Genomic DNA, 144,179 nt, shown 5'->3' with positions numbered 1-144,179 from the left:
TGCAGGGACAAACACCAACAATAGCACAGACATGTAACAACAAACAAGACGTACAACAAACCCTGAACATAAACCCACACCAAACATACAAAAAGTAAGGTGGAGAAAACAGTGATGGCGGTGGCTCACTCCTAATTATCTATGGTATGGTGCTACCAACCCGATGGAGAGGACACCCTACCTCTCAGGGAAAAGTTGAGAATAAAGATATATATTGGGTGAGCACTCTAACATCAAGCACACATTTAATCAAGATAAAATATCAATAACAATAGAGATAAAATATCAATCACAATAAAAAAAATAAAACTGATACATAAAGTGGATAAAAATACATCAATAAAATAACCACAATGGGGCAGAAGGTGCAAATTGTGATAACTATTCACAGTACCGATAAGAGGCTATTCCACCATCTAGCTCCTGGGATTCCTAATAGGGCCTGAGGTTGTGACCTTAGTTTAGTCAGCAAGAGTTCGGCACAAAGCCGCAGTAGTGAATATTACTTGCGTTTTTTTTAGAGTGTCTTTAAATGGCAATCAGTCTGCTTTATATGGTGGTCTTCTTTATGTAAAGGGCTCAAATCAGGTAATGTTCTTTGTGAATATATTCGATATTATAAAGGTACAGTCTGGAGGTTCTTATCGGGATATAGTTAATACTCAATCTGATAGTAGTTAGCGGTAGTGTCGGCTATTCGGCCGCTTACCTCCTCCTCCCAGGGGTAGTCCACGTGTGTCCACTGGTATTTGTCGAGGGGCAAGTGTTGCGGAAAAGGTCCGGCATCTTGTGTCGCACTCCTCGATAGCCGCACTTGCAAGCTCTCAAGGAATCACACTCACGTGACTACCTGTTTCGTCCGGTGATGGCGTCTCTACTGTGTCAATTCAGGAGATTCGATCTTCCAGATATCATAATAGTGTCTGCATGGCCATGCGACTAAAAGTATTTCAGGCAGGTGTATGGCGTTTTACCAGACGCCTTTCGGGAAATATAACTTTCCCTTCCTCAGTGGTAACGCTACACCTGTCTGTATCCGCCTTATATACTCTAGAGCTGTCATCAAAACATGGAAGCCGGTTCTTAGGTCCAAACTTTACAATAAAAAATTCGGTACTTTCGATTTTTATAACTTATATTTCTTACAGCCTTCCTATTTTCGGTTTGTAAATCTTCAAGACTTCCGAATTTTCAAGACATCCCGTGGGTGCCCCCGTCCTGATGGGGGGTAGTCACATGTCTGGCCGTGTATCGGACTGTACTTTTATAATATCAAATATATTCACAAAGAACATTACCGGATTTTAGCACTTTACATAAAAAAGACCACCATATAAAGCAGACTGTGATTGCTATTTAAAACACTCTAAAAAACGCAAGTAATATTCACTACTGCGGCTTCGTGCCGAACTCTTGCTGACTAAACTAAGGTCACAACCTCAGGCCCTATCAAGAATCCCAAGTGCTAGATGGTGGAATAGCCTCTTATCGGTACTGTGAATAGTTATCACAATTTGCACCTTCTGCCCCATTGTAGTTATTTTATTTTATTGATGTATAAAAATACACTTTATGTATCTGTTTTTTATTGATTGTTATTGATATTTTATCTTGATTAAATGTGTGCTTGATGTTAGAGTGCTCGCCCAATATATATCTTTATACAAAAAGTAAGGTTGGGTACATAGAGGATAAGGAAGACAAAGGATTGACATCGCAGGTGACATCAATGTCCTACAAGGTGGCCCTCAAGGACTGGAGTAGAGCTCCAGCACCAACGGCAGCTGAAGTACAACTGACTCCAGCCAGGGAGCCACAGGTAATAAAACCCAAGTGACCACACCCAGTAACGGAGTTAACCCTTCCAGCACCAGACAGAGGGAGGCTACAATTTAAAAGGGAAGTGCACACACCAGCCAACAAGCAACATGTTACCACAACCATGTCACAGCGCACACAGCCAAAGCCGAGACACTGACACCAAATGCCTTAACAACACATTGCCACCGGCAACCGCAAGCATGACACTGGGGCCATGGGTGTCTTGAATCTGTGCAGGGTACAATGAGATCTCCTGATATGAGATCTCCCAGTGTCAGAAAGCTTAGTATCGCAGGTCATGGGTCCTCCAACAGGATAATGGTCCAAAACACAAAACTAAAAGAATCCAAGAATGACAAACAGCAAAGCATTGGACTATTCTGAAGTGGCCTTCTATGAGCCCAAATCTAAATCCTATTAAATGTGTGTGGAAGAAGCTAAAACATGCAGTCGGGATAAGGCACCTTTCAAACCTAGGACAGCTGGAGCAGTTTCCTCATGAGAAGTAGTGAGCTGCAGGGGCTATATTCGAATTTGCGATATTTCACTAACATTTTGGCGAATATTTGTCATATATTCACGAATTCGAGATTATTTTCTTGATCGCGAAAAATCAGCAATGTAATATTCGCATAATGCGCGCAAAATACAGGCTACATTTTCCAAGTTGCTAGAAGTTTCCTGGCATTGGAGAAAATGGTTGGCACGGTAGAACATTAAAAATGGCTTTATATGCAGTTAGAGTGCTCCAATATATTCACGATTGCGCAAATTGGCACTAACAATGCGAATATTTTGGCACAATACGTGAAACTTCACATTTTAGCAGGTCTGCATGTATGTATAGACAGCAGAACCTATCACACTACCTAACACCCTACACTGCAACAGCTACACTATATCAGGATTTAACCTACACTAACTATCTGTATTATATATAAGCTAACTATCTACTGTAGTGTGGAAAGCACAGAGCACAGCAATGACACTGCTGTCTCTCTCAGAACTTTAAAAACTGTAGAAAATGCTGGGGAGGTTCTTATACAGTTAGGGGTAGGCAACTTTCCAATTGGTTGCTAGGGATGTTGCTAAACTCAGACAAAGACATTGCAGCCTCTCATTGGTCCACAAGAAAGAAGGGAGGTTACTGCAAAAAAATAAAAATAAATCTAGAATATTCAAAATTACGAATATACATCACTATATTCTAAATATTTGTGCTGATATTCGTGATTAATATTCGCGATTCGAATATTTATGATCAATACTAATAATGAATGGGCCAAAGTACTGTACTTGTGAACAGGGGCAGAAGTCTCATTGATAGCTACAGAAATCGATTGCAGTGATGACCTCAAAAAGTTGTGAAATATAATATTAACCCCTTCCCGACACATGATGTACTATTACGTCATGGAAGCCACTGCGTCCCCACAATTTGATGTATTAGTACATCATGGTGATCGGGCGGGCACTGGAGCGGTGCGCGTGCGATTAATGCAGGGGCCTGGCAGTCCCTGGTAGCCAGGCCCATGCTGTATCCGCCAACATCTCTGTAAAAGCCGATGCCGGTAAATTACCCCCTTCTATGCCGCGGTCCGCGCTGACCGCGACATAGAAGGGGTTTGTGTCGGGTGAGGGGGCGCATCGAGTCCCCACGCTGCTGTGGCAGGGACTCGATGTGTCAGAAGGCAGCCCAATGATGTGCAGAGGCTGCCCAATGCTTTGCACAGCATCGGGACCTGCCTTCTACGTGTGCCGAGGGGATCCAGCATCAGGCTGGGTCTCCTAGGCAACCTGTTCATGTACTACTCACTGGCAATGCATTACAATCCAGATGTATTGTAATGCATTGGAGAGGGGATCAAACCCCCAAAAGTGAACATCAGAAATAAAGTAAAGAAAAAAAAGTTTAAAAAAGTGTTTTTAACCCCTTAAGGACCGGGCTCATTTTCACCTTAAGGACCAGGCCATTTTTTGCAAATCTGACCAGTGTCCCTTTAAGTGCTGATAACTTTAAAACGCTTTGACTTATCCAGGCCATTCTGAGATTGTTTTTTCGTCACATATTGTACTTCATGACACTGGTAAAATAAAGTAAAAAAAATTAATTTTTTTGCATAATAAAATACCTAATTTACCCAAAATTTTGAAAAATTAGCAAATTTCAAAGTTTCAGTTTCTCTACTTCTGTAATACATAGTAATACCCCCAAAAATTGTGATGACTTAACATTCCCCATATGTCTACTTCATGTTTGAATTATTTTGGGAATGATATTTTATTTTTTGGGGATGTTACAAGGCTTAGAAGTTTAGAAGCAAATCTTGAAATTTTTCAGAAATTTACAAAAACCCAATTTTTAGGGACCACTACAGCTCTGAAGTCACTTTGCGAGGCTTACATAATAGAAACCGCCCAAAAATGACCCCATTCTATAAACTACACCCCTCAAGGTATTCAAAACTGATTTTACAAACTCCGTTAACCCTTTAGGTGTTGCACAAGAGTTATTGGCAAATTGGGATGAAATTTGAGAATTTCATTTTTTTGCCTAATTTTCCATTTTAACCCATTTTTTCCACTAACAAAGCAAGGGTTAACAGCCAAACAAGACTGTATCTTTATTGCCCTGACTCTGCTGTTTACAGAAACACCCAATATGTGTCCGTAAACTACTGTACGGCCACACAGCGGGGCGTAGAGTGAAAGGTGCGCCGTATGGTTTTTGGAAGCCAGATTTTGCTGGCCAGTTTTTTTGACACCATGTCCCATTTGAAGCCCCCTGATGCACCCCTAGAGTAGAAACTCCATAAAGTGACCCCATCTAAGAAACTATACCCCTCAAGGTATTCAAAACTGATTTTACAAACTTCGTTAACCCTTTAGGTGTTGCACAAGAGTTATTGGCAAATTGGGATGAAATTTGAGAATTTCATTTTTTTGCCTAATTTTCCATTTTAACCCATTTTTTCCACTAACAAAGCAAGGGTTAACAGCCAAACAAGACTGTATCTTTATTGCCCTGACTCTGCTGTTTACAGAAACACCCCAAATGTGGCCGTAAACTACTGTACGGCCACACAGCGGGGCGTAGAGTGAAAGGTGCGCCGTATGGTTTTTGGAAGCCAGATTTTGCTGGACAGTTTTTTTGACACCATGTCCCATTTGAAGCCCCCCTGATGCACCCCTAGAGTAGAAACTCCAAAAAAGTGACCCCATCTAAGAAACTACACCCCTCAAGGTATTCAAAACTGATTTTACAAACTTTGTCAACCCTTTAGGTGTTGCACAAGATTTAATGGAAAATAGAGATACAATTTCAAAATTTCACTTTTTTGGCAGATTTTCCATTTTAATATTTTTTTTCCAGTTACAAAGCAAGGGTTAACAGCCAAACAAAACATTATTTATGGCCCTGATTCTGTAGTTTACAGAAACACCCCATATGTGGTCGTAAATTGCTGTACGGGCACACAGTAGGGCGCAGAAGGAAAGGAATGCCATACGGTTTTTGGAAGGCAGATTTTGCTGGACAGTTTTTTTGACACCATGTCCCATTTGAAGCCCCCCTGATGCACCCCTAGAGTAGAAACTCCAAAAAAGTGACCCCATCTAAGAAACTACACCCCTCAAGGTATTCAAAACTGATTTTACAAACTTTGTCAACCCTTTAGGTGTTGCACAAGATTTAATGGAAAATAGAGATACAATTTCAAAATTTCACTTTTTTGGCAGATTTTCCATTTTAATATTTTTTTTCCAGTTACAAAGCAAGGGTTAACAGCCAAACAAAACATTATTTATGGCCCTGATTCTGTAGTTTACAGAAACACCCCATATGTGGTCGTAAATTGCTGTACGGGCACACAGTAGGGCACAGAAGGAAAGGAATGCCATACGGTTTTTGGAAGGCAGATTTTGCTGGACAGTTTTTTTGACACCATGTCCCATTTGAAGCCCCCCTGATGCACCCCTAGAGTAGAAACTCCAAAAAAGTGACCCCATTTTAGAAAGTACGGAATAGGGTGGCAGTATTGTTGGTACTAGTTTAGGGTACATATGATTTTTGGTTGCTCTATATTACACTTTTTGTGCGGCAAGGTAACAAGAAATAGCTTTTTTGGCACGTTTTTTTTTTTGTTATTTACAACATTCATCTGACAGGTTAGATCATGTGGTAATTTTATAGAGCAGGTTGTCACGGACGCGGCGATACCTAATATGTATACAATTTTTTTTATTTATGTAAGTTTTATACAATAACTTCATTTTTAAAACCAAAAAATTGTTTAGTGTCTCCATAGTCTAAGAGCCATAGTTTTTACAGTTTTTGGGCGATTATCTTGAGTAGGGTCTAATTTTTTGCGGGATGAGATGACTGTTTGATTGGCACTATTTTGGGGTGCATATGACTTTTTGATCGCTTGCTATTACACTTTTTGTGACGTAAGATGGCAAAAAATTGCTTTTTTTACACTTTTTTTTTTCTTTTTTTTTACGGTGCTCACCTGAGGGGTTAGGTCATGTGATAATTTTATAGAGCCGGTCGATACGGACGCGGCGATACCTAATATGTATACTTTATTTTTATTTATAAAAGTTTTACACAATTATTTTATTTTTGAAACAAAAAAAATCATGTTTTAGTGTTTCCATAGTCTAAGAGCCATAGTTTTTTCAGTTTTTGGGCGATTATCTTGAGTAGGGTCTCATTTTTTGCGGGATGAGATGACGGTTTTATTGGTACTATTTTGGCGTACATGCGACTTTTTTGATCACTTTTATTACCTTTTTTGGGAAGTAAGGTGGGCAAAATTTCAATTTTCTCATAGTTTTTATTTTTTTATTTTTATGGCGTTCACCGTGCGGGGAAAGTAACATGACCGTTTTATAGATCAGGTCATTACGGACGCGGCGATACCTAATATGTGTAGTGTATTTTTTTTTTTTTTTTTTTTTTTTGTATTCAGTGATAAATGTTTTTTTATTTTATCTTAACTTTTTTCACTTTTTTTAAAAAAAATTGGACCCAGACCCACTTGGTTCTTGAAGATCCAGTGGGTCTGATGTCTGTAAAATACAGTACAGAAACTATATAGGTTTCTGCACTGTATTTTACTTACACTGAACAGATCTATGCTTTCAGCACAGATCTGTTCAGCACCATGGACAGCAGGACGCCTGAGCAGGCGTCCTGTTGCCATGGGAACCTTCCCCGTCTGTCACAACTTCGCAGACGGGGAAGGGTGAGGACGGGGCTTTGGGGGGCTCTCTGGGGGCTCTCTCCCTCTCCCATCGGGGGGCTGCAAAGGCACAGCAGCCCCCCGATCGGAGAGGGAGGGAGCTCCTTGCGCTGTTAACCTTTTCCATACAGCGGTCCGTACGGACCGCTGCATGGAAAGGGTTAAACGGCTGACATCGCATCACCGATGTCAGCCGTTTATACCAGGGTGCCAGCAATGTGCTGGCACCCTGGTATAACCCACTAGACGCCAACGATTATGCAATGGGAGGCGGGCGGGGGATCGCGATCCCGCCTGCCGCACCGCCCGCCTCCCGCAACGCCCCCACTGCCTGCGACACCCCCCCTGCACCACCCGCCGCCATCAAATCATGCAGGGGTGCAGGGGGGGTGCGCAATATTGATTTTAGGCACTCTGAAGTTTCTGATCCCCGCGGTCAGGGACCGCGGGGATCAGAAACTGCAAAAAGCGCAGCAAACCGCAGGTCTGAATTGACCTGCGGTTTGCTGCGATCGCCGACACGGGGGGGTCAAATGACCCCCCCCTGCATTGTTACGGGATGCCGGCTGAATGATTTCAGCCGGCGTCCCGTTCCGATTAACCCCCGCGGCGCCGGAATGCAGATTTTAAGTCAGGACGTACCGGTACGTCCTCGGTCCTTAAGGACTCGGGAAATAGGGCGTACCGGTACGTCCTCGGTCCTTAAGGGGTTAATAATATTAATAAAAGTAATGAAATTAATAAAGTACAAAAAAAGAAAAAATACCCCTTCCACCTTATTTTATATTAAACTGAACAAACCCCACATATATTAGATATTGCCACGTCCATAATAACCGGCTCTATAAATATATCACATTATCCACCCTGTCCGATAAACACCATAAAAAAAAAAAAAAAAAAAAACGGTGTTAAAAAAAGCTATTTTTGTCACCTTACATCACAAAAAGTGCAACACCAAAAAGGTATCAATAAAACAGTCACCTCATCCTGCAAAAAAATAACCCCTACCTAAGACAATCGCCCAAAAAATAAAAAAAAGCTATAGCTCTCAGAACATAGAGACACTAAAACATCAATAATTTTTTTTGTTTCAAAACTGCTATTATTGTGCTAAAGTGAATACATAAAAAATATATACATATTAGGTATCTCCATGTCTGCAACAACCAGCTCTATAAAAATATCACATGACATAACCCCTCAGGTGAACACCGTAAAAAAATAAAAATATAAACTGTGTTAAAAAAAATCTATTTTTGTCACCTTACATCACAAAAATTGCAACACCAAGCGATCAAAAAGGCATATACCCCCCCAAAATATCTCGCAAAAAATGAGTCCTTACCTAAGACAAATGGTCAAAAAATAAAAAAAGCTATGGCTTTCAGACTATGGATACATAAAAATATCATTATTTTTGTTAAAAAAATGCTATTATTGTGTAAAACTTAAATAAATAAGAAAAAGTAGTATATTAGGCATTGCCAAGTCCATAAAGATCTGCTCTATAAAAAGTCACATGACCTAATCCCTCAGGTAAATGCTGTAAAAATAAATAAAAACTGCGCCAAAACAACCACCTTGCCCCATAAAGTGTAATAATGAATGATCAAAAAATCATATGTACCCAAAAATACAAATAAAAAGGCTGTTCAGAAAATGGAGATGCAAAAATCTAATTTTTGTTTCCAAAAATGCTTTATTATGTAAAACTGAAACTGTTAGAATGTTGTTGTGAATGTTGTTAAAAAAAAAAATGTAAACGGTGCCAAAACATCCATTTTCTGGTTACTTTGCCTCATAAAAAACGTAATATAGAACAATTAAAAATCATATGTACCCCAAAATAGTACCAATAAAACTGGCACTTTACCCCGTAGTTTCCAAAATGTTGTCGCTTTTTTTATTTCTACTGTAGGGGAGCTTCAAATGGGACATGGCATCTAAAAACCAGTTCAGCTAAATCTGCCTTCCAAAAACCATATGTTGTTCCTTTCCTTCTGTGCCCTGCCGTGTGGCCTTACATCAGTTTACGACCAAATGTGGGGTGTTTCTGTAAACCGCAGAATCAGGGTAATAAATATTGAGTTTTGTTTGGCTGTTTACCCTTGCTTTGCTACTGGGAAAAAAATGGATTCAAATGTAAAATCTGTCAAAAAAGTGAAATTCTGAAATTTCATCTCCATTTTCCATTAATTCTTGTGGAACACCTAAAGGGTTAACAAAGTTTGTCAAATCAGTTTTTTGTATACCTGTAGTTTCTAAAATGGGGTCATTTTGGGTGGTTTCTATTATGTAAGCCTCACAAAGTGAGTTTAGACCTGAACTGGTGCTTTAAAAAGTGGGTTTTGAAAATTTTCTGAAAAATTTCAAGATTTTCTTCCAAACTTCTAAGCCTTCTAATGTCCCCAAAAAATAAAATGGCATTCACAAAATGATCCAAACATGAAGTAGACATATTGGAAATGTAAAGTAATAACTATTTTATATGAGGTATCACTATCTATTATAAAAGTAGAGAAATTGAAATTTGGGAATTTTTCAAAATTTTAGGTAAATTTGGGATTTTTTTCACAAATAAATGTGAAATATATTGACTCAAATTTATGACTATCATGAAGTACAATGTGTCACGAGAAAACAATCTCAGAATGACTTGGATAAGTAAAAGTGTTCCAAAGACATTACCACAAAAAGGGACACATGTAAGGTTTGCAAAAAATGACCTAGGGAGAAGAGAAAAATATGTCCCGTAGTAGAAGGGTTTAAAGGGAGTCTGTCACCTAAAGTCACCATTGTAGAACACTAACATCAGGATCTCCATTACATTCCCTATATTAGAATGCTACCTTCCATATTGCTGTCCATCGCCGATTTTCTCAGAAAAACACTTTTATTCAATATGTTAATTACATTCTGAAGGTTTTCGGCGCTTTTCACCCCTCCCCCCTCTGGCTCGCCCTATGTTCTTCTAATTACGTCCGCCTCTTATCGAGAAATACAGTGCCAGCGCCGCTCAGCAGATTTGCTGCGCCTGCGCACTTCATTCCCCATTATGGGCAGAGACACAAGAGCGTACATCCCGATCTAGCCCATAATGGGGAATGAAGTGCGCAGGCGCGACGAATCTGTTGAACAGTGCTGGATTTCTCACTAAGAGGAGGACGTAATCAGGAGAACCTAGGGCAGGTCAGAGGGGTAAAAGGGGAGTGGTTTTGTATAAAAAGAGACGAGGGGCCTGGGCAACGGCCGCATGAACGCCGCACGTGAGCACCTTCAGAAGCAAATTAACATATTGAATTAAAGTGTTTTTCTGAGAAAATTTGCGATGGACAGCAGTATGGAAGGTAGCATTCTAATATTGGGAATGTAATGGAGATCCTGATGTTAATGTTCTATAATGGTGATTTTAGGTGAAAGACTCATTTTTGGCCAGGCCAGATTCATTAGTTTGTTTTTATCTATTATTACTTTTGTCAGTTTCAAGTTATTTCAGTGTGGGTTTTTCTTTCTTTAACAGAATGGTACCAACAATTTTGTCCACGTGTGTAAGAGAAAAGAACATCCAAAGAATACATGTTCCGCATTTATGCAGACATTGCAATTTAAATACAAATAAAATACATTGAAATGCATCTATTTCTAAAGCATACAACACTAATGAAGGAGGTTTCCTGAAACATTAACAAGAAGGCTCAATACTATGTCAATAACAATATAAACTAGAAAAGCTACAATTTCTGGGGAAATTGTGTGAAGCGTTCTTGCCTCCACCAGTAGTCTACAACTGGAGTGGGCGGAGTAACTGAGTGAAGTGGCTTGAGTAACTGTTGTATGGTTGGAGTGGCTAGAGAAACTGTGGAAAGGTTGGACTGGGCAGAGTAACTGTGTGGAGTGTTTGGAGTGAGTAAAGATAGTAAACATTACACTAACCAATTGATTGATCAAATTTAAAAAGTGCACATGGCAAGCTTGATAGTGAGAAATGCATTTCAACTTTTATTTATTTATATAGCACAATTAATTGCAATGTTGTTGCCCAAAGTGCTTCACAGTTACATAAAATTTATAAAAACATTAGCAACCTATTTGTGTGGGCTTGAAAATGAGGGAGTGGTGGCAGTTTAGAAATCATGTCCTGATTTTTCAGCTCACACTCTAGCTTTTGTCAGATCCCACTCTAGTTTTGAACATTCCGCCATTCATTCCTATGGGACCAATTTCACCACAAAAAAGCCAATATTTAGTGAACCATTTGGTGAAATGCTCCACAAAGTCAGGGCCGTCTTTAATATTGATTGGACCCTGGGCAAAAATTTACTTGGGCCCCCTGGATCCCGCCTTCCCACACCTTAGCAGGCAATCACGCCCTCCACCACAACACACACACACACACAAAATCCACACATCTGGTAGAGTAGAGTGAATGACTGTAAATACTTCCAGTTCTGAAAACTCCACCGGCTCAGGATCAGTGTTCTGGGCAGCTGGGCTCAGGCTGGAAGTGGGCACCGCTCTGCAGGAAGGAGACTGGGGCTCGGCCCTAGTGTTACAGTGCACTCCAGCACCCCACAGTATGCAGTATAGCACCCTATAGTATACAGCACCACACAGTATGCAGTATAGCACCCCACACTATACAGTACCCCACAGTATATAGTAGAGCAGTATAGCAGCCCACAGTATACAGCACCTCACAGTATACAACACCTCACTGTATACAGCACCCCAAACTATACACGATACAGCCCCCCACACTATACAGTACAGCAGTATAGCACTCCACACTATACCACAACAACAGTATACAGACCCCCACAGTATACAGTACAGCAGTATAGCACTCCACAATATACAGCCCCCCACACTATACAGGCCCCCCACAGTATACAGCCCCCCCACACAGTATTTATCCCCCCACACAGTATTTATCCCCCCACACAGTATACAGGCCCCCCCCACACAGTATACAGGCCCCCCCCACACAGTATACAGGCCCCCCCACACAGTATACAGGCCCCCCCACACAGTATACAGGCCCCCCCACACAGTATACAGGCCCCCCCACAGTATACAGGCCCCCCCACAGTATACAGGCCCCCCACAGTATACAGCCCACCACACAGTATACAGCCCCCCACAGTATACAGGCCCTTACACAATATACAGCACCCCACTATACAGTAGTTTACAGTATATTAACATAACAGCCCCTGTCATCTTTTTCTGATGTAATCTTCACACAAAAAAGCTCCACAGTTAACTTCTGCAACACTCCTGCTAGGACCTGTGATGACCTCATAGCCATGTGACCAGTAATTGCTAGGTTACTGGTCACATGGTGATAATGTCATCTAAGGTCCTAGATCACAACGTTAAAGTACACAGACAGCTTGACACCTGGGGCAGTAGCTAGCAGGGCTCAAGAGGCAGCTGCCTTGGGCCCCCCAGGAGCAACTGGGCCCAGGGCAGCTGCCCCTTTTTCCCCTTGGTAAAGACGGCCCTGCACAAAGTAATAGCACACCAATCGGAACCAATCCGCACATTTCGTTATATTACTGTCTATGTAGTGTGAAAACTGTGGGAGGAGTTATGGTGGTGAATTTGGCTATAATAATAAGAATATACAGTCGTGGCCAAAAGTTTTGAGAATTACATAAATATTGGAAATTGGAAAAATTGCTGCTTAAGTTTTTATAATAGCAATTTGCATATACTCCAGAATGTTATTAAGAGTGATCAGATGAACTGCATAGTCCTTCTTTGCCATGAAAATTAACTAAATCCCCCCAAAAAATTTCCACTGCATTTCATTGCTGTCATTAAAGGACCTGCTGAGATCATTTCAGTAATCGTCTTGTTAACTCACGTGAGAATGTTGATGAGCACAAGGCTGGAGATCATTATGTCAGGCTGATTGGGTTAAAATGGCAGACTTGACCTGTTAAAAGGAGGGTGGTGTTTGAAATCATTGTTCTTCCGGTGCAGCCATCATTACGTTGCATAAAAAATGGCTTCACAGGCAAGGATATTGTGGCTACTAAGATTGCACCTCAATCAACAATTGATAGGATCATAAAGAACTTCAAGGAAAGAGGTTCAATTCTTGTTAAGAAGGCTTCACGCCGTCCAAGAAAGTCCAGCAAGCGCCAGGATCGTCTCCTAAAGAGGATTCAGCTGCGGGATCGGAGTGCCACCAGTTCAGAGCTTGCTCAGGAAGGGCAGCAGGCAGGTGTGAGCCCATCTGCACGCACAGTGAGGCAAAGACTTTTGGAAGATGGGCTGGTGTCAAGAAGGGCAGCAAAGAAGCCACTTCTCTCCAAAAAATAAACATTAGGTACAGATTGATCTTCTGAAAGAAAATATGGTGAATGGACTGCTGAGGACTGGGGCAAAGTCATATTCTCCGATGAAGCCTCTTTCCGATTGTTTGGGGTATCAGGAAAAAGGCTTGTCCGGAGAAGAAAAGGTGAGCGCTACCATCAGTCATGTGTCATGCCAACAGTAAAATCCTGAGACCATTCATGTGTGGGGTTGCTTCTCATCCAAGGGAGTGGGCTCACTCACAATTTTTCCCCAAAACACAGCCATGAATGATGAATGGTACCAAAACACCCTCCAACAGCAACTTCTTCCAACAATCCAACAACAGTTTGGCAAAGAACAATGCATTTTCCAGCACGATGCAGCACCGTGCCATAAGGCAAAAGTGATAACTAAGTGGCTCAGGGACCAAAACGTTGACATTTTGGGCCCATGGCCTGGAAACGCTCCAGATCTTAATCCCATTGAGAACTTGTGGTCAATTCTCAAGAGGCGGGTGGACAAACAAGAACCCACTAATTCTGACAAAATCCAAGAAGTGATTATGAAAGAATGGGTTGCTATCAGTCAGGAATTGGCCCAGAAGTTGATTGAGAGCATGCCCAGTTGAATTCCAGAGGTCCTGAAAAAGAAGGGCCAACACTGCAAATACTGACTCTGCATAAATGTCATGTAATTGTCGATAAAAGCCTTTGAAACTTATGAAGTGCGTGTAATATATATATATGCGTGTAATATATTGCATATTTCACTACATCACAGAAACAACTGAAAAAAAAAGATCTAAAAGCAGTTTAGCAGCAAACTTTGTGAAAACTAATATTTGTGTCATTCTCAAAACTTTTGGCCACGACTGTATATGTGAGATAACAGTAAGTGGCCTTGCCATGCAAGAACACTTAATTATAGATAAAAGTTTTTAAGTGCCATCTCCTCTCTGATCCTTTTTGCTTTACTGCAGTGTATTGTTCTAAACATAAAAGGCACTCAATAATTGAAGAATGCAGGGTTTCCATCTTCTGCTTGCACATGCCTGTCATCTTCTCATGTTTCATGATAAGTTTGACCATGTCACCCTGACAGTTAAAAAGATATTAGAATCAATAATAGGGCAGCTACATAGTCTTCATCTTAGGGCCTTAGACAATGTTGTTTAAAACACTACACGCTACAAGTAGCTTGGTGAAGTCCTTCATACAGCACTGTATTCACCATGTGTCCGGATGAACAATATTTTATGGACTTTAACTGGTGTATTTCTAAACTAAAATTAAACATCCCCAATATAGTCAATTTCCTACAGAACATAACACAATAAAGCACATGACTCAGCATTGCTTATCGTAACTATAAGGGTTACAAATCTTCAATGGTGTCTCATCCTTAAAGGACTTTTCTGTACCTTCCTGTTTATTACCTGTAACCTCTACTCAAGAATCAGGTGGTCTCTTGCAGCAGTTTGAATGGAGAAATGACTGCATGCGTGGTTATGCCTCTGTTGAGATGAATTGAGAGAGGGGGCCACTCTGGAAAAGTCAAATACCCTGTTAGGGAATTCCAAGTTAGTGGAGTGGTTCCTCCATTAAAGGGGTTCTCCAGGATTGTCATATTGATGGACTATCCTCAGTATAGGTCATCAGTATGAAAATCCCAGAAAACCCCTCCAAGTACCTTCATTGCTAAAGGTGGAGCCGTAATGGTGGTAAACGTGTTCCACAATGGGGACAGATTAAGTGGTATACTATCTTGGCACTATGACTTCCGAATATTTGGCTCTGTACTTTGGGAAAACGTTTGATATGTTATAGTGCCATATCAAAGTTTTGATTAGAGGGGTGCTGAGTACTGAGACCCTGGCCAGTTGCTACAAAGAGGAGAAAGAAGCACTTACATAGTGCACACTCTCTCTCCTCATTGCAGGAAACAGAAGTGAGACGGACTCAAAAGAAAGTCTTGATTCTGTCTTTGGCAGTGAGTGGAGAATGTAATGGCATTCACCACGCACAAAAAAAATATTTTATATTTTAATAGTTTGGGCATTTTGGGAGGCAGAGATGCCTATTATGTTTATTTATTATTATTTTATTTATCTTATTCATTTTGCCTCAGGCACAACTTTTCGGAAACTTAGCCATGACAGGCATGGGAACCTTCGCAAGGTCCCATGCTGTCATGGCAACCACTCAGAACCCCACAATTTTGCTATGGGGGCTCTGATCGGAAGGAAGAGGGAGCTCCCTTTCGTTGCCTAACACCACAGAGGCTGCAGTGGCTATTGACCGCAGCATCTGAGGGGTTAAATGACCTGGTTAATGACCATGGCACCTGTCATGCACCATATTTTTCATCCCGTAAGACACACTTTTTCCCCCCCAAACTGGGGGGAAAATGTCTCTGCGTCTTATGGGGCAAATACTAATGAGTGGTTCCATTATGGAAGCACTCATTAGTAACGAAGGACCAGGAAGAGGAGAAGGCTCTGTACTCACCGCTTCCTGGTCCTTGGCTGTCGGTTGTGCTGTGGCTGCGCACAGCGTGAAGGCACTCTGTGTCGGGTCACAGCACAATCGATGGCAGGAAGAGCAGGAGGAGCGCTGGAGGAGAGGAGTAGCGGCGTCTGGAGCATGAGAGGTAAGCAGATTTTTTATTTTATATGGTATGAGGCATGGGGGCTGATGAGAGGCATGGGGGCTGATCTGAGGTCTGATTTGGGATCATTCACATTGGTATATGAGCTGAGGTCTGATTGGGGGTCTGATCTGAGGTCTTATTAACATTTGGGGTCTCATTGAGGCTGTCAGCTGAAGTCTGAATAACATTGGGGGTTTGACTGGTGGTCGGGACTGAGGTCTAATGAAAAATATTTTTTCTTTGCATTCGTCTCTAAAACCTAGGTGCCTATGGGACACATCTTTTTAACAATGACTTAGAAAGAAAATTGTTCACTTTGCTGCTATTCATGAGTATTTCTGCTATTCAGTCTTGCATTTAGCTCATTGTTGTAATAGTCACCTACATGTGCTCTGTTGTAATGCTGTTTTCTCTTTGCATGTTCAATTACACAATGTGGTTACATAGGATGAAAGCCATTACGCTTCTATTTTTTACTTCTAATCTTAGTTATTACGACAACTGTCTAGGGAAAACTGCATTAGCGTTGACATACTGGAAATCACGACTAATGGCACACCACTGTCGTCACAGTTCCAGTATAATAGAAAACACTGGTATTAGCACTGACATAGATGACAGCTGTATTTTTAACTTACAAAATCATGACAGTAGGTACGGTATACTTATGCTTTATTATATATTTCATTTATTTTTTTATAGCAGTACATACTTGCAAACCATTCCGCGATGCCTAGAGATGTAGCTGGGCTTTCTTTCACTTTGAGATAGAGCTTTGGGCAGATTCCACTGTGCTCTGTGCGAAAATCGGCACTTTGAGAATTAGCGAATATTTAGAATATAGTGACATATATTTGGAATTTGGAATATTCTAGATTATTTTTTTTTTTCATCAGTAACCTCCTTTCTTGCTTGTGGGCTAATGCGAAGGCTGCAATGTCTTTGTCTGAGCTTAGCAACATCCCTAGCAACCAATAGGAAAGTTGCCTACCCCTTACTATATAAGAACCTCCCCAGCAGACCTTGTATGCAGTATTTTGCAGATCTGAGAGAGACAGCAGTGTCATTGCTGTGCTCTCTGCTTTCCTGTGTCATTACATTAGATAGTTAGTTAGCTTATATAAATAATACAGATAGTTAGTGGTAGATAGTCAGTGTAGGTTAGATCCTGATATAGTGTAGCTGATAGGTTCTGCTGTCCATACATACAGTAAATACATACATAGTGCTGTGACGTCATAAGTTCACGACAATACTTAGTGCACCAATCAGTAGTCAGACCTGTTAAAATGTTAAGTTGCACGTATTGCGCCAAAATATTCGCATCATTAGTGCCGATTTTGTAATTGTGAATATATTGGAGCACTCTGCATATAAAGCTATTGTAATGTTCTGCCATGCTAACCATTTTTTCCAGTCTCAGGTAACTTCTAGCAGCTTGAAAAATGTAGCTACAGTGACCCACGCCTGTATTTCGCACGCATTAAGCGAATATTACATTGCCGATTTTCCGCGATCAAGAAAATAATCTCGAATTCGCGAATACATGACGAATATTCTACTAAATATTTGTGAAGTATCGCGAATTTGAATATTGCCCCTGTAGCTCATTACTAGTAATAATAAGGGAATGGCACAACATGGAGACATAGCAATACATGCTCCAGAATTATTACATGGGTATGCATTGAATAGTATTGAGGTACCTTCCCTTAGTCCAGATAAGTTCACTACAACACGTACCTCAATACTATTCTAAACATATTTGGTCCTACTATTGTTCCTCTCTAGAAAGCTTATTTCTGAGTGTTAAAACATAAAAGCAGCTCTATTACATTACAGCTAGGAAGGCACAAATTATAATTTTCTCATAATCATCAATTTATGGCATTACTTATTATCCAGCATCTTCATCACCATAGTAATAGAGATTTCATGTGCTGGTTATATCCAGCCAACTAAAAAGGCATAACTAATTAGAAGTCTTGCATTACGTCAGAGTGTGTTTGGCTATTTATAAAAGATTTCTAACAATTTGGTGCAGTTTTTGGCCAACGCCCGGAAAGGAAAAGTATAAAGAAAATCCAAAATATGGTTGACTCTAAAGTAAATCTCCATCTTTTATCATAATGTCCACTTTAGGTCCACTTGTTGTGCTGAGTAATTTCTAATTATATCTGTTCCGCTGCCAGAGCACTTTTTTTTTTATAAAACAATGTTCCAAATTTCATGCATAGGCATCGACTGCAGTCACCACTAAAGGGAGCATAGGAGCATACTGCATTTTTTTCCAGATGTGAATCAGCTGTGCTGCTGAACAGATTTGACTTAAATTGTGGCAAGTTATTGGCTCGGGAAGATTAACAGGGTTTTCCAAGTGTTTTATACTGATGACCAATCCTTTGGACAGGTTATCAGTATCTGATCGGTGTGGTCTGACACCCAGGACCCCTAACTATCGGCTGTTTGAGAAAGCACCAGCACTCATAGTAGCACTGCAGCCTTCTACTTGCTCACAAAGAACAGCGCCGTACGTATAGCATCTGTGCTTGGTATCTAGGCCATGTGAGAGATAAACATGTTGTCACTCTGCCTAGGGAAAGCTGCAAGAAGGCCATGGCACTTCTGCAAGCGCCACTGACTTTACAAACAGCTGATCAACAGGGGTCCCAGGTGTTAGACCCCCACCAATCGGATACTGATGACGATCTAGAGGATAGGTCATAAATTTTTTTTTTTTTTAAATCGGAAAACTCCTTTAATGCGTGAGCGCTGGAGTCTGGTCTTTTAAGAGATGAAGGGAGCATGCCCCCTAGGCAGTAAGAGCCCGAGTAGGCGAAAAGGAGGACACAGCTTACATGAAGTGAACTGAGCAACGCTACTCCAGCAGCATTCCCACAAGGAAGGCACAGGATGTCGGCGTGCAAAGAGCACCTGGGAAATATAGCAAGAAGGCAGGCGAGCGTTCCAGTGGCCGTGCTCACTGGGAGGAAGGAGATGGCAGTGAGCATGCACAGCCGGTGGAAACATACTGTTATAGTGCTGTAATGCAGTGCATATACAGTGGGGAACAGAAGTATTTGAACACCCTGCGATTTTTCAAGCTCTCCTACTTACTGTAAAAAGCCGTATTTCTGGCCTAAATATGACAGTCACTTATGCATGTGTAATCCCAAATGTGCAGTATATCAGAGTCTTTTTTCACCCCAGTAACCAAAAAGCCGTATTTCTGGCCAAAATGTGACAGTCACTTATGCACGTGTAATCCCAGATGTACAGTATGTCAGAGGCTTTTTTTCACCCCAGTATGCCAAAGCCGTATTTATGGCCTAAATGTGACAGTCACTTATGCATGTGTAATCCCAGATGTGCAATACATTAGAGGCTTTTTTCACCCCAGTAACCAAAAAGCCGTATTTCTGGCCTAAATGTGACATGCATGTGTAATCCCAGATGTGCAGTATATTAGAGGTTTTTTTCACCCCAGTAACCAAAAAGCTGAATTTCTTTCCTAAATCTGACAATCACTTATGCACATGTAATCCCAGATATGCACTATATTTAAAAGATATTTTTTTTAACCCCAGCAAGCAAAAAGCTGTATTTCTGGACTTGCAGACATGCAGATAGCCTGTGCTGGTGCACTATTGTTGCATAAAATGGCTGCCGATTATATATTGATATTGACTAACTGAAGAAAAAAAAGTTCGTTTTCAGCAGTAGTTTGAGGACCCTGGTCACACTTCACCTTCTGCCAACAAATGACCATGTTCACTTCCTCCGGCAGTCTAATAAAAAATTTCCACACCGCCGAGTATGGCATTTTCCCACCAACACTCCGTGCTGACTGCCTGCTACCGCTGCCTCCATGAACCCCTGCACTGCTACTTTCTGGGACAGTAGGCTCCTGCGAAGAGGGTGGCCAACCCCGGGCACATTTGGCTCCCAACCTCCCACTGTTGCCACCCTGCTTACTCACAGCCATGCACCACGCTGCTGGCTCAGCTGCTGCCTCACGCGCAAGCTACCACCCTCTTCTCCTGATGATGTAGCCTTTTCTTCACCCGGCTCCCAAGTGAGATTGGCATCATCATCCGCTACTGTCTGCATGTCACACCTGCTCCCACTCGATTCTCCTCATCACTACTTGCCCGCCTACTGGAGGAAGGGGCAGATGGCTCCTCCACATCTTGGCTGTGCAGTAGCTGCTGACTGTCCTCTAGTAGCTCGTCCTCGCTGAAAAGTGGAGCCGAGCCTACGGCATATAATACTTCTCGCACTGAGGGAACTGAAAATGACAGAGTAAGGTTCAGGAGTCAGGACAGGTAGGGGCACAGGGCCTGCTCCTGGGCCATGCCAACTAAGCATTGTGTCAGAGGAACCCACCAACTCTTGGCTGGGGGTGTCTGATGTCACTTGTGACAAAGTCAAAGACTGAGTCAAACATTCAAGCACCGCTAGGTTGCTGGTCAAGACACGACCGCTAGATGACACCGGGAGCTCAGGCCTCTCGCTGCGACTCCTGCTGCCACCGCCCCCCCCCCCCCCACCACTTCTGCTGCCTGTGACAAAAACATTTTGGCCACTGGCTGTTCCCTTTGAAGGGCCTGTCACCAGTCTGTCTGACACACTGTATGATAAAATAATGAAATAAAAATAATACCCCCCAAAATAGGCTGTAGAACAATGTTACTTCATCGCTGAATGGCAGTTAAGACATATATTATATATATATTTTTTTTTTTTATTAATAAACCCCTACCCCCCCCTCCCCCCAAAAAAAACAGCAGTTAAGATGTATTCTACAACCCAAAAAAAGAAATATAACAATCACAATTCACCGCAGAACCGCTAATGGGACGTACATATTTTTCCTATTAATACACCAGGTACTGTAGTACAATGTAACTTCACCGCTAAATGCCAATTATGACATATATTTTCTCCTTTTTTTCTATTTTTACACCCGAAAAAATAAATATAACAAATCACAATTCAACGCAGAACGGTGTATATTTTCTTTTTCTACACCACGTAAATAGCTGTAGTACAATGTAACTTCACCTCTAAACGGCAGTTTAAAAAATGTATCACAGTTCACCGCAGAACGGCAATTAAGACATATTCTTTTTCCTATTTCTACACTCCAAAATAAGAAATATGACAATCACAATTCATCGCAGAACGGCTAATGGGACATATGTATATTTCCTATTAATACACAGGAGTATTTGATCGATTGGTAAAACTACAAGAATATGCATAGCATGTATAAGTTTAAAGCATAGAATAGCATGTACTGTAACATTTGCATAATACTGAAGCCCGTGGTAAAATGGCTGTATACATTGCATTACATGTCTAAAATCTAACAGTATAACCACTTCCCTGAGTAACAATGATAACTAGCTGAACAGCTCTGCAGCGCACACTATCCCTGAAACAAAGATAGATCTCTCACCAGATAGAATTTTACCAGGATGGTGTAGTTTAAGGAGACATGCATAGGACAGCTCTGTACTGTGTCCTGGAGACTTCTCTTTCCCAGGATACTTTGAACTTTCACAATTAATTGCACCACCCACAATGCAGCAGTCTTTGTAACAAGAAAAACAAAGTGTAATACAATTGAACACCGCTAGACGGTGTTGTAACCACACTAATCACTACAGAAATAGCAAACCTGGGGAAAACGTGATCTGTAATGATTTTTCCTAACCCTGCTGGGCAGAACATAGACCTTGCCCACCTTGCCTTGCTGGCGGTGCCCCATCTTGCCACTGTTGCAATCTGTCTGCTTATTATCACTTTCTATACGGTTGCTGCTGTGGTCTGCATCATGCTACTGATGCCTCTCAATCGTCAGTTAACGTGTATTCAGTTTTGACACAGTTAACATTTTTAAATTCTGTATGACATTACAGATTTAAAAAAATTTGAGAGGTGGTTTAATTTCTTTAAGGTGCAACATAAATGTACGTGATTACTGTGTCAATATCGACATTTTCTCACAGTAAAGCCAATGCTGGGGCCTGCGCCACAATCTGCGACTTTTCCCTGCTCACACCAGGTCTAAAAAAGTGGGCATGGCATGGGCAGAGAAAGGGGACAGGCTGGCAGGCCCATCTCATTTCTCCTTTTCTATGCCTGTTTTAGGCGTAGAAAATGGTCTAAATCTACACCAGCAAGGGAGCATAGATTTAGAAGTGGCGGTGGATCCGCCAAAGTTATATAGAGGCCGGCGCCCTCTACATAACTTCAGCGAAAGCACCACCAGCACCAGTCTTAATAAATGACACCATTATTTTTTTTTTCTAAAATGCTTTTATTGTGTAAAACTGAAATATTTAAAAAGTAGACATATTAGGTATTACTGCATCCATAACGACCTGCTCAATAAAAATATCACCTTGCCTTCCAAAAAGTATAATATTGAACAATCAAAAAATGGTATGTACCCAAGAATAGTACCAATAAAAATGTCTACTCTTCCCACAAAAAGCAAACCCCTACACAAGTCGAAAAAAATAAAATAAATGGCTTTTAGAAAATGGATACACAAAAACATGATTTCTTTTCAAAAACTATTTATTATGTAAAACTGAAACAATAAAAATACACATATTTGGTATTGTTGCATTTATAACAACCTGCTCTATAAAAGCAAAACATGATCTACTCCGCTGGTGAATACCATAAAAAAAAGAAAACTGCCAGAACAGGCATTTTTGGTTACCTTGCCTCACAAAAAACATAATACTGAGTGATCAAAAATCATATATACCCCAAAATAATACCAATAACTTTATCCTGTACTTTCTAAAATGGGGTTACTTTTTGGGAGTTTCTGCTATAGAGGTGCATCAGGGGGTCTTCAAATGGAAACTTAAAATTATCCCAGTGAAATCTCCCCTCCAAAACCCATATTGGGCTAATTTATGGATGACTTTATAACTGAACTGGTGGTCCTTTAAAAAAAATGTTTTTTTTATTTTCTTAAAATATAATGACATTTAAAAAATGAAGCAAACATAAATATGGGAAATGTAAAGTAATAACTGTTTTATAAATAAAGGTAAAACATATTGACTCAAATGTATTACTAACATGACGTACAATGTGTCACGAGAACGTGGCTTGGATAAGTAAAGACTTTCCAGAGTTATTACCACATATATTGACACGTCAGTTTGCAAAAATTGGCCTTGGATGTAGAGTGAAAAGTGGCTTTGTACTCAAGGGTTAAATATCATCTCCCCCGATCAGGGACAATTTTTGAAAGCTTTGGAATATGAAAAAGCATGAGACATGTGCTGGCATGGTGTCTTTCTAAACCTGCTGTATGGTAACACCGTCAAATGCGTGTTTACCCATAGCCACGCATGCCAGTGTCACTCAGACATCGATTAATATTGCTGTCATTGCGTTCCAGAGGTTAGGTAGAGATAATGTTGGAGGGGAAAAAAAAAATCATAAAAAATAAACAAAAAGATACGTTTTCCTAGGAGACTAGACGGGGTAATATACCAACTTTCAGAGCAATAGACGCAACATAGGTTCGGCCTGAACTGATTCGGGTACAAACCGAACTTTTAAAAAAAATTGGCACAAATCTCAACTGGTTCACTCATCTCTTATCTCCACAATAAATGATTTTACGTTTGAACATTTTTCTCCCTTTTGGTATAGATATAAGAAGTGAGCAAGATTGTTTTTGTATGATATTGATTGTATGATATTTGGCGAACCAATATGCCATGCTTGTCTGAAAAATTAAATGGCCACAGTCTCTATTCTGCCCTAGTCATTTAAGCCAAATCTGACCATCATCAAACTGACAGCGTACCTTGAGGAATGGCACTTATCTGGCACATAATGTCTGCCCCTATACCTTATTGAACTTCACTTGGTCTCATGGCGCTAGTAGGTAAGTGTTGCAGACACAAACCTTGAGCCAGATGGTGTGGATGTTTAACAAGGCAGACAGGAATCCAGAATCACTAGTCTGTTTTATTTTCTGGGTCATACTGGTCACAGTGTCTGATATAGGGTCACAGTGTTTTATGGAAGCTGTACTGTACAGGAAAGCACCATTTCTACTTCTTCCAATACTTTCTATGCATAGGCATTCCAACCTGTTTCCCGAACAGCAACATAACATAAAGTGAAATGGCAAATAAATGTCAAGTGGTAGCTAGGGGTCCTGGTACAGATTTTGCTATGGGACTCGGGTACTTCAACTTATACTTCTGGATATATCTAAGGGAGATATACTGTATCTATTAGTTCACACACATGTGCAACAATGCTTGAGAAAGACTCCAGTGTAGTCAACAAAATTTGAAGTACCGTACCATTTTGCATGTGCACTTTTTGGCATCATAATATAGTTACAAGAGATGGGACCCTATTGTCAAACACAGGGCTGTTTTCCATTTAGATGTTTACTCTTAGCAACTCTTTTTTTAACAATCTTTATCCTGTTAATCAGTTGGTGCTCATCCTTCAAGATTCATTTGGTTATTAAATTCACTGTCCATATGAAGGCTTGCAATCTAGGAATCCTATAGCAATTACATCTTTGTAGTGTCAAGAATGACTAGGATTTGTGGTATTTTCCCTCCTGTGTATTTCTGTGTTATGTTCTTGTGGCTTCTCTTGGTTGCCTTTCTAGCTTTGTGTCTTTATCCAAGATTTTCCTTACAGTTTCTGATAATGTGGATTCCATGTCTCTGTACACAATGATTACAAGTGTGGTGTCCCTTCGCTCACTTTGTTAGCTATTTTCCACAAGTCTTTATTCAGGTTGCTTATTCCAGAATGTAAAGAGCACTAAATATAACAAAAAGCTAATTTAATTAATTTAACTCATAAAAAATTAAATAAATTTACCTTCCTATATTGCTGTAAGAGGATAACTGATTACTGTAATGAACAGCCATGTTTTATTATTTCATTTTTATTCAATTCATGGGTAAGCAGCATGACTAATGTTATAATTTTGTTTTATGGTGCTAATGCATTATAATGTGCTAAATGTTACCTTGCTCGCATTGTTCACGTTTGATGATCATAGGAGCAACGATCTTGACTGAGCTGTTTTTCAGTTCAGAGGTTTGCTTACAGTATTCACACAGGCATAAGAAACCTCAATCAGAAAATGATAGTAGAATTTTGTAACGCAGTAACATAGTTTATGTCAAGTTCCGGCAGACCAGGGCAGACCTCTGGGACGTCTTTCAAACAGGACACTGCCAAGATACAGACCAGGGGCCAACAGAGTACTTTATTACACAGGTAATAAAAGAACATGACAGTACAGCAGGTTAAGCAATAGTGGTAGCACTACCACAGAACCAAGTGTACTGGCAGACCAGAGACAAAACCCAGAGAGCGGAGAGCCAGTGAGCCCCGTTCTTCGAAAAGCCCCTGCTGGTGGGGATGAACTGGGCCGAGGGCTCACTGGTCGCACCTCCAGGAAGGTCCCGGTACACTTAGCCGCTACCTTCAGGAAACCACGCTGATGCAAGCACCAGCATAACGGACAACAGAACTAGAACCCAAGCAAACACAGGACATGGACCAGGCAACAAGACAAACAGGAACTAGTACACAAGCAGATGCCTGGACCCCATGCGGAATGGAAGCGAGGCAGTCACAGGCAGAGCTGCACACAGACTAGAGATCCTCCCTCCGGAGAACCCAGGGGCCCTCTCACGAAGGCAGGACAAACACAGAAACAGAAGCAGTTTAGCACTGCCAGGCTATCAGATGCAATTGGAGCACTGTTAGGCTAAACATGGAACAGACTGGATCCAGACAGAGAACAGGTACAGAAGAACAGGCAAGGCATGGACAAGGATAACAGCATGAACATCATCACAGGACAGGTACAGGAGATCAGACAAAGCAACAAAAACATCAATGCTTTAACAGGCAAAACCACAAACAAGGGCAGGTGGCAAAACCCCCTGGGTCAGCAGCAAGGAGCTACACCCAGTAAGAACTCATGCACACGGCCGTTGTGCTGCCGTTCCATGCATTGGGGATCACAATTTATTCTATTTAAAAAAATAGAACATGTTCTATTATTTTGCGGTGCGGAGGCACGGACATAAACACCACAGAAGCACTCCGTAGTGCTTCCGTCGGGTTCCAATCCGTGCTTCCATTCCGCACCACACAGCATCTCTGGGTTTGCAGACCCATTTGAGTGATTGGGTTCGCATCCATAATGCGGGGTGCACACGGTCAGTGCCCCGTGTATTGCAGAACCCGTGAATTGCGGGCAACGGCCGCGTGCATGAGGCCTGAGGAACAGGACAGACTAACCCCCTGGGTGAGCAGCAAGATGCAACACCCAGCAAGGCAGAAGAAAGACTGACCCCCAAGCCCCACAGATAGATATAGCTGGCTGAGGAGGGCACCTGATAAGCCACACCCAGAAAAAAGACCAGGGGACGTTAACCCTATTAGAACCAAACAGGGAGGGGAGCCTGTATGAACAGGGAAGTGAACACACAGGCTGCAGTACTGGAAGTTGCCTCTGGCAACCAACATACACGGAGTCCACCGCAGCCAGTACGCCAGAGCACAAACAACCCATGACACAAACAGAAATGCATCCATACTAAGGCCATATTCACACACAAGGCCGCAGCCAGCACGCATCACGGAACCAGCCTCCATGGGGATACCAACAGCCAGTACACAATGCGCATGCAGCCAGCCTAAAAGGCACCAGAGACAGCAGCAACAGAGATGCAGACACGGAAGCCACAAACACAGGCCACAGTTCATACAAGACACTGCAGCCAGCATGCAGGCCCAAGCAACCAGCATACACAGGAGTCAGCCTGCAGCCAGTACGCGAGCGAGCCTGCAGCCAGCCTGCACGGCTCCAGAGACAGGAGCTGCACAGAGAAGCAGACACGGGGAGTAAACATATCCAGGGGTAACAGTTCACACAAGACACCGAAGCCAGCACGTAGGCCCAAGCAACCAGCATACACAGGTGTCATCCTGCACCCAGTACGCATAAGGGCATGCAGCCAGCCTACACGGACTCAACTGTCACAGTGAACCACACCGTGACAGTTTATAAGGCTGAAAAAATACATTGGGCCATCCAGTTCAGCCTGTTATCCTGCAATTTGATCCATAGAAGCCAATTTTATTTACTTTAGGGGTTAGGGGAAAAAAATTCCTTCCCGACTTCAATCAGGCAATCAGAATAACTACAAAATACCCAATATATCTAAGAGTTCACCGAAGTAGAGCTTGGCCCGCTATACCACTTAGCTGCTAAATATAAATATAAATATCCAATGGCCAGCTATAAAAATAATACCATACTTTAATACATAATAGAAAACATAAAATCACATTATCAGCATATGTAGTCACAGTCCTTCTGATAGTAATATGGTTAATGTCCCATAGCGATTTTCTATACTAAGTCTCCTGAGTGTAACTTGGATAAAACTTAAAGAAGCTTATCTAATGGAGGCTTGTAGCCCTGTAGTCTCTTGTAAGCATACCGTTTTTATATAATATTTGCTTCCACACCAAACTCGGGGGGCAACAAATCCACCACTTTCATATAGCTGTTGCTTACCAATATGGATTCGGAGTCCAATTTTCAGATAACTGCTATTTACCGAACCATACATACGTGCTGGGACCTCATGTCTCTTTTAGCTGGTGGTGTTCGTACAGTTGCTTCAGACCTCGCACAAGTGCCAGGACTATACTTTCCTGCCCATGTCAATTTGCAGTTCAGAGATGCCATGTTCGCCTTGCAGTAATGTGGAACAATATCCGATGTTGCAGTTAAATCCTCCTGTTTATATTTGAGCAGGGAATATTGATATCGCTGGTGTATAACAAAAAGATGGACAGGATCCCCCTTTTTTTAATTCACGTGATCCTCCAAAATCATGGACCGGATTTTGCTATTCCGGTGTCTTCACTCAAACTCTGGGACTGGACTATACATGCGATATATATGTATTCAGACTATGCGTTTCTTTTGCTATTTTTTCAATTACATACAAGATAGATGTTATATGCATCATATACAAAATTAAACCTTATTTATTTTCAATCATATCTTTCTTAATCATTACCAATATCCATATATAAAATATTAAAAATAAACCTACTGACTACACATATCGACATGGATCAAGTGAATGTATCAGAAAATATATAAATACAATAAACGAAATGATTAGAAACAAATATAAACATAACCAATAAACTAAAAAGAAGAATATGGAGAGAAAAAAAAAAAATTGTGTAAAAAAATAAAATAATATATAGGATTGTTGTTATAGGGCCTGTTGGGACCCAGAACACATCGGTGCCATTATAAAAATAGCGTTGACATGTTATGAGTGTTATGCGTTATGAGTGTTCACCACAGGTCCACTATAGAAAACCAAAGATTTCCATTTTGGAATTCAATCCCCAAGGAGACATTGACCCAAATTCATAAATCATTTTAGATTCACTTTTGGACATTCTTGCCATGAAGTCCCCTCCTCTCCAATCTCTTTTTACAGTTTGGAGTGCTGTGGCAAGCACAGCTCTATGAAGTGCCTTTTGCGCTGTGTCATTAGAAGAATTTTGGTATCTCTGACTTTTAGTCTAACCAGACTGTCTGTTACTCTGTAATTCCTCTAGCACCGTTCTATGGAAACAGGTTTAACGAGCACACTAAATGCTTGAAATAACTACTTTATTAACTTTTCTTCATATATAACACTCCCGCCTCTGCAGAAGATAGTCCATGTACATAACAAGTGTTGAAAAGATATCACAAAATGGCGCTATGATTAGGATGGTGGTTCAACTGTTCAATCTTATCAATCAACATAAAATGGTGGATATATTTCTCTCTTGAGTATCTGTACTTTCACTTTAAGTTATTTTAAGCACTTTATGATCTCTCTGAGAGGTATATCTGAGGTCTAACTAATAGTTCACTTGCAGTATGCAGTTAGCAGTGACTATTTGCAGATTGGTTGAGTATGATCTGGTATGGTTGTATGCAATTTGGATTGCAATATGGAATGCTTGCAATCTGTAGATTGCAATTTGTATTTGCAATGGAATTTGCAATTTAATTAACACTTTGTATTTGCTGGAACTGTAAGTAAACACACATATAACTGGTTCAGTATACAGTTCTAATCACACTACTAACAATATGAACATTATATAACTATTCTAAATACATATTTTGGCCTCTCCTGCTTCCATAAAAACACAGCTCTCAGTGGAGTGAATGTCTCTTCAGGTCCTGTCTCTGGTGAATAATGATTCTAGCAGCTCCTGCTAGGGGAATTCCCAGACAGGCTGTGTGAGAGGCTGGCTGTGATTGGTGAAAACTCTTGCTGTGTGAGAAGCTGACTGTGATTGGTCTAAACCTCTGCCCAGCAACAACAGATTAACACTATTCATTCTGTTGTTTTTGCTGTGTCACGGAGCTTACCTTACACTACAAAATGAATCTTAAAGGCATATTATCATTTTCTGCTTCTGTGAACACAAAATATAACAGTTATGACATCCAAAACCAGATGTTACAGTAAATAACTCTGCTTTTGTCTTTAACACATAAACATAGGAACTGTATTAAGGTTATTAGCAGGTCTAGCTGTATACACATATGAGCTATACTAGCAACCTAGGACAGGTCTTAGCTGGCCAGCTACAAGTGCCATATACTTTAAACTTGTTGGGTCACTAGTATGAAATAACTTAAAATTATTTGATACCAAGTGTTTTATATGCACTTTTCTAATATTATTTATATGTTCAGACACTCTGATTTTTAGGGTTCTGCTGGTGCGTCCTACATATTGTTTGGAGCATGGGCACTCTAATTAATAAATCACTGCTTCCTTGTTACAAGTTAGGGTTTCTCTTATTTTCCACCTGTAAAAACCTTTACATTTTTCCCATGGGGTTATTATCGATTTGGTTTTTTCTTTTTTTATCGTTGGGGCCACTTGCAACCCCAAATTTGGGGCCCTAGTGTAAATTATTGGGGGTCTCTATGGAAGAATAGTTGCCAGGACTTTATCCTCTGACAATAAGTGCCAATATTTATTTATAGTTTTTGAAACTTTTTTGTACTCCTCATTAAATGGCAAAATTAATTGAGATGAGTTGTCCTCACTTATTTCCTCTCTCTCTCCTGGAAAAAAGGTATAATTGTCTAGATTTTTACCTGATTTAAACAATTATCAATTAATTCTACAGGATATTTATTTTCAAAAAATTGTATCTTTATAAATTCTGCCTCTTTTTTAAATTGATCGTTATAGGTACAATTTCTTTTCAACCTTTGGACCTGGCTATAGGGTACATTAAGGAGCCAGCGAGGCAGATGACAACTGGTTCTCAATATAAAGCTGTTCCTTGCAACTTCCTTCTGGTAAGTACTGCAGGCAAATTTCGAATTCTTGACCTCTATATTGAGGTCAAGAAATTGGATATTATGTTTGATGTAAATTTTAAGTTTACATTATTTTTTAATCAGTTTTTCCTGTGTGTCTTTCCATACAAGTACAATATCGTCTATGTAACGCCGCCAGAGCACCAGACTCGTCCCCAGCTTAGGTGTTATTACCTCCTGCTCCCATGCCGCCATAAATACAATGTATTTTTTTCTTCATATTCTTCTTTTTATTTCATTTCATTGGTTATGTTTATATTTGTTTATAATGGTTTAGTTTATTGCATTTTTATATATTTTCTGATACATTCACTTGATCCATATGTCGATATGTGTAGTCAGTAGGTTAATTTTTAATATTTTATATATGGGTATTGGTAATGATTTAAGAAAGATATGATTGAAACTAAAAGAGGTTTCATTTTGTATATGATGCATATAACATATATCTTGTATGCAATTGAAAAAATAACAAAAGAAACGCATAGTCTGAATACATATATATATCTCAAGTATAGTCCAGTCCCAGAGTTTGAGTGAAGATACCGGAATAGCAAAATCCGTTCCATGTTTTTTAAGGATCACGTGAATAAAAAAAGGGTGATCCTGTCCCTCTTTTTGTTATACACCACTAAGGAAGAAACTGTTTCAGTTTCAAAACGCATCTGATGAATAAAAAATCTTGTTCAGCGATATCAATATTCCCTGCTCAAATATAAACAGGAGGATTTAACTGCAACATCGGATATTGTTCCACATTACTACGAGGCGAACCTGGCGTCTCTAAACTGCAAATTGATATACGCAGGAAACTATAGTGCCAGCACTTGCGCGAGGTCTGAAGCAACTGTACTAACGCCACCAGCTAAAAGAGACATGAGGTCCCAGCACGTACGGTATGTATGGTTGGGTAAATAGCAGTTATCTGCAAATTGGACTTTGAATCCATATCGGTAAGCAACAGCTATATGAAAGTGGTGGATTTGTTGCCCCCAAGTTTGGTGTGGAAGCAAATATTATATAAAAACTATATGCTTATAAGAGACTACAGGGCTACGAGCCTTCATTAGATAAGCTTCTTTAAGTTATATCCAAGTTAAACTCAGGAGACTTATTATTCAGTGTGAGAGCTCCGCATGTGTGGGAATAGAGAGACTGTGACTAGATTTGCAGATAATGTGATTTTATGTTTTTTTATTATGTATTAAAGTATGGTATTATTTTTATAGCAGCTGGCCATTGGATATTTATATTTCTATTAATCAGAATATCTCCCTGGAACAACAACCCATCTATAGTAACTATAACTAATGATGAGAGGCAGGGGCAATATTTGAATTTGGGATATTTTGCAAATATTTGGTAGAATATTTGTCATATATTCGCGATTTCGCTAATTCGAGATTATTTTCGGCCATGTAATATAGCTACATTTTTCAAGCTGCTAGAAGTTTCCTGAGACTGGAGAAAATGGTTGGCACGGCAGAACATTACAATAGCTTTATATGCAGATAGAGTGGTCCAGTATATTCGAGATTGCGAAATCGGCACTAATGATGCAAATATTTTGGCGCAATAATGCAACTTCACATTTTAACATGTCTGACTACTTATTAGTGATTGGTGCACTAAGTGTTCTTGTGAACTTGCGACATCACAGCACTATGTATGTATGTAGCACACATACATACAGTCGTGGCCAAAAGTTTGAGAATTACATAAATATTGGAAATTGGAAAAGTTGCTGCTTAAGTTTTTATAATGGCAATTTGCATATACTCCAGAATGTTATGAAGATTGATCAGATGAATTGCATAGTCCTTCTTTACCATAAAAATTAACTTAATCCCCCCAAAAAACTTTCCACTGCATTTCATTGCTGTCATTAAAGGACCTGCTGAGATAATTTCAGTAATCGTCCTGTTAACTCAGGTGAGAATGTTGACGAGCACAAGGCTGGCGATCATTATGTCAGGCTGATTGGGTTAAAATGGCAGACTTGACCTGTTAAAAGGAGGGTGATGCTTGAAATCCTAGTTCTTCCGTTGATAACCATCGTGACCTGCAAAGAAACGCGTGCAGCCATCATTGTGTTGCATAAAAATGGCTTCACAGGCAAGGATATTGTGGCTAGAACTTCAAGGAAAGAGGTTAAATTATTTTTAAGAAGGCTTCAGGCCGTCCAAGAAAGTCCAGCAAGCGCCACGATGGAGCACCGTGCCATAAGGCAAAAGTGATAACTAAGTGGCTCGGGGACCAAAACGTTGACATTTTGGTTCCATGGCCTGGAAACTCCCCAGATCTTAATCCCATTGAGAACTTGTGGTCAATCCTCAAGAGGCGGGTGGACAAACAAAAACCCAGTAATTCTGACAAACTCCAAGAAGTGATTATGAAAGAATGGGTTGCTATCAGTCAGAAATTGGCCCAGAAGTTGATTGAGAGCATGCCCAGTTGAATTGCAGAGGTCCTGAAAAAGAAGGGCCAACACTGCAAATACTGACTCTTTGCATAAATGTCATGTAATTGTCGATAAAAGCCTTTGAAACGTATGAAGTGCGTGTAATTATATTTCACTACATCACAGAAACAACTGAAACAAAGATCTAAAAGCAATTTAGCAGCAAACTTTGTGAAAACTAATATTCGTGTCATTCTCAAAACTTTTGGCCACGACTGTACATACAGCACCATGTATGTAGCATGTATGTATGGACAGCTGAATCAGCTACACTATATCACTATCTAACATACACTGACTATCTCCCACTAACTATCTGTATTATGTATATAAACTATCTAATGTAATGACACAAAAGCAGAGAGCACAGCAATAACACTGCTGTCTCTCTCAGATCTGCAAAATACTGCATACAAGGTCTGCTGGGGAGGTTCTTATATAGTTAGGGGTAGGCGACTTTCCTATTGGTTGCTAGGGATGTTGCTAAGCTCAGACAAAGACATTGCAGCCTTCTCATTGTCCCACAAGCAAGGCTGCTGATGAAAAAAAATTCTAGAATATTCAAAATTACGAATCTATATCACTATATTCTAAATATTTGTGAATTCTCGAAGTGCCGATATTCGCGATTAATATTCGCTATTCAAATATTCGCGCCCAACATTAACTATAAGCTGTAATATTATTATACACCAGAAATACATGCAGGCCTCTCTTGAACTCTTTTTTAGTGAACTCACCATCACCACCTCCTCAGGCAGAGAGTTCCATAGTCTCACTGCTCTTACCGTAAAGAATCCTGTTCTATGTTTGTGTACAAACCTTTCCTCCAGACGCAGATGATGTCCCCTTGTCACAGTCACAGTCCTGGGGATAAATAGAAGATGGGAGAGATCTCTGTACTGACCCCTGACATATTTTATACATGGTTATTAGAGCTCTCATTAGTCGTCTTTTTTTCTAAAGTGAATAACCCTAATTCTAATAATTTTTCTGGGTACTCTAGTCCACCCATTCCAGTTATTACTTTAGTTACCCTCCTCTGAACCCTCTCCAGCTATGCTACGTCTGCCTTGTTCACAGGAGCCCAGAACTGTACACAGTGCTTGTCACGGCTGAGGATGGGGAAAACCCTCAGTCGTGCGATGCCAGAAGATGTTAACCGCTGCTCGGACAGGAAAGAAAGAATTAGGGAGCAGGTCACCTCCTAATACATCCCTAATCCGTCCCTAACTCCTAGCTGCATGGGCCGACCTTGAAGGTAGGAGGGCCCATGCTCGGGAACCTCGGATCCCTACTCTCCCTCCGACCGGTCCGTGAACTAGGAGTAGGGTAAGACGACCTGTTCCTTCTGGACGCGGAGGAACAGGAGTCTCACTGGCCAAGCTGCAAGGAATGGGGAACAAATACAGGCCTATGGATATGGCAGGTGCTGCACTGGTTCCAGCCACCTGCCACAGCCTTGCTGACTGGATCCGTGTGCAGGCAAGTTGAAGTCCACAACAATACAAATAGAACTCAGCACACACACATCCACACACAGGAACCCAGATCCATAGCTGCACAGAATAATAAAGGAAAACATAAACTGAACATCACACAAACTTAAACTTATGACCACAAGGGTGGCCCCCACTGGCAGATGGAATACACAGGAGGCTGCTCCAGCTAACCATGGCTGAAGTACCCCTCAGACAAGTGAAATACACTGAGGCTTTATAGGCCCAAGTAGTCACACCCACACAGACACACCCAGTGATCACACACACACACAGAAGGGAATTAACCCTTCCAACACCAGGAAGTGTAGTGAGACCACATAATAGGAAATACACACAAATACTCACTGCAGCTGTTACCGATGACAACGACATGTGTGGCAAACGTGTCCTGGGAGCCGGCCAAAAGGCTGAGACACTGCCACACATGTACATCAAACGTTGCCATGGGCAGCTACAGTGAAGGGAAAATGTCACAGTGCACACCAAACATAACAGAGTGCACAGCAGACATTCAAAGTGCATACATACACACACAACTCCAAGGCAACCGCACACGTACCTGTTGTCCACGGCAACCGCACCTGAGGCAGACAGCAAAGTGCCCCCAGCTGCGGTTGACAAAACAAACCAAACCGCGGGCAACTGTATGCGGCTCCCAAGGAGTCACGGCCATAAACATGGTCGTGACAGTACCCCATGCGTGGTCTGACTAGTGATTTGTAAAGTGGCAGGACTATGTTATCATCACGGGCATCTATGCCCCTTTTTGATGCAGCCCATAATCTTATTGGGCTTGGCAGCAGTTGCCTGACATTGATTTCTACAGCTTAGGCTACTTTCACACTCACGTTTTGGGCGGATCTGAAAAAACGGATCCGTTACAATACAACCGCATGCATCCGTCATGAACAGATCCATTTGTATTATCTGTAACGTAGCCAGGATGGATTCGTCATGAACTCCATTGAAAGTCAATGGGAGACAGATCTGTTTTTTATTGTGCCAGATTGTGTGAGAAAAAACAGTTTGGCTCAGTTTTGTCAAGCGGACAGCAAAACGCTGCAGGCAGCATTTTGGTGTCGGCCTCCAGAGTGGAATGTAGACTGAACGGAGGCAAACTGATGCATTCTGAGCAAACTGATCTGTTTTTTACCGCTTGTGAACGGAAATCCAAAACACGAGTGTGAAAGTAGTCTTAGTTTGCTGTTCGCTAAAATTGCTAGGTTCTTTTCCAAGTCAGTGTCACCCAGTGTTTTACCATTTAGTATGCACTGGTGACTTGCATTATTCCTTCCATGTGCATAACCATAGCCAATGTTAAACCCAGGGGCGTTGCAAGGGTCTCAAAAGATCCGGGGCCCAAGCCCCAATGCATATGGCCCCAGTCAAGGCATTTTACTTGCTTTACTTGCTGCATAGACACTATCAAACATACAGGAGTATACAGCAACACATACCTCTCATATCCAGAGCCTCCCAAGTGGCGTCTCTACTGATCTTCTCTGTCATCATCTTCTACATTAGGTCAGGACAAATTCTCTGTCAGCCCTCGTCTCTGCAGAGTGTGACACACAGACACCTTAGCTTCCTCACATTTCTATCATCACCCCCAACAACCTGGAGTCCCAACAGTGTTATCCTGCTGCCCGCTGTGCCCCCCAATACCTCCAAATACTACACTATAGAAAAAATACTGCCATACAAATAGTCCCCCCATAGTAATTGTGCTCCTCCAAGTCCCACCAATAGTAATTCCCTTCTAGAATGCCCTCATTAGTAATACGTAATACTGCCCCCTACAGTGCACCCAATCGTGATAATGCTCCCCAAGCGTGCCTCCATTAGTAGAAGAGCCCTCTAGTATTAATGCCGTCACACAGCCCCCAGTCAAAATAAGGCCCCCCTATTGTTCCCCCAGCGGTAATAAAGCTCTGTACAGACCGATGTATAAACACGCCCTTAGAGCCCCCTGTAGCAATCAGGACCCCAATAATGTCCTCTGTATTTATAATGCCCCCTATAGTTATGATCCTCCCTGTAGTGCCCTCAGAAATTATAATGCCCCAGACATTCCAACGTACAGATCTAATAACATAATTTTCCTCTCTCCACCATACAGTCCCATGTAAATAACATCACACCATCTCTCCTGCCTCCTCCAATATATGGTCCCATGTAAATAACATCAATCCCCTGTCTTCAGCCCCTCCAACTTACAGTCCCATGTACAAAACATTATTCCCTCCCCCTTCAGCCTCATCCAACACACAGTCCCATGTAAGAAACATCACTCCCTCCCAAACCGCCTCCATCATACAGTTACATGTAAGGCTACATACACACGAATGTGTAAAAAATAAAAAATGGCATTTAGAAGCAGACACACTGTCATTACTATTTTCTAACCCTTTGTGCATTCATTTTCTCACCATCTGGCTATTTAAAATAATGGATGATTTTCATTGGCTTATCCCAACCTCCCATAATGGGCCCAATTGTAAATAATGCCCAGCATTAATAATGTCCCTCATAGTGGCCACCAGCATTAATAATATGGCCCACAGCATTATTTTTTTACTGCAAAAAAATATAAATATATACCTCATCCACTTTCATGCGAGGAGACACTTGCTCCTCACTGGATGCAGCAGAACCTGATGTGATTGTGTGATGTCATCACGCTGGTTGCGCAGGTCCTTCTGCATCCAATAAGGAGTCTGTGTCCCTATGCTTTGGATGAGGTATTTTTAACATTATTTTAACTCCTGAAATTTAATTTATCCCCACTGTACTTGTTGTTATCAGCTATTAAATGGGCACGCTCCTGTCTAAACTGCTGTTAAAAATGGCCCCATTGATTTCACGGCCAAAAATAGGACATGTCCTATTTTTTGTTGGCCGCTATTTACTAGACCAAACAGCCATGTGAACAGCCACATAGACTGCAACTCCCAGCATTCCTTTGGCTCTCACATTGTATCCATCCCTTCACTTACCTCTCCTCAGTCACAGAAGCCATCACAGTCAGACAGAAGCCATCACAGTCAGGGTCTTCTCCACTAGTTCTCCTCTTCACAGCTTAGCTCCGTCCCCTCCCGCACTTATCACATGACGGTGACATCATCGAAGGTCCTTCTCCACCACTGAGCTCTGCCTCTAGCACAGATCACCTGACTGTGATGTCATCACAAGTCCTTCAGCTCCTACAGTCTGTCCCTGTTAGTGGTCATGCTTTTTTTTCATTAGCAGGCAGTACTTTCGGGGCCTGGGACAAAACATCTGGGCCCAGGTCTCAAATGTTTTAACCTAGTGACGCCCATGGTTAAACCTCATCTGCTATTTCTCTGCCCAAGCTTCCAATTTATCCAGATCCATCTGTAGCAGTATACTGTCCTCTTCCATGTTAATTTACACAGTTTAGTGGTATCTGCAAAAATTGATATTTTACTGTGCAAGCCTTCTACAAGATCATTAATAAATATTTTTAAGAGAACAGGGCCCAATACTGACCCCTGTGGTACCCCACTAGTGACCCAATCAGAACTTTTACCATTAATAACCACCCTCTGTTTTCTACCCCTGGGACAGTTACTTACCCACATACAGACATTTTCTCCCAGTCCGAGCATTCTCATTTTATATACTAACCTTTTATGTGGTACAGTGTCAAATGCTTTTGAGAAGTCCAGATATACGACATCTATTGATTTGCCACGGTCAAGTCTAGAACTTAGCACCTCAGAGAAACTAATCAAATAAGTTTGACATGATCGATCCCTCACGAAGCCATGCTGATATGGTGTTATTGTTTAATATCTTTATCAGCGAAATTGCAGTAAGGATCTGTACAAGTGTATTGCTGTACAGCAGCGGCAGCGGCACGAAGCGCACTGCGTCATAGCAACCAATGACGCCGTGCGCTCCTGCTCTCAGCAGGAATCCAGACCGTGTTACCACGGACCGCTGACGGCCGTGTGCATTCGGCCTAAGAAAGTACATGGAATTCTGAGCACAGTGCCAGTCAAACATTTTTTCTTTTGTTCTTGGACTGAAATGTTTTCATGTATGCAGCTTGTAAGGATCCATGAGAGAGCTGACATTTTTTTAGCTCTATACTATATTTCCATATGCTTCTGATTTCAAACGTTGGCACGCAGAGCTTTTTTTTCTGTTGGATTTTATTCAACTGCAACAGAAAAGAGATTGTGGAATACTCCATATGAACACAGGTAATCTCCCCTAGAAACACTTAAGCACATTATGTCAATAGACAAGCATAATAAACTGAAATTAGTGAATCTGTAAAAATCTGTTTTGATGGCATTTTGCCAGGGGTGGACTGGGAACTTAAAATGGCCCTGGAAAAAATAAAAAATAAACATGGCATCCATGTAGTAGGTCCAAACTGTGGGGCAACACAAATAGGCAGGGTCAACTATACCAGTGGTGGGCAACCTTATTAGTAAAATGAGCCAAATATCGACAAAACAGCGATTTATATTTTTTTGAGAGCCAAATTTTTTAAACTTCAAATATATAGGAAGGTACATTGTTATTTACTTCATAAGGGTATTCCGAACCATCTGAACATACCTTTCTCAATCCTCGACACTACATCTTCTTTCACTCCACAACGTTTTACCCTATAAGACGCACATAGGTTATAGAGGAGGACAATATGGAAAAAAATATTTTTCATTACACCTCAGGTCAGACCACTAATCAGAACCTCAATGTTTGAAATCTCTTTTGAAATCTGAAAAAAAGGAACTCGGGGGTTCTGTACCAACGCAACGCTGTCTTATCAGAGTTTTCTTGAATTTTTATGCACTTGGAAAAGCCGTGCGAAGATTTCTGAATCCATTTACTGTCAGTGTCACTAAATTCAAGGTGGAGTTCTTTTCCCCACTCAGCAACCCAGGGCGGTACGCTAGAATAGCTCTCACTTAGAATCTGCCTATAAATGAGGGTGGTGCATTTATGAGGTAAATTTGGCAGCAGAACATAATTCTCCAACCATGATGGATCAGGGAGAGGGGTAAATTTGGAAATCATAAACTGCTTACAAGCATTCTCAAAGTCATTTCTTTGAATTAAATCTTTACCAAGGGCAGGTACACCCAAGAGGGCAGTATAGAAGTCGGAAGTGATCTGTAACCCTTTCAAATCTCCTAATCTGTGATGTGACATTGATAGCCAAATGTCTGATGGAGATTTAATTTGTGGGAACAGTAGTGTGGGGATAACTGAGATAGGAGCTAAGGGAGAAATCTTGTCCTGAGCAGATGTTAAGACCAAAGACTTATGGCAAATATGCAGCATTCCTCTGGTGAGTACGCTATCTACTTTGGTCCCTTCTCCTGTCCTCTCAGGTGTCCATAACCTATGGAACAATTCCTTACCCAACAGGGCCAATTCTAAATCTACATGCATACAGAATGTCTCTTGTCTGGCCAGTTTAAGCCACCTTTCCAAACTAATAGCCTGTATATAGGTTGATAGGTCAGGGAGGGAGATACCCCCATGTTTCTTTCTTTGGGAAAGAAGGTGAAAGGACATTCTAGTGCGCTTCTTATCCCACAAATAACTGCTCATGATGGATTGTAGTTTATTAATGAAACTAACAGGTACCGATATGGGTAGGGCTCTCAAGGTATACATTATCAGCGGCAGGATGTAGGTGGTGAGGACATTTTTCCTGCCTAGCCAGGTTAGGAAAGGAGAGCTGCTCTTAGAGAGAATAGAGGTGACTTTGGAGAGTAGCGGGGGGGAATTAAGACTAAACAACCACTTGGGGTCCATCGGGATCGTCACCCCCAAATATTTTATTGCTTGTGTAGGCCACTTGAATGGTGTGAGGGCTTTGACCTTAGTACGCAGGACAGCTGGGAGGGAAACGCCAAGGGCCTCCGACTTATCGAAATTTATCTTAAAATTTGAGATAACCCCAAAAGTTTCGAAAATCTGAATAACCTCCAGCAAAGCCTCTTCAGGATTTGACAACAGGAGCAGTAAATCATCAGGAGCAGTAAATCTGCCTAGTTTCACTCCTTTGGTTGTGGGGGATTGGCGGAACTTAAGAAGAAGCGTCTTTAGGGTGAGTACAAACAAGGTGGGGGAAATGGGCATCCTTGACGAGTACCGTTTCTAATTTGGAAGGCGTTCGATAGGGTGCCGTTGACTAGTGCTCTCGCAGATGGTGCAGAGTATAGATATCTCTGATGAGGCCTTCAGGGAAGCCAAAGGCTTGTAGTACTTTCTCCATATAGGCCCAGCTAACCCTATCGAACGCCTTCTCCGCATCTGTGCCCAGGAGTACAAGAGGGGACTTAGATTTGATGGCGTGGGTGATCGCATGTATGACTCTACTGATATTATGCCTACCCTCTCTACCTGCAACGAAACCTACCTGTTCTTCACCCACAAGCCCAGGGAGCAACCCTGACATCCTGCTGTTAAGCAGTTTAGCCCACCACTTCAAATCGGTGTTCAGCAGTGAAATCGGCCTGTAACTTCCACATGCTTCCTTATCCTTCCCTTGTTTATGGATAATCGTTATGTGCGCTTCCTAGGCTTGTGGGGTCAGAGAGCCACCTGTAAGGAGGAGATTGCATGCCGTGACAAAATGTGGGACTAAAATATCTTTATACTTTTTGTAATATGAGCTTGGAAAACCGTCAGGTCCAGGACTCCTGCCTGAAGGGATAGACATTAGAACCTTTTCTACCTCTTTCGTTGTGAACGGTTGAAGCAGCTGATGTATATCGACCTTGGGTTGTTAATAGAGCTAAGGAACTCCGACGTGCGTGTCTCGATTTGCTGGCTGGAGAGGGGTATTGGGAGGTTATACAGATTTGAATAAAAGGAGCAAAACTCCTGAGCTATCGCTGGAGTATTAATAAGTCGGGGGCCTGAGGCTGATTTGATGGCTTGAATAAAGGATTTATTTCTTTGGTTCTTAATAAGGTTGGAGACTAACTTAGAACCCCTATTCCCATGAAGGTATTGTTTGAAGCGCAATACGAACATTCAAAAAGTCAGTGACCTTATGCCTCAAGCACTTAAGCAGAACCTCAATGTTAATAAGACCTCCCTGAGATCAGATGTCAGCTCAGACCCCAAAGTAAATGACCCCCTCAATCAGACCTCAGATAAGAGCCCCATGCCTCTCATCATCCCCATTATCAACCATGATGCCTCTCATCATCACCATTATCATCCATGATGCCTCTCATATCCCCCATTATGATTCTCATCACCTCATTGCCTCAGATCAGCCCCAAGTTTCATAAAATAAAAAAGCACTTACCTCTCTGGCTCCTGGATGCTGCTGCTCCTCACCACCCGCGCTCTGTGTTCCTCCTGCTGTCGGCTGTGCTGTGAACTGGCATGCACATAGTGACTTCACCCTCCTACCTATTTTTGCTACGGGCAACGAAAATGCTATCGCACTGTACATGTGAGCCCGCACCTGGAAGAGCCAATATCAGGGGGCTAAAGAGCCGCATGTGGCTCTAGAGCCGCAGGTTGCTGACCACTGAACTATACCATACTGTAGTTCAAAATACTGTACCAGCAGAATCAAATAGCACAGTGCCCCTAGTAGTAATAAGGCCCCCTCCTGTGGCTCCAGTAGTAGTAGTGCCCCAGTAGTTCTCCCAGTCATATTAATGTCCACTATAGTGCCTCCAACAATAATAATTTGCCCCATTGTGCCCCCAATAATAATAATGCCCTCTATAATAACCCTTAGCAATACTAATGCTCCTCTAGTGCCTGCAGTAAAATTAATTCCCTCTATTTTGGCACAATATATATGTATAGTCAAGTTCATATACACTATAAATGTGTGTGGTGCTAAACATGTCTACTCTAAAGAAAGAAAAGGATATTCTCCCATTGTCTGATAGGTGCGGGGAAATGAATGGGGAAATGCGCAGCCGCCCTCTTTTCATTTCTATGGGGCCGGCGAAAATAGCTGAGCGTTCTCTCTATTCAGAATGCATGGGGATAAAACTGATCAGTTATTTTCCAGTATTGAGCCCCTAGGACAGAACTCCGTGCCGGAAAAGAAAAGCGCTAGTGTAAAAGTACCCTTCGAATAATCAATGTCAAAATATCAATGGGAATTGAAGGAATAGGAACTCTTATATTGGAATTTTATCATTATTAATTATGCCCGTTATAAATAATGTATGAAACATTAGTCACAATTCAGACACATCCAGCTTTATTTTCCTGTCAGAAAAGAGTGCAAGGATTACATCAAAATACTCCAGTCTCTGCTAGCTACTAACGAGAAACACACCACAAAATTAGAAACTATTCAGAGGGCAGATGATATTATACATAGTGACAATGGATGTACAGGTTAGAAAAAGTAGTGTAGAGAAGTCCATTAGAGAATTTGGCACTATAGTCTGGGTACAGCACATACTTACACCTTCAGCTGAGGTTTATGGGGGCACATATAGCAGCATATCACAGTTCAGAAAGCTCTACACAGTTCTCACTACAAAAGAAATGATTTCAGTTTCAGAAATACATGGAAAATCTCTGAACTAGACCCTTAAGGATCCAGCTCGACAAACAACAATGTATACACCATCATGATATTTCATTTTTATGAATGTAGTGCTGGCCTGACCCTTGTGTACAAACTGACTGGCTGTGGAGGCTGCAGTCCGGTTACAAAAATGCAATTATGGCTTATGAAAATGCAATGTATGAAGTCTATCAAGGCAGCTGGATGTTACTCTTGTCTGTAGCACAGTCAGTTTTAACCATGATGATAGAGTGAGCTTTTATTGAATACCATAAGCTTAAGCAGGTTTAGCAAGAACAAAAATAGTAGCATTGCCTGGATAGGGCTCTTCGAGCCACAAAATCACAGTCACTTCTATTCTACACATAAGTTGCTCATAGGGACGACACAGGAAAGCTTGCCGCCATTATAATGTGAATTTAAATCATCTTCAAGCTACATTAACGTATTATCCTTAATAAAGTATCTTACTACATTTAAAAGAAATTCTCAAAACTAGTGCAAAGAAAGAGAAAGAAGCTGCTCATAGCAACAAGTAGACATCAAGTCTCGTTTCTCAGTGTTTTTTGGCAACATGAATGTAGCAACCTGATTAGTTACTATGGGCCACTGCTCCAGTCATTCCTTGCATTAGTCATTATTCTGGCGGGGCGATGGTAAGTCTGATTCAGTAGAACCATGGTTGAGAGTGCAAGAGATTTATCCTTAAAGGGGTATTCCAAGATTAGTATGGTTTCTAAAAGATAAGCTCATGTAGTTGCTTCCCCATGCTTTTTTTTTCCTTTTGACTTTTCTGACCCATTTTGACCACGTAAACCAATCCACCTGGTTTGTTTCCATCCTGTATGCAGCACTTCCTATTTCTGTATCCAACCAAACCTATTATGCTTTTCTCCGTTCTCTGCCACAGCTTCAGCACCGCCCCTAACAACTTCCAGCTAGTTTATAGCTCCTCCCACCAGCTAGCTATATAGACACTTCCCTATCACTGCCCCATCCATGGACATAACATTACTGGGAAAAAGAAAGAAATATGTTCCAAAACTACAGCTACCATCATAAACAATTATTTTAAATGATGCTGATACAAAGCGGAAAACCCCTTTAATACGGACAGTAAAATACATTCCAATACTGAGCTAGGAAATTCTTTTTCAAATAAAGCGTGATATATTCCCCTGGCTACTAGTGTGCAATGACAAGGTCCCATTAAAATGAATAATTACTCTACTTCTAATCCCATCAATTTCTAGATATATCCATTTATTTTTGCCTACAGCGCTACAAATGCTATATTCCTGGATTTTCTAATCTCAGAGTGTTAGCTCTAGCTATTCTATGGCAGCGTCATCTACCTGGGGTTCTGTATATTTCTAATAGCAAGCCTGCATCTGGATCCTTCCATTACATAACTGCTCTTTCCGCTAGTTCAGTCTCCGGCACATTGCACACTTGTGAAGGGAGCTATCCCGCATTACTCCTGTCCATACTATAGTAGATTGAGCTCCCTTTGAGAAGCACACAGTACCACTGTGCCAGCTCACAAAAAACAATGACTATTATAAATGAGCAATAAGCAAGCCATTCAGTTGCATATGTCTGCATTTTCTATCAATAGATTATTGAATTTGGCAATGTTAAAAAAAAGAATTCTCTTTGCACTTTTGTTTCCTATCTTTACATTGCAGATAGACAATAAACATTGAACATGCCTTTGTACAAGGTTGTGACTCGGTTACAAATTAACGATAACAATGCACAAAAAAGAAACATCTTGCTGTTCATTAAAGACTCCTGAAGTTTTTAGCTTCGCATCTTAAATGTGGCACCTCATCTGAGCCATGCCCAGGGCTCTAGGAACACCGATGTCCCTTGTTCTGCTTGACCTTCTAGTGACCGTCAGTTTTACTAGCCTTGCTATCATGATTAATGGATCCTGAAGAAAGCCATGGAGAGACAGATCTTGAGCTTGTCTGCTTAGCCATGCTGTAGTGGCTAATTACAGTGTAAAATCTTCCTCGTGAGTTGGAATCCTGTGCAGAGTAGTAGGCATCCAGTGAGGAGGGTATGCATCGCTTATGCTGTAATGGGAAGAAAATAATTGCCTTTTAATGGAATCCTTGGCATAAACAGTGATTTACACACTCTGTGTAGGCTATATGGTAACCTCTGGACACATATAATAGTGACTATACTGCCTCTCAACCACGTGGACACAATGAAACATTAAACAAATAAAACTAAAGATTGGGATACAAAATCAAAGAAACACAGGATGAAAACAACATAACACACAACCAAAAGGATTCCCAGTAACATCCGGTTTATCAGACCACCATGCCAACTGTTTAATTATATGTGTACTGTATATACAGTTGTGTTCAAAATAATAGCAGTGTGTTTAAAAAAGTGAATAAAGCTCAAAATCCTTCTAATAGCTTTAATTTCCATACAGACAAATGCATTGGGAACACTACACATTCTATTCCAAATAAAAACATGGAGAAAAATATATCAAATGTGTGTTGTTCCTCTAAAAAAAAAATGAAGAAAAGTGAATATTTGACTGTTAAAAAAAAAATAGCAGTGTTTGTATTCTTCTGTACAAACTCAAACATTCACTATATAAACTGAAAAAATGTTTGAAGATTTTGCTTTCCTTTGAACCACCTAACTAATATTTCGTTGAATAACCACTGTTTCATGCGAACTGTGTTGCATGGAGTCAACCAACTTCTGGCACCTGTGAACAGGTATTCCAGCCCAGGATGATTGGACTACTTTCCACAGTTTTTCTCTATTTCTTGTTTTTTCCTCAGAAAATGCATTTTTTTATGTCACCCTACAAGTTTTCTATTGGATTAAGACCTGGGGATTGGGCAGGCCACTCCATAATGTCAATCTTGTTGGTCTGGAACCAAGATGTTGCACATTTACTGCTATATTTGGGGTCGTTGTCTTGTGGGAACTCTGGAGCAATGGAAGAAGGTCATGTGGTCTGATGAGTCCAGATTTAACCTGTTCCAGACTGATGGGCGCATCAGGGTAAGAAGAGAGGCAGATGAAGTGATACACCCATCATGCCTACTGTACAACTCTGTGGGGGCAGTGCTATGATCTGGGGTTGCTGCAGTTGGTAAGGTCTAGGTTCAGCAACAGTATGTGCTCCAAGAATTAGGTCAGCTGACTACCTGAACATACTGAATGACCAGGTTATTCCATCAATAGACAATGCCAGGATTCATCGGGCTCAAATTGTGAAAGAGTGGTTCATGGAGCATGAGACATCATTTTCACACATGGATTGGCCACCACAGAGTCCAGATCTTAACCCCATTGAGAATCTTTGGGATGTGCTGGAGAAGGCTTTGAGCAGCAGTCAGACTCTACCATCATCAATGCAAGATCTTGGTGAAAAATTAATGCAACACTGGATGGAAATAAATCTTGTGACATTGCAGAAGCTTATTGAAACAATGCCACAGCGAATGCGTGCCGTAATCAAAGCTAAAGGTGGCCGAAAGAATTATTTTTGGTGGCGACTGTTTTTTTGGATGGACAGTGTATATAGGCACATAACTGATATGTTTTCTAAATTTGTTCAAAATGTGCGCTAAGAATTTCAACTTCTCTGTAAAGTAAATATGCAGTGATGCAATTCAAAATAACCCATATAACCAGTGTTGGCATATCTTAAAGCAGTTTGCCGACCTTACCATTCTCAGCCACACAATAAGACAAACATGGAATTTTAACTGGATTTACAAAAGCCAGTAGGATACATTTTAGGATGACCCTAGTAAAATGACCACCAAATTATTTGGCCAGGAATTTGCATTATTAAATATATTATTTCAATAAGTAATCACATTTTATGCTCTTTTTAAATATTTGGCAACAAGTTTAAAAGGGTTTTCTGGGAGTTCAATTTTGATGGCCTTTTCTCAGCATAGGTCATGGATATCTGATCGGTAGGGGTTTGATTCTTGGCATTCCTGCTGATTAGCCATCTGAAAGGGCTGCAATGCTCAAATGAGTGCCTCTTCACAGCATACCAAAAACAGTACTGTACACTGTATAGCGGCTATACTTGGTATTGCAGCCCAGGTCCATTAAGTGACTAATGAACATAACGTCACTGCAGCTCTCCCTGAAGTGGAATTGTCTCCTCAAACAGCTGACTGGCTAAGGTGCTGTGAGTAAGACCCCGCTGTGAGTAAGACCCACCACAGATCTAATATTGATGACCTATTCTGGGGCCAAGCCATCATTATTGATGGCCTGGAAAATCTTTTAATAAAGAACCCTTTACTGTTAAATGCAGAGAAATCTCTCCAAAAGACCAACCATTTAAAAGGCAAATGCCTAAGGCCCCTTTCACACGGGCGAGTTTTCCGTGCGGGTGCGATGCGTGCGGTGAACGCATTGCACCCGCACTGAATCCTGACCCATTCATTTCTATGAGACTGTGCACACGAGCGGTGATTTTCACGCATCACTTGTGCGTTGCGTGAAAATCGCAGCATGCTCCTCTTTGTGCGTTTTTCACGTAACGCAGGCCCTATAGAAATGAATGGGGTTGCGTGAAAATCGCATGCATCCGCAAGCAAGTGCGGATGCGGTGCGATTTTCACGCATGGGTTCTAGGTGACAGTCTATTCACTGTATTATTTTCCCTTATAACATGGTTATAAGGGAAAATAATAGCATTCTGAATACAGAATGCTTTGTATAATAGTGCTGGAGGGGTTAAAAATAATAAAAAAGTTAACTCACCTTCTCCTCTTGTTAGCGCAGATGCCGGTCTGTTCTTTATCTGTGGGCTAAAGGACCTTTGATGACGTCAGATCTCATGCTCCATCACCATGGTGATGGACCATGTGATTGGAGCATGTGATCTGACGTCACCTCAGGTCATTCAGTCCACAGCTAAAGAACAGAGTGGCATCTGCGCGAACAAGAGGAGAAGGTGAGTTAACTTTTTTATTATTTTTAACCCTTCCAGCACTATTATACAAAGCATTCTGTAGTCAGAATGCTATTATTTTCCCTTATAACCATGTTATAAGGGAAAATAATACAATCTTCAGAACATCAATCCCAAGCCCGAACTTCTGTGAAGAAGTTCGGGTCTGGGTACCAAACATGCGCGATTTTTCTCACGCGAGTGCAAAACGCATGACAATGTTTTGCACTCGCGCAGAAAAATCGCGCATTTTCCCGCAACGCACCCGCCTCTTATCCGGGCAAAAAACATGACGCCCGTGTGAAAGAGGCCTAAGGCTACTTTCACACTTGTTGTTGTTTTTTCAGCAGAGGACCTCAATACCGGAAAAAAAAACTATTTGTTTAGTCCTGATGCATTCTGAATGGAAAGAGATCCAGTCAGGATGCATCAGTATGTCTTCCAATCCGGCAGCATTCCACTTTGTGACACAAAACCGCCACAAGCTGCGCCACAAGGAAGTTTATCTTTACTCTGAATATTATATTGGCTTGTGCATGAGGGGGAAAAAGGAATTTTTGCTGGGGGAAGTCACGTGTCAATTCAAAGCCTTTTGTTTCCTTATTCTAAAGCTACCCATTTCATTTTAAAAGTAATTTTATTGGTTTATTTATATCTTACACGTTACTTATGTAATTGATTGAACCTATTTGATCCTTATTCTTTGTTTGTCATCAATTCTATATTTATTATTTTGCACAGATTTTTTAAAATAAATATATATATATTTTATATACGATTGTATCCCTCTTGTCTTCAACTCAGCGCAAAAAAACGAACTTGTGTTAACCACCTCCCGACCGCCTAACGCGCCGATGCGTCCGGGAGGTGGTTGATTTGTTCCTCCTGGACGCATCGGCGCGTCATCTCGCGATACCCGAGATTTCCTGTGAACGCGCGCACGCTCACAGGAACAGAAGGTAAGCGAGTGGATCTCCAGCCTGCCAGCGGCGATCGCTCGCTGGCAGGCTGGAGATGTGATTTTTTTTTAACCCCTAAAGGTATATTAGACGCTGTTTTGATAACAGCGTCTAATATACCTACTACCTGGTCCTCTGGTGGTCCCTTTTGTTAGGATCGACCACCAGAGGACACAGGTAGGTCAGTGAAGTCGCACCAAACACTACACTCCACCCCCCCCCCCCCCTGTCACTTATAAACCCCTGATCACCCCATATAAACTCCCTGATCACCCCCCCTGTCATTGATCACCCCCCTGTCAGGCTCCATTCAGACGTCCGTATGATTTTTACGGATCCATGGATACATGGATCGGATCCGCAAAACACATGCGGACGTCTGAATGGAGCCTTACAGGGGGGTGATCAATGACAGGCGGGTGATCACCCATATAGATTCCCTGATCACCCCCTGTCATTGATCACCCCCCTGCAAGGCTCCATTCAGACGTCCGTATGATTTTTACGGATCCATGGATACATGGATCGGATCCGCAAAACACATACGGATGTCTGAATGAAGCCTTACAGGGGGGTGATCAATGACAGGCGGGTGATCACCCATATAGATTCTCTGATCACCCCCTGTCATTGATCACCCCCCTGTCATTGATCACCCCCCTGCAAGGCTCCATTCAGACGTCCGTATGATTTTTACGGATCCATGGATACATGGATCGGATCCGCAAAACACATGCGGACGTCTGAATGGAGCCTTACAGGGGGGTGATCAATGACAGGCGGGTGATCACCCATATAGATTCCCTGATCACCCCCTGTCATTGATCACCCCCCTGCAAGGCTCCATTCAGACGTCCGTATGATTTTTACGGATCCATGGATACATGGATCGGATCCGCAAAACACATGCGGACGTCTGAATGGAGCCTTACAGGGGGGTGATCAATGACAGGCGGGTGATCACCCATATAGATTCCCTGATCACCCCCCTGTCATTGATCACCCCCCTGTAAGGCTCCATTCAGACGTCCGCATGTGTTTTGCGGATCCGATCCATGTATCCATGGATCCATAAAAATCATGCGGACGTCTGAATGGAGCCTTACCAGGGGGGTGATCAATGACAGGGGGTGATCACCCATATACACTCCCTGATCACCCCCTGTCATTGATCACCCCCCTGTAAGGCTCCATTCAGACGTCCGCATGTGTTTTGCGGATCCGATCCATGTATCCATGGATCCGTAAAAATCATGCGGACGTCTGAATGGAGCCTTACAGGGGGTGATCACCCATATACACTCCCTGATCACCCCCTGTCATTGATCACCCCCCTGTAAGGCTCCATTCAGACGTCCGCATGTGTTTTGCGGATCCGATCCATGTATCCATGGATCCGTAAAAATCATGCGGACGTCTGAATGGAGCCTTACCAGGGGGGTGATCACCCATATACACTCCCTGATCACCCCCTGTCATTGATCACCCCCCTGTAAGGCTCCATTCAGACGTCCGCGTGTGTTTTGCGGATCCGATCCATGGATCCGTAAAAATCATGCGGACATCTGAATGGAGCCTTACCAGGGGGGTGATCAATGATGGAGGTGATCAGGGAGTCTATATGGGTGATCACCCCCCTGTCATTGATCACCCCCCTGTCATTGATCACCCCCGCTGTAAGGCTCCATTCAGACATTTTTTTGGCTCAAGTTAGCGGAAATATATATATTTTTTGTTTGTTTTTTCTTACTAAGTCTCATATTCCACTAACTTGTGTCAAAAAATAAAATCTCACATGCACTCGCCATACCCCTCACGGAATCCAAATGCGTAAACATTTTTAGACATTTATATTCCAGACTTCTTCTCACGCTTTAGGGCCCCTAAAAAGCCAGGGCAGTATAAATACCCCACATGTGACCCCATTTCGGAAAGAAGACACCCCAAGGTATTCCGTGAGGGGCATATTGAGTCCATGAAAGATTGAAATTTTTGTCCTAAGTTAGCGGAAAGTGAGACTTTGTGAGAAAAAAACAAAAAAAAATCAATTTCCGCTAACTTATGCAAAAAAATAAAAATGCTATGAACTCGCCAGGCCCCTCATTGAATACCTTGGGGTGTCTTCTTTCCAAAGTGGGGTCACATGTGGGGTATTTATACTGCCCTGGCTTTTTAGGGGCCCTAAAGCGTGAGAAGAAGTCTGGGATCCAAATGTCTAAAAATGCCCTCCTAAAAGGAATTTGGGCACCTTTGCGCATCTAGGCTGCAAAAAAGTGTCACACATCTGGTATCGCCGTACTCAGGAGAAGTTGGGCAATGTGTTTTGGGGTGTCATTTTACATATACCCATGCTGGGTGAGAGAAATATCTTGGTCAAATGCCAACTTTGTATAAAAAAATGGGAAAAGTTGTCTTTTGCCAAGATATTTCTCTCACCCAGCATGGGTATATGTAAAATGACACCCCAAAACACATTCCCCAACTTCTCCTGAGTACGGCGATACCAGATGTGTGACACTTTTTTGATGCCAAGGTGGGCAAAGGGGCACACATTCCAAAGTGCACCTTTCGGATTTCGCAGGCCATTTTTTACACATTTTGATTGCAAGGCACTTCTCACACATTTGGGCCCCTAAATTGCCAGGGCAGTATAACTACGCCACAAGTGACCCCATTTTGGAAAGAAGACACCCCAAGGTATTCCGTGAGGGGCACGGCGAGTTCCTAGAATTTTTTATTTTTTGTCACAAGTTAGCGGAAAATGATGATTATTCTTTTTTTTCCTTTTTTCCTTACAAAGTCTCATATTCCACTAACTTGCGACAAAAAATAAAAAATTCTAGGAACTCGCCATGCCCCTCACGGAATACCTTGGGGTGTCTTCTTTCCAAAATGGGGTCACTTGTGGCGTAGTTATACTGCCCTGGCAATTTAGGGGCCCAAATGTGTGAGAAGAACTTTGCAATCAAAATGTGTAAAAAATGCCCTGCGAAATCCGAAAGGTGCACTTTGGAATATGTGCCCCTTTGCCCACCTTGGCTGCAAAAAAGTGTCACACATCTGGTATCGCCGTACTCAGGAGAAGTTGGGGAATGTGTCTTGGGGTGTCATTTTACATATACCCATGCTGGGTGAGAAAAATATCTTGGTCAAATGCCAACTTTGTATAAAAAAATGGGAAACGTTGTCTTTTGCCAAGATATTTCTCTCACCCAGCATGGGTATATGTAAAATGACACCCCAAAACACATTCCCCAACTTCTCCTGAGTACGGCGATACCAGATGTGTGACACTTTTTTGATGCCAAGGTGGGCAAAGGGGCACATATTCCAAAGTGCACCTTTCGGATTTCACAGGCCATTTTTTACACATTTTGATTGCAAAGTACTTCTCACACATATGGGCCCCTAAATTGCCAGGGCAGTATAACTACCCCACAAGTGACCCCATTTTGGAAAGAAGACACCCCAAGGTATTCCGTGAGGGGCATGGCGAGTTCCTAGAATTTTTTATTTTTTGTCGCAAGTTAGTGGAATATGAGACTTTGTAAGAAAAAATAAAATAAAAAATCATCATCATTTTCCGCTAACTTGTGACAAAAAATAAAAAGTTCTATGAACTCACTATGCCCATCAGCGAATACCTTAGGGTGTCTACTTTCCGAAATGGGGTCATTTGTGGGGTTTTTCTACTGTTTGGGCATTGTAGAACCTCAGGAATCATGACAGGTGCTCAGAAAATCAGAGCTGTTTCAAAAAGTGGAAATTCACATTTTTGTACCATAGTTTGTAAACGCTATAACTTTTACCCAAACCATTTTTTTTTTTTTTTTTGCCCAAACATATTTTTTTTTTTATCAAAGACATGTAGAACAATAAATTTGGCGAAAAATTTATATATGGATGTCGTTTTTTTTGCTAAATTTTACAGCTGAAAGTGAAAAATGACATTTTTTTGCAAAAAAATCGTTACATTTTGATTAATAACAAAAAAAGTTAAAATGTCAGCAGCAATAAAATACCACCAAATGAAAGCTCTATTAGTGAGAAGAAAAGGAGGTAAAATTCATTTGGGTGGTAAGTTGCATGACCGAGCGATAAACGGTGAAAGGAGTGTAGTGCAGAAGTGTAAAAAGTGCTCTGGTCATGAAGGGGGTTTCAGCTAGCGGGGCTGAAGTGGTTAATGTTGATTTGTGGAAATAAGTTGGGAATCTCCTTCATTACAGATCCTTGCTTGTTTTCATAGATAGAAAACTGTTTATCAGAGCAGTATAAAGATTCTGACAGTGTAAAAAATGGAAATTTATCCAAGTTGCAATAAGGGATGATGACTGGTTTTCGGGCCAAGGGTGGTACTATTTCTGAAACTGCAGCTTGTGAATTGTTCACGTGCTGCTGTGGTAAAAGTGTATCATGAGTAAACAAATAGCACCATTGTGAATAAGTGATGTGGAAACTGAGCAGCACCATGTGCCATTGATCTAAGAGGTGAACATTGGCTACAAAGGTGCGCAAGGATGGACCGACACTATAGTGGAGCAGTTCACCACGAAAATGAACCAGGGGGCTAAAACAACTGTTTAACGAACCCTACAGCATACGGGACTCTGAAGAAAATGGATGGTCACTGCATTTCTGCTAACCAATATGTATCGGCAGAAGAGGCTTCAATTTTTGTAGCAGTATTGGAGCTCCACTGATTGACAAAGGGTTGCCTTCCCTAATGAGTCACATTTTCTGCTTCATCAAAAGGATAAACGTTGGCATGTCAGGCGGGAAACATCAGAAAACAATTACCATGCAATCATTGCTGGAAGAACACAAGATGGCTGGGGAATGTTTTTGTGGCATTTTCTGGGCCCACTCATCCATGTGGAAGGTGCTCTCTACCGAGTTGGCTATGAATTCATCCATGCCGATCACGTACACCTATACATGCTGATTTGTCTTCCCTAGGGTGGATGGGATCAGCCAGAAAGACAATGTGACATGTCATATGAATAGAAATGTCTGACACTGGTTGGAAGAGCATGTCCAAGACTTCCAAATACTACCCTGGTCCTTAATGTAATAGACCTGGACCTGAATGAGCATCTGTGGGACCACTTTGATCATTGTGTTTACTCTATGGATTCTCCCCATGCACCCTGCAGCGGTTGTGGGATACACTGCAGTCTGCATGGCTCCAGATAACTGTGACAACCTACCAGGACCTTACTAAGTTACTCCCAGCTCATCTAGCTGCTGTCCGTACTGCACACAGCAGTTACTCTGGTGATCATAATAATATGACATGGTAATGTGGATATTTACTGAATGTTATTTAGCTCAGGATTACTATTCCTTTAAAGATGAAGATTTTTTTTCAATCCCAAAATGTGCCATTTTTTGTATGGTATAGTTTAACATTGCATTTTTGTTCTGTGAGAGAAATGACTGCATACCTTGTATACAAATCCATCTGGACAGCTGTGATCATATGTGAAGGCTTTGTAGACCACAAGGAATACTATGCAAGCAAGAAATGCCAGTGCCAGGCTTATTAGGATAGTGACCTAGAGGAAAAAGAAACAGAATCATAAAGTGAAAACCCAACAACTGGGGAAAAAGTGATTTCACTTTGTAAATGTAATCATTAGGGTCTCATGACATGATGTATCAGTTATACAAAAACTTCAATGGAAAATATGTTTTTAAGACTGTGTTTTGCCCTTGGGATACATAAGAAGGACACTACAGTAATGAAGCGATTGCAGTCAATAGGAGGAAATTGACAGCCTTCCTTTTGCAGCTCCTAGGGATGAAGACAAGTAAGCATCATTAGGACCTGAGAGCTCTTTCTGATCTTCCTGGAACCTGACATCATGCCTTTCTTTGCATGGCCTTTTGATAATGCATCATAAATTAAATTACACGGTGCAACTCAAGGATTCAAAGAAAAAAGCTTTTTAAGGGGTTTGTACTCTCAGCACATCTGCTCAGGAACAGAAAATATTCTTAGAATCTATTTACCAAAAGATCACATATAACCTGCCAATCCCACCACTTCCACTAAATATGTTATTCTTATATCACAATATAATTAAGATATAATATCTCTAGAAATGGCTAATTGAATGACTCCATTCAATTACATATTGAAAACATACACAGAAGTGGCATATATTAAATAAAATGGTTTTATTGCAAAATGGACTAAATTGGAAAGTGCCCATGCATTAGTCTCCGATTCTATAGTCCTCCCTTTTCATCTCCTTGCCTCTGGAATGTATCAACAAGGATACAGAACCTTTACTCTGATCACACTTCTCCAATGAAACACATCTAATAGATATGCCAAAAATATTTATAGTTGGAATACCTATCGGAGCATGTTTCTCCCTTGAGGATTCACAGATTCACTTCCAGTTTTGACAAAAAGAGAAAAAAACTAAGCTACCTTATGATTCTGATTAGTGTTGAGCGAATCGAAGTGCACAAATATAAATTTTGAAATTTCCTCGTGCTTCGTGGTAATGAATCGATTTTTCCTGAAATGGCGGTAAAAATGAAAAAATAATCATATTTACTTCATTAAGAAAGTGGAAAACCGCGCTGCTTGAAACACCTCCTCCCTTCTTGGTACGGGTTACAAAAGGCATGGGGAAGGATCTACAAGGGGTATACTCGAGGATCCCTCCTCTTTCCAACACTCCTGTGGGTAATTAAAGGTAGCAACAATAGTGAAGCCCAGACATCCACTGTCACATGCAAAGATTTATTGTACTTACAACAGTATCTCTGATAAAACGCATAAAACAATGGTATGCACACTTCGGTATCGCCCGATCTGGGTTTCGCTGTCACGCTTCGTCAGGACCGAACAGCTTAGCATCAGAAACTAATCTTAAATACCATTAAAAGGCACACCCTTTCCCTGTGTCATCAAAATTTATCATAAAAGAAGTGTATAAATAATTTCAATAAATGTCAACAGATTCACAGTATCAAAATACATAAACGACTAAAACCATCTTTCTAGTACTCGCTCCTATTAGATCTAAACCCATCTCTTTCAATACCCCTCCATACTTCTATCCCAGGCCGGCCCCTTCTAGCTGGTCACAGCGGCTCTGCTCAATCACCTCATTAATTCTATCACATGACTCGAATAGTCAGACCTTCAATCTACCTCTTATCCCGTCCCAGTTAGGAAGAACTCCTCCCATCACAGGTCCTACCTGATCACAGGTAAGAAGTGGAGGATGTACAATACCTCTCCACACTTCTATCTCAGGGTGGCCCCTTCTAGCTGGTCACAGCGGCTCTGCTCAATCACCTCATTCATTCTGTCACATGACTTGACTAGTCGGCCCCGGACTACTTTGTCAGACCTTCAATCCACCTCTCATCCTATCCCGGTTAGGAAGAACTCCTCCCATCACAGGTCCTACCTGGTCCCAGGTAAGAGAAGTGGAGGATGTACAATAAACCGGACTATACGATGCAAGGTTTTAAATCACACTCGATGTTCAGTCTTGTGTTGACATGTTAAGTCCTGTTGATTTTTTTCTAGAATTAATGGGCTCAACATTCCTCCCCTTATCTGACTTCCCTCTGTTTTTGCAGGGAACACAGAAACCACACCAGGAGAACTCATTAGTTTTTTGCTTATCTGTTAATTTGCATTTGGCACTATGTACCAGGTGTTGCTGTAGGTTAGGCTTTTTTGAAAATAACCAGAGGGTATTCGGGGAGAACTTCCCCTAGAACAGGGTCATTTTTGAGAATACCCCAATATTTTTTTTCCTGCATTAGTGTTGAACTGGGTAATAAAGCTGAATCTATAGTCTATGGTCCTATCTTTTTTTGCACCACTCTTTTCCTTTCCACTTTCCTCGAGCTCTTCTATACACCTAGTCAGATCGTCGTCCGTATATCCCTTCTCCAAATACCTTTCTTTAATATTGGTACTCTGTTCTTGAAATACCTTTTCATGGGTACAGTTCCAATAAATTCTCTTGACCTGCCCTTTAGGGGGTTATGATGGCAACTTGACATATCGATGTAAGCATTTACATCGGTGACTTTAAAAACGTTTTAGCCTGCCCTCCTTCACAAAAATAGTCAGGTCTAGAAAATCTACCATACTGGCACTAACAGTACTAGTAAAGTGAAGGTTCCAGTCATTGATATTTAGTTTGGCAATAAAATCCTCCAGACCTTGCCTCTCTCCTCTCCAGACTAATAGGCAGTCATCGATATGTCTGCGCCAGGTAATCAGTATTATCATAATTTCGGGGGATCAGTAATCAGAATTTCGCCCCCATCAAGGTCCCGATGCACTGCAGGTAAAAAGTGTTCTCAAAAATAAAATAGTTATGGCACAAAAAAATCGGTACATTTCAGTATGAAGTCCCTTTGGACAGGATTCATATTGGGGTTCCTGCTGAGGGCCTGCTCTACACCCCTAAGTCCCAAATTCTTGGGAATGATGGTGTAGAGTGAGGTGACATCAACAGTGGCCAAAAATATATTATCTCCAATGGGCCCCATATCATTTACCAGCTGTACACTTCCAGAATCCCTCAAATATGAGGGAATCTGCGAAACAGAACTCTGGAGGAAAAAATCCACATACTCCGACAGCCTACTAGTCACCGAATTTATTCCTGAGACTATAGGTCTCCCGGGAGGATTGCTAAGACTTTTGTGGATTTTTGGGAGGTGGTAGATGACCGGTGTAACTGGATGTCCCTTCCCTTTGCACACTGGCCTGTGGGGGGTCCTCTATCTGATCCCTTTGAAAGGCAAATTGTTCAGATGATTCATAATTTGGTTCTGTTTGGTGGTAATTGTGACCCCTATTTTCGTACTGTGGGGGTCTCTGGATATATTTGATAGTTGCCTCCCCCCTGCTGGTAGGTTCCATTTCTCCCCTCTCTGGAATAGTGTGGGTTAAAGCGTCGGTATGGTGTCCCCCATGGGGTGGGGTTCCACCTATTGAATTGCCTGGGGGGGTCTCTCAAATCCATTCCCCCTACCTGGTTGATTGGAATAACTATCCCCATAATATCTGCCATACTGATTATACGGTCTATGCCCATAATTTACACCCCGGGGGTTGTAGGATCTATAAGAATTATTGAAATGATGGTTAAAAGGTAGATCATAATCGTTCCCACCATGGTGGTTCGGTGGTCGATCTGCATAATTTGGTGGTGCAGGTGCAGTCCTTGCATTCACCGTGCTTCCATAGTTACTACCTCGATTGCCATGGGATAATCCCTGGTCAGTAGTGCTCGTGCTTCTATTATCTATACCCAAAGGGATTGAGGGTGTTGCTTTTTCTTTCCATTTATAAACCGCCTTATTTTTATATTCCTCGCAAACTTTAAAATACTTTTTCTGCTTTTTGCCTTTTACTTCCTTTTTCTACCTTTACAATATTTGCCTGACATTTCCCAGACAAGACCATATACTCAGACTGCTCTTTGTAAGGCTTCAGAACTTCATGCAGACGTTCAATATTTGCATTTATTTTAGTTCAACACTAATGCAGGAAAAATAAAAAATGTGATCCGCAAAAATTGGGGTATTCTCAAAAATGACACCATTCTAGGGGAAGTCCTCCCAGAATACCCTCTGATTATTTTTTAAAAAGCCCCTAACCTACGGCAACACCTTGTACATAGTGCCGAATGCAAATCAATAGATAAGCAAAAAACAAATAAGTTCTCCTGGTGTGGTTTTTGTCTTCCCTGCAAAAACAGAGGGAAGTCAGATAAGAGGAGAAATGTTCACGAATTCCAGAAAAAATCAACAGGACTTTAAAATCAAGGGGAGTATCACATGCAAGAGCATAGGAGTGATTTATGTGCTGGAATGCCCATGTGGCCTCCAGTACATAGGGAGGACCACCAGAAAATTTAAGATAAGGGTACAGGAGCATATTCGCAACATAAAAAAGGCCTGGAGACCCATAGTGTACTCCTACATTTCAATAAATGTCATCAAAAGAATCACAAAGGATTAAGGTTCACTGGTGTAGAACTAGTTAAAACACACTGATGTGGGGGGCACTTCTGTGCCAAAATCAACAAAAAAGAGGTGGAATGGATGTACAATTTGGGCACTTTACAACCTCACAGACTGAACATCAAGTGCGATTTAAAACCTTGCATCGTATCGGTTTATTGTACATCCTCCACTTCTCTTTGCTGTGACCAGGTAGGACCTGTGATGGGAGGAGTTCTTCTTAACCGTGATAGGATGAGAGGTGGATTGAAGGTATGTTGAAGTAGTCCAGGGCTGGCTAGTCAAGTCATGTGACAGAATGAATGAGGTGATTGAGCAGAGCCGCTGTGACCAGCTAGAAGGGGCCACCCTGAGATAGAAGTGTGGAGGGGTATTGAAAGAGGTGGGGTTAGATCTGTCCCTGCGCTGCGATTGGACAGCGCTACAGCCAGGGAGAAGGAACGCCCACTAGTGAATCTGATGTCTCCTCCCATCGCTCCGATAGTAATCAGCAGCATGTGGAGCAGGAGAGGAGACAGTAATGGAGCACTGCAGGCGAACGGAGCGGCGCCCAGGACTAATGGTGAGTGCTGGGACATCGCTGGGCGCCGCTCTGTGTGGAAATAATCCTATCATTGGTGGCGCAGTGCGCCCGCCCCTCCTCCGCCCCTCCTCCGCCCCTCTCTTCTCATTGCCGCCCCTCTCTTCTCATTGCCGCCCCTCTCTTCTCATTGCCGCCCCTCCTCCGCCCCTCTCCCCCTGCTGTGAATTTCACACTTTGCAGCGCAAATGGTAAAATCAGCGGTGGGTTTTGCTGCCGGTTTCCATGGGTTTCGCTGCAGAAATGCAGTAAGATTCACAGCAGACTTACCCTTGAGTGCGCCCAAAGCAGCGGAAATTGAGCAGATTTGCTTTTGGGTTTCGGCTCCAGCTCCTGGTGAACATGAAGCAGTATACCCCTCCTCTGTCACTACCTGACATACTGTACCAGGTCCTGTGCCAGTCTTTGTATAACCAGGCTGTCTGCAATGTCCTCTCAGGAAATCAGGTTGTACAGAGACTGGCATGGGATGAAGGGAGGGCAGTATAGCTATTTTTATTTATTTAGGACTTTTGCTGTGGCTGCATGGGTAATTCAGCAAAATGTGAAACATTTTAGGATTGCTGAGGATATGCCACCTACTTCTAAAACGGGGCTCACAAAATGAACGAAAGCGAAGCGGACAGGTGCAGCCACCCTCGATTCACTTCTGTGGAAGTTCCGAAAATATTTCCGGCAGTCCTATAGAGGTGAACGGAGGAGATGGGCATGCTTGGAGCACTCTGCTGTTCTTGGATCTCCCACAGAAGAGAGCGGAGAGCACGCCGCGCAGTGCGCTCTAGTTCTCTTTGGGGGTCCCGTTCCAGAGGACATTGGTTGTATATCCTAGTGACGTGCCACCCCTTCTAATGGAGAAAAATCTGCAACAATCCTGTCAGAAATGGACAGGCTGTGGATTTAAAAATGTATGCAGATGGCTTTGCATAAATCTTACTCACTTTCTCCTACTATAATCAGCTGCATATTTTTGTATGCAAATCCAAATGGAAAATCCGCAGCGCTTCAGTAAAAGGGGGTCCACAGCATATCCACCAGATCCTCAGCCATGTTTGTGGTTTTTAGCCATTGGTGGTGCAGTGGTGCAGTGGCAGCTTCTGATCGGAGCCCCAGCTGTGTAAGCCTGGGGCTCCGATCGGTTACCATGGCAGCCAGGACGCTACAGAAGCCCTGGTTGCCATGGTAACATCCCTGATGCTGTGTGCACAAGGCACAGAGCAGCAGGGACAGTGTGAAGTCCTATTCACCCTGATAGAGATCTATCAGGCTGAATAGGAAAAGGGATGAAAGATCCCAGGTTCTAGCCCCTAAGGGGGAAATAGTTATTAAATAAAAAGTGTGTAAAAAAAAAAAAAAAAAAAAAAAAAAAAAAAACACTAAAATATGAAGTATAAATCACCCCCTTTTCCCAATTTCACATATAAAATATATAAATAATAAACATATTACATCGCCACGTCAGAAAAGTCCAAACTATTAAAATATATTTAAAAAATCTAGGTGGTGAATGCCGGAACAGAAAAAATAAAATAAAAACTGCGCGATTCGCCATTTTTAAAAATGAGGAATGCACGTGGCTTTTTTTGTTTATTTTTTTCGCGTGGTATCGAATGGTATCGAGTATCGCAATACTTTTTCATGGTATCGAAACCGAATCAAAAAATTGGTATCGCAACAACTCTAGTTTACTGGTGACTTTTTTACTGTGAATACTTACTTCATCCATTTGAGCAAGAAGAGGCTGTCGGAGCCATCTTGCTTGAAGATTCCACGCAAAATCCCGTGCACGGTGATGTAGGACATCTCCACGCCAGCCGACATGATGACGTCATCACGCAAAGCACAAGATTTTGGTTGAGGCGGCCTCTTTGTGATCAAATGGACGAGGTAAGAATGATAAAAATTTTTTAAAAATTTGCAAACCGTAAAATGCTTTAATTTCAATTTCAGATGCTGTGATCAGTGATGAACTTGGCATCTGAGGATTTTAATGATGGGGGACGGCGCAATCGCTGTTCCCTGTAATTGCAACTGCTATTTACAAAGAAATGCACTTTGTGACAAAGTAATTTATCACAAAGCGAATTAGTTTGTAAAATATGGCAAAGCAGCTATCAACTATAAAGTTGATCACAAACTTTAGCATTTTGCAGAAAATTTTTTATGTGAATGTACTAAAAACATGTTTTAAGTGGAAATGTATCATTTTCCATTCAGTAACACGGAAAATCTGGATACTGTGGTCTACATTTACTAATGGAGTTGCACCTTTTTTGTGGCTTAATTTGTGCCTAACTTTCAAGGCAACTGCTTCAAAACATATTTATCAACCATTTGAGACAAAAAGAACAGTGTATAGGGTCTAGATGACAGGGACTGGTTTAGAGGGATGAGAATCCATTTTGTATTAGTATTTCTTCCATCTTGTGCATATGTGGAAAATTAATGAGCCAGATGGCAGGATCTAGGGAGTCTCTGTGTATATAGATCAAATGTTCATAGCTGCAAGGCCAAGGTAGCTGCTCCCTCGCTCCCTTATCAGAGTTTGACATACAAGAGAGTTATATTCCTTCTGAGTTTCGGGGTGTACTGCTGGAGAATGTTAAATTTGAGATAAGATGCTGCAGAAACTTTTTAATTATTAGAATTCTGTTAGTATGGTGCGGAAGTATTGCCTTTTAAGAATAACTAATCAAATCACTAGTTTCGATCTCCACCCCCTTGGAGGTGTGCCAGATTTGTCTATGATTATCTGTAGTGTTATAGAGATGTATACTTGTGTGGAATAAAGGAAAGAGAATCTGACTCGGCAGTGTGTCTGTGTCAGCTCACTGAGCGCTCATAAGGACACTTCAATTGGGACCCTGACAATCATAGAAGAAGGGTGTTTTGCCCCAACAGAGGAGAGGGGACGTAGAGTAAAACATGAAAACGTGCAACAAAAAAGCACAAAAATTATGGTGCAAATATTTGGCAAAAACCAAGCCAGTGAACAGGTGGTTTATTGATGGACACAAAGGTCTAAAGGTGTGTCAGATTTATCAAAGGGTATTTGCCAGTGTGATAAATGTAGCCTATTTTCTAACTGCTTGGTCTAGGATTACACTGTCTAAGGCTATATTCACATGGCTGTATCCATTTTGCAGTCTACAAAGTGCAGATCTGAACAAAATATGGCCATGTGCGCCATGCATTTTCCAGTTCCACACATGCCTATTCTTCACTAAATGGACAAGAATAACACATGTTCTATCCTTTTTGTGGGAAGGTGGAACAGACTATTTTTTGTGGACCCATTGAAATTAGAGGGTCTGCATCCGATCCGCAATTGGAGACCACAAATACAATTGTGTGCATGTGGTCTTAATGTTAGTCAAAATGGGTAAATGTTGGCCTGTGCACCTATACAGTTTTCTTTCTTCAGACTCTCATGACATGATATTACAACTAGAGATGAGTGAAGTATTAGAAAATTCAACTCTGTTGCTTCGTCAAATTTAAAAAATGAATTATTTGTAAGTAATCGGTGCAATGACAGGGAATGGCGATCGCACCGCTCGCTGTCATTGTACCCCTCAGATGCCGTGTTCATAGCTGATTGCGGCATCTGACATTAACATTAAAGTGTAAAATTAAAAATAAATAAAATCATAATTACCTCATCCGTTTTATCGCAAAGAGCCGGTTGCCCCCATCTTAATTGAAGATCCAGAGTGAATACTCCAGCGTAAATCCAGTGCGGCCTGTGATGACGTCACCACGTTGGCAGGCGTGGTTATGTGATATGTCACCATGCACGGGATCTTCAATCAAGATGGCAACGGTCAGCCCTTCACATTCAAGCGGATGAGATAAATATGATATATATATTTATTTATTTTTTACACCAATCAGGAAATATGGATTTGTTACTATAAAGCATGATGAAATTTGGCTTCGCAGACTTCATGGACTTCAATACGCTCAACACTAATTACAACTCAAAAGCTGCATGCCTAATAACGATTCTCTCCATCTACTGTAGGTAGAGAGGCCTCTTTCACATAAGCTTAAGTGGTTTCCGTGGATCTGCTTCGTTATAGGAACAGAGTGAAAATAACGTGTCAGATTCAACACATAACAGACTTCAGCGGAGCCAAACAGGTCCCACTAACTATAATGGGATTTATTCTGTTCCTGTCCAAGAGAACACATTTTTAGCAGAGAAAAAAATCCTGAATACTGTTTTTGATAAAGCCTGTGACAGAGGCTTCAAATGGAGTCTCAAACTCAGATGTGTCCAAGTAACATCCAGTAGTAGTATCAAGCCTGTCCCTACAATGGCTATTACTTGGAGTTTGTTTAGTGTTATAGAGTAAAGTGAGCTCTGTCTTATGTCATACCTAGAAATCTGTCCACCAAGAATATTTGACAATGTATAAGATACAATACACAGCATAAACAGATCTATTGCACATTTCCAAGCGAGACATCTATGAATCAATGTTATTTTCAGATTCAATGACTTTTCTATTCAAATGTACTATGAATATACACTCACCTAAAGAATTATTAGGAACACCTGTTCTATTTCTCATTAATGCTATTATCTAGTCAACCACTCACATGGCAGTTGCTTCAATGCATGTAGGGTTGTGGTCCTGGTCAAGACAATCTCCTGAACTCCAAACTGAATGTCAGAATGGGAAAGAAAGGTGGGCTACAACAGCAGAAGACCCCACCGGGTACCATTCATCTCCACTACAAATAGGAAAAAGAGGCTACAATTTGCACGAGCTCACCAAAATTGGACTGTTGAAGACTGGAAAAATGTTGCCTGGTCTGATGAGTCTCGATTTCTGTTGAGACATTCAAATGGTAGAGTCTGAATTTGGCGTAAACAGAATGAGAACATGTATCCATCATGCCTTGTTACCACTGTGCAGGCTGGTGGCGGTGGTGTAATGGTGTGGGGGATGTTTTCTGGGCACACTTTAGGCCCCTTAGTGCCAATTGGCCATCGTTTAAATGCCACGGGCTACCTGAGCATTGTTTCTGACCATGTCCATCCCTTCATGACCACCATGTACCCATCCTCTGATGGCTACTTTCAGCAGGATAATGCACCATGTCACAAAGCTTGAATCATTTCAAATTGGTTTCTTGAACATGACAATGAGTTCACTGTACTAAAATGGCCCCCACAGTCACCAGATCTCAACCCAATAGAGCATCTTTGGGATGTGGTGGAAGGGCCCTGGATGTGCATCCCTCAAATCTCCAACTGCAAGATGCTATCCTATCAATATTTCTAAAGAATGCTATCAGCACCTTGTTGAATCAATGCCACGTAGAATTAAGGCAGTTCTGAAGGCAAAAGGGGGTCCAACACTGTATTAGTATGGTGTTCCTAATAATTCTTTAGGTGAGTGTATATTCGATGTTAATAACATTTCTAAGTATTAGACATTTTCTATCAACATATTCACTATTATCAATGATGAAAAACTTGGAGAAAATCAGTGATAAAGGAATGAACATTTCCTTATAGCTGCTCAGCGGCGTGTAAGGCCTCTCAGGTAACCAACCAGTACCCTGCACTGTACTGATGAGGGGCAACAACAGTGCTGCCTACAGATAGGTGTCTCTGGTTTGGCTTCTATGAGTTCATTTGCACATACGGTATAAGATATTAACGTTAATGTACAAATTAATAATTTGATACCCTATCTTCCTTGTATCCTCTACAACATAACCACGATGTTAAAAACACAACCTCACCTTATTTTTTACACCAATCTCTAAACCCATCTTTCCAGAAAATGTGATGCGATATGTACCATCAGAACTTGCAGAGCAGTAGGTGTCCATGCCTAGAGATACAAAGTACCTTTCCATTTTAACCTACTGAGGTGTTGATACAGATTATTGGAGATGCAGCCCGTTTTTACCAACAGTGCAGTAACCATACTCACTAGCTACCCCATGTGACCTCTCTGGGTGTACTTCTCTGGGCACGCAAGTACCACGCATCTGTCGGTGCAATATGTTGTGTGCACTGCACTTTTTTGAGCGCTTTTTTGAGCGCTTTGTACATCATGTATTGATATGGATGTATAAGGGGAGCTTTGGGTTCATTAGTCAGACTAGACATATGACTTATTAATATTTTCTACCTTAATAATCTTTTGCTTTAAAAACCTTGGATGATTATTATATTGCTATCTGTGAGACAACACATTTTTGCTTATCTATTTGTATCTGTATGATGCCTATTAGGAAACTGTGTCTAGTGTCCTCTGATGAGCCCAACTAATCACATTTGCCGAAACACGTGGGTATTAAGGGGCCATTTTTGATTGCTTAGGTGCCCGCTGTAGAAAATATCTCTAGTATTTTTTATTGCATGTCTGTACATCTCAGTATTGATTGGAGCAGTATTTATTAAGCATTTATTAAGCATTTATTATTTTATGTATCTAGAATAGGCCACTAAATATACGCATTGGGCACCTTATTATGGTTTGCCTGTGTCACCTGTTTTCAGGGCCATCCTAGGAAATATAGGAGGTTCCTGAATACGGGATCACCCCTATCGGGGCGGCCATTCCGTTCTCTAGGCAGGGACATATAGTTTAGGGTGATTATCAGGGAAAGGTCCCCAATCGATCCCCTAAAGAGCAGTTTCTTCCAGAATCTTGGAGGATTTATGACTATTGTGTCCCTATTTTATTTATCATTTTTTGTTTTTGTATATGTTCATTTGTTTGTGAGGATGTTTTAATCAGTATATTAAAGGTTACGTTTTAGATTCGGGTGGTACTCTGTGACAAATAGAGATACAAAGTAGTCATCTGTCTGTTATGCTTCTTGCTAGCTGTCAAACAGTAAGCTGTAGAAGAATTAATTAGAAGGGCTCACTCACAGTGTAAAATTCACTTTTACAGTATAAAATATGTAAAGTATAGCTGCATTTCATGGACATTTTTGGATATAGCTGCCGTGCGTGTACATATGAGGAATAACACTATTTCTGGCTATTATAGGACTTGAATGGGTCATTTTTTTTAGCAGTCTTCCCCTTTTGGAATCTCTGTAATTCTATTTTTTTACTTGTGGTTTGAGACTAGCTGAAATCATGTCTGCCAATACAAAAGACATGGGGAAACAGGATAATCTGCTTCCTAACTCATTGTAGCTCAACAGTAGAGTAATGCTGGATTTACACACTCTACCCAGCAGCCAATTATCAGGAAGGAAGCGTTCCTTCCCACCAATTGGCTGCTCTTTCAGCAGAATGCTGTTTAGACAGCACATTTTGGTCATTGGGTGATCTGCAGCACCTTTATACGGATCATTCAAAACCCAGAATAACATTATACAACAGAATGAAGCAGTTTAGTAAATCCAGAAATCAAGGCAGTAATTCTCTTACTAGCAACCAGCAGCCTCTCTGTCTTTTTCTGTATCTGTACCTATCTCCAGTAGCTCAAACCTTCTACTCCTTCTCCCCTCTCCCTAGATGTATCTGAATCATTTTTGCAGGGTAAAAGGCAGAACTGGATGGGCATGTCTTTTTCAAAAACATTTCATTTAAAAAAGGCCAATTTCCCTGGGTTGAGGGCAGCATTTCAGGGCATGGACTGGGAGCAGCTATTGCAACATACTAGTACAGAGGATAAAGGGGAGAGCTTTAACTCTACATTGGATAATTATACTGTATTCCTGTAGGTAACAAGTATAAATGGGCAACATTAAACGTGGCTTAAAGATACTGTAAAAGGGCAAAAAACAACAAAAAGGACATTTAAAAATATAAATCTGAAGGGTCAGCTGTAGCTTTTAAAATTTACAAAGGCCTTAATAAAATCTGTAAAAAAGGGATAAAATCTGCAAAAATACTAAATTAATGACTACTAGACAAAAAGAGAAAAATAAAATCCCCCAAAATTGTTTAAATATATACAAACCATATTCCAAAAAAGTTGGGACACTATACAAATCGTGAATAAAAACTGAATGCAATGATGTGGAGGTGCCAACTTCTAATATTTTATTCAGAATAGAACATAAATCACGGAACAAAAGTTTAAACTGAGAAAATGTACCATTTTAAGGGAAAAATATGTTGAATCAGAATTTCATGGTGTCAACAAATCCCAAAAAAGTTGGGACAAGGCCATTCTCACCACTGTGTGGCATCTCCCCTTCTTCTTACAACACTCAACAGACGTCTGGGGACTGAGGATACCAGTTTCTCAAGTTTAGAAATAGGAGTGCTCTCCCATTCTTGTCTAATACAGGCCTCTAACTGTTCAATCGTCTTGGGCCTTCTTTGTTGCACCTTCCTCTTTATGATGCGCCAAATGTTCTCTATAGGTGAAAGATCTGGACTGCAGACTGGCCATTTCAGTACCCGGATCCTTCTCCTACGCAGCCATGATGTTGTGATTGATGCAGAATGTGGTCTGGCATTATCTTGTTGAAAAATGCAGGGTCTTCCCTGAAAGAGATGACGTCTGGATGGGAACATATGTTGTTCTAGAACCTTAATATATTTTTCTGCATTGATGGTGCCTTTCCAGACATGCAAGCTGCCCATGCCACACGCACTCATGCAACCCCATACCATCAGAGATGCAGGCTTCTGAACTGAGCGTTGATAACAACTTGGGTTGTCCTTGTCCTCTTTGGTCCGGATGACATGGCATCCCAGATTTCCAAAAAGAACTTCGAATCGTGACTCGTCTGACCACAGAACAGTCTTCCATTTTGCCACACTACATTTTAAATGATCCCTGGCCCAGTGAAAACGCCTGAGCTTGTGGATCTTGCTTAGAAATGGCTGCTTCTTTGCACTGTAGAGTTTCAGCTGGCAACGGCGGATGGCACGGTGGATTGTGTTCACTGACAATGGTTTCTGGAAGTATACCTGAGCCCATTCTGTGATTTCCTTTACAGTAGCATTGCTGTTTGTAGTGCTGTGTTGTTTAAGGGCCCGGAGATCACGGGCATCCAGTATGGTTTTACGGCCGTGACCCTTACGCGCAGATATTGTTCCAGATTCTCAGAATCTTCGGATGATGTTATGCACAGTTGATGATGATAGATGCAAAGTCTTTGCAATTTTTCGCTGGGTAACACCTTTCTGATATTGCTCCATTATCTTTCTGCGCAACATTGTAGGAATTGGTGATCCTATACCCATCTTGGCTTCTGAGAGACACTGAAACTCTGAGAAGCTCTTTTTATACCCAATCATGTTGCCAATTGACCTAATTAGTGTTAGTTGGTCTTCCAGCTCTTCGTTATGCTCAAATTTACTTTTTCCAGCCTCTTATTGCTACTTGTCCCAACTTTTTGGGGATTTGTTGACACCGTGAAAATTTGAATCAACGTATTTTTCCTTTAAAATGATACTGTCACAACCAGACAGCTGAGAAGCTGACAGAAGCCTTTCAGAACCTCCTCCTTGAGTTTTCTTTGTTTTGGTTTTCAGTTCCTCATCTCGTTAGCCTCTCTCAGCTGTCAAGTAGTTGGACTGATTGCATCCATTTAAATTCCTCTCCATAATGCCTTAGTGTGCGGCTTATACAACTTCCTGGAGTGTGTGTGCATGCTGATCCCATTTTCCAGTCTTCTACAAGATAAGTGCTGTACATTTATTTGTGATTTTCTGTTTGCTGGATCCCAGGTGACCCTGACTCCCTCTGTGTCTAGTGTAGGGAGCCGGTGGTCGTGTCCCCTCACTATTGTAGGGTGTTCAGGTGGTATATAGTCGAGGTACGAGGATATGCGATCATCCACCATTGGGATTTTCGCATAGGCTGAGCAGTCAGGGAGAGTGCCAGGTCTTATGCAGGGGTCTTCCTTTTGTTCCTTCGTTTTGAATCCAGTTAGTCATATATTCATTTTGCATTGTCTTGTTTCCTGTACACCTTCTGTGACATTATAAGCCGCCAAAACTGTCTCAAGCATGGATCCGGTTTCACTTTTGACTGAACGCTTCCAGGGTCTTTCATTGGAGGTAGCTGATCTCCGTAAGACTCTTTCTCAGTTTCTAGTGACCGGTTCAGCTTGCGTTCATGGAGTTTGTTCTGAGCCTAAGATCTCGCTCCCGGATACGTTCTCCGGGGGTAGTGAGAATTTTGTGCGTTTCAGAGAGGCTTGCAAACTCCATTTTCGCCTTCTTCCCCATTCCTCTGGTGATGAGGAACGGAGGGTGGGGATCATTATATCGCTGCTCAGGGGTAACGCTCAGTCGTGGGCCTTTTCGCTGCCGGTGGGGGCACGGCCCCTCCGTTCAGTGGATGAATTCTTTTTAGCCCTGGGTCAGATATATGATGATCCGGATCGTGTTGCTTTGGCTGAGTCTAGACTACGTCTGTTATGCCAGGGTAAACAATCCGCAGAGATATACTGCTCAGAATTTCGGAGATGGGCAGCTGATACTGGTTGGAATGATGCTGCACTCCGAAGTCAATTTTGCCATGGTCTTTCAGAGGGATTGAAAGATGCATTTGCCTTTCATGAGAGGCCTATCTCCTTGGACTGTGCTATGTCTCAGGCCGTTCGTATTGACAGGCGTCTTAGAGAGAGAGGAGAGATCTCTCCTTCCTGTCATACTCAGTCCCAGGACAGTGCAGCGGTCTCATTCTGTGCGCAGGGGTCTCAGTCGCTGTCAGCCCCTTCTGAGCAGGAGCCCATGCAGCTGGGGTTGATTGCCTCTGACAATAGAAGATTCAGCCCGCATGGGAAGGTTTGTTTTTGTTGTGGAGGTATAAATCATTTGGCAAATGTTTGTCCCTCTAGGAGATTCAGGCAGTTTTCTGGGAGTAATAAAGAAACAAAAAGGAAAAAATCTTTTAAAAATGTTCCATCTGTTACTATTGGCAGGGTTGAGGCGGAAATTGAAGGTTTTCTGTTTGCTTGTAGTTCCCGTTTTGTCCTGCCTGCCAGGGTGGCGCTAGAGAGCAAGAACATTTTTTGTGAGATTTTTGTAGATAGTGGAGCAGCTGTCAATCTCATTGATAATCATTTTGCGATATCTCATGGTTTCCAGGTGTGCACTTTGGGAAAGGATATTCCTGTTTTTGCTATTGATTCCGCTCCACTTTCTCAGAAATCATTAAAGGGCATAGTTCACAATATTCGTTTAATTGTGAGTGATGCTCATGTTGAGGATGTGTCATGTTTCGTCCTTAGCGGATTACCTACTCCTCTTGTGTTGGGGCTACCCTGGCTTACTAAACATAACCCCACCATTGATTGGCAAGCGAGGCAAATAAATGGTTGGAGTGACTTTTGCAGAGAGAATTGCCTCACAACATCTGTTTCTGAGGTTTCTACTAAGACTGTACCACCTTTTCTCTCTGAATTTTCGGATGTCTTCTCTGAGAGTGGAGTTCAGGATTTGCCCCCGCACAGGGAGTACGATTGCCCTATTAATCTCATCCCAGGTGCCGAGCTGCTTAAATTTCGTTTATACAATCTTTCCCAACCTGAAAGGGTCGCTATGCGTGCTTATATCTCGGAGAGTCTGAGAAAAGGACACATACGACCCTCGAAGTCACCTGTTGCCACTGTTTTTTTCTTTTGTTAAGAAAAAAGATGGTTCTTTAAGACCTTGTCTGAATTTCACGGAGATGAACAGTAGCCCTATTCGTGACCCTTATCCGCTTCCTCTGATCCCGGACCTGTTTAACCAGATTGTTGGGGCTAAAGTATTTTCCAAATTAGATCTAAGAGGGGCATACAACCTAGTCAGGGTCAGAGAAGGAGACGAATGGAAGATGGCCTTCAATACCTCTGAGGGCCATTTTGAGAATTTGGTTATGCCTTTTGGTTTGATGAATGCCCCAGCCGTTTTTCAGCATTTCGTGAACAGCATTTTTTATCATTTAATGGGAAAATTTGTATTGGTGTATTTGGATGACATTTTGATTTGTTCTCCTGATTTCAAAACTCATAAGGAACACTTACGTCAGGTCTTGCTCATCCTGCGGGAGAATAAATTATACGCCAAACTGGAAAAATGTGTGTTTGCAGTTCCAGAAATTCAATTTCTGGGGTTTCTTCTTTCCGCTTCTGGTTTTCGCATGGACCCCGAGAAGGTCCGCGCTGTGCTTGAGTGGGAGCTTCCTGAGAATCAGAAGGCGCTGATGCGTTTTTTGGGCTTTGCCAATTATTACAGGAAGTTTATTTTGAATTATTCCTCTATTGTTAAAACACTCACTGATATGACCAGAAAGGGGGTAGATTTTTCTTCCTGGTCGGTAGAGGCGCGTAAGGCCTTTTCTAATATCAAGGAGAGTTTTGCTTCCGCTCCCATCTTGGTACAACCTGATATTTCTCTACCCTTCATAGTTGAGGTTGATGCTTCTGAGGTGGGTGTGGGTGCTGTCTTGTCTCAGGGTTCCAATCCTGCCAAATGGCGACCGTGTGCCTTTTTTTTCGAAGAAACTCTCCTCTGCAGAGAGAAATTACGATGTGGGAGATAGGGCATTGTTGGCCTTCAAGTTAGCTTTTGAGGAATGGCGCCATTGGCTAGAGGGAGCCAGACACCCTATTACCGTGTTTACTGACCATAAAAATCTGGCCTACTTGGAGTCAGCCAAGCGTCTGAACCCGAGACAGGCCAGATGGTCTTTGTTCTTTTCAAGGTTTAATTTTGTTGTCACGTTCCGCCCTGGGGTTAAGAATGTGAAGGCAGATGCCCTGTCACGTTGTTTTCCGGGAGGTGGGAATTTTGAAGACCCGGGTCCCATTTTGGCTGAAGGTGTGGTGGTCTCTGCTCTTTTTCCTGAATTGGAGGCAGAGGTGCAGGCAGCCCAGTGAGAGGCTCCTGATCTTTGTCCTCCTGGGAGGTTGTTTGTGCCTCTCGCTTTAAGACACAAGATTTTTAAGGAACACCACGATACGGTCCTTGCTGGGCACCCGGGGGCAAGAGCCACAGTGGATCTCATCGCTCGGAGATTCTGGTGGCCTGCGCTTTCTAAGTCGGTTGAGAGTTTTGTGGTAGCCTGCGAGACTTGCGCTCGTGCCAAAGTCCCTCATTCACGGCCATCAGGTCCTCTCCTTCCCTTACCCATTCCTTCCCGTCCTTGGACACATCTGTCCATGGACTTCATAACGGACCTGCCTCGTTCCTCGGGGAAGACTGTGATTCTGGTGGTGGTGGACCGTTTTAGCAAAATGGTGCATTTCATCCCTTTTCCTGGTTTGCCCAATGCTAAGACGCTGGCGCAGGCATTTATTGATCACATTGTCAAATTGCATGGTATTCCTTCAGACATAGTCTCTGATAGGGGCACGCAGTTTGTTTCCAGATTCTGGAAGGCTTTCTGTTCTCGCTTGGGGGTTCGGTTGTCATTCTCTTCTGCTTTCCACCTGCAGTCGAATGGCCAGACAGAGCGCGTCAATCAGAATCTGGAGACATATCTGCGCTGTTTTGTGGCAGAGAATCAGGAGGATTGGTGTTCTTTTTTGTCCCTTGCTGAGTTTGCTTTAAATAACCGTCGTCAGGAGTCCTCTGATAAGTCACCATGTTTTGGTGCATATGGGTTTCATCCGCAGTTTGGGACTTTCTCGGGAGAGGGGTCTTCTGGTTTACCTGATGAGGACAGATTCTCCTCGTCTTTGTCATCTATTTGGAAAAAGATTCAGGATAATCTAAAGAGCATGAGTGAGAGATATAAGCGTGTGGCAGATAAGAGACGTGTGCCTGGTCCGGACCTGAATGTTGGTGATCTGGTGTGGTTGTCTACCAAGAATATCAAATTGAAGGTTCCCTCCTGGAAGTTGGGTCCTAGGTTTATTGGGCCTTACAAAATCCTGTCTGTCATCAATCCTGTTGCCTACCGTCTTGATCTTCCTCAGACTTGGAAGATCCATAATGTTTTTCATAAGTCCTTATTGAAACCTTATGTTCAACCCATTGTACCCTCGCCTTTGCCTCTTCCTCCGATTATGGTTGATGGGAATCTTGAATTTCAGGTCTCTAGGATTGTGGATTCTCGTTTTGTCCGTGGATCTCTTCAGTACCTCGTTCATTGAGAGGGTTATGGTCCTGAGGAGAGGATGTGGGTCCCAGTGACGGACATTAAGGCCACTCGTCTCATCAGGGCTTTCCATAGGTCCCATCCTGAGAAGGTGGGCTCTGAGTGTCCGGAGACCACTCGTAGAGGGAGGGGTACTGTCACAACCAGACAGCTGAGAAGCTCTGACAGAAGCCTTTCAGAACCTCCTCCTTGAGTTTTCTTTGTTTTGGTTTTCAGTTCCTCATCTCGTTAGCCTCTCTCAGCTGTCATGTAGTTGGACTGATTGCATCCCTTTAAATTCCTCCCCATAATGCATTAGTGTGCGGCTTATACAACTTCCTGGAGTGTGTGTGCATGCTGATCCCATTTTCCAGTCTTCTACAAGTTAAGTGCTGTACATTTATTTGTGATTTTCTGTTTGCTGGATCCCAGGTGACCCTGACTCCCTCCGTGTCTAGTGTAGGGAGCCGGTGGTCGTGTCCCCTCACTATTGTAGGGTGTTCAGGTGGTATATAGTCGAGGTACAAGGATATGCGATCATCCACCATTGGGATTTTCGCATAGGCTGAGCAGTCAGGGAGAGTGCCAGGTCTTATGCAGGGGTCTCCCTTTTGTTCCTTAGTTTTGGATCCAGTGAGTCATATATTCATTTTGCATTGTCTTGTTTCCTGTACACCTTCCGTGACAGATACGTTTACTCGGATTAAATGTTTGATCTGTCATCTACGTTCTATTACAAATAAAATATTGACATTTGCCATCTCCACATCATTGCATTCAGTTTTTATTCACAATTTGTTTAGTGTCCCAACTTCTTTTGGAATCCGGTTTGTAAATGCTAAAAAAAAAAAAAAAAGGCCTGAACATGTACATAAATAATGGTAATGGGGGATGGTCATCAGAAAAGGCAGAGCTACTAAATGTTTTTCAGCTCTGTATACACAAAAGAAGAGAAAGGAGCTGATATTGGTGGTTTGAGGGCTGATATTACATCCAGTAACATACTAAATTTGCTAAATGTAGATATGATCCACGCTAAGTTAAATAAGGTAAATGTAAACCAGGCTCCGGGTCCAGATAGATTACACCCAAAAGTTCTTAGAGTTCTATTATTGCTGTGTTCCTGTTCATAACTTTTATAGATTCTCTATCGACTGGTACCGTGCTAAGTGAATGGCACAAGGCAAATGTGGTTCCCATCTTCCATGGGTAATTATAGAGCAGTAGGCTTAACTTCTCTAGTGGGAAAATGTTTGAATGGACTCTTAAGGGTCTATATACATCAGTATGTGACTGTTAATAATATCATAAATAAAAACCAGCACGGGATTACCAAGGACAGAAGTTGTCAGATTGACCTGATTTATTTTTATGAGGAGGTGAGTTGAAGCCTTGATTGATGGGTAGCTATGGACATAGTGTTCTTGGACTTTGCAGAGGTATTTGATACTGTCCCTAATGGACGTTTAATAGGTAAAATAAGGCCTATAGGTTTAGTAAGTATAGTTTGTAACTGGACTGAAAAATGGCTGAAAGATCGTGTCCAGATAGTTGTGGTCAATGATTCCTATTCAGAATGGTCCTTGGTTATAAGTGGTGTACCCCGAGGTTCAGTGCTGGCTCCCCTACATTTTAACTTATTTATTAATGATATAAAGGATGGCATTAATAGCACAATTTCTATTTTTTCAGATGAGATCAAGCTATGTGGTACTGTACAGTCTATGGAAGATGTGCATAAACTACAAGCTGACTTGAACACTCTGAGTGATTGTGTATCAACTTGGCAAATGAGGTTTAATGTGGATAAATGTAAAGTTATCCATATGGCTACTAATAATCTACATACATAATATGCCCTAGGGGTAGTAACACTGGAAGAATCACAAGGATATGGATGCACTTCTAAGGCTAGAAGGATATTGTCATGTATTAAAAGAGGCACAGACTCATAGGACAGCAATGTAATATTACCAGTTCCGCTGCCTCATCTAGAATATGCAGCTTAGTTCTGGGACCCAGCCAATAGAAAGATGACTTGGAGCTGGAAAAGGTACAAAGGAGAGCAACTAAACTGATAAGGGGCATGGAAAGTTATGAGGAAAGATTAAAACAATTTGATCTGGCTGGAACAGCCAGGTCTGCTTAATGCAGATGTGAAAAAAGCCTAAATCTGTGGAATAGTCTATTTCAGGATGTGGTCACAGCAAGAACAGTGGACAGTTTTAAAATACGCTAGGTCTCCCTCCCATTTTCTGAAATTCACATACTTTTGTCTTTTTTCAACTATATTAGCTACACTGAACAAAAATATAAACGCAACACTTTCAGTTTTGCTCCCATTTTGCATGAGCTGAACTCAAAGATCTCAAACATTTTCTACATACACAAAAGACCCATTACTCTCAAATATTGTTCACAAATCTGTCTAAATCTGTGTTAGTTAGCATTTTTTCTTTGCCGAGATAATCCATCCCATCTCCCAGGTGTGGCATATCAAGGTGCTGATTAGACTGCATGAATATTGCACAGGTGTGGCTTAGACTTCCCACATTAAAAGACCACTCTGAAATGTGAACAGTTTTTTCCTTACTGGGGAGGGGTCAGAAGACCAGTCAGTATCTGGTGTGGCCACCATTTGCCTCACGCAGTGCAACACATCTCCGTCGCATAGAGTTGATCAGGTTCTTGATTGTGGCCTGTGGAATGTTGTTCCACTCCTTTTTTAATAGCTGTGCGAAGTTGCAGAATATTGGCTGGAACCCGCTGTCGTATACGCCAATCCAGAGCATCCCAAACACCAGTGACATGTCCGGTGAGTATGCTGGCCATGCAAGAATTGGGATTTTTTTCAGCTTCCCGGAAATGTGTGCAGATCCTTGCAATATGGGGCTGTGCATAATCATACTGCAACATGAGGAGATGGTCGTGGATAAATGGCACAACAATGGGCCTCAGGATCTCGTCACGGTATCTCTGTGCATGCAAAATGCCATCAATAAAATGCACTTGTGTTCCTTGTCCATGAGATACGCCTGCCCATACCATAACCCCACCGCCACCATGGGCCACTCGATCCACAACGTTGACATCAGCAAACTGCTCACCCACACGACGCCACACACGCTGTCTGCTATCTGCCCTGAACAGTGAAAACTGGGACTCATCGATTAAAAGAACGCCTCTCCAACGTGACAGATGCCATCGAATGTGAACATTTACCCACTCAAGTTGGTTACGATGACGAACTGAAGTCAGGTCCAGACCCCGATGAGGACGATGAGCATGCAGATGAGCTTCCCTGAGACGGTTTCTGACAGTTTGTGAAGGAATTATTTGGTTTGGCAAACTGATTGCTGCTGCAGCTGTCCAGGTGGCTGGTCTGAGACGAGGCTTTTTGTGGTTACATGTGGTCTGTGGTTGTGAGGCCGGTTGGATGTACTGCCAAATTCTCTGAAACGCCTTTGGAGATGGCTTATGGTAGAGAAATGAACATTCCTTGCATGGGCAACAGCTCTGGTAGACATCCCTGCACTCATAATGCCAATTGCACACTCCCTTAAACGTTGCAACATCTGTGGCATTGTGCTGTGTAGTCAAACTGCACATTTCAGAGTGGCTTTTTATTGTGGGATGTCTAAGGCACACCTCTGCAATATTCATGCTGTCTAATCAGCACCTTGATATGCCACACTTGTAAGGTGGGATAGATTATCTCGGCAAAGGAGAAGTGCTTACTAACACAGATTTAGACACATTTGTGAACAATATTAGAGAGTAATGGGTCTTTTGTGTATGTAGAAAATGTTTCAGATTTTTGAGTTAAGCTTATGCAAAATGGGAGCAAAACTGAAAGAGTTGCATTTAGTTTAGTCACCCTGTACTTGAGCAGTGCTTATAGTGGATGTATTCACGCCCGCTGCTTTCTAGTGCTTGTGTGTGTTCCCCCAGCCATATTCATAGCTGTATTGAACAGCTCCAAGGTGCATACCCTTGAGCTGTTCAATACTAACAGCCAGAGGACATAGGAGGTGGCCGGGAGAGGAGCTATTCTCAGAGGTGATACGAGGTGGCCGGGGATGGGAGTCACTGTGCATGCACACTAGCCTATGCACTCTGGCTCCAATGATCCTGGCCACCAGAAAGAGTGGCATTGCAGTGGTAGCTGTAACTCCTAGAGACATGCAGTGTCTAAAAATAAGCAAAATTGTCAAAAGTAAGGACTGAAGGCATTATTGCTAATGAAAATATTTTGGTAAGTGGCTAATATTAAGTTTTTATACATCATCAAATGTCAGAAGAATTGACTTCCAATTACTATATGGATCTATTAAGAAATTAAACAATGTAGTTGACATGATGTAGGTTAAAAAAAAAAAATGATTATTTTATACAAACCCCAAAAATGCCACAAACCAGGGCACTTTGTATGTAGACTTTAGAATAATTTACTATTGTCTTTAATGTAACAACTGGCACATTATTTTTAAGCATAAAATAAGGTGCAAAACACAGTAGAGGCTACTAATAATGCATCAACAACCTCTGTATGAAACCACCCTAAAATGGCCAAGGAATTCTAATGACATCAAAATTGGAAAAGAAATATAAAACATTTCAAAATTTTACAGCTCATGTGTTGTTATTTTGAACTCTACTACATAAATCAATACAAAATGTCCAGAGAGAGTCAAAGTGCTGCCTGACTATACGACTAACTGCAAAATACTGTGCAAGAAAATTTTTGTTTATTCTATTCAAAGCTGACCTAGTTAGATGGAAAGAGTTAAAATAAAAGGTGAAGATCAGGTGATGCAGATGAAAGGTTTTATAGTGGTTGAGTCAGTCTATCCCAGTGGTTTGTCTAGATCTCTAGATGTTAATTAGGTCATTTCCAGCAGCACTGTGCTTGGAAGCAGTCTTTCATGCTGTACCTTAGGTTTTTGGAAGCTGAAATTTGGATACATGGACAGTTATATTCACGGTGTACATTATTTGGTCAATTTATTTCCCTCAGATATTGAGAGCCAAAACTGGGTGCGGGTGAAAAACACAGAATAGGTGCAGATCTGAGTAGGCTTCACTACTGGTTTTGGCTCCCAGTCACCGATGGAAATAACTGATCAAATAACTGATGTGTAAACTTAGCCTATTTATTCCTTGACATCTTTTGAACCCATAGCACAGAATCACAGGATTTGAAATAAATCTGAGTTATAGTTAAGTCACATAACTTGTAAGAACACTTAGGTTGGGTTCACACCTGAGCGTTTTACAGCGCGTTCCTACGCGCTGTAAAACGCTCAACAGGCAAGAACCAATGCTTCCCTATGGGCATGGTTCTCACCTGAGCGTTTTACAGCGCATACAAACGCGCTGTAAAATGCCCTAAGAAGTACAGGAGCTTCTTTGGGGCGTATTGTCGCGCGTTCCCGCCCATAGACTTTAGCGGGAACGCACGACAATGGGCGTTTCTTGTTTGCTAATTTTAAAACGCGCGTACGTACGCGCCGCTTTGTGTGTGAAAAGTGTTTTACTACTGTCTGAATTAAGCTCTCTCCTATTGATAAAATGGCCAGCCTCTGTACTCACTTTTATGAATTCACTGCAGTGAGCGGCAGCGAACTGGCCGTCTGGACTTAGTAACGCTCCTCCTTCCTGAATTAAGAGAGTTACTAAGTGACGTCAGTCACGCGCCGGATGGCCAGCTCACTGACGCTCGCTGCAGTGCATTCATAGTGAAAGTGAGTACAGAGTCTGGCCATTTTATCAATAGGATATATAGAGAGATCCGGCAGCACTACTGTACCCAAAGAACAATTGGGAAAACCATAAACAATACCTTAGCTGCGGTAGTGATGGTGCAAGCAGATCGGGATCCTGGCTGTTGATCCAACATCAATGAAAATACAAAAAATCTGCAGCACTCGTCAATTGTAGCAAATATGGTGTAGGTTTATTCCATAAAAAACAGCAAGCTGATGCGACGTTTCGACCGTTCCCGGTCTTTTTCAAGCAAATTGTTTTGCTTGAAAAAGACCGGGAATGGTCGAAACGTCGCATCATCTTGCTGTTTTTTATGGAATAAACCTACACCATATTTGCTACAATTGACAAGTGCTGCAGATTTTTTTTATTTTCATTTTATCAATAGGAGAGAGCTTGTTTAATACAGTAGTAAAATACTTTACAAACGCAGTTTAGGACACATGAGGGGACACATAGGGCCATGAGGGGACCAGCATAAGATGCTATATGCGTGTCTTATGCTAGCCCCCCTCATGGCCCTATGTGTCATAGCACACATCCCCTATAACAGTGCCATCCACAGAACCACCCCATAACAGCGTCATCCACAGGTCCCCCATAAGTGTCCTCCACAGATCCCCCATAACACTGTCCTCCACAGATCCCCCATAACTATTCATACTCGCTCGTTTGAAAGGGGCCTAAAGGTGGACATATATGTTAGATGAACATCGGCCAGTGTCCCAACTCTCACTTGATGGCCAATGCTGGGAGAAAGAAGGATCAGGCATGTTAGGAGCATGCCCAATCCTTTCTCCTTACAGGAGACAAGCCACCACCAGTTGTGTTTGGCAGCGGCTTATTCCCTGTTCTCTACTGGGAACAAACTTGATTGAGCCAACTGTGAATCTGTATGAGATGGGGTGGGGTGGCGACATCGGGAAGAATAGCTGTTGAATGAACATTCAGCCGACAGCTATCAGAGGTTTATAAGCACCTTCAACCATATTTAGCACTTTTAATTCAAAAGGGCCTTCTTCAGTGTGACATGAACTTGAATCTTCTGTAAGAGACATGACAGATTTGTTGTATATTAAGCAGTCAATGTAATTATTCATGTTATGAAATAAATTTTATTGGGTAATTTGCATAATAATATAATTTACCTAATTTCTTTTGTGCTAAGTCAGACAGCAGCAGGAGGAAATGCTAAACCAGACTTCTCCCTGCTCGTATTTTGCCTAACAAATGGTGACAGCAAAATGAAATGTCAAGAAACAGAGAGGAAAACCTGGAGATTAAGTTACCACCTACTCTAATGAGTGAAAATTGATTTGTGGGGTAAAATTAACATTTCATACTAGGCACTTGAAAAGAGCTCTCCTACTATATTAGTCACCCAAAATTTTTTTGAACAAATAATGTTTTCCAATATATGAAAATGAGACAAAAAGCAAACACAAAACTGATATGAATATGATCACAGCTAAAGTAAAAAAAAAACAACTAATGTTAGAAGGGTTTAGTCAACTAACAGTCCCTAGGAGTAATCTGTACAAGGGTCATGTGACATGACATAAAATAGGACTTTTGTGTCCATGAACTTGTATCTAGCAGCTCACTAATTTTAACTATATGGAGAAATACTGCAAAATCAAACGCAGAGCATGTACACAAGTGGCAGTGTTTCTTTGAGCTCTGGTTTGTTGAGTACAAAAAATAGAAAAATCAGTTAATCAGTTAACTGTAGCACAGGGGTACTCCAGCTGCTGTGAAACTGCAACTCCCAGCATGCAGACATACTTGTATTGTAACTTCCATAGAAGTGAAATCTAGGATTCTGGGAGTTCTATTTTCAGAACAGCTGGAGTGGAGGAGGTCGACATTGGGCGAAACAGCAAGACAATGATTCTTTAGAAATGCATGTTAGAGAGGTAGAACAGCATCCATTTACAGCATCCTGTAACCAATAATTGCAAAGCAAACACTGTTGCAGCACAGCATTCACAGACTACAGACTGTAATAAATGGCTACAAGTGGGACCCAATCTCAGAAGCCAGTAGGTGCATAGGGCTTAGATTCCGCCTGTCCATTTGGCTGCACCAAAGTTATGTATGGCTTTACAATATTGTGATGTTCTATCTACTACATCTAGCAACCTCTTCAGCCTTCCACTTGTGCTTTCCTGGATGTCACTCAAAAGTGCTGTGATGCTGTAAATACCCATAATTTAAAGGGACTGTCCAGGCCGAAAAAAACTCACTGTTAAATGTATATGATACAAGTAAAACAGTTAAGGCTGTATTACACAGCCGGTGTGGCAGATGATTGTCAGGAGGGAAGCTTTCCCTCCCGGCAATGGCCTGCTATTACATGCAGAGATCCCCTCTGCAGCATAGGGAGGAGTAATGGCTATGCCATGGCTTGTCCCCATGCTGTATAGTGGTTTGCTGGCGGCAGATGTTGATTAGACACCACAATCTGCTGCCTGCAAACAAGGATTTTTTTTATCATGTCAAAAGATTTGGATTGCCCGATTGCTCGTTCATCGGGCAATCGGTGGCAGTATTACATTGCCAAATGATCGCTAACGAGCGCTCACACAAACGCTCATTAGCGATTATCCAGGCAGTGTAATACAGGCTTTACTAATATACTGATTATCTGTTTGGTAATTGAGCTCTTGTGTGCGACCATCTCTCCCTTCCCCAGGGAGGAAGCACTGTAGCTTCTGATTTCACACTAGCTGTCCTCTCGGACTCTAGTACAGTAAAAAGGAGATGTTTCACACTTCTCCCAGAACCCCCTCCCCTTTGGCTCATATCAAAGGTCCCATGACCTTGAAATGGGTGAGCTCCAATACTAGATGCAAGTCCATGGACAAAAAAAAAACACACTTCCTACTTACGGAACGGGGAAATAAAAATCTCACCCAAGAGCTCAGTAACCAAACATATAATATTATTACTAATATTAGTGTTTTATTCTGTCCAGACAACCCCATTCCCATTACAGGCAGTCCACCAGATCAACTTAAAGATACCTACCTACTGTGCCTATATGTGGCCCAGGGTATAAGTTACTCGAAGGATTCTGAATTTACCTGCAGCCCCACAGATTTATGATCAGATGGTTCGATCTGGTAATGGGAGCATGTATTCCTCATTTCATTAAAGCTGACCTGGTGATAAGACCTTGAGACCAGCTTCTAAAACCCAGGGGTACATAGTATATGTATCTCATATATAGTATATGTATCTCATTGTGTAGCAAGGGGTTGAGATACAGTAACTCCTTTAGATAATAACAGATAATATGCCTACATACTATGGAGATCATGATAATTTTTTAAATTAATATCAGTTTTTATATATGAAAAAGTCCAGTAAAATTTCCACTTGACATTTGCAGTTTCCACTTCCTACATACCTCATTGTTGTAGAATGCCAGGTTCATAGCACATGGGAATGACAGGGTGCCACTAAAAACTGCACCTAGCAATGAGGAAAAACCCAGCCATCAGCCACTAATTATACAGAATCAATTTATCCTTTTCCATTGCTTTTATCTGCCAACATGAAACAAAATGAAGATGAAAGCTGAATATGGTGCCCAGTTTTCCACTGGCATCCCAGCACCTAGAGGAAATCAACTTCACACTGATTTTCTTAATTACTGGCTTAGAGGACAGAATTATTATCTTCTCAACATTGCAAAAGACTGAAGGGCAATGCAAATCTAGTTCACACATTCCTCAAATAGCCTGCTGTCCAATTACAAAATATCACACCGAACACAAGAAAGTCTTCAAAAATAATCTGTTATAGGTTTATTTATTAGGTGAAATATTTGGTGACAGCCCAAACTTGTATCTGAACTAAAGGAAGGAAGACAAAAATGCGACGATGAAGAATACTGAAAAACCTACAACAGAATTCCCCACAAGGTAAGGAGGTACTACGGCACTAGTATTTATAAAAGTATCAAAATATCGTTACTGAGTACTTCAAAACACAAACAACCCAATCATTGAGGAGAAATGCCAGTACAAGAAGATGAAAAAGTATCAACATCTTAGCTGTACTGAATTTAACACCCAATAAGAGCCATGGGGTGCACATAACCATATATCAACTACTACTGGTGATGTTCCGCTGTGGTCCCAAAAGTTATGGCAATAGTCATAAAACAATAAAAAATTATCATAAAAGGTCAAAAGTGGTGCCACAGCAATGTACCTCAATAATTTACCAAAATTGTGAAGTCCAACAGTATATAGTTAACAGCACCCAAAATATTATATCATAACAATTCTAAATATAATTATACATGGTACTGCTGTATGCTACAATACGCCCACAAAAAGCGATGTGCCCCTGATACTGAAAAAAATAACTACCAGCCTTGGTCTGGCAGGCCAATGCATCTGGATGAGCATTTGGCTTTTGAAAAAACAGGAGGTCTTACAGATAATGGAGTGATGCACCAATATACACAGAGAAGAACGCCATAAAAACAGGGGATGCTCATTACTGAGCGTGTATCACTGTGCGATGACCCCTATGTCATCAAGAAATGTCCCAAAGAATATTGGGGGCCATTTACTAACCATATATATATATAGGTGTATTTATGGCGCAGATTGCAGCGCAAAGGTCCTTTGCGTTGCAATGTCCGATTTTTCCCTGCTCGCGCCAGAGTTTAAAAAGTGGGCATGCCATGGGAAGGGAAAGGGACAGAAGCAAAGAAGCTGTCTTACATTTAAAAGCGGTTGTGGATACGCAGAAGTTATGTAGAGACTGGCACCTCTACATAACTGTGGCGGATCCACTGCCAGCTATAGGGCTTATTGAGAACGGCATCTAAAACACCAGTCTTTATAAAAGGGCCACTTTTTCCACTGCCTTATTTACTAACAGTTGTTCCTTCAGAGGGTAAAAGAGGAGATAATCACAACTACGACTGGGCCCCCTCTTGCCCTGGGACACATAGTAGTCGTATGCTCTGCCGCTATGGTAGTTACGCCCCTGGATAGGTAAATATTAGATAGATAGATAGATAGATAGAGAGATATGAAATAGATAGAGAGATCGATATTAGATAGATAGTTTGATAGGAATTAGATAGATAGATAGATAGATAGATAGATATGAGATAAATAGAAGATAGATAGATAATGAGATATATAGATAATAGATAGATAGATATGAGATAGATAGATATGAGATAGATAGATATGAGATAGATAGATATGAGATAGATAGATAGATATGAGATAGATAGATAGATATGAGATAGATAGATAGATATGAGATAGATAGATATGAGATAGATAGATAGATATGAGATAGATAGATAGATATGAGATAGATAGATATGAGATAGATAGATATGAGATAGATAGATAATGAGATAGATAATGAGATAGATAGCTAATAGATAGATATGATAGATATGAGAGATAGATAGATATGAGATAGCTATCTCATATCTATCTCATATCTATCTATCTCATATCTATCTATTAGCTATCTATCTCATTATCTATCTATCTATTAGCTATCTATCTATCTCATATCTATCTATCTATCTCATATCTATCTCATAGCTATCTATCTCATTATCTATCTATCTCATATCTATTAGCTATCTATCTATTAGCTATCTATCTATTAGCTATCTATCTATTAGCTATCTATCTATCTAATAGATATGAGATAGATAGCTAATAGATAGATATGAGATAGATAATGAGATAGATAGATAGATAATGAGATAGATAGCTAATAGATAGATAGATATGAGATAGATATTAGATAGATATGAGATAGATAGCTAATAGATAGATATGAGATAGATAGATAGATATGAGATAGATTATGAGATAGATATGAGATAGATAGATAATAGATAGATATGAGATAGATAGCTAATAGATAGATAGATAGATAGATATGAGATAGATATTAGATAGATATGAGATAGATAGCTGATAGATAGATATGAGATAGATATTAGATAGATATGAGATAGATATGAGATAGATAATTAGATGGATAGATAGATATGAGATAATGAGATAGATAGCTAATAGATAGATATGAGATAGATAGATAGATAATGAGATAGATAGATAGATAGATAGGAGATAGATAGATAATGAGATAGATATGAGATAGATAGATATGAGATAGATAGATATGAGATAGATAGATAGATATGAGATAGATAGATAGATATGAGATAGATAGATAGATATGAGATATAGACGAAAAGCAGTCTTTTGGCATATGTCTGGCTAATGCTAGTCTATGGGTACGGTAAATGCATATGTTGGGAGAATTTGATATTTATGGTAGTTTCCTGTAAATTGCTCATTAGCTTTGCCAGTATTCAGGCAGACTTCATGGCTTACTACTGAACTTCAGCAGTCTCTGGGAAAGTGACACAATCCAGCAGATGTACAGCGTGTCTGTATCTGTTGCCTGGAATAGAATAGTTCTAATAATGATGCTTTAAATGAGTTCTACTGTGACTGCTCGTGCTGGGCCTACACCAGGATAATAGCCGCAATACTGTGTGGCATGCTGACCTCACACTGCATTGTGAAATCATTACAGCAAAGATTTTGCCTAAATATTTAAAATGCCTATCAAAAAATACACCTCACTTCCCAAGTCGGAATATTTGAAGAACTGCCCTAGAGAGATGAAATCAATGCATCTTCAGCAGACGAGAGGCTTACGGTAGTTACAGAACTATTAATGGAGAAAGTAGACGGGCTGATATACTGTACTGTAATAACCATCTGCAAACAGCTACCATGGGGTACCGGATTCCCTTGGGACTACTCGTCCCCATTACTCAAGTCCATAAGTGATTCCTCTACAAGGTGTGTACTATGAGATTGCTAAAACCTGAATTCACTGTAATTCACCTGCTGGTGTCTACTGGTCCAGGGAAACTTGGTAAGTGTTAGCAAGGGATATGAATTCCCAGCCTCTGCCCCGTATTATTAGCAGGAACCTCTCTTGTGAGATGAGCAATTCCAATAACACATTAAGATTAGGAAGTCGTTTTAAAGTAGATTAACTCAACTCTAAGGTTATGTCTTATTACTTTTAACTGCCATTTTTACAGAATGTCTGTGTCTCTGGTGGACCCAAAACGCACAGCCTACAGAGTACATCTAATTGCTTGAAGTCCCAGCGATAAGATTATTGGAGGAAAGTGTTAAGACATATTGTGCCTATGCAGTACACTGAATTTCTATGCTAGGCCACGTATCGTGTACACAGTGCACAGATTCACCCTGAACGTTATTAGGACTTCATAGAACCAGGTAGGAAAATTGCTGTACGTTGTGTGTTACCAGCAGTTCAGCTTTACCTAAGGAGAGGAAAGATCCAAGCCAAGAATTAAAGTGTACCTATCATTTAACAAATGTACCTCTGTACACTACTTTCTACAATGTTCATCCTTTTCTTCCTATTCATTTCGACCCCATGCATTTCAAACCCCTTTTTTTGGACATGTCTCAATTCAGAGTTTCCGTTACTCCGTCTTCACAATATCTACATTTCTGCTCTAAGGGGGCAAGACTGTAGTGTAGCCGTTGCCCATACGCAGCGCTCTTCTGACGTTGCCCTCACTTCCCATAATTCTCTGCTGCAACTCATCACCAGCAAGGGGGAAGCTGGGTAATGAGAGCACTCTTCGGACAGTGTGGGAGCGTACATTTCTTAACCAACAGGAAGCAATCCGTAGACCTACACAGTGAGTCAGTCTACGGATTATGCCTGACAATAGAAGACGTCCTCAATGTCTGTGAGTAAGACGACCGTAGCAACCACAAAAGCGAGGACACAAATAAAGGATTTATGAACTACTTTTAAATAGACAATATATTATACATTTGAAGGTTAACATGACAGCTACTGAATTAAGAAAAAAAGATTGAAATGATAGGTACACTTTAAGGAGTGAGCTACACGGCGATCTTGGACATGACAGTTGTTGCATGACCAAGGACTGCAGTATAGCAGTGCAGAATCGCAGAGCAACCCCAAAATCACTCTGCTGGATTTCTTGAAATTCTGGAGTCATAATCTTGGCAGCCTGAGAGTCATGCTGCCAGTGGCATAGCTATAAATGACTGGGCCCCACAGCAAATTCTTGAATGGGGCCCCTCTCCCCCAGTAATTTTTTCGCAACCCCTTCCTTTCACGCCGCCCCCATTCCTGTGGCTAGGAAAGATCGCTCTCTCAGTCCAGGTCCGGCAGCTGTTCCATCCGTTTTCTACACTGCTATACTGTCACTATATATCATTTCATTGTGTAATACTGTTGAGGGGGCCCTGACAAAATATTTTAGTCCTCCTCCTCTTGGATGGGCCCCTTCTGGGTCAGGGCCTCAAAGCAGCCGCTTCCCCTGCTCCCCCTATAGCTACGCCCCTGCATGCTGCGACTCCATTCATTTCTATGGCTGCACTGCTATGTTGCAATCCCATGCTGTGGACTGGGAACTTACAGTGGCCCTGGAAAAAAGAACTGCAAGTAGCCCCATGTAGTAGGTGGATCCAATTGACAGAGGGCGGCAACACAAGTAGGCAGGGCCAACACATGTTGGCAACAGAAGTAGGAGGGGCCAGCGATAACAAACGCAAAAGAGCAACGTAATTCCGCTCACCTCCGTCTCCTTTAAAAACAGCAAATAGAAGTCTCAGCACCGCTCCAGTAGTAAAACCCTCCACCTTATTGAGTAATGATCCAAAAAAAGTCACCGCAGTATAATTCACATATCGATATTTCAACAGCATGACTTGGCATGACTGTCCAGTTGATGCATTTTGGAACGCAACTCGTTCCTTGAACATATCCTGATTAGGGTCCATTCACACGTCCGTGTGTGTTTTGCAGATCCATGGATCCGCAAAACAAGGACACCGGCAATGTGCGTTTGCGGACCGCACATTGCCAGCACTTAATAGAAAATTCTTAATCTTGTCCGCAATTGCGGACAAGAATAGGACATGTTCTATTTTTTTTCGGGAACGGAAATGTGGATCCACATTTCCAGATCCGGGCAGCACATCGTGCGGCCCCATAGAAATGAATGGGTCCGCAATTCCGTTCTGCAAAATGCGGAGCAGAATTGCGGACGTGTGAATGGACCCTAATGCGAATATAAAGGAGGTTATATATAGCCACCTCATTTCCTGATACTCCACCCTTTCACAAATGTTATCCATTGATCCTCAGATCACAGCTCCAATGTTAATAAGACCCCTCCATTCAGACCCCCAATGTGAATAACCCCCAAGCAGACCTTAGCCCAGACCCCCAATGTGAATGAACCCCCGAAGCAGACCTCAGATTAGACCCCCAATGTGAATAACCCAAATCAGACCCCAGATCAGACCCCTAATGTGAAGAACACCAAGCAGTCCTCAGATCGGACCCCCAGACTCACACCAGACAATTATTCACACCACAGAACACACTGATATTTCCACACACACCCCCTCCCCCAACTTTGTGGGGAAAAAGTACATCTTATAGGGTGAAAAATACAGTAATTAATGCTGAGAGCATCAGATCTTTATGTACCTGGCTGGGGGCTACGAGGAGGACTTAGGCAGCCCCCTGGGCATTGTTCCACCAGTCGTTTTTCCTACAGGGTGTCATGGAACCATGAACCAGACGTACAACAAGTGATGAGTGGAAATAAGAAGGCTTTATTGAAAATAAAGCTGTAAGGCAAAAGTCCAAATGGATGGCTAAACCGAAGCAGGGTCTTGCGAAACCAGAGATCAGGAACCAGAAGGGTAGTCAGATGAAGCCAGGATCAGGAATCAGCAGGGTAGTCAGACGAAGCCAGGATCAGGAATCAGCAGGGTAGTCAGACGAAGCCAGGATCAGGAACCAGAAGCAGCAGCAGTCTTAGAAGCATGTGAGCACAGGAGGACCAAGCAAGGAACTGAAGCCACAGACGACCTATATATATGAGCTAGGCATCCAGCTCCTCCCAGTGGGAAGGAGGAGCCGCAGGGTGGGAGGCTACAAGAAAACCCAGAAACCAAGATGGCCGCCAGCACATGTCAAACGAAGGAGAACAGCAAGGAGGTAAGACCATGACAGTACCTCCGCCTCAAGGGCCCCTCCTCCGCGGAGTAAGGAACGGTTTCTGAGGGAAGCGTGCGTGGAAGGCTCGGAGCAAGGCAGGAGCATGGACATCTGCGGAGGGAACCCAGGAACGCTCCTCTGGACCATAACCACGCCAATGGACCAAAAACTGCACCCGGCCGCGGACCAGGCGTGAGTCCAGGATATTGCTCACCTCATACTCCTCACGATTGCCCACTTGGACCGGACGAGGCCGAGGAATCGAGGAAGTGAAACGATTACACACCAGTGGCTTCAACAGGGAGACATGAAACACGTTGGAGATCCGCATGCCAGGAGGAAGCGCAAGGGCATAGGCTACCGGGTTTACCCTGCGAAGCACTCGGAAGGGACCAACAAAGCGAGGCGCCAGCTTGGGAGTGGGCACTCGAAGGTTGAGGTTGCGGGTGGACAACCATACGCGGTCTCCGACCTGGTAGGAAGGAGCGGGCGCTCGTCTGCGATCAGCCTGGAGTGTCTGGCGCTGCGCAGAGACCTCAAGGGACCTCTGGATCTGTACCCAAGAAGCACGTAGGACGGAAAGGTGATCCTCCACAGCCGGAATATCCTGGGGAGAGAATACCTCCGGTAACACGGCAGGTTGGAACCCATAATTGGCCATGAAGGGAGACTTCCCAGAGGAAGAGTTCACCGCCGTGTTCCTGGCAAACTCAGCCCAAGGCAGGAGGTCAACCCAATTGTCTTGGTGATTGGAGACATAGCAACGAAGGAATTGCTCCAAGGCCTGATTGGATCGTTCTGCGGCCCCATTGGACTGAGGGTGGTAGGCCGAGGAGAAAGAGAGATGAATCCCCAACTGGGAGCAGAAGGCGCGCCAGAACCTGGACACAAACTGACTCCCCCGATCCGACACAATCTCCTTGGGCAAACCGTGCAACCGGAAGACCTCCCTGGCAAAAATCGAGGCCAACTCTTGTGCAGAGGGTAACTTCTTGAGAGGAACACAGTGGCACATTTTGGAAAACCGATCCACTATCATGAGAATGACCGTATGGCCTCGGGATGCATGGAGGTCCACAATGAAATCCATCCCCAGGTGTGACCATGGACGCTCCCCGGTGGCTATGGGTTGCAAAAGGCCCAACGGAAGGTGCCGAGGGGACTTACTCTGGGCACAAACTGAGCATGCCGCTACATATGCGGCGATGTCGGAACGTAGAGAAGGCCACCAGAACAGACGTGAAACAGCCCAGGACAGCTGATTCTTTCCAGGATGCCCCGCGGCCTTGGAGTTATGGTAGGCTCGCAACAACCGAGTGCGCAACTCCTCAGGCACAAAACACCTGCCGTTGGGTCTCCCAGAGGGAGCACCAGATTGAGCCGCCAAAATCTGCTCACCCAGGGGAGAGGTCAGGCTGGTGCGAATGGCGGCCAGGATCTGATTCGGAGGTATGACCGAAGTCGGAATCGACTCCTCCCCGGACAGCTCGGAGTACTGCCGTGATAAGGCATCCGCTCTGATGTTCTTGGAACCGGGTAGGTAGGAGACCACGTAATTAAAACGTGACAAGAACAGAGCCCATCTGGCCTGACGTGGTGTCAATCTCTTGGCCTCAGAGAGGTAGGTCAGATTCTTGTGGTCCGTCAGGATGAGAACCGGAACCACCGAGCCCTCGAGCAAGTGCCTCCATTCTTTAAGGGCCTGCACGATGGCCAATAACTCCCTGTCACCAATCTGATAGTTGCACTCCGCGGAAGACAGTTTCCGGGAGTAAAACCCACAAGGAAGCAGAGGACCCTCCGGTGTTCTACGCTGAGACAGGAGGGCGCCTACTCCCGTCTCAGACGCGTCCACCTCGAGGACAAACGGCAACCCAGGGTTGGGATGCGACAGAATCGGAGCCGACACAAAGGCGGATTTTAGAGCCTCAAAAGCTCGGATGGCCTCGGGCGGCCAGACCTGGGGATTACTGCCCTTCCTGGTCAGATCCGTGAGAGGCTTGGCTAGCATGGAAAAGTCCCTGATGAACTTCCGATAATAATTGGCGAAGCCCAAAAAGCGCTGCAGGGCACGAAGACCACTGGGCTGGGGCCACTGTAAGACAGCCGAAACCTTCTCAGGATCCATGGAGAACCCCTCAGCGGAAATGATGTAACCTAAGAAGGTTACCTGGGATCGGTGAAATTCGCATTTCTCAAGCTTACCGAACAGCTTGTTCTCTCGTAACCGTTGCAACACTCGTCTGACATCCAGAATGTGGGCCTCCATGGATTCAGAATATACCAAGATGTCATCCAAATAGACCACCACACACTGCTGCAACAGGTCACGGAAAACATCGTTGATGAATTCCTGGAAGACTGCGGGCGCATTGCACAACCCAAAGGGCATAACCAAGGATTCATAATGACCGGTCCTGGTGTTAAACGCGGTCTTCCACTCATCGCCCGCCTTGATCCTTACCAGGTTATATGCCGCCCTCAGGTCGAGTTTGGTAAAGACCGTGGCCCCTTTGAGGCGATCGAACAGCTCGGAAATCAAGGGTATCGGGTAAGCGTTCTTGATCGTGATGCGATTGAGACCCCTGTAATCGATGCAAGGCCTCAACTCACCGCCCTTCTTTTTCACAAAGAAAAATCCAGCCCCTGCCGGGGACGAGGATTTGCGAATGTGTCCGCGTGAAAGCGCCTCCCTCACGTACTCCTCCATGGCCTCATTCTCCGCTACCGACAGTGGATAGACTTTGCCACGAGGAGGAACGGCACCAAATTGTAACTCTATGGCACAATCGTATGGGCGGTGCGGAGGTAGGGCAACCGCACGCACCTTATCGAATACATCCCGGTACGCCTCGTATTCAGGAGGCAACAGAGAGTCCGAGGAAGTACTCAGCAACTTGACAGGCCCATGGATGCAACTAGCCCCACACTGCGGTGACCACGAGAGGATCTCGGCCGATTTCCAATCGAAAGTCGGATTATGCTTCTGGAGCCAGGGGTACCCCAAGACCACCGAGTAGTGTGGAGACGAAATAACCTGGAGACAGACCGACTCTCTGTGAACGGCACCAATGGCCATCCCCACTGGAAGGGTCTCATGAGTCACGTGTGGCGGCAGAAGGGGTCTGCCGTCTATCGCCTCAAGAGCCAGTGGGGAACCTCGAGGCTGCAGAGGAATGGAATTGGCGGCAGCGAACACACTATCAATGAACAAACCACCAGCACCAGAGTCCACCAACGCCTGGGTCGTCACCGAGCCCCCGACCCAGGAGAGGACAACAGTAATCAGTGGTTTGTCAACACAGGAAACCGGGGACGAGGAGACTCCACCCAAGATCTGCCCCCGACAGGATCTCAGGTGCGAGCGTTTCCCGGACGGTTCGGGCATGCCAACCGAAAATGCCCACCGAGACCACAGTACATGCATCGGCCCTCGCGTCTCCGGAGTACCCTCTCCCCCTCGGACAGGCGAGCAAACCCCAGCTGCATGGGTTCACCCCCAGACAAGTCATCCCCAGGAGGCGTGGGAGGAGAGGGAGGCATGGGTGGGACAGCAAACATAGGCACCAATCTGTTAGAAGGCCTCCGCAGGCTCTCCTTAAAGGAAGGTCTCTCCCTGAGTCTGGTGTCAATCAAAATCAGGAAAGAAATAAGAGACTCGAGCTCCACTGGTAGGTCCTTAGCTGCAACCTCATCCTTCAAGGCATCCGAGAGACCATGAGAGAAAGCAGCGGCCAGAGCCTCATTATTCCAGCCCACCTCTGCTGCCAGGGTACGAAACTCAATGGCGTATTCAGCTACGGATCGTGAACCCTGTCTGATGGACATAAGGAGCTTCGCAGCAGAGGCAGCACGAGCCGGCACATCGAATACCTTCCGAAGAGAAGCAACAAAACCGGAAAACTCGGCAACCACCGGATTGTTGTTCTCCCATAAAGGGCTGGCCCAGGCCAAGGCCTTGTCCGAGAGCAGCGAGATCAAGAAGCCCACCTTTGATCTCTCAGTAGGAAAGGCATGTGGCAGCAACTCGAAGTAAATGCCCACCTGGTTAAGGAAACCTCGGCACTGAGTTGGCTCTCCCCCAAAGCGCTGTGGAAGGGGGGCAGAACCGGTCATATCCCGAAACACCGCAGGCGCAGCAACAGGTGTCGGGGTAGACTCTGGCGCAACAACCGGAGCGGCAGTAGGAGCGGGCCCAGGAGCGACAACCGACCCATCGGCAACGGAAGCTAAATGAGCCGTGCGTTCAAGCAGGGTTTGCAACGCCACAGCGAACCGACCCAACAGGTGATCCTGCTGATCAAGTCTGGCAACCAGCGTAGGTAGCGAGGATGGCCCTGTACCGTCAGAATTCATGGCTTGGTCCTAATGTCATGGAACCATGAACCAGACGTACAACAAGTGATGAGTGGAAATAAGAAGGCTTTATTGAAAATAAAGCTGTAAGGCAAAAGTCCAAATGGATGGCTAAACCGAAGCAGGGTCTTGCGAAACCAGAGATCAGGAACCAGAAGGGTAGTCAGATGAAGCCAGGATCAGGAATCAGCAGGGTAGTCAGACGAAGCCAGGATCAGGAATCAGCAGGGTAGTCAGACGAAGCCAGGATCAGGAACCAGAAGCAGCAGCAGTCTTAGAAGCATGTGAGCACAGGAGGACCAAGCAAGGAACTGAAGCCACAGACCTCCTATATATATGAGCTAGGCATCCAGCTCCTCCCAGTGGGAAGGAGGAGCCGCAGGGTGGGAGGCTACAAGAAAACCCAGAAACCAAGATGGCCGCCAGCACATGTCAAACGTAGGAGAACAGCAAGGAGGTAAGACCATGACACAGGGTCTATGGCCAATCTACCCCTGGTCTCATCCAAGATGGCTGTGTAGCCAAAATCTAAATGTTGCATGAGGAATAGAGAAACCATGTCCCAGCATTTCTTCATTTATGGATCTGTTTACATAATATATGGACTATATGTTTGACTTAAACTTTGGATGTATTCACCAGACATATACCTCTGACATGTAGAGCCACTGAACAGTGGCATAAGTAAGCAATTGGTCACAGTACAAAAAATATATATACCAAAAGGTATATCATTTATGCAGGAGCCTTCTACATAAGAAAGTGGGGTCTGCAGGAAAAAAAGGTATTCTGGACATATATAATCCCAGATGGAGACCAAAAGGACATCCATCCTGAGAAGGGGGCCTATGGCTATGAGCAGTGAACGTGTTCACCTGAATGCTGTGTGAACATAGCCTTATTTATATTACTGTGACTATAAGATACCTGAAGTTTTTTTTTTCTCTTATATAAATTGACTACATCTGTCCAGATTTCCCAAAAGGTGATTGGAAAATTAAAAGCCCGATTCTTCCAGACATGAGCTTCCGTCTGTACTCCTCCTCTGTAGCTCTCATGCATATTATCAAGCAACTGCCCTTATTCCAGTTGGAATTGTTGTGAGCACAGCATGCAAATTCTTCGTTAATGTAGCCGAGGTTTACTTATTTATCAGTCTGCAGTGCCGTGCTGCATGATGAGTAAAGGAAATGTCATTGAAATACTTCTATTATCTGTTTCACCATAGGGAAAGATACAGTTTCATCTGGCGCACATGTACTGTACAGCAATACCAAGTGATAGCACCAAATTAAGATATGTATTTATTACTGAATGCGTAGTTTCCTACATTTTTAGGGATTTTAATGGGTTTTCTGATTTAAATCAATCCATCATTGAAGGTAGCTGTAATTGTGTAATGTATTTTTTTTTTACCTTTTATAGCTACTATATTCCATCTGAGTTGTGGTCACATGACCATGTCCATGCAGCTCTTTCTTATTTCCTGTGATGTTATGTCCATGGATGTGTCAGTGATAGGGAAGAGTCTATATAGCTAGCTGGTGGGAGGAGCTATAAATCAGCTGGGTGGTGTTAGGGGCGGTGCTGAAGCTGTGGTAGAGAAAGGAGAAGTGCATCATGGGTTTGGTTGGAACAGGAAGTGCTACATATAGGATGGAAACAAACCAAAGTAATTTGTGCACATGGTGAAAACAGGTCAGAGAAGTCCAAATTGAAAAAAAGCATTGGGAAGATGAACATGAGGTATGCAACTATATGACCATTCCTGTTAAAAATCATAGTAATCCCAGAAAATCACTCTAACGCTAACTTCGAGAGTGTCTAGAATGTAATAAAAAATGTCTACATTCAAGGAATGTGATCAAATAATAAATGAACAATGCTCACCAGCAGTGAGGCCTGCATTTATGGCTTGAGACCGCTGAGACTATAGCAGTCACGTGCATGTACTGCATGTCATCACTGCAAGACAAGTAGAGACCAGCGGGGGCCACTAAAGTGGTGGCGCTGGAGCTGAGGAGATTAAACCGTATTGATAATATATTTTGTAAGAGAAATTGGTCTGCATCAATGTGATACAAATTACATGCTAAGGATTTAATAGGGTGCTTTATGGATGACAGATATCCTCGATTAGCATTATCAGTGGCATATCAGAGTACCAAGGATTGTCCACAGGAATCCCTCTTGCGACTAAGAATTTTCAGATCAAACACTGATCTAAGCCTAACATTCAATGGATAGAACTGGGCAATATTCTTAAATCCCACTGGAATGTTCTACAGATGGATTGTGGATACGCAAAACACAGATACCAGCCATGTGCCTTTCGCATTTTGCGGAACGGAACTACCTTCTTCATGATAGAAATGCCTTCTCTTGTCCGCAAATACAAGAATATCTATCTTTTCTGCGTGGCAACGGAACGGACATTCGGATGCGGACGGAATAGAGTCACAATCCCCCCTCTCTTTTTTCCTCTCTCATGCTTTTTATCACATACTAATACATTTTTTAGTCATCATTTTTTCTGTTGTTTTGCTGTCTTGTATAGTGGTGTTACAATTTTTCACACATTTTCTGCACATTTTACTCACTCCTTTCTTTCTATAATTTACTGCACTTGCATGCAAGGTTAGTGTTATTTTACTTTTGTTCACTCTTCATGTTTATAATGGTATTTTTAACACACCCATCATACACTGCATTACATTCACATCCAAGGGCAGACTGGGAACTTAAAGGGGACCTAAAACCTGTAAAAGTAGCCCTCAGTTGTAGGTGGGTCCAAACTGACAGAAAGCGGGGCAGCACAATTAGGCATGGCCAACACAAGCCACAAGTAGGCAGGGACAACAGAAGCAGGCGGGGCAAGCAAAACCGTGGTCCAGCACAAAATACCACAGTGCAACATGAAATACTGCCCTGTCACCAAACTTAGGAAGACCATACAGTTGAATTTGGAAGGGCACCTCATTAAACTTACATAATTATGTACCTGGCCAGCGGCCATGAGGAGGGCTCAGGTGGCCGCTGGTCATCAACCCGCCAGGAAATTTGGGAATACAGCCAGTCTGCCCCTGCACATCAATTCACATGTTTTTTTTAGAAGTGGGTTCATTATTTTAGTTTTGGTAATTTGCATAGTGGTTGAATCATTGACTTTTTTAATTACTTAGTTTCATTTCTTTAGATATTTCAACAAGTTATCTTTCCAAAGCTAATTTAACCATACAGGTCCTTCTAAAAAAATTAGCATATTGTGATAAAGTTCATTATTTTCTGTAATGTACTGATAAACATTAGACTTTCATATATTTTAGATTCATTACACACCAACTGAAGTAGTTCAAGCCTTTTATTGTTTTAATATTGATGATTTTGGCATACAGCTCATGAAAACCCAAAATTCCTATGTAAAAAAATTAGCATATCATGAAAAGGTTCTCTAAACGAGCTATTAACCTAATCATCTGAATCAACTAATTAACTCTAAACACCTGCAAAAGATTCCTGAGGCTTTTAAAAACTCCCAGCCTGGTTCATTACTCAAAACCGCAATCATGGGTAAGACTGCCGACCTGACTGCTGTCCAGAAGGCCATCATTGACACCCTCAAGCAAGAGGGTAAGACACAGAAAGAAATTTCTGAACGAATAGGCTGTTCCCAGAGTGCTGTATCAAGGCACCTCAGTGGGAAGTCTGTGGGAAGGAAAAAGTGTGGCAGAAAACGCTGCACAACGAGAAGAGGTGACCGGACCCTGAGGAAGATTGTGGAGAAGGACCGATTCCAGACCTTGGGGGACCTGCGGAAGCAGTGGACTGAGTCTGGAGTAGAAACATCCAGAGCCACAGTGTACAGGCGTGTGCAGGAAATGGGCTACACGTGCCGCATTCCCCAGGTCAAGCCACTTTTGAACCAGAAACAGCGACAGAAGCGCCTGACCTGGGCTACAGAGAAGCAGCACTGGACAGTTGCATGTCATTCGGAAATCAAGGTGCCAGAGTCTGGAGGAAGACTGGGGAGAGGGAAATGCCAAAATGCCTGAAGTCCAGTGTCAAGTACCCACAGTCAGTGATGGTCTGGGGTGCCATGTCAGCTGCTGCTGTTGGTCCACTGTGTTTTATCAAGGGCAGGGTCAATGCAGCTAGCTATCAGGAGATTTTGGAGCACTTCATGCTTCCATCTGCTGAAAAGCTTTATGGAGATGAAGATTTCATTTTTCAGCACGACCTGGCACCTGCTCACAGTGGCAAAACCACTGGTAAATGGTTTACTGACCATGGTATTACTGTGCTCAATTGGCCTGCCAACTCTCCTGACCTGAACCCCATAGAGAATCTGTGGGATATTGGGAAGAGAAAGTTGAGAGACGCAAGACCCAACACTCTGGATGAGCTTAAGGCCGCTATCGAAGCATCCTGGGCCTCCATAACACCTCAGCAGTGCCACAGGCTGATTGCCTCCATGCCACGCCGCATTGAAGCAGTCATTTCTGCAAAAGGATTCCCGACCAAGTATTGAGTGCATAACTGAACATAATTATTTGAAGGTTGACTTTTTTTTGTATTAAAAACCCTTTTCTTTTGTTGGTCGGATGAAATATGCTAATTTTTTTAGATAGGAAATTTGGGTTTTCATGAGCTGTATGCCAAAATCATCAATATTAAAACAATAAAAGGCTTGAACTACTTCAGTTGGTGTGTAATGAATCTAAAATATATGAAAGTCTAATGTTTATCAGTACATTACAGAAAATAATGAACTTTATCACAATATGCTAATTTTTTTAGAAGGACCTGTACATGGGTGATGGACTCTTATCACGATCAACAAAGCAAGCTCTTGTTGGATTCTCTTGCTGGATATCACTGATCTGAATTCTTGGCAGTATCTGTGTCCAAATAATCTGTTTTTTCCTCAATCTATTTGACTCTTCTAAGAGACCAAAAAGCCTTTACTAATTTTTAGTTGTTTGTTTTCCATGTCAAGAATATTTCAAAGGAACCCATGAGGTGTTCTCACTGGATGTCAGAATTGTTGACCATTAATATTTCAACCACTGTCCAATCTTAAGAGATACTTTTTAAATGGACCTGTAAATAAGTTTAGGATACATCATTGTGTGTAATAAGGCACTATTTTGGTACAGTAGCTTGTATGATCTAACATTATTACACGTTATCACTTCTGTTAAAATTCCTCTCTTTTGGTTTCTACATGTCATTAGAGCTTGAATACGTGTGGGTTTCTAAACTTTGAGGAGAAACATCCTCTACTTGATGTTTTTTGATGATCAGATCCTGTAATCGCTGTGAGCACAATGCGCAGTGCAGTTTATGTTAGGTGATCCTTTTTGATTGTCTGAACCATCTGGATGTGCTTCCATGTGCCCATACATGGCAATCATACTTGATTTTGAACGTCTGAATTTTTATATTGTCAATTAAATTAATTTATAATGAGTGTGTTTGTCACATTTGCCTTATATTATAGTGTTATATGTCTGGGTTTATAAGGGACCTGTCTCTCATGCGGGAGGTTTTCACCATGCTCATTGTGCTGTAAATTTTTATTAACATCTGGCAGCTGATTAACTTGGTTGGCTGTTAATCAGCTGCCTAGGTTATTAATGAATAAATCCAGGAGAGCGCCTTTAAAGTACAGATTCTGCAAGTTCCTGTTAAATACCTACAGTGGATAAAAAAAAGTCTACACACCCCTGTTAAAAAATGTCAGGTTTCTGTGCTGTAAAAAAATTTACATTTTTGATAAATCATTTCAGAACTTTTCCCACCTTTAATGTGACCTATAAACTGTACCACTCAATTGAAAAACAAACTAAAATCTTTTAGGTGGAGGGAAGAAAACAAAAAAAAAATAATAATAATGTGGTTGCATAAGTGTGCACACCCTCTTATAACTGGTGATGTAGCTGTGTTCAGAATTAACCAATCACATAAAAAATCATGTTAAATAGGAGTCAGCATACACCTGCCATCATTTAAAGTGCCTCTGATTAACCCCAAATAAAGTTCAGCTGCTCTAGTTGGTCTTTCCTAAAATTTTCGTAGTTGCATCCCACAGCAAAAGCCATGGTCCACAGAGAGCTTCCACAGCATCAGAGGCATCTCATTGTTAAAATTATCAGTCAGATGGGTACAAAAGAATTTCCAAGGATTTAGATATTCCAGTGAAGACAGTCATCATCAAGTGGAGAAAATATGGCACAACAGTGAAATTACCAAGAACTGGACGTCCCTCCAAAATTGATGAAAAGAAGAGAAGAAAACTGGTCTGGGTGGCTACCAAGAGGCTTACAGCAACATTAAAGGAGCTGCAGGAATATCTGGCAAGTACTGGCTGTCTGGTACATGTGACGACATTCTCCCGTATTCTTCATATGTCTGGGCTGTGGGGTAGAGTGGCAAGACGAAAGCCTTTTCTCACGAAGAAAAACATCCAAGCCAGGCTTTTGCAAAAACACATATGAAGTCTCCCAAAAGCATGTGGGAAAAGGTGTTATGGTGTGATGAAACCAAGTTTGAACTTTTTGGTCATAATTCCAAAAGATATGTTTGGCACAAAAACAACACTGCACATAACCAAAAGAACATCATACCCACAGTGACACATGGTGGTGGCAGCATCATGCTTTGGGGCTGTTTTTATTCAGCTGGAACTGGGGCCTTAGTTAAGCTAGAGGGAAAAACAGTGCCAAATACCAGTCAATATTGGCACATCAGCTTTCTAGCCGAAGCCTGAAGGTTAACATAAAGAGGAACATCATCTTTCAGCATGACAACGACCCAAATCATACATCCAAATCAACAAAGAAATGGCTTCACCATAAGAAGAGTAAAGTTTTGGAATGGCCCAGCCAGAGCCAAGACCTGAATCAAATAGAAAATCTGTAGGGTGATCTGAAGAGGGCTGTGCACAGGAGATGCCCTCGCAATCTGACAATTTTGGAGTGTTTTTGCAAAGACGAGTGGGCAAAGCTTGCCAAGTCAAAATGTGCCATGCTGATAGACTCCTACCCAAAAAGACTGAGTGCGGTAATAAAATCAAAAGGTGCTTCAACAAAGTATTAGTTTAAGGGTGTGCACACTTATGCAACCACATTATTTTATTTTTATATTTTTTCTTCCCTCTACCTAAAACAATTCAGTTTGTTTTTTAATTGAGTGGTACAGTTTATAGGTCACATTAAAGGTGGAAAAAGTTCAGAAACCTGACATTTTAACAGGGGTTTGTAAACTTTTTATATCCACTGTATATAAAAAATCTCTCTCATCACATGCGGGAGCAACTTGAGTAATAGGGAGGAGCTGCCATAGGAAACTCAAATTCCATGCATCTTCTGAAGCAGAACTGAGGTTTAGGTTCAGCATCTATTAATGGAGAAAGTAGAAAAGTTGACGTGATGACTAACAGCAGTTACAGGGAATTTCAGTTCTTTAGGAATGCAAATTCCTATTACCTATGTCCTTCTAGCTTGTAATTTGAATAATTTCTGTAAAAGTCATGTTAAGGAACTGCTGATAATGTAATTCACTGTGAACAATCATGAACTTTGACTAGAAAGCATATTATATGCTAGCCAATTAAATCACTATATATTTGTTTCTGAGCACTCTGATGTCTATGATTTAGACTGAGAGTGGACCTAAATATATTACTTGCACCTCTATGTCAGTAATAATTATCACTTTGCCTAGTAGTACTAGCTGCCATAGCACCTCTTGGATAGGTTGCAGCAAGTCAGCTCACACTTCTCAATAATTAAATTCCAGAGTGCACTGACAATAGATTTTACAGTAATGTGTGATAAAATAATACAAGATAACTTAAAGGGGTTTTCTGGAATGATTTCAAATGGCCACCAACAAGCTGTTGTAGAATGTGAGCATGGCTGTTTGCCACCATTTGCAGAGCTGCCTAGGGGGCAGAGGGGACGGGGCCTCACTACACTGCTATACAACAGCTATAATATGATCCTGCTTATGATAGGCCATCATGGCTGAGCAGTCTAACAGGAAACTCACCAAAATGTAGCATATGTAAGTGCCAGCATAATGTACAGTGAGGCCCCACTCCCTCACTCCCTAGAAATCTCTGCAAGTGGTGCTCAAATTCTAGGACAAGTAGTACCTTGGAACCAAACCTGAGTTCGGGAAATGTTTTTTTTACAGTATAAATCAATTTCTGAAGTTATTATGTGAAGTCTCGTGAGACTTTGCGAAGTAATAACTTTGGCTCATCGGAGCCAATACATTTTAACACTGTACGGAGCGCTCGCTCCATACAGTATTGAAACAAAGTTTTATGCAAAGCGACTTCGGATGTTTCATCCGAAGTCAATTCGCTCATCCCTATTTTTAAGTATTAAAAAAGAATGACTACAAAAATGTGACACTAAAAATGTGATATCACTGTAATCATACTGACATGGAGAATGAAGGTAATAGGTCAGTTTTACTGCATAGGGAACACTATGAAAATGAAATCCATATACCTATGAATTGCATTTTTTCTAATTTCACCCTATTTGGATTTTTTTCAGGCTTCCCATTACATTGTGAGCAATATTAAGCAATGCCATAAGAAAGTGCAACTTGCCCTAAAAAAATAAGCCTATGTGAACTAAAAGATAAAAATGTTATGGCTCCGGGAAGCCAGGGCGTAAAAAAACAAACACGCAAAAAATGGGAAATCCCAAGGTCTTAAAAGGGGTTAATGTATATGTGAAGAATACCATTGCATTTTCCTTATTAATAATAATAATAATAGTAATGATGATAAACATAATATTAAAGCAACAGTCAGGGACTGTAAAAAAAAATCATTAACATCCATTATTCAACACAATCTGGTACTAACAATAACCTAAAAGTACCATGGACTGCTCAATGGGTTATAGCTACGGTACACCAATGCCACAGAGTTGAGTCAAACTGATACTCCGTTTGATGTAGCCTTTTTGTATGGCATTGATTCAGAGATTTTACTGATACCATAGCACTGTTATGCGAAACTTCTATTCTATCACACAGTATTCTGCTATCTGTCGAAAAAAAATCTCAATGAATATAATAAGCTGTGAAAACAGATGCTTAAAATAACCCTGTAGGAATGATTCCATAAAAAAATTAATACTATGAATGGTTAGAAAACTATTAGCAAACACACTTCATGCCACTAAATGCCCCCAGCGTGTCAGCCTGCAGTCTGCATGGTCAGTAAACAAACTTTTTGGAGATATCCTGCAGAGATATCCTGCAAAGTTTATTTTCCAGTTGATCTGTTCTACCTTTTAAAACTAATTAAGGGGCAGGGCTTAGAAAAAGGGTGGTGCTTTTACAATTGGGTACAGGGGGGAGGATTCTACTCTAGCCACTTCTCTTACAGGCAGGTAGAGAACAGTGAGAGGGAGGGGGGACATGGATGAGCTATTGAGAGACATAGAGAAGACTTCTTTATACAATTCTCACTTTTAATTGAAATTGTATATTTTTGAATTATGTTTTCTATGATAGTTTTCATTTAGAGTGTAACTGTTATTTATTTTTTCATAAATCAATAGTACAGGTAAATAAAATAAACTTTGTAAAATATTTCATCATAGAAAATCCTTTTTTTTCTTCTTTTTTTTTTTCTCCTCATATCAAACTATTCTGCTCCCTCAGTAAGAATGAGCTAGGCAACTCACTGAAAGATGAGATTAAATCTGCAGCTCATAGGTATCTATGGAGAGGAAATGTGAAAGTAGGAGGCGGAGAAGGGAAGGGCTGCTTTAGAGAGTGACAGGCACAGAGTGACAGAGACTGCTGCTGGCCTGTAATTGAATTACTGTCTCAGCTTAATACTGGATTTAGATCTTAATTGCTCACTACTGCTATATAGTGTCTTTCATTACTGCTGCTGCTTATGAAGATGTGTTGCAGAGAGTCGGGGGAGAATAATCTCCTGTTTTCTACATGTGTAGTCTATAGGAGACATATAACAGCTAATCTACACTCACTAGGTCAAAAAACAGAATTAGATATTGCAAACTGCTGGAAAATGCCAGATAGAAGTCATAAAATTGCCAGTAATAACATTATTCCTCACGAACATGCATATGGCAACTTATTCTGAAAAGTCAACTGAAACAACAGTTACGCTTTAAAGGGTTTATCTCACTTCAGCAAATGACATTTATCATGTAAAGAAAGTTAATACAAGACACTTACTAAGGTATTGTTATTGTCCATATTGTCTCCTTTGTTGGCTTCATTCATTTTCCCATCCCATTATACACTGCTCGTTTCCATGGTTTACGACCACCCTGTAATCCAGCAGCAGTGGCCGTGCTTGCACGCTAAAGGAAAAAGCGCCAGATTATGCGAGCTCCCACAGTCCTGGCCACCAGAGAAGCCAGCGCTTTTTCATATAATGTGCAAGTACGACCACTACTGCTAGATTGCAGAGTGGTCGTAAACCCTGGAAGTGAGAAGTGTCTAACATGGTGGGAAAATGAATCAAGCCAGTAAAGGAGGCAATAGGGACAATCACAATACATTAGTAAGTGCTTTGTATTAACTTTCTCTACATGATAAATGCCATTTGCTGAAGTGAGACAACAAGGACTGTGGTAGGCTTTGGCAAATCACAACCGTTTCTCTTCTGCCTTCTACAACCACAAATACCCTATTTTTCACCCTATAAGACCCACTCCCTCCCCGCAAGAGTGGGGGGAAAATAGCAGTGCGTCTTATGGGGCGAATGCGGCATTTTGCCCAATTTTCAATGATGCGCCACGATGCTGCGCGGTGGGTGTATTAGCTGAGAGGGAGGAGGGGCTGGGGGCCGGCATCTGCTTTTACAATGACAGCGGGGCCCGTGCAGTGACTGTATTCTACTACACGGGCCCCGCTTACTGTATATAGTCGTAATTGTAGGCATTGTTAATGTATACAAATTCTGGGTATCAGCGCCTGTATTACGGTACTTACAAGCGCTCGGTAGCAGAGAGGAGGGAGGAGGCAGGCCAGGAGGACGGGCACTGGCAATGTGAGTCACTATGTCACACGCCTGTGCCGCCTACTTTATGAATGAAGCTCAATTTACATAGCTCAATTTAGTCATCATTGCCAGTGGGAAAAAATATATTTCCTAAACCCTAAATGTCAAGGTAGTGGACTTATAATTTTAAATCACTATGAATACTACGTGAATGTCTACAGAGACCAATTAGGCCAAAGTATGGACTTGTACCCTGTCAGTTGTAACAGAGTCCTATATTTCAGCTCATCTATGCTGAAATATGAAGGGAGTCAACTTTAAAGAAGACCTCCCCTGACAGGTCTGTTTTAATTACTACTTGCATTCCCCATGTAATAACAATTCTGGAGCATCTATTCATATGGCTCTATGTTGTGCCATTCTTGTATTATTCCTCCTAGAAGTTTAAAAATACATTGCCAGCAGCCTGCAGTAAAGATATTGCTGGGTACTGCCAGTTATGGGTGCACACCCCCCCCCCCCCCCCCCCCACGGTTAACACCCATCTGTATCTTTACTGCAAGCTGCTGACAATTAATTTATAAACTTCTAGTAGAAATAATGGAGGAATGGCACAACATAGAGCCATATGAATAGATGCTCCAGAATTGCTGTTTCATAGAGAATTCATGAAGTTAGTAAAACAGACATGTCAGGAGAAGCGGCAGGTCCTCTTTCTGAAGAAGGCAAATTTTATTATGGAGGTTCAAAGGGCTGTTTAGCCGAACTGGGGAATTTAATGTAATGGGAGTTTAAATGGTTTCTGTCAACAGAATTAACCCTATTAAACTAGCTTATATTAGCGATGTGCTAATGTCAGCTGAACCTAACTAGTCTATTCCTACTTTTATCTATGCCCTGTTAGTCCAAAAATATAATGGAACCCCTAGGTGCAGGATGGATGTTGCCCTTGCTCCTAGAGGCTCCGTTCTCCCACCTCTGGCCACGCCCTGCTACACTAGATTGACAGGGCCAGACAGCGTTGGTCTGCCGTGTAAATCTCGCACCAGCGCCGTCCCGATCAGTATTCGGCACCTGCGCCGAATACTGAACGGCACAAGATTTCCCCAGCGCACAGGGCCAGCAGTTGGAGGTAAAGGCTGCCTGGTCCTGTCAATCTAGTGTAACAGGGTGTGTGGTCAGAGGTGGGAGAACAGAGCCTCTAGCAGCAGGGGCAATGCCCCCCCCCCCCCCACCCCCTGCACCTAGAGGCTAATTACCATATTATAAAAGTTATAATTCTGGAGTAACGGGGGCATAGATAAAAGTAGGAATAGGCTAGTTAGGTTAAGGTAAAAGTGGCATTTTCTTTGCTTTCAATGAGCCTGTAGTTCGCTTTATATTCTATGTAAGTATTCACCTCCTCTGCCCCCAGAAAATCCATCTCCAGTTATATAGTGAATAGAAGATTGTAACAGGGAGGAGTGGGGTACAGCTGCTACTTCTGAACACAATGTTGACCAATATATATAATATAGGTATACACTACTGTATATACCAGGGATCAGCAACCTTTGGCACTGCAGCTGCTGTAAAAACTACAACTCCCAACATGCACATTTATTTGGTTGTTCTTGTTACTCCCATAGGAGTAGTGAAAGGAGGATTCTGGGAGTTGTAGTTTCCGAACAGCTGGAGGGCCAGAGGTTGCTGATTCCTGGTATATGTTATTCTGCCATTAGATCATTTTTCTCACTTGGGAAAACAGTGATTTATGGACCAGCAGGTGCTATATTAGTGAAATCTTATTGTGTTGTTGATTAGCAAACACAAAATGATTTCTAAAAAAATCATTTTAAAAAAATCATTTTGTTTACTGACTAGACACTTCATGTTTGTACTACATAACTGGAGTATAAAATATAAAAAGTATGGTATTTTACACCATAGGTAGGTGAAGAAACTAATCTGTTAATCACAGCATGTCCTAAAATCAAATATACTTTTTGCCTAACATATCTATGTTTAGTCTTATATTTTTCATTTAACCTTTTTTGGAAGCCAAATGGGACTTGCTCTCACAATGCGACCTATAAATGCCTGGCATTTGCAATTGTCTCCTATATCAGGTGATGGTGATGTTGCTATAGAAACATTTTTCCCAAAATGAAAAATCAAGTGAGATAATTGAAGAAAGTGCATATAAACTACTCTTACACACGTAATAAGCACCCCAGAGAAGGGATTTAATTTGGAATTACCTAATCAGTAATGTCATTAAAATCAACTTATCAATTTATAAGAAACAAACCTATAAAATAGTACTTTCTACCAGAACAGGTTTTAAGGGTCAGCATCCTGGTCTACTGCTCAGAGCCACCATATACCCTAAAAAAGAGAAACCCAAGGGCAAACAAAAGCCAACCATACTTGGAATAGGCAACTTATGTTTCCTTGACGGGGGTTAGTCCTCTCAAATCTATACGATCTTGTTGCTCCTGCGGGTGGCTTCTCAGGAACTCTTCTAAAGCTTGCCCCAGGAGAAACAACTAACTTGCCAACCAAGTCACTGTATATTGTAAGAAGGAACAAGGAGCCGTCATTGACGGAAGATACGTGTCACCGAGGTTCCTGGCCTCTGTGAGGTAAGAACCGGATTTTCTTCCTGAAGTGTCAGGTCTGTAGCGCAATCTGACACTTCAACTGTTAGAATGGCTGTAAAGCCAATCCGGGCCGGTTCTTATTGGGAGCAGCCAAAGAGCAGGGTGGGTGGCTGTTCCCCACGGTTCCAGGCCGGGTTTTGGCTGGAATATAAAAAACCCAGCCAGCATGTTCAGGTGGTGTGGATTATCCTCCATGACAGAGGAGCTGAGGAGTCTGTGGTCTGAGACACTGAGGGATCTGTTTGTTTGAGCCATAGGCTGGGGAAACAGGCCACTAAAGACTGCTGCGGACTCTGGGTGAAAATCATCTGCTGACCAGGTGACGTCTTTTTGCACTGTGAACTTTGTGTGGTGTGAACAGGCACCAAGACTGAACACTTTCTTTTGGCTTGTTTTCTGGCTATGTGTGAATAAACACTGAACTTTGATTTAAACCTTGTTTTTTGCCTCTGTACTGCGTCCGCTTACCCTGCCTACCAAAGCGAATCCCCACAATATATTAAATTACAAGCTGGAGCCAAGGAAAGAGTAACATGAATTGCCACTAAAATGCATAATTTTAAAGCCGCCTAGGTAAAGAAAGATTGTGCCTCTGCATCCACTGCAGCCTAGGGGTAAAGTGGAGGTGGCATTAGCCACAGTAAGGTCTACACTCCCATCCTCTATAGCTCATCTACTAGTGTTGACCAAGCATGCTTGGCCAAACAGCAGTTCCGCTCGAGCATCGCTATGCCTGACACATCGCAGTGTTCAGCCGAATACTGTGTATGCTCGAGCACGATTGAACGCAAAGGAAATCAATAGGAGACCCGAGCATTAAACCAGGCACCCCTTGCTCTGAAGAAGAGAGGGTGTCTGGTTCCCAGAAAAAGGTTAGAAATTGATGTAAACACCACCGAAATGGTTTGGAAACAGCATGGGAAGGATGTCTGGATGCATCTTGGACTCCCATTACCTATGACATACAATAGACAGCCACACAAAATCTATATGCCAAAATCCAGGTATGTGCAAGCCAACAACCTATCCATGAGACAGATACAGTCAGCATACCTTACCATGGCAGCCTTGTGCACTATGAGACATTCAAAACCTGCTTTTTTTTCTCAGATAGGAATATTTATGATCTATCATTCATAAACATTCCATCCCATCATCATCGGACTTTAGTGCATACTTTCTTATATCATACTTCTAAATATTCTATCCCATCTGAGGCATTCAAAACCAGCTCTCATCTGAATGAAAGCCAGTAAGCCTCAAAGTTGGTTCATAACTGTTGGATGGCTTGGGTGGACCTAGATCATTATCTTTAGAATGACAAAAGTTTTCTGATTGTCCTAACATAATATTCAATAACCTCTGTAGACAGTTTTGTCATGTAAACTCAATTGCATAATCATGTGCATATGCAAATTAGCTGAATCTGCTTGTTTTTTAGCTGAAACACCATTTGCATGGAAAATTTGCAATAAAAATTTGCAATTTGAATATTCGCGATCAACACTACTCATGACCAGCGCCAATTATTTGATTCATAGTCTTATGACAAGCGTATGAATCCAATAGATGGCGCCATCTATTGGTTTCATAGTCTTTTTTTTTTTATACATTTTATTAGGTTTTAATATAATTTGCACATTTACATTCAAAGGTACATATTGGATCAAATTACAGGTCATATTCCTTTTTTACAGATATGTGCAGTGAAAACAAAGATAAAACACATATAAACAGTGCAAAACACATATAAACAGGGGTTCCCCCTCTAACCCTCCCCCTTCTATACAGGTGATGTGGTTTAACGTTTTCTTTTTATTATAGGTATTCCTGGAGGTGTACAGTGTCTCATTTCGGAGTTCAAGTGGATTTATTGTCGTGTAGTCTCATGGTAGTGCGTCTTAATGTAAGGATTGATGATGCTTTATATGTTATTGGCTTCATAGTCTTATGACAAGACTATGAATCCAATAGATCGCGCTGTTCATGACTCATGAACAGAGCCATCTATGGTTTCATAGTCTTATGACAAGACTATGAATCCAATATATGGGGTTGTTTATCTGTAGTGTAGATCGCAAATATTCTAATCGCAAATTTTCCATGCAAATGGTTTTTCAACTGAAAAACAAGGCAGAATCTGCTCATTTGCATGTCTTTCCCATATGTCCATGTTTATGCAAATGAGTTTACATGACAAAACTGTATAGAAAGGTTATTGAATATTATGTTAGGACAATCAGAGAACTTTTTGTCACCCTAATGATAATGATCTAGGTGTGCAGGTCCACCCAAGCCAACCAACAGATATGAAGCAACTTTGAGGGTTACTGGCTCTCGGTTAAATGAGAGCTGGTTTTCAATGTCTCATAGCGCACAAGGCTGTCTTTGTAAGGTGTGCTGACTGCATCTGTCTCATGGATTGATTGTTGGCTTGCACATACCCAGCTTTTGGCAAATAGCATTTGTGTGGTTGTCTATTGTATGTCATAGGTAATAGGAGTCCAAGATGCATCCAGACATCCTCCCCATGATGTTTCCAAACCATTTTGGTGGTGTTTCCATCAATTTCTAACCTTTTTTTGTGAACCAGACACCCTCTCTTCTTCAGAGCAGGGGGTGCCTGGTTTAATGCTCAGGTTCTTCCATTGACTTGTGCTGCTATCTGCGACTTCGCCCCTTCTCACGCTGGGTCTACAATTGTGGGTGCGGAGTGCACAGGAAGGGGACGAGAGGGCCATCTCATTCACCATTTTCTATGCCTGGATGCACCAAAGTTATGGAGAGGTCAGCACTTCTTTATAACTCCGGCAGATCCACCACCAGCTTAGGCCTTTATTATGACCGGAGTCTAAAATGCCAGTCTTAAAAAATGTGCCTCTATGTCTTTAGGAGGAGGAGTCCTATAACAGGTCCATTCATTATTAATGCATTTTGTAACTGTAGAGGTTTTAAGCTATAGCGATTCACTGCTGAGGGAACAGTTCTGTCTTACTGTATTGTGTTCTTAAAGAGGTACTCCCACAAAAATGTTATACTCTGGCCTGTTAAAAAAAAAAGGTCAGTAGTGAAGGTATTCTTCTTACCAGTGACTGTATTTGTGAGTTATTCTCTCCCTTCTGATCCTCAGCTGTGTCATGTGACCAGCACTCTGACCTTTCTAACAGCTCAGAGAACAACATTGTGGGAGTGCTTCTTTTAGCTCTTAATTTATTTGTATTTATTTATAATTCATTGGCATTTACTATTACCCCTTATTTGTGTGACACCAGTGTGCCTAAATGTAGGTGCAAGTGGCATTTCTATGCCACCCCTGCCACTTTGTGAAAAGGAAGTATGACAGGCGCATGATATGGGTAGGGCCATTTGCCCTGGCACATTGACTATCATTTATGTCAGTTTAATGGCATAAATGATGACAGAAATCTACACCAGCTACAAGCTGAAATAAATTTCAATCTAGGTGCATGGACTGCCAATGAACACTCCTAAATAATGACGAGGCACCACAAAACACCGGTCTTTGATAAATGACCACCAGGTCTTTCACTATATTTATGTATGATAAAGATAATGAATATATGTGAAGATAGCTAGCTATAGTATAATGCAGAATCCTACTAGAACCATGTGTAGTCACATGACGCCATTGGCCTCCTAAGCCAAAGGGATAGTCAGTGTTTCAGCCATTATTGCCTATTGGTATCATCTTAGGGTTTCTATCTGTGACTGGGGACTTATGAAATAAATGAGCATTTAATGTACAGTTAAGAACACTTTTATAAATGTAAATCAATGGTGATGTTGCCCAAAAAATGAAACTGAGAGTCTGTCCAGCAGGTAGTTTTCCACTGAAAGAAATAGATTTGATTTTAGAGATGAACCACTGGAAGCGCATGGTATCTGCCAACTTACTGTTAGCAATACACCACAATGCACACTGAAGCACCACACATCTGTCTACTGTATGCATTAAATAGCATCTTCATATAAACAGAAATAACAACAAAACGTTCCAGCTAATATACACAGCAATTATATTACCCTGCTCCACCATAAGTTCTTTTATATGGATTTTCATTACTGGATAGTCTGTCTTGTAATATCAGTCAAAAGACTTTTGAAACTAAATCTATTGTGATAAGTGGCAACACATTATTGATATACTATCATTTAGATACCTCAGATGCCCAAATTATTGGCACAAACAATAAACAATCTGTGTCTGCTATGTCAGCTCTATAGATGAATCTCCATTTGTGTTATACCAATTAAAGGAGTAAGTAAAAGCAAACTACCAGATTCTCTTACCCAGGCCCATTATTCTAAGGCTACTTTCACACTTGAGTTTAACTTTTCCAGTATTGAGATCCGGCTGTCACGGATGCGGTGTGGGTGGGAAACTCCACACCGAGCACAGGAGGAAAGGGGATAGGAACTAGGCCTGGAAACTAGGGTAAAGGAGAAGGTCACCTCCTAGAACAACCCTAATCCAAGTCCTGACTAACTAGCAGTATGAACTGACCTCGGTGATAGGAAAGTTCATACACAGAAACCTAGAATCCTAACACACCCTGTAGGGCCCTGGTATAATGACAGGACTTGAGACAACCTATTTCTCCACCAGAAGGATGAACAGGAGTCTCTCTCAGGCCTAGATACAAAATACAGGAAAATGCAACAAACAAAATACAAATAGGGTAGACAACACTTAACTTCACACGGAGCAAAGGCAGAAACAACCGACCTTATCCGGGTGAGACTTGTTAGCAATGATCTTCACAATTATCTTCTGGTGTGATATAGACTTAATACAAGCTTAATTTTTTCCCCTTAACCCACTCCAGCTTTACCAGTATATTTAGGGTCATTGTCCATCCTAGTCTAAAATCTCTGACCGACTGAAACAGTTTTTTCTCAAGAACTAACTGTCCTGTATTTACTGCCAATCATATTTCCTTCAATTCAGACCAGTTTTCAGCCCTAGTCAATGAAAAGCATTCCCACAGCATGATGCTGCCACCACCATGGTTTCCATTTTGTTATAATGGATTTATTGGTGCTCTGTGTCACCACCTTAATCTATACTTCTAGGTATTCATGTTGCTTGCTTAATAGTGTTGCAGACCTCTCACAACAGATGTATTTATACTCACATCATGTTCCAGATCATGTGACTCTTTGAACATGGGGGGGCTTATTCAACTAATTATGTGACTTTAGAACTTAAATGGTTGGACCAGACTTTACTTTGAGTTTCCATATTAAAAGGAGTAAATACTGTACATATATGCATTCACAACTTAACATTTTTTTTTATTATTATTATTCTTTTCAACCTGCTAAGGGTTTAGCTAGAAAGAGAATTTATGAGCTTTTCAAGTATTCAGAGTTAAGGGATACAGTCTGAGCTGTCAGAGCAATTTTTAACCCAAAATGAGTAAACTGCAATAATAAAAAATTGCCTGAAGGTGTGCACAGCCTTTAATTTCAGATTGTAATGCAAATGCAGAAAAAGAAAGAAAAAGAAAGAAAGAAATAGGAAAAACACCAAGGGGTTGAATACTTTATGAAAGGCACAGTAGATCTACAGGTGAAACCCGAAAAATTTGAATATCGCACAAAAGTCAATTCTTTTCAGTCATACAAATTAAAAGGAATTGCATTAATGCAGCTTAAAATTGGAATTTTGTGAAAAGGTTAAATATTCTAGGCTTAAAGTGTCCCACTCTAGTCAGCTCATTAATCCATATCCCCTGAGCAAAGGGTACCTCAAAATTGTGACTTTGGGGTTTCATAAGCTATAAGCCATAATCATCCAAATTATACCAAATAAAGGCTTGAAATATCTCACTTTGCATGTAATAAGTCTATCTCATATGTTAGTTTTACCTTTTAAGTTGCATTACTGAAATAAATGAACTTTGCACGATATTCTAATTTTTCGAATTTCACCTGTATGCCAGTGGATCAGAACTAAAAGCAGCCAAGCAGCAAACACTGAAGATAATAAGCAGCTCATAATTTAGTCCAGGTACTCATGCACACGGCCATTTGTAGCACCAATGAAAGTATGTGGGGCTATTCACATGGCTGTTCTTTTAACGGCCAATGAATATTGTCCGTCCAAAAATCAATGGGACGGTTTTTAATGGCCGATTGACAAGAGTGCACCCGTCTAACGGCCGTTTAAAATGGGTACACTTTACCCAGGAGAGGTTAAAAAAAAAACTCACCTCATCCACTTGCTCGTGGTGCGGCAGTCTCTTCTCTCTTCATTGAGTAGGACCTGCTAAAGGACCTGCGATATGCGTGGTGACGTAACCACGTGGGAGCGTGCAGTGATATCATTGCGCACCTTCGGCAGGTCTCATTCAGTGTTCTCATTTTTTTTTTTTTGTAAAGTCAACAACCACAAAACTGTGGTGGGTCATTATGGGGGCATTATTTAAATCATGGGGGAAATTATTTAAGATGGGGCCCTACATTGAGGGCATTATTAAAGCTGGGGACATAAAAAAAAAATATTCCTACACTATAAGGGACATTATTTAAGATGGGGGACTACATTGGGGGCATTATTAAAGCTGGGGGCGGTAAAAAAAAATCATACACTATGGGAGACATTATTTTACCAGGGGGCCTACATAGGGGGACATTATTAAAGCTGTGGACAGAAAAAATATATATACCTACACTAAGGGGGGCATTTTTTAGCTGGGGGCCTACATGAGGGTATTATTAAAGCTGGGGGCACTATAAAAAAAATAACTTACACTTTGGAAGACATTATTTTAGCTGGGGCCAAAATAGGGGGCATTATTAAAGCTGGGGGCAGTAAAAAAAAAAAAATCTTACACTATGGGGGAAATTATTTTAGCTGGAGGCCTACATGGGGGCATTATTAAGGCTGAGGGCAGCAACAACAACAAAAAAATCCTACACTATGGGGGACATTATTTTAGATGGGGGCCTACCATCCTGTGGGTGTTCTCAGAAGAGTGTGTCTAGAAATTAGTGCCAATCAAATTCATCCATTTTTCATGTCCGTTTTTAACAGACATGAAAAACTCATGCAAAACGGGCATTAAAAAAGGACACAAGGCCAGAAAATGGATGCACACACTGATGAAAAAATGGCCATGAAAAAAATTACAGTGTGTCCGTTTTTAAAGGATGTCGTGTGCATGTAGCCTTAGATTGTGAGCCCCATAGGGGCCACTGTGATGTTAATAAAAATTAATACAAATAATAATAATAATAAATAATAATTAAAAAATAAATAAATAATAATTATATTAATACTCATTATACCAAATTACTGACTATGACAACCAAGACTAGATATCACCTAGACTCACTGTCCTCCAGGCTCTGTTAACTGTCAAATGTTAACGTCTCTCACATGCCCTTCATGCCACTTATATTGTTTTGAATGTAAGTGGCATTAAGGGCACAGTTATTACACAATCTGCACCCAGCTCAATCTAGATGCAGTACTAAGCTCTCTAGAGAACATTGTCTTGGACTACTACTCCATTGTCATGTTGTCAGAAACAGGTGCAATGACTAAATACTAGGAACATTTTCCACAATGAATTTGTTATGTCTTTTATTTCAGTCCTCGTATTTGGCACTGCTTTGAAAGTCACATTTGCTTAGTGAAAATGCGATTAGAATGGCTGAAAAGAACAAAGCTTTAAGTAATGATATGGGGTTTCCTGGCACAGGCCATTTAATAGCTAGCCATAAAACACTTCAGAACCACATCTAACTGCGCCACAGACCACCATATATTTAGATTAAGTACAGTAACTGACATGGGCCATTTAAATGCATGATGAAGTGTATATACTTTTAAGAGAACATTTGATGAAGGAACGGGTAATAAAATCTGCTGAAACAGATTGAGTACTACAGAATTAAATTAGATATGCAGATCTTCATTTTCTTTTATGAGCAGAAAATTCTTGACTTAGGAAGAATATTCTTGGCAAACACCAGAATATTGCACGTGAGTATTCCAAGTTACTGTATGTTTTGATTAAAGGTGTCTTAAAACCCACATAAAACCAGAAGCAAGGAAGAAGAGATGGAGGTAGCATGCTTGTAAGGTGGTAAGCTGGCAGACTAGCAGGGCATGCAAAAGTAGCATAACATGACTTACAATTACTATTTTTTTAAATGTCAATTTAAAGTTTGTATATAATGTATTAAGTGTCAAGTTAATGTTTGCTACATCTGTACCCCGCTGAGACCTGCTGTCTTCTGTCTGTGTGCCCTGATGTGTCTGCCTTCCCCTTGGTGATACCTCTCGTATCCTTTCATTGTGAGCATCACTTGTCACTAGGCAACAGTGTTGCCTAGCTACAAAGCAGTGAGGAAGGGCTGGTTGCCAGTATGAGATTGTGCAGGATCCCAGCCCTGCTGACTGGTGTGGAAGGAAATGGCATAAGAGGAGGAGAAGAGCCAGGGGGTGGGTTACTGTGTCATGGTTCCAAAAGACTAATACAAAGAGGTTCTGCTGTGAAACAGAAAGTGAGAGGGTCTGGTAGATCACTAATATATCTCACAAAAAAAAAGTTAACAAAAGAACTTCTTACAATCACCCTTATTCCCTGGTATTTTTAATAATTATACCCTAAATTACAGTACATTCTCTACTTGGATACATTTCTGAGACTTGGAGAATAGAGATGATTTTCAGTTGCAGACATTTCTGTAACAAATCTGCGATGTGGAAATACGTTTCTAGTAGTAAAATAACTGGACATGGCCACTGAGAGGAACAGTAGATTAAAGGGGTTCTCTTAGAATGTTATCAATATGGCCCCCAGAAACCTATGCTAGAATGTGACTAAGGATCCATTCACACGTCCGTTGTTTCTTTCCTGATCTGTTCCGTTTTTTGCTGAACAGATCTGGACCAGTTCTGTACCCATTCATTTTCAATGGGTCCTGAAAAAAAATCGGACATTGTGCTGTCCGATTTTTTTCAGGACCCATTGAAAATGAATGGGTACAGAACTGGTCCAGATCTGTTCAGCAAAAAACGGAACAGATCAGGAAAGAAACAACGGATGTGTGACTGGACCCTCATACAGGTTTTCTCCACCTCGACAGTTGATTAGGGGTGTGAGGGTGTGGGGCCTTAGTGCAGTCATTTCCCACTGATGAGGTGTGCTGTCAGGCTGCTCAGCTTGTCTACAACACTCCGGTGCTATCTATTGTAAAGCAGGAACAATATACAGTAAAGCTGCGACCCCCTCCAATCATGGCTGAGCAGCCTGACATGGACGTGGAGCTGGATCCTATCCCTCCTTACCCTTCCTGTAACATTCAAAGCTCGCTTTGTTCATCACTACTCAGGACCCTTTCTATGAGCCAAAATGGAGAAACACTCTTAACAGGCAGCTCTCATTCGGGCAGACTCAAAAAGTCCTTGTAATACATGGAGCCATTAATATTAACAGATGCCATGTAAAACTACCTAGGGAAAATGGCTGACTGGCTTTGACTCCCCCCAGCTAAATTAGTAGTATGCTAGGTTGTAGTGGTCACACTTTTAAAATGGGTTGTCTCTGGTGAGGCAACCCCTTAAAAGCTAAAAAAGCACAAGTTGCTATTAAAGCCATGTGTGCATTCCCTGGCTTGTGGTGCCAACTGTTATACTGACTTTTGGCAAATACATCAGTGCTTCTCTGAGTATCCTGTCATCCATCTGGGCTTTCAAGCTTCTCAATCGACTGTTGATGATGTCTGTGATTGTATCTATTCATCCTGCTTCTTGACTTCTTATTCCTCTTCTTTCAACTCTTAGTATAAATTGGGATTTAATAATATTCCTAATAATACTAATCCAGATATGAGAAGGTGAGGTTTTATGCTTTAAATAGGACAGGTTTACCGGCCAATAAGCTCAAAACAGCAACTTGTCTTCATAAAAAATACTGGTTAGCAGAGACTATGGCTACCCCTAGGTATTCACTAGAGCCTGCTACAAGGTAGGAGGCTCTTGGCCACTAGAGACCCAGGTTGCATCTGTGGAGTAGGGTGAAAAAATAATACATAGGAGTTTGCAGGTCTCAAACCTAACTAGATGATCAAAGGTAAGCAAAAAAGAGAATAAAACAAGCCTGAGTTAAAACCATGAAGTAACACATACAACCAAATCAGTAGACAAGAAGTAAATCAGTAGAACAAGCTGAAGTGCAAACCCGAAGTGTATAGATATAGCCAAATCAGCAAACGAGAGGTTGATTAGTGGAAATAGCCACGGTTGGTATACATCTCAGACACCAGGCACAGAATAACAAAAGAGAGCAAGGACATGATAAAAAAAAATCACAGGCATTGCCCGAATTTAATCCCCCACCTAAACCTATGATTGGATGGTGAGCAAGAGCCCTGAACAATTTGGTGTCCCAAGTCTCTTATTTTCATAACAACCATAAAAGGATTTTCTGGGGATTAAGAAAATGAAAATACTCAAATATTAATTTATTATAAATATATTCCCAATATCTTTCATTAGTTATAATAGTTTGTTTTGTCTAAAGAGCAATCATCAGGGAAAATAAAATAGAGTTCATGAGGAGACATGAAGTACAGAGAGGATGGACAGGATGTGGGGCTGTGGTAATGGAGACTGCATACAAGGAGCTGCTGCTCGTTAGCCACATTCCTACCATCCTCTCTGTACTCTCTCCTCATGAACTCCATTCCTACAGATATTCAGCTGAAGATCTTTTAATCTGTATCCAGCATAATAATCCTTGACAAGCAGAGCAGAGAGGAGGATGAGGCAGCTCTATAGCTCACTGCTCTGAAGTAACTTGTCCACCTGTGTGATTAGGACAGGTTTTGTGTGTACTAATACGATAGCGGACATTTTATTTACCCTGCTGATTTCTCCCTAGATAAAACAAGCCATTATATGTAATAAAAGTTATTTGGGAATATATTTATAATAAAGAAATATTTAAATATTTTCATTTTCTTAATTCCTGGAGAACCCCTTTAAGGGAAATGGCCTGCGATTGTTGCACGCTCTTTCCCCTGTCTCCTCTGAAACAACTGTGTGACAGCCACATACGCCTCTTCTGATCTCCCCCAGCACCATAGCACAGAAGCTGCTTGGCAGAGCATCTAATGTGTATGTTCAGGATAATACATCACAGCTACGAAGTTCCTCAAGTTTAACTCTTCTCGCTTCTAAACCATCTTAAATAATGTTCAATAGTAATGGAGGTGCAGAGGTGGCACATGACCCATATACCAACCTGTAGGAATATCTGACATACAACAAACTGGACTGAAAAGAAGAGTATGCATATTTATCCTAAAACAGGGCATTTTTGGTGCATGCCCAAGGATCAAGCTTAAAGGGAACCTGTCACCGGGATTTTGTGTATAGAGCTGAGGACATGGGTTGCAAGATGGCCGCTAGCACATCCGCAATACCCAGTCCCCTGAGATTGGTCCTGTCCCTGACTCATCTCACGTACAGGACTCATCTCAGGTTAATTTGCATATGGATCAAATAGTTTTTTGTACACAATAAAGGCACACAGAGCTATGGGGACTGGGTATTGAGGATGTGCAAGTGGCGATCTAGCAACCCATGTCCTCAGCTCTATACCCCAAATCCTGGTGACAGGTTCCCTTTAAACATTCTTATTTTAGGTAGGTTTTTGTGCGCTATGCTTAATTGAGATTTTCTTTGTCTTACTTGTCATAGTTGAAGGTATTTGATACTTTGAATTCACATTTCACAACGTTTGAATGACTATTAGTAGGAGATTTTAAGTCCAGCCCAATCTACCCAGGAAAAATTATAAAAATATCCTGAAAACACTCCTTTGGCTACTTAAGATCCATTTTGGAAAGCGATACAGTAAAAAATGTTACGGTTGGGAGAAAAGTATACATATATTGACTAAAGAAGTAAAATTTAAGAGAGAATGACTAGAAGCAAGAAGTGCAAAAATGTCTGCCCCCATATTCACAGCTCTACGTCTAATCATTTTTTCAGTGGGTGCTGTACTTTCTTACAAAACAGATATAACAAATAACGTATTGATGTTTTTTTTATTTTTTTCTAATTTATGTTCAATACTTATTGCTGTGTGTTTTCATATGTATAAAATATCTTCAGTAGATCCAGGGTACTTACTGGTGTAATGTGTCCTGCATAAAACAGCTATTTTGATACAATAACGCTTATTGAATTATAACTATTTAATTGAGCAACTAAGAAGAACTCTAGCTTTAAAGCTGAGTCATCCAGAAATGCTAAACTTTAAAAGAAATGACCTGTAAACTGCAGCGTTGCACAAACATAGTTTCAGAGTAATGACTCAATTACATTAAGCATTTGACTGTATAATTGCCAGACTGTTTGATTACAAAGTAAATTTGCGGCAGGAGGTCGAACATAAGATTGTGGCCTGAATATTAAAGCACAATATCTGATAGGAAAGAAAATAAGGCATTGAGCATCCTTGTACTTTGTATCCTTGAAAAGAATGAAACCATCTACTAATGTTGGGTTTGCTGAAGTTCTTAAAATTGTAGATAATGGTATATAATAGAAGATTGGCGACATTCTTCTGAAGAATGCAATGCACATTGTTATGACAGTCAGTACAAAGAGAGATGAACAAAGGTATAACAAAATACAAGAAGTACAGAGAAGCTGACAAAGCAAGCACAGATAATGGCTAATAATAAGTCACTCTTCATCTACCTTTACCACAACTGGATTAGCTTGGCAATGATGTAAAGACTGAATTGTAAACCAGCCAAAACTTGAGAACAGTCATTTACCAATCACATTGTTCTCTTGTGATATTTGTAATCTGAAGGACATGATATTATAACCATTTTTATTTTTTATTTTTTTTTTTTATAACCATTGAAGGGGTTGACCTGCAGCTAAACTGTGCTCTGTAAAAAAAAAAAAAAAAAAAAAAAGAAAACAAAAACTCACCTCTCTGTGTTCCTGTGATGCCCATGCAACTGCCCTGCTCTCAGCAGCTTTGGGTTCCCACAGGACCAGGTAGTGGCTTGGTCATGTGACGGCTGTAGCCAATCACAGGCCTTAGGAGTCACATGTGTTTGAATGCTACATCACTGCTGTGATATAACCTTCAAGTTAATGTGATCGCTGTGACCACTGAGGCCTTGACTGGTCTCAGCCTTCAAGCCACTTCCCGGTCCTGTGGGGACCAGAAGCAGTCAGGATTGGGGCAGCACTGTGACTTTGGACACAAGTGTTTTTTTATGGAGCTCCGGTTAGTTGCATTGGAGTTGTCAGCTCTTAGGCTGGACAACTCCTTTAATTTAAGACTATAGATACCTGTGACTGGATTTCAATGCTAAGGAAGGGTACCCATCACAAAGAAAATGAGGTCCATTCTGTAGGTACCATGTTTTACAGCAAAACGAGCTGTGCACCATGTTTTACAGCAAAACGAGCTGTGCATATGTTTTTGTAATAAAAAATTCAGTATAATCTGTAATTCAATCATTTAAACCTCTGGTCATTCTAAGTTTAGAAGTTCAGTGGGTGATCCATCTCGGTGACTGATAGTTACCTCTGTATACACATACATAAAGGGAAGGCTGTAAGTCAGTAGGATAGCCACTGAACCCCTCAGATGGATTTACACAGCTCACTGTTCGGGTGGATTATAGGGAGCAAACATTCCTGATAATCTGTCTGTCTAAAAGTGCCACCAATCACCCAATGAACAAGTAAAAAACGCTCATTCATCAGATGAAATAATCGGAGGTGTGGATACCTTAATTATCGTTCTCGGGCAGCGGATCATGCTGTCTAAACTGCCTCTGCTGCCCAGGATCAATGGTTTTGTATGGGGACAAGTGATAGCAGTAGCCACCACTTGTCCTCATATTGTGGAGGTGATCGCTGAGTGTAAATGCATCGCTTCACCTCCACTTAGTGAGCAGCTGATTGTCGCTTCCTTGCCAACAATCTGCTGCTCCTAGCAGCATCTAAATGTGCCTTTAAACTGAGTGACCACAGGTTTGTATGCTGCACATTTTACCACAAAAACAGATGAGTCAGCTCAGCTCCTCCAACTCTACAGTAGCACACATATTAGACGGCATTTTCAACATGCAGGTTGCCTCCTGTTCCTAATGTCTGTTGGCTAGCAAGAACATGGGGTAAAGAAAGTGGGGTAACACATTATCAGACCACTTACAAGTATACAAAAAATATATACGTTATATATTTATTTTTCATCTTGTAGAAGGCTTTCATAGTAAAGTATCAATTTTCGCAGATGACACTAAACTGTGTAAAGTAATTAACACTGAAGAGGACAGTATACTACTACAGAGGGATCTGGATAGATTGGAGGCTTGGGCAGATAAGTGGCAAATGAGGTTTAACAATGACAAATGTAAAGTTATGCACATGGGAAGGAATAATGCAAGTCACCCGTACATACTAAATGGTAAAACACTCGGTAACACTGACATGGAAAAGGATCTAGGAATTTTAATAAACAGCAAACTAAGCTGCAAAAACCAGTGTCAGGCAACTGCTGCAAAGGCCGATAAGATAATGGGTTGCATCAAAAGGGGCATAGATGTCCGTGATAAGAACATAGTCCTACCACTTTACAAATCGTTAGTCAGACCACACATGGAGTACTGTGTACAGTTCTGGGCTCCTGTAAACAAGGCAGACATAGCAGAGCTGGAGAGGGTCCAGAGGAGGGCTACTAAAGTAATGACTGGAATGGGGCAACTACAGTACCCTGAAAGATTATCAAAATTAGGGTAATTCACTTTAGAAAAAAGACGACTGAGAGGAGATCTAATTAATATGTATAAATATATCAGGGGTCAGTACAGAGATCTATCCCATCATCTATTCATTCCCAGGACTGTGACTGTGACGAGGGGACATCCTCTGCGTCTGGAGGAAAGAAGGTTTGTACACAAACATAGAAGAGGATTCTTTACGGTAAGAGCAGTGAGACTATGGAACTCTCTGCCTGAGGAGGTGGTGATGGTGAGTACAATAAAGGAATTCAAGAGGGGCCTGGATGTATTTCTGGAGTGTAATAATATTACAGGCTATAGCTACTAGAGAGGGGTCGTTGATCCAGGGAGTTATTCTGATTGCCTGATTGGAGTCGGGAAGGAATTTTTTATTCCCCTAAAGTGGGGAAAATTGGCTTCAACCTCACAGTTTTTTTTTTTGCCTTCCTCTGGATCAACTTGTAGGATAACAGGCCGAACTGGATGGACAAATGTATTTTTTCAGCATTATATACTATGTTACTATGTTAAATGGATGCCTCAGACTGATGCCACATACAGTGGCATCTGTTCACCATATAGTACCATTGTAAAAAAAAAAAAAAAAAAAAGTTTACTTTTTTTACCACACTGTGTAGGATACAAGAATGTGGTGTTCTGCATTTTTGTATATTTTTTTTTTCTAACGTATACATCAAACGGAGGCATAAAACGTGATATTAACCCACTCTTAATGGCAAACAAATGGAGCTAAAGTAACCACAGGCAGAAATGCAGATACAATACCTTTAACCTCTCAGTCACCCCATCCGTGAAGCTGACAGTGAATTCTGCAATTTTTGGGACTCTGATTTTCTTGTTCTTTTGTTCCGACTGATATTCTGTCCTTGTCTTGACAACCACCTAAAACACACCAGCTGATTAGAACTACAAAGAAGATGGTGTACAGCACAAGAGATCTTGTATAATACTATATTATTAGGGTAGTATGGTGAGGACAACTTGTTTTTCATAGACCCCAATAGGCTTCCCTGACTGATGGTCCCATCTATTAAAGGGGTTTTCTTATTTTGGATACTTATGGCATTTTTATAAGATATTATTTGCAACAGGTGTGGGTCACGCCCCTAGGAATCCAATCTATTGGCAGATTAGGGTTTTTATATAGCAGCATTAGAGGAGATCAAATGGAATGGAGGCAGTTCATGTCCACAGTTCTTCAATGGGAAGGTACCGTGAATTGTAGCAACCCATACAATAATAAAAATAAAAAGAGTGGAATTTTTTCAATCACAGTCATCCTCCAACAGGCGATTGTGCAGGCATTGCATCTGTACCCCTTGCAATATATATATATATATATATATATATATATATATATATATATATATATACTGAGCAAAAATATAAACGCAACACTTTCGGTTTTGCTCCCATTTTGTATGAGCTGAACTCAAAGATCTGAAACATTTTCTACATACACAAAAGACCCATTACTCTCAAATATTGTTCACAAATCTGTCTAAATCTGTGTTAGTGAGCACTTCTCCTTTGCCGAGATAATCCATCCCATCTCACAGGTGTGGCATATCAAGGTGCTGATTAGACAGCATTAATATTGCACAGGTGTTCCTTAGACTGCCCACAATAAAAGACCACACTGAAATGTGTAGTTTGATCACACAGCACAATGCCACAGATGTCACAACGTTTAAGGGAGCATTCAATTGGCATGCTGACTTCAGGAATGTCTACCAGAGCTGTTGCCCATGCAATGAATGTTCATTTCTCTACTATAAGCCGTCTCCAAAGGCGTTTCAGAGAATTTGGTAGTACAGCAGACCACGTTCAACCACACCAGCCCAGGACCTCCACATCCAGCATGTTCACCTCCATGATCATCTGAGACCAGCCACTTGGACAGCTGCAGCAACAATCTGTTTGCATAACCAAAGAACTTCTGCACAAACTGTCAGAAACCGTCTCAGGGAAGCTTGTCTGCATGCTCGTCATCCTCATCGGGGTCTGGACCTGACTTCAGTTCTTCTTCGTAACCGACTTGAGTGGACAAATGCTTACATTCGATGGTGTCTGGCACGTTGGAGAGGCATTCTGTTCACGGACGAGTCCCGGTTTTCACTGTTCAGGGCAGATGGCAGACAGCGTGTGTGGCGTCATGTGGGTGAGCGGTTTGCTGACGTAAACGTTGTGGATCGAGGGGCCCATGGTGGTGGTGGGGTTATGGTAAGGGCAGGCGTATGTTATGGACAACGAACACAGGTGCATTTTATTGATGGCATTTTGAATTTAGAGATACCGTGACGAGATCCTTAGGCCCATTGTTGTGCCATTTATCCACGACCATCACCTCATGTTGCGGCAAGATAATGCACGACCCTATATTGCAAGGATCTGTACACAATTACTGGAAGCTGAAAACATCCCAGTTCTTGCATGGCCAGCATACTCACCAGACATGTAACCCATTGAGCATGTTTGGGGTTCTCTGGATCGGCGTTTATGACAGCGTGTTCCAGTTCCTGCCAATATTCTGCAACTTCGCACAGCTATTAAAGAGGAGTGGACCAACATTCCACAGGCCACAATCAACAACCTGATCAATTCTATGCGACGGAGATGTGTTGCCCCCCCCAGTAAGGCAAAACTGTGCACATTTCAGAGTGGACTTTTATTGTGGGAAGTCTAAGGCACACCTGTGCAATATTCATACTGTCTAATCAGCACCTTGATATGCCACACCTGTGAGGTGGGATGGATTATCTCGGCAAAGGAGAAGTGCTTACTAACACAGATTTAGACAGATTTGAGAACAATATTTGAGAGTAATTGGTCTTTTGCGTATGTAGAAAACGTTTCATATCTTTGAGTTCAGCTCATGCAAAATTGGAGCAAAAGCGGAATAGTTGCGTTTATATTTTTGCTATATATATATATATATACAGTGCAATGTGGGAGCAGGTCCTTTTCTGTGACCTACATGTATAAAGGAAATACAAAATAAATAATCCATAAAAAAATGATCTTTTAGCTTCCTAAAATACTTACATATATGGCAACTAATGATAGCCCCTTTTTTACTGCATGGTACTGGCTCTACCCTACCCTATGCTACATGCCTCTTATTGGTTTAGATACCCAGTAGTTTGTTTCCACTATGGATATGGTACCCCCTAATTCTAGCTGGCCACAGTACAGTGGACCACAGTACTCTTGGACCAACAACTAGCCAGTAGTATGGTCAGGTGACTTTCATGGTACTGGCTTTGCTCGCTTGGAACCTGCAGGAACTATCTGCAACTTTTGGCCTGGTGGAAAAACAGATGAACAGGGTGGAGTCGAGTACAGTGAAGCCGGTTCCATGCAGTGTAAAAGGGGCCTTTTGATGTTGCTCAGATATTTCTAGGCCACTGAAATCAATTACAGTTTGCTTTAAAATGTTTATTAGGTTTTTCACAGGACCCTTTCATGGACATTCATTTTGTTACATAGTCACATAATGCCAAAGGTTTGCAATAAATACATGAAAAGTGGAAAATAGGGATAATAAAACAGGGTCTCAAGGAGGTTAACAATTACAAATACAATCAATTCATATCATTTGTAATATTCTAGAACCTAAGAGACCCAACATTTCACATTTGTGTCATTAGTTAACCATAATAATATCAGAGAGTACAGTAGTTGAAGAGCCCTTCAATACTGATCGCAAAACCTTATTTCCTCTTCAGTCTAGTCATGACACCAAACTACCAGACTACCATACCTTTCCTAGGGTAAAGATTAGGCACAAGCACTCCTGTGTACTAAACAGTCTGCTCAATCCTGTTATATTTCCTGCACCAGAGCTAAGATGTAGCAGAGGATGAAGGATGAGGTTTCTAAGAACATCTGCTGATTGACCGTCAAAGCAACATCTTAAGAGGGCAGTTTCTGAGCAGGAGTATAGATGGTTAAAGGAATTGTCTCACTTCAGTAAGTGGCATTTATCGTGTAGAGAAAGTTAATACAAGGCACTTATTAATGTATTGTGATTGTCCATATTGCTTCCTTTGCTGGCTGGATTCATTTTTCCATCACATTATACACTGCTTGTTTTTATAGTTACGACTGGTGATTAGTGAATCACGAAGTGGACTTTGATGCAAATTTCAGGATAAATTTGATTCGCCACAAAGCCGAATTTCGATTTAAACTGAAATAGTGTAAAAAAAAAATAATAATAATAGTTAATCCATCTGCCCGTGACAGGTCACCCACCACCATTTTGCTTCAAGTTCTTGGCCCAAATTCTGTGCACAGTCATCGTGCAGACGTCATCTCAAAGATTTCGTGCTAGACCTTAAAACAAGATGGCAGCGGCTGGCCCGTCGCAAGCAAATGGATCAGGTAATAATTTTTTATTTTTTATTTTACATTCTCTTATTTATATTAGATGCCGCTTTCATTTATAAGTGCGGCATCTGAGGGGTACAATGATGATGAGCAGCGCAATCACCTATCCCGGTCATTGCAACCACTACTTACTAAGAAATGCGTTTCGTGACAAAGTAATTAGTCAAGAAGCAGGTTTTTTGTAAAATTTGGTGAAGCAGTCTAATTGAATTTATTAATACTTCTCTTATCATTAGTTATGACCACCCTGCAATCGGTGGTCGTGCTTGCACACTATAGGAAAAGCTGACAAACTCTCTGCTGGCTGGGACCGTTGGAGTGCACATAGGCTGGTGTTTTTTTCTATAGTGTGTAAACACGGCCACTGCTGCTGAATTGCAGGGTAGTTGTAACCATGGAAATGAGCAGTGAATAATGGATGGAAAAATGAAAGCAAAGGAGACAATATGGACAATCACAATACATTAGTAAGTGCATTGTATTAACTTTCTCTACATGATAAATGCTATTTGCTAAAGTGAGACAGCCCATTAAGTGTTTCCCACTGGTTGGAAGTGCTCACATTCTTCTATGGTCAGGCCTACACACATATATGGTATGAGCCTTTTTTGTACGCCCATAACTGTGGCAGAGCTTCACAGAGTAAAATGTACAGCAGGAGCAAAATCCGCACATGCCCTGTACATATGTCAGTGGCCATTCCAAATCCTGACTGTGCCTCAAGATAACGTCACAGAAAAGGTTGGGTCACTTCAGCAAATAGCATTTATTATGTAGAGAAAGTTAATACAAGGCACTTACTAATGTATTGTGATTGTCCATATTGCCTCCTTTGCCAGCTGGATTAATTTTTCCACCACAATATACACTGCTCGCTTCCATGGTTACAACCACCCTGCAATCCATCAGTGGTGGCCGTGCTTGCACACTACAGGAAAAAGCACCAGCATATATGATCTTCCACGGTCTCTGCCACCAGAGAGTATGACACTTTTTTCTATAGTGTGCAGAGTGGTCGGAAACATGGAAATAAGCAGTGCATAATATGACACAAAAATGAATCCAGCCAGTAAAGGAGACAATATGGATAATAACAATACATCAGTAAGTGCTTTGTATTAACTTTCTCTACATGATAAATGCCATTTGCTGAAGTGACACAACCCCTTTAATGGCTACTTTAGCAGACACTGATCCACTAATCGGTGGCGCATGCACAGTAGCTGCTCCCAAAGTTAAATGTGTGCTCCGGCAGCGGCGCAGGTGCAGGGTGGAATGTCTGGCCCTGTCATTCATATGACAGGTAGGTGCTTCTTCACCTGTGGGGTAAGCCCCTCACAGGTGAAGAAGTCTGGCTAATGAAATTAATCAATTCGCTACAATCGACTAGCTCATCTCTAGTTTATGCATTTTTAGATCTCTGCCCTTTCTGAGCTCATTTGTCCAAGTGGGCGGTCCGATCTGTGACTGACAGCTATCTCTGTATACATATTTATTCAGAAAAGGCTGTCTATCACTGATAAGACCGCCCACTTGGACAACTGAACTTAGAAAGCGCAGAGATTTAAATGTATAAATTCTAAGTTTAACAAGCTGCCTGGATACTACACTGCATTTCATCTTTTTTGATATTAAAAGAAATCCAAGTTTCTATATAAAATAGGTTATGTGCATACAGTACATAGGGTACATTGATTTCTTTGTTTCATGCTTTGTGAACAAAACATGTTTATTTTCTGTAAAAAATCTCTAACAACCATCTCAGTATGAAAAACTGCACTGTCAATTATCTTTTTGTTAAGCTTTCCCTGAATTTTCAACATAATTTAAATTAGCAGAAGATGAATATTAAGAATTTCAATACTAATGCATGGTATATTTCCTGAACCAATGCAGAAACCTTGTTCTGTCCTATTTGTATTAATGTCATAAATCCTGCGCAATAAGAGCTAATTATGAGCTCACTATATACATATATATATATATATATATATATATATATATATATATACACACAATAGTACCCTCCGAACAGACCCCACATAGCCCTGATAAAGGCTTACAGGCTGCAGCGAACATGCAGGTAGACCCCGGGTCCCTTGTGTACTACACATGCTCATCTGTTAAGCAGTCATGCCTGAGCAGCAGTGACATGTATGAACCACTCATTTACTGGCACATACACAGACGAGACAATGTAGTTGACAGATTGATGGGAATTACAGCAGCTATGCCAGCTATAAAGGAAAGTCTAGGACAGTCATTGCAATATTACCTTCTCAGGGGCAGAGAACTGCAGATGATTTACATCCAAGGGTGTGATCAGAGGCACAGTCTGAAATCCATCTTCACCAGAAGGATCCTTACTGGTTTTGTCACTCAGATTACTCCCCAGCTTCACCATCCTTTATTCCTCTGCTTGCAGACCTGGTGATTGAGCAGAATATTCTAGATAAATAAAAAATAACTTATTCCTATGGAGACATGCCTTGTAGATGACAATGCTAATAAAGGCTACCAAGGCATTGGCAGATGTATCCCACCTTATAGTTGAGAGCCTCCATGCTGTGGCAGCAGTCAGCAGATGGCTGGCCATACATGTATGTGCCTATGTATAGGCACTCTATCCCTGGGCAGCCAGGGAGTGTCTCTGATCCAAAGATAAGAGTGCAGCATGCCAGCAGAGATTAGGAAGAATACTCACAGTAAGATGCCTTCCTTCTAGGTCTATGGTCAGGCTGGTGTAGGCAGAAGCAGTGAGCCCTGTCTGTGGTGCTGATGCAGACAATGCTCCTAGAACAGCAGCTTCTCCAAGCTACTAGAAGGGGATAAGGCGCCTATTGCAGTACACCTTCCTGCGGCACTCAGCTCCGAACAGCAGCACTATTTCCCTGTACTCTGGCGCCATCTGGTGTTAAAAATGTGGAACTATCCAACCCGCGCATTACACAAAACAAAACCATTGAAACAGCAACGCCCCCTGCAGGGAAACTAGAAGCATACAAGCTCCTTGTTTATTTCTATTTCCTTCATCTTTTATAGTAAATCTGTTATAGTGGAATAAAATACATCAATGGAGCGAAATATCTCCATTCTCAGACATTTGTTAAAGTAGATGTTTGGTTCTGTTGATTGAGAACAGGATTGGGGACGTGCGTCATGTTTCCAACCAGGACACATCTGCACGGTATTCACCATAGATTGCTAATGAGGCAGATAGATTGATTAGATAGATAGAGGCTCGGACTGGCCCACAGGGGTACAGGGGAATCCCCCGGTGGGCCCCTGAGCAAGGTGGGCACCTAGTCTCCCAACCCCTGCACAAGTGGCACATAACACAGTAGACTTACTGCACTACATACATATATTCAATGTACGGCACCTCAACCAGCCTATTTTCATATTTAAAAAAATTGTTACATTATTTATTATTTGAATGTATCCATACAGTGGGCCCCCAAAATAAATTCTACTGGTGGGCCCTGGGCACCCTAGTCCAACACTAGATAGATAGATAGATAACGTATAAATACTACAGAGGTGCCTCCCACAGATTGTAGTTTAAAAAAAGCGTTCTTTAATCACCAACGCAATGTTTCAGTCCTCTCACTGCGACTTTTCTCCAGCTGTGATACATACAAATGGTGCTGGGTACATATATATAGGTGAAATAAATGATGATATGTGATTATCAAAAAATTATCAAAAATCATAATTTAAACATTAATATACACATAAGTGACACTGCTCATCAATACAATATTGTGATACATGATCTCCATTAATATTTATATAGCATCATTATATCCATAAAACCATAATGTGTCCTAAATTCATGTGCACACCTGATTAAAAACAAAGTTAAGGACATTGCAGATTACTAACCAGCATGGACTTTCCTACGATGTAATCGGCGTCAGAAAAACCCGACTGCGCATGCTCCAAGATAAATTAAATGGCTGTGGAGCGCAGGAAGCTGTGACGGGGTGAAACGCACACAAAGCTGTCATCTGACAGTCACATGAGCGCATCACACCACATGACAGCCCCATCGCACATCACGGACCATAGCATTATTCTCCAGTCCCAATGAATATACAACAGTGCGCTCACTACAAAACCCATGTGAGAGGACTGAAACGTCACGTTTGTGATTAAAGAACACCTTTTTTACACTACAATCTGTGGGAGTGCCGTGGTATTTCTATTTATACGTTCTCTTTGGATATAGGATTGTTTCCATAGCCGCTGGCACACCATCTGCCTTTTTTTTCTGCTGTGCCGCTTTCATTTCTCTTTTGTAGATAGATAGACAGACTACAAATTGATAGGTAGATATGAGATAGATAGATAGACAGATGATAAATTAATAGGTAGATATGAGATAGATAGATGGATAGATAGATATGAGATGGATAGATAGATATGAGATGGATAGATAGGAGATGGATAGATAGGAGATGGATAGATAGGAGATGGATAGATAGGAGATGGATAGATAGGAGATGGATAGATAGGAGATGGATAGATAGGAGATGGATAGATAGGAGATGGATAGATAGGAGATGGATAGATAGGAGATGGATAGATAGGAGATGGATAGATAGGAGATGGATAGATAGGAGATGGATAGATAGGAGATGGCTAGATAGGAGATGGATAGATAGAGATGGATAGATAGGAGATGGATAGATAGGAGATGGAATAGATAGGAGATGGATAGATAGGAGATGGATAGATAGGAGATGGATGGATAGATAGGGATGGATGGATAGATAGGAGATGGATGGATAGTAGGAGATGGATGGATAGATAGGAGATGGATGGATAGATAGGAGATGGATGGATAGATAGGAGATGGATAGATAGATAGGAGATGGATAGATAGGAGATGGATAGATAGGAGATGGATAGATAGGAGATGGATAGATAGGAGATGGATAGATAGGAGATGGATAGAGGAGGATGGATAGATAGGAGATGGATGGATAGATAGGAGATGGATGGATAGATAGGAGATGGATGGATAGATAGGAGATGGATGGATAGATAGGAGATGGATGGATAGATAGGAGATGGATGGATAGATAGGAGATGGATGGATAGATAGGAGATGGATGGATAGATAGGAGATGGATGGATAGATAGGAGATGGATGGATAGATAGGAGATGGATGGATAGATAGGAGATGGATGGATAGATAGGAGATGGATAGATAGATAGGAGATGGATAGATAGATAGGAGATGGATAGATAGATAGGAGATGGATAGATAGATAGGAGATGGATAGATAGATAGGAGATGGATGGATAGATAGGAGATGGATGGATAGATAGGAGATAGATGGATAGATAGGAGATAGATAGATATGGTATAGATAGATAGATAGATAGAAGAGAGAGAGAGATAGATAGATAGATAGATAGATAAGAGAGAGATAGATAGACAGATGATACATAGATATATACACTCACCTAAAGAATTATTAGGAACACCTGTTCTATTTCTCATTAATGCGATTATCTAGTCAACCAATCACATAGCAGTTTCTTCAATGCATGTAGGGTTGTGGTCCTGGTCAAGACAATCTCCTGAACTCCAAACTGAATGTCAGAATGGGAAGGAAAGGTGGGCTACAACAGCAGAAGACCCCACCAGGTACCACTCATCTCCACTACAAATAGGAAAAAGAGGCTACAATTTGCACGAGCTCACCACAATTGGACTGTTGAAGACTGGAAAAATGTTGCCTGGTCTGATGAGTCTCGATTTCTGTTGAGACATTCAAATGGTAGAGTCCGAATTTGGCGTAAACAGAATGAGAACATGTATCCATCATGCCTTGTTACCACTGTGCAGGCTGGTGGTGGTGGTGTAATGGTGTGGGGGATGTTTTCTGGGCACACTTTAGGCCCCTTAGTGCCAATTGGCCATCGTTTAAATGCCACGGGCTACCTGAGCATTGTTTCTGATCCTCTGATGGCTACTTCCAGCAGGATAATGCACCATGTCACAAAGCTCAAATCATTTCAAATTGGTTTCTTAAACATGACAATGAGTTCACTGTACTAAAATGGCCCCCACAGTCACCAGATCTCAACCCAATAGAGCATCTTTGGGATGTGGTGGAACGGGAGCTTCGTGCCCTGGATGTGCATCCCTCAAATCTCCATCAACTGCAAGATGCTATCCTATCAGTATGGGCCAACATTTCTAAAGAATGCTATCAGCACCTTGTTGAATCAATGCCACGTAGAATTAAGGCAGTTCTGAAGGCAAAAGGGGGTCCTAATAATTCTTTAGGTGAGTGTATGAATTAGATAGATACACAGATATGAGATTAGATAGATGGATAGATAGAAAGATAGAAACAGATATTAGGGCAGCACCATCAGTGATCAGTAGGCAGAGTGCCAGCAGTCCAGATGTATACCAACATCAATGTAAAACAAGAAAAGTAAAGAACCGCAGTACATCCATTCAGTGAAATCTGTGGACAACACAGATTTCACGGAATGGGTGTGCTGTGGTTCTTTACTTTTCTTAGATAGAAAGATAGATCGATAGAAAGATAGATAGATAGATAGATAGGAGATATACAGATAGATGTGAGATAGATAGATAGATAGATAGATAGGAGATATACAGATAGATGTGAGATAGATAGATAGATAGATAGGAGATATACAGATAGATGTGAGATAGATAGATAGATAGATAGATAGGAGATATACAGATAGATGTGAGATAGATAGATAGGAGATATACAGATAGATGTGAGATAGATAGATAGATAGATAGGAGATATACAGATAGATGTGAGATAGATAGATAGGAGATATACAGATAGATGTGAGATAGATAGATAGATAGATAGATAGATAGGAGATATACAGATTTCACGGAATGGATGTGCTGTGGTTCTTTACTTTTCTTAGATAGATAGATATGAGATAGATAGATAGGAAATGTAGAGCTTGTAGGCTTGACTGTGTCCTTTCTTAGGGAAAAAAATTTGGGCACCCAGACAACCTCTGTAAATAACATTACCACCAGAAAGTGAAAATGGTCAAATATAAGTAAAGTAAACTTTACACTGCTCGATGTTCGGGCAAATTATTGCTAACAAGCGTCCGCAGGAACACTCGTTAACAATAATCTGCAGCTGTACAGGTGCTTCCAGTTACCTAATGAACGAGTGTTTACCCGATGAATTGGATTGTTGGTGCACTCTGCTGTAGGCCAACAATGATTTTGTATGCGGACAAGCTATGGCATTAAGAATTGTTCCTCCTCACAGCCAGGGCGAGGGTAAGGGCCCGACTAAGGCCCCAGCTCACTAAGGAGGGGGGGGGGGCAATCACAGGTGCACCTATGTCCATTCAATCTCATAGGCCTCAAGGCTGCTAAGCCTGAAGTCTATAAGGCAGTAGAACAGCGCAAGAGGTCACGATGACATCACTGCGACCTACTGCACTATGTCTCGCGTGATCACGTCATGGCGTGAGACCAGTGCAGGAGCAGTGATGTCAACCGGCCAGCTGGTGCCATGACACGGAGTGTGGAAAGTGGTGGGGGGGGGGCTGTAAGAAGCCTTCAGCACCAAAGAAGGGTAGGGAGAGTTTTATATATACTTCGCATTATTGGTGGCACCAAGAAAGGGGGTGAGTATTTTACATATCTGGTACTACTGGGGGCACCAAGGAAGATGGGTGGAGCATTATATATTCCTGGTACTATAAGGGAGGCATTGTCTTCTGGCCCTACAATGCAAGCATGATCTACTGGCACCTACTAGCACTACAAGGGTGCATTATATATACTGGCACTACAGGGGGAATTATATATATATAGGCACTACAGGGGGCCTGGAGGAGTATTATATACTGGCACTACAGGGAGCATGATCCACTGACACTACAAGGGGAGCATTATCTACTGGTACTACAGGGGGAGCATTATATATACTGTCACTATGGGGGAAGCATGAGATACTGGCACCACAGGGGGCATATATATACTGGCTCTGTGCGGGGTACGGAGGAGCATTATATACTTGAACTATAGGGGTAGCATTATATATTGGTACTAAAGGGAACATTATAATAAAGAGGGCACTGCAGGGGGGGCATTAGAACTACAGAGGGCACTGCAGTAGGGGCTTTATAAATTATGGAAGGCATTGCTACGAATGGTGGCATTCTTGGGGAGTTTTATCACTAATAGGGGCACTATTACTAAAGAGGGCAGGCTGGAATCACTATTAATATGGGGGACTATCTGTATGGCACTCTTGTTTCTGACAGTATAATGTTTGTGGCACGGAGGAGCACAGTGAGCACAGTATTGCGAGTAGGAGGATGACAGTGGCTTGTATAAATTTGGGGTCTGTATAAATTTGGAGTCTGAGCAAAATCTGTAACAGTCCCCATGTCCCATATACCGAGTAATATTGGAGTCTTCCTTTGTGGCAAAAGGGGACTTTGCCCGAAATTCTAACAGTAACCTGCGGTTTGATCATGGTGTTCTTTTCGCATACAAAGATACTGGCATTGTAATATTAATTTGTAATCATGACTAGAACAATAGGTTCACAAGGAGTGGGGCAGTCACGCATTTCCTCAGATTTGATGAGATTAGCAATGTATGTCACATTTTTCTTCCTGTCAAAAGTGTAGACACCACAGAGCAATCCAATGGACATGTCAGCAATGTCTGTCCAACATCAGTGTCGTCTGTCGTACAATGGGCCCGGCTTCATCAGAAGCCAGAATTAGATTCCCAGAAAATGATGACCAAGTGCCATTTTTCAGGATGTTTAAGCAATAACAAAATGACAGCTTTACAATCAGTAGCTAAAAAACTAATTTAAAAGTGACATTCAATAAGTTTTTCACAGCTGCAAACATGGCCGTGCATCTAAACAGAGCGTATTCAATTACCATGAGAGCAACAAAACATACGGAATTACCAAACTTTGTTGCTCCAATTTCTGATTTACTATTACATGACAATTGATACATTCTCAGTGGATAGCATCTTTAACTCTTTCAGGGGTGAATTTATGATGAGGTGCTCGCCTTGTCATGAATTAGGTGCATCCTCCTGCAGTCTGTGCACCTAACCAAATATTTACAACTGCTCAGAGCTGCCATAGATTTCTGGCTTCATTTACACCAGAAAACTGGTGTTAATGAAGATACATTTGTCACCGCAGCTGGACACAACCCTTGCCACACCCCGTTTAGAAAAGTGGAGAGGACGGCGAAAAAAGGGAGATGCGTAAAGGGAATTATAAACCTTACCTATTATTGTGTTTTCTAATTATTCAAAATCAGAAATATCAATTTGTTTTATTTAGGGAACAAATGGTCCAAAATTTGACATATCCACAAAAAAGAAACCTCTGTTGTTCACATGCGTAGTCGAAAAGCAACGGTTTATGCATTGGCGTGGTTGCTACAGAACTTCCGTATTGTCTCTGTATACAGATCACTGCTAGAACTGAATTATGAGTGGTTGCCATTAGATCACAGTTTTCAGTCTGTATATGAGGACTGCAGCTAAGACATACCATACATGATGTGTTCCCTGCTAACCTGTTTCCTCATAGTAACAAAAATAACAATACATAGTCTAAAATGTAACAACAAGTCAATAACGAAAACAAATACAATGAGAAAGATGTAAAACATGATAAATTAAAACCAACAAGAAATAATATAATAAAAATAAAATAATAAAACACATGCACCAATATTAAACAACCTGCATGACAAATTTTACGAGCCCAGGCAATAATATGTGATTTTTTTATATCAGTCCTATCTGCTTTTGAGCCTTCAGTAAAAAAAAAATGGTATTTGGATGATTATCATTCGGGTACAGAGGCTGCATCTAAAGGGAGTGAGATACTTGTAAAATTAAATAGGGTTTTTGTTCTTGGCACTATAGTGACTTTAAATGTGTTTTTCGTTTTTTATCAAAATCCTTTAAAGGGGTTGTCCTACGAAAAATATTGTACAGTTTTCAAACCAGCACCTGGATCTGAATACTTTTATCATTGTATGTAATTATAAATTTAGCATAGCCACTGAGTTATTCACTATGTATCTGTATAGTACCACCTGATGTTTGTTCTTTTTCTTATTTTTGGTCCTGCTCACTGAGATGGCCGCACATGCTCAGGTTCATCCTTCATCAGCCTCCTGAGCTGTGATAGGGAGAGCATGGACACGCCCCCTGAGCTGCAGCAGAAAAGACACTCCCCTTGATCTGTCAGCTTGATATAAATCTAGTAGAGCAATGAATGGGGAGATCTCTGGATCAATGTGAGGTACAGGGCTGCTTCTAGCTTTGTTACAAAGACGTTGTCATGTACTATATGAGGTCTGATTTTCATGTTTTACATTAGTCATGGGATAACCCCTTTAAAGAAGCTGTAATTTTGCAATATATTGATTTTAGTTTTATTGCTCCTATCTATTCTGGGCTGGGGTCACCTTGTCCATGCAGCCCTTCCTTCCTGTGATGTTCTGTCAATGGCCGTGATAGGGGAGTGGCTATGTAAATAGCTGTGTGGGAGGAGCTATAAACCAGCTGGAAGTTGTTAGGAGCAGTGCTGAACCTGCAGTAGAAAAAGGAGAAGTGCATCATGGGTTTGGTTGGATATAGGATGGAAACCGGAGTGATAGGTTTACATGGTAAGAACACATCAGGAGAGTCCAAACTGAAAAAAGCATGGAGGGGTATGCCGCTACATGAGCAGATCTTAAAACCATAGTAATCCCGGAAAACCTGTTTGATGTACTCTACACCCATCTGACAAACCCATAAAATGGCATTGTAGTTCATTAGTTATAATATGTTGTCTCAGATACATTGGCTACTTAATACCATGACTTCTCGTATATTAACTACCTCTATAGAGGACATCCTGTATCTGCTACAATGTTACTCAATATAGCAGAAAAGTCTTTCAGTTTCGTTGGTTAAGTCATGTCCAGTAGATATGAGTGATTTCCTTGTCTTTGCAAAGCTCTACATGCCCTGTTTAGTCACACATTTATTTATTTTTTAAATCCATGGATCCATCTACCGTATTTTTCGCCCCATAAGACGCACCTAGGTTTTTGAGGAGGAAAATAAGGGGGACATTTTTTTTAAACAAAAGGTGTGTTTTAGGTGGGTTTTGAACTAATGGTGGTCTGTGGATGACCCTATTATGGGGGATCTGTGGATGACGCACTGCTATGGGGGTCTGTGGCTGACACTGTTATGGGGGCATCTGTGGATGACGCACTGTTACGGGGCATCTGTGGATGACGCACTGTTATGGGGGTCTGTGGATGTCACTGTTATGGGGATCTGTGGATGGCACTGTAATGGGGGCATCTGTGGATGGCACTGTTATGGGGCATCTGTGGATGGCACTGTTATGGGGCATCTGTGGATGGCACTGTAATGGGGGTATCTGTGGATGGCACTGTAATGGGGGTTTCTGTGGATGGCACTGTAATGGGGGTTTCTGTGGATGGCACTGTTATGGGGCATCTGTGGATGGCACTGTTATGGGGGCATCTGTAGATGGAATGACACTACTATGGGGGGGATCTGTGGATGACACATATATAGCATCTTATACTATGTGTCATCCACAGATCCCCCCCATAACAGTGTCCCTGTGTAGTGAATGACCCCAATACAGGGAGTGAGGGTCAGCATCTAGTTTTGTAATGGCAGCGGGGCCTGGTGCAGTCACTGTATTCTATTATACCGGGCCCTGCTCACTGCAGTAATCATATCTAACCTGTAGGCAATGTTAAACTATAGAAATCATATGCAATCCAGCCTGCAGTACTTACTGCAATCTTCTGTAACAGGCAGGAGCCCAGGCGGCGGCAGCATAACTCACTACGTTACGCGCCTGCGCCTCCTGCTTCATTTATAAAGTGGGAGGAGCAGGCGCATGACGTAGTGAGTTACGCTGCCACGCGCCCGGCCTCCTGCCTGCTACGGAAGATTGTAGTAAGTACTATAGGCTGGATGGCACATCTAGCCTACAGGTTAGATATGATTACTACAGTGAGCTGGGCCCAGTGTAATAGAATACAGTGACTGCACTGGGCCCTGCTGCCATTACAAAACCAGATGCCGGCCCCCAGCCCCTCCTCAGTCCCCACTGGTCGCGCTGTGCAGCATTGTGGCAGCAGTGTATCAGTGTAAATTGCAGCATTTGCCCCATAAGATTTCACTGCCATTTTGCCTCCACTTTTGGGTGGAAAAGTGCGTCTTATAGGGCGAAAAATAGAGTATTTTGCAGAACAAGCGGATCCGAGAAATGTTTTTGAGTTGGAGGAGACATGATGGTGGTTTCAAGGACAAAGCCAGGTTCATATATAGTCATCTTGAATGGCCCTGTCAATCAAGAAGGAGAAGCTGGCAGAAAGAAGCAGGAGGAACAAGGATGCACAGAGTGGTTTGGTACAGTTAGCTGCTCTTTTACATATAGGTTAAAAGTACATTTTCTCCAGAATTAAGCAACAGATCACTCAGTGAACAGTATAATTATATGCAGCTAAGCTATATAAAGTGCATTCATAAAGTATTCAGACCTTGTCCGAAAAAAAAAAAAAAAAAATCTAGTTTTCCCCATCATTCTGCACTCAATACCCCATAATGAGAAATTGAAAACAGCATTTTAAAAATGTTTGCAAATTTATTAAAAAGGAAAAGCTTAAATTTTGCATGGACATACAGTCGTGGCCAAAAGTTTTGAGAATGACACAAATATTAGTTTTCACAAAGTTTGCTGCTAAACTGCTTTTAGATCTTTGTTTCAGTTGTTTCTGTGATGTAGTGAAATATAATTACATGCACTTCATACGTTTCAAAGGCTTTTATCGACAATTACATGATATTTATGCAAAGAGTCAGTAGTTGCAGTGTTGGCCCTTCTTTTTCAGGACCCCTGCAATTCGACTGGGCATGCTCTCAATCAACTTCTGGGCCAATTCCTGACTGACAGCAACCCATTCTTTCATAATCACTTCTTGGAGTTTGTCAGAATTAGTGGGTTTTTGTTTGTCCACCCGCCTCTTGAGTATTGACCACAAGTTCTCAATGGGATTAAGATCTGGGGAGTTTCCAGGCCATGGACCCAAAATGTCAACGTTTTGGTCCCCGAGCCACTTAGTTATCACTTTTGCCTTATGGCACGGTGCTCCGTCGTGCTGGAAAATGCATTGTTCTTCACCAAACTGTTGTTGGATTGTTGGAAGAAGTTGCTGTTGGAGGGTGTTTTGGTACCATTCTTTATTCATGGCTGTGTTTTTGGGCAAAATTGTGAGTGAGCCCACTCCCTTGGATTAGAAGCAACCCCACACATGAATGGTCTCAGGATGCTTTACTGTTGGCATGACACATCACTGATGGTAGCGCTCACCTTTTCTGCTCTGGACAAGCCTTTTTCCTGATGCCCCAAACAATCGGAAAGAGGCTTCATCAGAGAATATGACTTTGCCCTAGTCATCAGCAGTCCATTCACCATATTTTCTGCAGATCAATCTGCCCCTGATGTTTTTTTTTGGGAGAGAAGTGGCTTCTTTGCTCCTCTCTTGACACCAGGCCATCTTCCAAAAGTCTTCGCCTCACTGTGCGTGCAGATGCGCTCACACCAGCCTGCTGTGATTCCTGAGCAAGCTCTGCACTGGTGGCACTCTGATCCCGCAGCTGAATCCTCTTTAGGAGATGATCCTGGCGCTTGCTGGACTTTCTTGGACGCCCTGAAGCCTTCTTAACAAGAATTAATCCTCTTCCCTTGAAGTTCTTGATAATCCTATAAATTGTTGATTGAGGTGCAATCTTAGTAGCCACAATATCCTTGCCTGTGAAGACATTTTTATGCAATGCAATGATGGCTGCACACGTTTCTTTGCAGGTCACCATGGTTAACAATGGAAGAACAATGATTTCAAGCATCACCCTCTTTTTAACAGGTCAAGTCTGCCATTTTAACCCAATCATTCTGACATAATGATCTCCAGCCTTGTACTTGTCAACATTTTCATCTGAGTTAACAAGACGATTACTGAAATGATCTCAGCAGGTCCTTTAATGACAGCAATGAAATGCAGTGCAAAGGTTTTTTTGGGATTAAGTTCATTTTCATGGCAAAGAAGGACTATGCAATTGATCTGATCACTCTTCATAACATTCTGGAGTATATGCAAATTGCTATTATAAAAACTTAAGCAGCAACTTTTCCAATTTCCAATATTTATGTAATTCTCAAAACTTTTGGCCACGACTGTACATTCAAACCCTTTGCCATGACACTTGAAATACAGTTCTGGGTCTCCTATTTCTCTTGATAATCTTTGAGATGTTTCTACACCTTGATTGGAATCCACCTGTGGTAAATTCAGTTAATTGGATGTGATTTGGAAAGGCACAGCCCTTTCTAAGGTCTCACAGCTGACAATGCATAACAGAGCAAAAACCAAGCCATGGTGATCAAAGAACTGCCTGTAGAGATCAGATATAATCTTGTGTAGGCACAGATCTGGAGAAATGTACAAAAATGTCTGCTTAACTGAAAGTACCTAAAAGCACAGTGTCCTCCAAAAATATTAAATGGAAGAATCTGTAACAACCAGGACCCTTCCTAGAGCTGGTCAAGCCTCCAAACTAAGTAATCAAGGGAAAAGCGAGTAAGAGAGGTGTCCAAGAACCCAATGGTCACTTTGGCTGAGCTCCAAAGAACCTGCGTGCAGATGGGAGAAACTTCCATAAGGTCAACCATCACTGCAGTATTCCTCCAATCAGGGCTTTATGGAAGAGTGCTGCAGAAAATGCACCAAAATGATACACAACTGACAATATTAGCCAATTCCTCAGGCCGATGTTAAAAGCTGAGAACTTTGCCAATATCTTCCAGTCAGGAACATATCGGAGCCCCTCATGCACCACATCACGGTGTGACTGTCTCAGCACGCATGGGGTCCTACCACTCAACTGCCCATGGTGTGTGAACAGGGTCTTAACCAACTCAGCCAGACTCTCACATGCCTCCATAGTGGTATCACCAATGCACTGTGAGGTAGGATATAGCTGTGAGCCGCACCCACAACAGACCATGTGACACAGAAGCTACCAGGTGCAAAAGAATGTTACCAACAAAATAAAGTGGCACATTCCATACAAAGACAAAAACTCACTGAAAAAAGTGGTCTAAACGGGTGAAAATGCTCCAAACCCAGACACTGTAGTGTGTCTATAACCGGTGAGCAATTCCTCTGCATGCGGCAATCCCCAGGAAAAAATGCGTACAATGGAGGATGCCGGGGCGGACCGCATGCACCACAAGAACATATTACACAAAATGATACATTGTGCAGATGAAAAAATATACATACAAAATTCACTGCAAAAAATGCACCAAAATGATACACAACTGACAATACTAGCCAATTTCTCAGGCAGATGTTAACTTTATGAAAGAGTGGCCAGAAAGAAGCCTTTCCTCAGTAAAAGATATTTGTGGTCGTGGCAACCAAGAGAATGCACCCTGTCCCACCTGAGACTACCTTGCCCCTAAGCGGTTAGTTATGCCGCAACCGCGCCGTAGTAGGGACACCTGAAAGAGGGCATCCCCTTTAAGAGTAGTGGATAGTAAGGGTGGGTGGGTGAGCTAGCAGGTCTCTTGGGGGAGACCGGGACACCTAACTGGGAAAACAGCTCAACAATCTCCCCAGCCCTAAGGGAGCTGACCCTGGCCTCGAGATCAGCAGGAAGTCATCTGAATAATGAATAAATTCACAGCGTACCTTATATTCTAAAACCCAATGGAGGCCTGAGCCAACTGATCAAAGAGCCACGGGCTGCTCCTAGAACAGAAAGTGAGTTTGGTGGAAAAGTAGTATCGGACCTTCTCCTTATCAATAGAAGAATACCTCATGCCCACTTCCTCTGAAGGAATGAGGGAGTTAAGACTAGGGACATGGGAACCATGTGGGGCTGACAGGTCGATGATGAGTCTCTCCTTCTTGCAAAACCCTTCTCCAACTCTGCTTCAAGAACAGACACCCAGAAAGTAACACCCAGAGGGTGACCATGCACTTACTTGCTCAGAATACCTACGGACCGACAACCGCAGAACGGTAGTAACACAGCACGACCTGGGCGTGAGACAGTGGATGAGACACAAACCAAGCTTCCTCCCCCCTCCCCGACGGGTACCCCTACTACCTTGCCGATAAGCCAAATTTCAGGATGTAACTTGAGACAAGGTTTGGACCTAGAAACAAAACAATTAAGGCATCAACACTGGATTGTGCACATGTCGTGAGGAAACCCTGCGAATGTGTAAAACGTGAATGATGGAACAAGAGCAGCATTTTTTTTTTTTTTTACAAATTAACCCTTTACCAATTAAAATTTACTAAACCTGGAAACCTAGGGAGGTTAAAATACCGCGGCAAGCCGCATCTACTAAGCCCCGTACTGGCTTAACACTGACACCAGCGAACCTAGGCCCCTGACCTGCAGCCTCTGCTAGGATTGCTCACAGCGGACCAGGCCTGTAGACCGTGGGGTACTCTGTAACCCGCTCTTCCCCGGAGACCTTGCTTCGCCAACTATGAATTCCCGTTTTTTGTTTTATTTGTTTGTTTGTTTGTTTTTTAAAACCCGTCCCTACTAAACCAGACCCAACACACCCGTCTTTTTTTTTTTTCTTTTTTAGGAAATCAACCCTTTGCAGATTAAAATAAATCACTTGCATGGACTCATAACACCCTGTATCTGAATAACCCCCTGGGAAACCTTATGTACGGCTGGCAGCCACCATCTATAACGTGCCCACCCTGACCAAGCTTAGTTCTCCCACCCCTGAAACCTGCCTAACTAACGGCATGGCGGCCCGTGCCAGACTTTATTGAAAACCAAGCTTGTGACTTCTCTCCTCCCCCCCCCCCCCGACTTGTACCCCTAGTACCTTGCTGATAAGCCACAAATCAGGGTATAGCCGAGACAAGTTAGGATCTAGAAGCAAAACAATCAAGACATTAACCCTGGATTGTGCATTCGTCGTAAATTTTATTTTTATATATATATATATATATATATATATATATATATTTTATTTTATTTTTTTAACCATTAACCCTTGCCAATAAGAATTGCCTAACCTGGGGGGGAAGCTGCCACCGCAAGCTGCACCTACTAAGCCCCTGTACTGTCTTGACACTGAGACAAGTGAACCTCGGCTCCTGACAAGCAATCCCAGCTAGGATTTACTATGGTGGACCAGGTCTGTAGACCGTGCAGTACTCTGTAACCCACCCCTCCCCGGAGACCTAGTACTCACCTGTATGAACTAATTAATCCCCCATGCCTAAATGACCCTCTTGGCGACCTTGCGTGCAGCCGGCAGAAGGAAGCTAGCCACCGGCTATGACCTGCTCCCCCTGAACGGCCTGATTTTTTCATCCCTGATCCCTGCCTCACTAACGGCACGGCGGCCCGTGCCAGACTTTAACGAAGAC

At 41.8% G+C, this 144,179-nt stretch overlaps 1 protein-coding gene across 2 annotated transcripts; it reads right to left on the bottom strand.

Moving 5' to 3' along the window:
• Positions 1 to 42,680: 42,680 nt before the first annotated feature.
• On the bottom strand, positions 42,681 to 129,472 carry NSG2 (neuronal vesicle trafficking associated 2). 2 transcript variants are annotated; one of them, XM_044277525.1, is made up of 5 exons: positions 129,336 to 129,472; positions 128,907 to 129,058; positions 123,005 to 123,121; positions 54,370 to 54,480; positions 42,681 to 45,081 (listed from the first exon to the last, which is right to left on the bottom strand). In XM_044277525.1, exons 2-5 carry the CDS (start codon positions 129,033 to 129,035, stop codon positions 44,890 to 44,892), a joined length of 549 nt encoding a protein of 182 aa, XP_044133460.1. In that variant the 5' UTR covers positions 129,036 to 129,058; positions 129,336 to 129,472; the 3' UTR covers positions 42,681 to 44,889. The 2 variants fall into 2 exon arrangements, with proteins under 2 accessions (XP_044133460.1, XP_044133461.1); XM_044277526.1 differs by lacking the exon at positions 129,336 to 129,472 and adding an exon at positions 129,175 to 129,259.
• Positions 129,473 to 144,179: the final 14,707 nt, after the last annotated feature.

The sequence above is a fragment of the Bufo gargarizans genome, chromosome 2, assembly GCF_014858855.1.
Source record: "Bufo gargarizans isolate SCDJY-AF-19 chromosome 2, ASM1485885v1, whole genome shotgun sequence".
Classification (NCBI taxonomy): Eukaryota; Metazoa; Chordata; class Amphibia; order Anura; family Bufonidae; genus Bufo; species Bufo gargarizans.
The sequence above is the reverse complement of the archived record's forward strand: the minus strand, read 5'-3'. Positions and strand labels throughout refer to the sequence as shown.

Coding starts and splice junctions, on each gene's coding strand:
- NSG2 (XM_044277525.1), bottom strand. CDS start 129,035: ATGGTGAAGCTGGGGAGTAATCTGAGTGACAAAACCAGTAAGGATCCT. Junction 123,122..128,906: donor AGTTCTCTGCCCCTGAGAAG/GTAATATTGCAA, acceptor GGTGTGTTTTAG/GTGGTTGTCAAGACAAGGAC. Junction 45,082..54,369: donor CAGATGGATTTGTATACAAG/GTATGCAGTCAT, acceptor TTCCCATTACAG/CATAAGCGATGCATACCCTC.